Here is a 112,150-nt window from a genome sequence, read left to right on the forward strand (position 1 = left end):
TTGGCCCAGGGGTGTGCCCAGCCACACATTCCCTTACACTTGCATGCTAACTGTCCTGGCAAGTGATGCTGATCACAGCAGGCCCAGCATGCTCACCTGGAGTGTGTTCTTTTGCCTCCTTTAGGGCCTGGCCTGTCTCAGCCTGGCAGCTGGACCCCCCACGGGCACATGGGCCTGTATGAGGCTGCAGGCTGAGACTTTGTTCCTAGGGAAGAGGATGCCAAGGTTTGAGATGGACACTGATGGACAGATGGGTCCAGAGGACAGAACGAGTGGCTAGACAGGGAGCCTCAGATCAGTGAAAGGAGAGACACAGAGCAGGGGAGATGAGTTGGGGGGCGGTATGTGGCTACATGAGGGACAGTCACAGAGATTGTCCAGTGAGGTGATTGGGAGGGTTCCTCCACTGCAGTGTCTGAGCACCTGTGGCCAGAAGCACTGCAGGGTTGCTCTGCTGCCTCACAGAGGACTGATGATGGTGGATTCCAGGATCCTGCTTCCAAGGCAGCCCTCTCTCCAGCAAAGGATGGTTCTCAACTATGCTAGAGTCCCTTGGCCTTCTCCCACCCTCCTGGGAGCATGTGCCTCTCCATCCTGGGTTCTCACAAGGACAGGACTCCCCAACAGGCTCTTTGTTTCTGAAACTTCCACATTCTGCAAAGCATCATGGGCAGGTTTCCTCTCTTTTCATTATGAATGTAGCACAGGACAGTTTAATGAGTAATCATAAAGCTTTCCTTCAGTCCAACACTCCCCAAGAGTGATCTCTACCTTCATGCTTTCCTCTCTCTGGAGACTGAACTGGGGGGCTCCACTGCTGATTTAGAATCCCAGCCATTTTTCATTTTGTTTTGTGACAGGGTCTCACCTAGTTGTCCCAACTGGCTGCAAACTTGCAATCCTCCTGCCTTAGGCTCTGGAGCTGCTGGGATTAGAGGTGTGCTCCATCGAATCTGGCTTTAATAGCTTTTTATACACACATATATGTACCTGTAAACACTTCAGCCGTTTCTGCGTGTGGGGGGGCAGGGAGCACATGCACTGGGGCTTCACACGGGGCCCGGAGCCTGCCAAGCATGCACTTTACCACTAAGCCTTGCCCTCAGCCTGCACGCTTTGGCCACCATAAATGAAATGAAACATCATGCCCCCTCCCCTGCTTTAGTGGGGATTAAACTCAGGGGTGCCTAACCACTGTGCCACATCCCCAGTCCTTCTTAATATTTTATTTAGAGACAAGGTCTCGCTAAGTTGCTGAGGCTGGCTTTGAACTCGCAATCCTCCTGCCTCAGCCTCCCAATTTGCTGGGATTGCAGGTATGTGCCATCACATCTGGCTATGTCCCCTTTTGTGTCTGTCCTCTCTTACCTACTAGCCTTTCTGATAATTGCCAGTCACATGGTGGTGGTCTGTCTTCACTCCATTGTATTGTGAATATGTCTTTGGGTAGCTTCATTCATCCTCCCATGTGAGACCTGGTGCCCAGGTGCCTGAGTTCTCTGGGGTGTGTGCCTAGGAGTGGAGTTGCTGGGTTGTACCTTGTGTCTTTTCAACTTCAGCAGATAGGCCAGGTGTCTTCAGAGCATCTGACCAGGCAAAGTTCCTAGTGGCAGGAGTTCCCCTGGTTCTGTGTTCTCAAGTGCCCGCTGTGCTATGTCGCAGTGCCCTTGACCGTCACCTTTCTAGTGGTGTGCAGGGCTTGGCTTGTGACTTCAGTGCAGTTTCCTGAAAATCGTGAGGCTGTGCCCTGCTCCTGTGTCTCCTGTAGTTGTCTTTCCTCTTTGTTGACGGGTCTGAGAGATGCCCATTTTTCTTCTGTGTTTCTGGTCTTACTATTTTGCAGGAATTTAAAAAATGTTCTGGGGACTGAGGTTGTGGCTCAGTGGTAGAGCACTTGCCTTAGCAAGTGTGAGGCATTGGGTTTGATCCTCAACACCAATACAAATTAATGACTAAAATAAAATTCTGTAGTCTGTGTATTCTCTGTCTCTGTCTCTCTCTCCTTCTCTCTCTCTCTCTCTCTCTTTTTTGTGGTACTTGGGATTGAGCCCATGTCCTCACACATGCTAAGCGAATGCTCTGTCACTGAGATACACGTTGCTGTGCCTCCACTCTCTTATACTGTTTTCAGTTGAACGCGTTTGTGATTTTAGTGCCATTAAATCAGTGATTATCTAGTCCTGTTTAAGGATGTTGTATTTTTCTACATGCAGTAGCCCAAAGTTGGAAACAACCTGAATGTTCATCAGTAGAGGAATAGATAAATGCATCATGGTTATGATATTTCCATAAAATGAGACACTGTTCAGCTACAAAAATGCAGTACTGATGAGATGCTATGGCATGGATGAAATTAAAATAAGAAGGGAGTTGGGGTTGTGGCTCACACTTGCCTAGCATGTGTGAGGCACTGGGTTCCATCCTCAGCACCACATAAAAATAAATACATAAAATAAAGGTATAAAAAAATAAAAAATAAAAGTGTCCGTGGTTTCAATCCCCAGTCCCCAAATAAACCACAAACACACAAAACAGACAGACAAAAACAAACCCTACATGGATGAACCTTAAACCAGACACACACTACATAGCATGTGATTACTTGTATATAAAGCCCAGAACAGGCAAATCTACAGACAGAGGGTAGATGAGTACTTCTCAGAGCTGGGGAGGGGGATGGAGTGCTTGTGGGGGCCTTTGGGCGGTGAAAATCTGTAACTGGAGAGAGTGGTTCATGATACTGTGAAGGTGTTAAGTGTCACTGATTTGTTCGACTTTAAAATGGCTGAACAAATGCAAAATGCTCAGGAGGCAGACTTGCAAATCACACTGTAGCCCAGAACCTTTTCTTGAGGTCTTGTGCCTGAGGTGACAGTCCATTCTGGATTGATGGTGTAGTTGTCAGCAACGTTTATCAGGGATTCTCTAAGCCCTGTGCACAGTACCAAACTCTCTACACATTGGGTCCTGGACCTTCACAATCACTCTGTGAGGGAGGTTTTATTTTATTTTATTTTATTTTATTTTTATTTATTTTGGGTACCAGGGATTGAACTGAGGGGCACTTGACCACTGAGTCACATCCCCAGTCCTATTTTGTATTTTATTTAGAGACAGGGTCTCACTGAGTTGCTTAGCCCCTCGCTTTTGATGAGGCTGGCCTTTGAACTTGTGATCCTCCTACCTCAGCCTCCCAAGACACTGGAATTACAGGCATGTACCACCGCACCCGTCTGAGGTTTATTTTATTATCATTGAATTTTTAAAGATAAGGAATTAGAGGTTCAGGGAAATGTGTCCAGAGTTTCAACAGAGGAGGGAACTGGTCCAATGGTTTGATTTGCCTGAGATGTTGGCTGGGCTAGGCCAGCCTTGGTTTCCTCCCTGAGGTGTGAGGAGCTGGAGTCTCTGCAGTGAATCCAGTATGATGGGACTGCTGGTCTGGGGGCAGAATTCCAAGCTCCAGGCACATTCTGAGCTGGGACCAAGCTCAGATGGGCACTTGGTCACTCACAGTTGGAGCCCAGACTCAGGGTCTGTAGACCAGTATTTGAGAATGCACCCTGGGGACCTGGCGGGGCTAGTTAACCTTTTGAGTCCCAGTTTCACTGTTTTAATCTTTATGTTGGGGGTTAAACTCAGATCCCACCTCAGCATTAGGAAGGACCGTCTATCACTGCAGGAGCTCAGAACACGGTACAGAATTTAACATTATTGTTGACACTGTTGTGGGTGCGTGACTCTTCTCTGGTGGGGCAGGAACACCACAGTGGAAAAGGTCAGTGACAGATAAGTTTGTGCCCCATCTAGCCCTCTGGCAACCCAAGTGTGAAGACTGATAAGGCCCAGAGTCCAAGTAGCCTCCTGCCCCACCCCGGGGGCACCTAGGCTGGAGGAAGGTTGGGGTTTAATTTGCCAAAAATTCACTTCTTTCACTAAAGCAGGTTATCAAAGCTATTTAGATTTAAAATAAGGATAGAGGTGTGTTCTTAGCAGGGAAGACTCTGATGGTGTACCCTACAGTGAGCAGAGGCCAGCCTTGCTGCTTCTTATCCAGGAGACAGTGTGAGAACTTAGAGCAAGGACTGCATTTCAAGACCATTTACTCCAAAACTTTACTGGTGGGGGAGCTGCAGTCCAGAGTGGGGGCTCCTGCTGCCCCGGCCAGGGCACATCCTGAGCTCTGATGTCTCTAACAGCTGATGAGGTCCACCAGCATGGGCCTGGTGCTGCCCACCAGGGAGGCGCTGGGACTCCAGCACTGTGCGTCCTGTACAGAGCCTTGTGAAGCAGCCTGAGAGGGTGCACCCAGACTGCTGTGGGATGGGAGGTTGCAAATCTTCCTGCATTTGGCACCAATGCCAATGTCTTTACCGTTAAACTAGTCCTAAGTAAACTATCCATAGTGCTGCGAAGGTTATGGCAAGAAGTGGGCCCTCAGAGGATAAATGGGGGCACGATGGCCTCTTCCACATCTGGGCCAGAGATTGATGGCCTGGAGACCCAAGGGCCTGCCCAGTAGGGCAGCAGCACCACGGGGAAGTCAGAGGAGGGAGCCCTGAGCTGCAGTCCTGCCACATGGCTGACAAAAACCCCTCTGACCACAACCGGCCATCATCCCAAGCACAGGCCTCGAGTTCCATCAGCTTCTCCCAGGTTCACCTCCTGCTCCTACACCATTTCCAAACAGGGACTTTGGGAGCAACCATGGAAGAACTGCAGGACACCTTTTACATCAAGACCTGAGATGGGATAAGGTTTTAAATCTGTACCAGGACTACTGTGCTAAGAACTCAACCACACCATCAGAGGACAAAACCCCAAGGAAAAAAGAAGGCAGTTCTCCACAATGGTAAATAACCAACTGGTACCATTCTCTCTCTCTCAGTAATGACCAAAGAAATACACTATTTTCCATTTTGTAAATTTTGGAAAAAAATCAAAATAATGCATTTTTTGGTTATTGTTGTTGTTATTATTATTATTTTGGTACAGGGGACTGAACTCAAGGGTGCTCAACCAGAGCCACATCCCCAACCCTTTTTTGTATTTTATTTAGAGACAGGGTCTCATTGAGTTGCTCAGTGCTTCTGTTAAGTTGCTGAGGTTGGTTTTGAGCTTGCAATTCTCCTGCTCCAGCCTCGGAGACGATGGGATTTACAGGCGTGTGCCACAACGAGAGTTGCTTATTGTTATTTTTTGAGATGAGGTTTGGATATGCTGCCCATGCTGGCCCCAGTCCTGGACTCCAGCAATCGTGCGTGGGTCACCCAGGAGCTGGGTCTACAGGTGTTCACAACTGTGCCTGTGGAATTTTATAGTTTTAAGTTTCAACTTCCTGCCCAAAGCAGGTGTGTTAGTTTCCTTTGCGGTCTGGGGATTGAACCAGGGGCGCTATTCCACTGAACTACATTCCCAGACCTTTTTATTTTTTATTTTGAGGCAGGGCCTCGCTAAACTGCCCCGGCTGGCCTGGAACTTGCCATCCTCCCGCCTTAGCCTCCTGAGTCGCTAGGATTACACATAGCGCCGGGGAGTGTGCTACTTTTACAATGCAGCGACCAGCACTTACGGCGCAGCCTCCAACGCGAGGCCGCGCCGCGGGCTCCCAGAAAGCTCGTGCCCCGCCAGAGCGCGGCGCCCGGAAGCTCGCGCCTGCGCACACGGCTGCCTGCGCCGAGGCGCCGGCCGCGCGGGACTTCGTGGAGTCTCGCGAGCGCGGCGCGGGGACGGCGACGGCGGGCCCAGCGCGCTTGGCCGGCCCAGAGCGCTTTCCGGCCCTGCGTTGCCCCGCCGGCCCGGCCCCGCCCCGCCCGGGCAGCATGGGGGACAACACCAGCCCCATCAGCGTGATTCTGGTGAGCTCGGGCAGCAGGGGCAATAAGCTGCTGTTCAGGTACCCCTTCCAGAGAAGCCGGGAGCACCCCGCGGCGCAGACAAGTAAGTGGCGCCGGCGGCGGCCGCGGGGACCCGCCGCCCGCGGCCGCCGCCGCCTCCTCAGCTGCTCTGCGGCCTGGTCTTAATACCACACGCCGGGCAGGTGACGAAGAGGAGGCTGCGCGCTTCTGGACCTGGGCCTCCAGGCCCCCTTTCGGAGGCAGCTGCGGTTCGGTGTCCGCGCGCCTTCCCAGAACCGTCCGCGTCTAAGCACCAGTGGAAGCACTCGCACCCCGCCCGCCGCGGGCCTCGTTCCCGCCCGAGTCTGCACCCAGGGTCCGCCCCTGCGCGGCCTCGTCCCAGTCTGCACCCAGGGTCCACCCCTGCGCGGCCTCGTCCCAGTCTGCACCCAGGGTCCACCCCTGCGCGGCCTCGTCCCAGTCTGCACCCAGGGTCCGCCCCTGCGCGACCCTCGTCCCAGTCTGCACCCAGGGTCCACCCCTGCGCGACCCTCGTCCCAGTCTGCACCCAGGGTCCACCCCTGCGCGGCCTCGTCCCACTCTGCACCCAGGGTCCACCCCTGCGCGGCCTCGTCCCAGTCTGCACCCAGGGTCCACCCCTGCGCGGCCTCGTCCCAGTCTGCACCCAGGGTCCACCCCTGCGCGGCCTCGTCCCAGTCTGCACCCAGGGTCCACCCCTGCGCGGCCTCGTCCCAGTCTGCACCCAAGGTCCACCCCTGCGCGACCCTCGTCCCAGTCTGCACCCAAGGTCCACCCCTGCGCGACCCTCGTCCCAGTCTGCACCCAGGGTCCGCCCCTGCGCGACCCTCGTCCCAGTCTGCACCCAGGGTCCACCCCTGCGCGACCCTCGTCCCAGTCTGCACCCAGGGTCCGCCCCTGCGCGGCCTCGTCCCAGTCTGCACCCAGGGTCCGCCCCTGCGCGACCCTCGTCCCAGTCTGCACCCAGGGTCCGCCCCTGCGCCGCCTCTGCTTTGCCACCGCTGCACTTCTGCCCGGTGAATACTCGCAGACCGTGCCCTCTGGTCCTCCAATGGCCGTGCACGTTTTCGGTCTTTTGCTGATACACACTGCACATGTTCTTTGCGATATCATTTTGCAGAATTTTTGTAGCAACCAGTTCCAGAAGTAGCCTAAGGGAGAGAGTTTATTTGGTAATGGGGATGGCACGAAGGGCACTTAACTCCTGAGCCACATCCCTAGCCCTTTTTACTTTTTATTTGAGACCGAGTCTCATTAAGTTGCTGAGTCTGGCCTCCAACGCCTCCTTCCTCACCCTCCCAAATTGCTGGGATTACAGATGTATGCCACGGCACCGGGCACATTTAGTTTTTGTTTTGTTTTTTCAGTTGTCAGTGGACCTTTATTTTATTTACATGCCGTGCTGAGAATCGAACCATGTGTGCCTCACACATGCTAGGCAAGCGCTTTACCACTAAGCTACAACCCCAGCCTCCTACATTTAGTTTTATTTTTTATTTAAAAATTTTTTTTTAGTTGTTGATGAACTTCCATTTATTTATTTTTAATTTATATGCGGTGCAGAGAATCGAACTCAGTGCCTCACACATGCTAGGCAGAAGTTCCACCACTGAGCCACAACCCAGCCCGACAACCCCAGCCCCACATTTAGTTTTAATACATTAATTTTTCAATTCTTGTTGATCTAATAGGTGAAGAATTGAATCTGAGTGAGTGTGTTTTCTGTTTTCAGAACCATTTATATTTCCAGTGAATGATCTATTCATATCCTTTGCCTCATTTTCTCTTGGAATTGTTTGATTTTGATTTTTTTCAGATTTAAGATAAAAGGCTTTTGTGACAAAGCTGTAAATATGTACCCAGTTTGTTTCTGTGTAGTTAGTTCTTGGCAGGGTGTTGACTTTTATGGAGTCAGGTCTTCAATCTAATCTGTTGTGGTTTCCAAGTTTTGTTATGCTTAAGGACTCCTGCTTGCCAAGATTATTACAACAAAAGTTTGCTGAGTTTTCCTTGGATGTTTATTTTCTCTTGTTTATTTTTTGTGGTAGTGGGGATTGAACCCAGGGCCTCACCCATGCTAGTCAAAGGCTCCACCACTGAGCTTCATTCCCAGCCCTTTTTATTTTTTGTCTTGAGACAGGGACTTGCTAAGTTACTTACAGCTTCACTAATTTGCTGAGACTGGCTTCCAACTTAGAATCCTTCTGCCTCAGCCTCCCCAGCTGCTGGGAGCCTGTGCTTGCCTTCATGCAGATGTTTCTGGAAAGGCACTCGGGAGGCATGGCTGTGTCCGTAGTGCCTGACTAGCTTCTTTCTGTAACTTATTATACTCTCAGGGTTTGTCACTTCTTGCTTTTCCTTGTCATTGTTGTCCTGGTCATTTTTTTATTACTTTTCACTGAAAACTTTAGCATCGACTGTTTTAGGCCCCAGTCCCAAGCTGTATTTATTTATTTATTTATTTTTTAAATTATATATACATATATTTTTAGTTGTTGATGGACATTTATTTATTTATTTATATGTGGTGTAGAGGATTGAACCCAGTGCCTCCCATGTGCCAGGCAAGTGCTCTGCTACTGAGCCACAACCCCAGCCCTCAAGCTGTATTTATTTATTTATTTATTTATTTATTCATTCATTCATTCATTCATTCATTCAGTACTTGGGATTGAACCAAGCATTCTCCACTGGGCTGGCTCTGGATCACCCACACCTCTTGTTTTTATTTTGAGATAGAGTCTGAGTTTGCCAGCTGGCCTTGAACTTGAGATCCTCCACCCTCAGCTTCCTGAGTAGCTGGGCTGGCAGGTGTGCAGCAGGCCTAGCCTCTGCAGGTGGCCGTAAGCCTGTTGATTAACAGAAAGACATCTTCATGTTGCATCTTTCTGTTCCAGAAAAGAGTGTGCCGGCTGTAATCCTCTCATTGTTAAACTAGGTGTTTAAACTGTATTATTCTTTTTGTTTGGGCATATGAAGGTTATCATATGTACATTTAAAAATTCTTTAGTTTTTTTCAACCTAATTGCCATCTTGCACTGAGAGTGTGCATATGTACACACATATACAATGTATACATCCGTCTTATAAGTAGGGGGAACACCTGCAATCCCAGAGCTTCCAGAGACTGAGGCAGGAGGGTTGCAAGTTGGAGACCAACCTCAGCAACTTAGCAGACTGTCTCAAGATAAAGGAAAAGGACTGGGGATGTGGCTTAGTGGTAGGGCACCCTGAGTCAGTTCCCAGTAGCCACCCCCACAACAAAAATTAACACCAGAGCAAAAATATCTCCCCATATTTTTGTGATTTCTTGGAAACCATCATTTTTTCTGAAAAAAATTTTATAGTATGATATATATGACATGAAATTTGCCATTTTAACCATTTTTAAGTGTATAATTCAGTGGCATTAATTACATTTGTTACAGTGTGCAGTCTTTGACTCTTTTCTGGTTCTAAACTTTTTTAACCTCTACTTGGAAACTAGTCATTAAGCACTGACTCATTGCCTCCAGCTCCCAGCCCCTGCTGACCTCTGCGCTATCTTCTGAATTTACTTATTCTCAATATTCCATGCAATTAGGATATTTGTCCTTCTGAGTCAGGATTTTTTCATTCAGCATAATGTTTGCAACATTCACACATGCTTATTCATTTGCATGGCTGCATACTGTTCCTTTGCATGGATGCACTGTGTTTTGAAACCATAGATCCTAGGGAGTCCACAGTCTAGTGTGTGGCAAGATCCTGCTTTCTTAGCCTTTCTCCCCCTTTTTCTGCTCACTCAGATAAGCCACGTAGCAGATATGCTGTTAACAACGCGGGTGACCATGCTGATGACCAGGATGGTGACTCCAGGTAAGGTGCCGAAGGCAAGGATGGGGTCGTGCTCCTAGGCATGGGCACAGCCCCGCCCTACCCTTGATACAGACATTGGCCCCTGAGAAGTCTGGCGTCCTCTCTGCTCAGTGGGCGCTTCCAGGTAGGTGAGCTTAGGGTTACTCTGCCAGTCTTTCTGGCTTGCTGGGTACTCTGGGCACATGCTATAGTCGTGGGCTGTGTGGTGTGGCTGGTAAAGTAGGTCTGAGGACGGGTGGAGCCGAGTCTGTGCAGGACGTTTGTGTCCTATTAGAGGAAAGCAGGCCCCTTTGCTGTGCTCACACCTGGTTCCTCCACTACGCACCCTAAGGTCAGATGTGGGCACTCAGGGACAGCATGGCCGGCCAGGTCCCTCCTGGGGCTGGCCTGACCCTCGACACTTCTTTAGGGTCAGAGTGTCCTCTGGGTCTTGCTCCTCCCCATGTTTGCTCTGCTGTTCTCTGAGAGGCACTGTGAAGGTAGAAACTTCATAAGTGACCACTTCTGTCTTCTCATGATCATTTTAGAGGCTGGTTAATGATAAGCCCAGGTGCAGGAGGGAGGTTGTAAAGTACCTACCCTGAGCTCCCTGGACCCGACACGGCCTGTGCAGTGAGTTAGTGCCACTCCCCGTGGTTGTCTGACAGTGCAGCACACCGCATGGCGAGGTCAGTTCTGAGAGGGTTTTGCCCTCTGGCATGACCTGAGCGTGCGCTTCGTGAGGGGGACTAGCCAGCAGGGACTGCTGGGTAGGGGACTGTGGGCTCTCCAGGGGGTCTTCATGTGGAGCCTGTGGTCATCCTGCTCTCTAGGGTGGTGGCCTGGAACAAGCTCAAGTGCCACAGGCACATGGCAGGCTCTCGCCCCGCACACTGCACAGGTGCTGGTGCGTTCCTCTCCCACGATCTCCTCACAAACTTCGCTGAGCATGAGCGTTGGTCTGAAGACTCAAATGTCTCGGAACAGCCTGGGCGGAGGGGTTTCCTGGGAAGCCTGGTACGCCTAATACCTGCAGTTAATTTTCAGAGACTCATAGTGACTATAAAGATGTTTCCTAGGGAATTCGTTCAGTATTTAACATAGTGAAGAGGGAAATCCCTGGAGGGGAGTGCTTCTCTTCAGAAGTTCCTTTATTGGGAATTGCTTCATAATTTAGGACTAGGGCTGTAGCTCAGTTGTTGGGCCTTGCCTAGCATACTTAAGACCTGGGGTTCCATCCCCAATACTACCAGAAAAGAAAAAGGAATTACTTTGCTTGGTGATTTTAGCACATTCTGGTCTGTTGACCCTCCTGTTTTAGGGTTAGGCTAATTTCTTTGGGCGTCCAGGTCCTTGCTGCTTGGTGTCCCCCAGAGCCTGCCAGGCCCCTGCTCTTCCTGTCGTAGCTCGGTGGCTTCCTGAGGCAGTGTAGCGATTCAGCGGACCTGCTCCCTGTCCAAGTGACTGTCACTTGGAGTTGCTTTTCTCTTTGGGACCCTAGAATGCTCCTGCTTGTCAGTTTGCCAGATCGTGGACTCAGAGGAGTGAGGGTACAGAATGCGCTGCTCAGCGGCACAGCCCTGCCAGTGCGACCATTGAAACGGAAATTCACTGAAACTGCATAGGGTGAAACATCCAGCTCCTCAGTTGCACTGGACTTGTTTCAGGGGCTGGTTTTTTTAGGTATTTCATCAAGGTGTGCTTCAGGGTTAGGAGTTAACCTTTGTTTAAAACCCTCTTCTGGAATTCAGTATGAAGAGAAGAAAATGGGGACCATCCTGTGTCTTGAGACTTGCAGTTCAAGATCATAAAAGCGCAGTGTTCCTGTGGGTTGGGGGTCAGGGGCTGGGGTGCTCATGCTCAATGTGCTCTGTGACCCCACACTGGTTGGGGAAGTCACTAGGAAAGGTCTCCAAGAAAGCCTGGTATGGGCGCTCCCCTTCTGAGTGGATGTGTCTTCTGGCCCCCTCTGAGATTACAGGCAGCACTCTGGCCCCTCCCTCTGGGGGGATCATGGACTTGGAGGAGAGTGGGCCTCAGTGTCACATTCTCCTGGAAGCCGTGCTTTGGTCACAGTCCAGAAGATTCTCCCCCAGAGCTATGGTGGGCTTCCATCGCTGCCTGTAGCTCATGGGTGCCATCTGTGGGGTGCAGTCAGTCTGCCCTCCTTGGACCTGGCCACTCTTCCCACAGCAGGGGGTCTAGCCTGTGGGTGCCATTGCCAGGTAGCCCAGCTCCAGCACTGTCTGGCTCACAGCACACCTGTTTTCACCCCAGGCACACCTGAGGCTCACCAGGCTCTTGGTGGCTCGTGGTGGCTTTGCCCCCACCAACGTACTGAGGAGCTAGAAGAGGACCACATTCTCCCCATTCTGGATACTATGTCACAGTGAGGGGCACTTGCTGGGACAAGTGCAGGCTCCAAGTTCCGCCTCCAACTTTGTGCGCTTGAGCATCTTCCTCAGGCTGAGCCTTTGTTTGTCTTCTGTAAGTCGCCTGCCTGTGGCAGGCCCCACCTTCCGCTCCAGGTCTGGATGGCCTGGGAGCACCCTGCCTCTGTCAGTAAGTGGAACCTTGCCCACACCCAGACCCTGTGTGCTTGCTGCTTTGCCTTCAGAGGTATAGTTTGCATCGTGACCTGTCTGGTTGCAGGAGGGCTGACTGAGTCAGACTGGATCTGCTAGGATTCTGGCTTTCTGGTCAGCTTTTGGAAGGTGTCCTAACCCCCATACCACACAGCCCAATGAGCTAAGGTGTGGCACTGCTGGAAAGGGTGCTTCACTATTGTGTTTCTCGAGTGGGTCTCTGGCAGCATGGGGAGCAGCAGGGAGCCCTCTGGGCATGGTGCCCTTCCACTCCTAGGTGTGGGTGTCTTCTGTCTTCGGCATACTTGGGAAACAGAATGTCCCAGAATAAAAATCTCTTCTCAGGAACCTAAATTCTTAAATTCTTTATTGAAAGCGCAGGTTGGGTAGTGCAGAAACCCCAGCTGTTTTCTGCACAAGTGAATCTAACGTGACACCCTGACTGTTCCAGGTGGAAGCGCAGGGAGGCATCATTCACCTGGCACTTTAGTTTTCAGAAGGCTTTACCTTTGGGGATCCCATTTCGTTCTGTGCAGGTGGTTTCTTGTCATACAGAGGAGAAACCTATTTTTGGAAAGATGAGATACTTGTGCCCAGGTATCTGGCTAATTCTATGGCCCTGGAGTCTGGCCCATGTCTCCCAGCATTGTGCTTGCTTTTAAAAAGTGACTCTGGGGCTGGAGATGTAGCTCAGTTAGTAGAGTGCTTGCCTAGCAGGCACAAGACCCTAGGTTCAATCCCCAGCACCGCACACACAAAGTTAGAGGCAAGTCACTCCTGCCTGGTGCAGTGGACACCTGTGACCCCAGCTCCTTGGGAGTCTGAGGCAGGGGGCCTGTACATACATGGCCCTGCCTCAGAGTTAAACATAAGAGGGCTAGGTGTGTAACTCAGTGGTAGAATGCCCCTGGACTTAATCCCCAGTACTGCACACACAGAAAGAAAAGCAAGGAGGAGACCCCGTTCCCCAAACCTGTGTGCACGTGTAAGAATTTGAACTTCAGGGAGAAAGCCCTGGGGTAAGTAGGAGTGCCTGGGGCCCCTTTCTTGTCTGGTAAGCTGCCTGGTCTTGATGTTAGCAGTTAACACTTAGCGGTGGTGCCTCTACTGGACTTTAATACTGTTTTTGTAAAATAACCTTGTAACTTTTCATGGTTTTATAAAGCAGTGCTTCTGTTTGGTCTTGATGGTCCTGTTCCCATTTCAGCGAACCATGTCCTCCAACCGATGAGCAGTTGGTTGCAGGGTAAGACCGAGACTTCTCCACCATCTTTCTGTCTTGATTCCGGCTGCCCTCTCTTCTTGTAATTGTGCTTAATTCCTGTTTTCACTCAATGTTGAAAAATCACTAACGAGGCACACAGGCCCCAGCTTGTCCTCCCACAGAAGCCCGGGCTTCCCACTCTCCCTGCCCTTTCTCCACCCAGAGTTATTTAGCTAGGTCACATTACCTGAGAGGCCAAGCCATGGTTGGTGGCACCAGAGGGTCTTTTGGGACCAGGTGTGCCTTCAGACCTCTTCCTCAAGGAGGAGCCAGTAGTCCTGTGGAGGTGGTAGGTGAGCAGAGTGGAGTTTCTCACCTCCCTGCCCACTTCTGTGCTGAGACCCGTGGCTATGGCTTCTTGTCTTCAGTGTTCAGGTGCCTTAGTAGTGTCTCTGCCAAGGTCTGGTTGCCAAGGTGTGATGCTTGGATTTCGATGTTGTCGACTGAGCCCCGCAGAGGCAAAGATGTTCCTATGAGTGATCCTGAGCCGCTGCAGGAGGACAGGGATGAGATGGGACAGTCCTGTGTCCCGAATGGCACATCCCCTCTGGGCCTTGGAGGTACTTTCCTGTCTGTGAGCTCCCAGCAGGGAGGCAGGGAGCAGAGCTGAGCTCCCTTGCAGGCTACCTGCCCCTTTCTAGCCCACTGGAGAACAAGCCCCACTCCAGAGTGTCTGGCAGGAAGAGAAGCTCAGGTTTGTCATCTGGCTGGTAGAGCTTCCTAAATCTGCTTTTCTTGGGTTTCCAAGTTAGTCCAGAACTCTTTAGTTTTTGTAACAATTCTTTTAATGTGTTACATTTATCAGCTTTCACCAGAAAAACGCAATTGTTGCCACTTGCTTGTGGCAACTCTGTGTGAGTTGTCCCTGTCATTAATGCAGCAGCCCCACCTGAGGTATGAAGCCACAGTTTCTCATCCTGCCATGGATGCTAAGCTATGGTGAGTGGGTTTCTGTGTGGGGCACACTTGTTCAGGTGAGCAGAGTGGCCATCTGTCACCCTTTGGGGCATCTGAGTGGCTTCCATGGACAGCCACTTAAGGCCATGTGACTTTTAACTTCAGCAGCACAGGACTTTCCACCTGGCTCTCTTTGTGGATCTTGTCTGCAGGGGGAAGGAGCTTTTGATTTGCCTCTTGCAGGGCACTTGGGAGTTAGGTTTTATAGACATAAACAGAACCATTCCTGTTTGCCTCTGAGGATCCCAGGACCCGTCATCACTCAGCCGGAGTAGCTTGCATCCCTGGACTGGTGCCTGAGGGCTGGGGCTCAGGCTGAGTGCCTGCGGCTCTTCTTTTGGTGGGGATTTTATGCTATTTCAGGAAGAAGCAGGCTTTCTGAATTGGTGGGGGTTATTTTTCTGTCTGCTGTCTCTGGGTCCCAAGTCACTGGGTTACCACCCAGTGGAGGGTGTTTATTCATATGGGACATGACGTGCTGGCACTGGGTCAGCCCCTAGAGCAGGAGTGGTGTAGGGATTTCAGACTCTGAACCTCCTTCCAGATCACTGCCCCTCAGACAGGAGCTACGGGGCAGAGTGAGCTATGCAGTCTTTAAAGAAAACCTGTGATGCCTGAGGTCCGAGACACTGGGATCTGCTGTGTCTGCTTTAGTCCCTCCAGAGAACAGTGTTTCAGGGAGCAGAGACCAAGACATCTGCATGTCCTAGGATCGATCTTTCTTTTCTTTTCTTTTCTTTTTTTTTTCCTGGGATTGAACCCAGGGATGCTTAGCCACCGAGCCACATCCCCAGCGCTTGTTAATATTTTATTTAGAGACAGGGTCTTGCTAAGCTGCTTAGACTGGTCCTGCCTCAGCCTCAGCTGCTGGGATTACAGGCATGCGCCACCCCTCCCAGCCCCCAGGATGTTTCTAACAAGATCAGCTTGGGAGCAGTTGACAATCCCTGACTGCAAGACTCGAGGCAGCTCCTCTGGCCCGTCTCTGCACTGGATTTGTTGGGGTATTCAGGGTAACCCAGGACTACTGCAGGATCTTGCCAGTTCTGGAGGGAAGGCTGGAAACAACAGGAGCCCTCTGGCTTGGCAGCTGATTGCCCCTGACCTAGGAGACTGGGGAGAACTTGCAGGTACTTGTCTTGCATGTCATCCTGGGTCACTTGACCACAGCGAGGTCCTTGGCCTAGACTGACTCCAGGTCACCCCTCACACAGCTTTGTTTTGTGAAGGGTCTCCTGGAATCCACAGCCCTCAGACATTCGTCTGGAGCCAGCTGCTGTTTTGGAGGCAGGCTGCAGCCACTGTTGGTAGCCAACCTTTGTTTTTCATTTCTAATGGAGGGCTTACGATGATGGTCCCACCTCTGGGAGGGCATGACAAGGTGTACACTGCAAGTCTGTCCAGTGGCCTCTCAGGACTGTGGGGTTCCTCATCCAGGGACAGAATGTGTTCCTGGGCAGCAGGAGCAGCCTTCCCAGAGACACCACATCCTGTATCCTGAACTCGAGAAGCACTTTCCTTGGTGTGTAGAAGAGTGCGGTGCTTTCTACTCCTGGGTCCGTTGGGAGCAATGGTCTAGCACAACCATTCTAGAGTGGAGGCCAGGCCCTGGGCTCTGAGATAAGGGACAGTGCTGCACCCCAGCTGCCCCTCCCTGCAAACCATCTCCCTTATCCAGGTCCCCAGGTGGGAGGAGCTGGCGTTGTCAGAAGGGAGACAGATGTACAGGTGTGCCTTGGAAGGGCTGAGTTCCCATACCTGGCCGTTCCCTCCTCCTTTGGCACTCAGTTTTGTGCATCCCTGTGCTCCCGTGACAGGGTGGGTCTGCACAGTCCTCCTGCGTGGAAGTGGGAAAGTCTGAGCATTCAGGATGAGAAGGCAGGAAGGTGGCTAGCGTGCTGTGTGCACCACAGCCCAGTTCCCTGCTCCTTGGGTGGCACCGTCAAGGGTGCAGTCTGGCAAGCCAGCCCAGTAGCTGCTGGGAGGGCCCCCTCTGCCCGTGAGGCTTAGTGAGCTGTTCCTCGGGGCAGTCCCAACTCCAGCTCCTCTTAAACGCAAACTGCAGCTGTTCCTCTCCTAATTTCATAGAGCATGCAGAGATGATAGCATGTGCCTCCAGCCTGTGCTTCTCATGCCTTGAATCTGTGATTTTGGTGATTTTTGCCTCCCTAACCTTGGGATTGCTGCAAGAAAGCCACTGGGTACAGAGCAACCCACACGACTGCCATTCACAGAGACCCTCCCCTCTGGAGGTACAGGGCATGGTGTCATCATCCTTGGTTAACTTATTCTCCATTTAACCTTATTTCATCTTTAAGGTTTTCAGATGTTATTTTGGCAACAATTTTGGCAACCAAGTCTGAAATGTGCGGCCAAAAATTTGAACTGAAGATAGATAATGTGCGGTTTGTTGGGCACCCGACACTGCTGCAGCATGCTCTGGGGCAGGTATGTCCCTCCCTGGTCATTGTGATCCTCCTTAGGTAGGTAGGGCTCTCTCCCTAGGCAGGCCTGGCCCATCCTGAGCTCATGAGGCTCAGCATGGTGCTGACACTGGCTCTAGTGAGGGCGACTGTTAGGTGGCAGACCTGATCGGGCACTTTCCATGAGTGTGCACCTCCATAGGCCCTGGGGGTCTAGCAGAGAAGGAGGAGTCCTTGCCACACAGTGGTCTGTGGTTGGCTAGCAGGCATGAGGCATCCTAGGTGCTTCTGTCTCTCCCACTGTCTCCACTGCCCCATCCTGGCATCGAGCCCAGAGCCTTGCACTCTGCCACTGAGCTGCACCTCCAACCCTGTGATCAGCTTCTGCTGTTGGCACCCTGGATCTCTGTGGATGAGGCCTCCTTTGTTTACAGGTTACCTGTTTCTAAGGAATCCAAGAGACTAAGTTAGCCAGAATCTGTCAGCCCCTGAGCTTTCTACAAAAGGGTGCAAGCATTCCTTTTTGTTCTTTTGTTTTTGATTGTCCTGGAGATGGAACCCAGGTACTGCCTGTAGGTGGGAGTGGGAGAGTTGGCAGCTTGTGGGAGTGACCCGTAGGGCGCCTGGGGCTCTGGCTCCCCCTCGTGGTGATCCTTGCGGTTGGCTTTGCAGAGTTCCTTCATGCCTTTGGAGTGGGCATTTGAGTGCTTCAGCTTTTGTGATGAGTCTGGCTGGATGCCAGATGAGGACAGGGCTCTGGTGTGAGACTGACTGCCCTGTGTCCTCTGGGCCTGTTCAGGCTTCTGCTGGCCCTGAGCATTGTCCTGTCCCTACGTGGGCCTGAGTACTTGTCATACCTGGCAGAGGCAGCCTGGGAGGGTCAGGTGGACCCTGGGGCTGGCAGTGGGGTGGGATCTGGGCCCTCCAGCCCCCAGGCCCCTGCGTGTCCTGTCATTCTGCTTGCCTTGACCCCCCACTCCTGTCACAGCTGTAGATGCAGCAGATGCTCCTCGGAAACAAAGGCACCAATCACTTCTCAAAGACCTAGGGGCTCGTCTTCTGTTCTTCTATTCTCTGGGGTCTCTTGCATGCATGGCTCTCAACTTATTGCAATCATGCCTCTCTTACAGGTCTCCAAAACAGATCCGTCCCCGAAGAGGGAAGCGCCTACCATGATTCTTTTTAATGTGGTCTTCGCCCTGAGGGTGAGTGCTGGGTGGTAGCTGGGAGGGGAGGAGGGTAGGGCAGGAAGCAGCCCACTTCTGGTGAGTGTCATGACCGCGCAGATTGTGGTAGGCACTGCGCTTGTCCTCCCTGAAGTGCAGGCAGAGTCTGCCTTGTTGTGGCCCTCATAAAAATGGCAATATTTATTTACCATTTCCAAGGGTCCAGGTTAGCGACATCTGGGGCACTGAAGCCTCACCTGCCACTCAGTCTGCTCCTGGCCGCCATCCAGATCCGTTGTGCTTTCACTCTCCAGAGAGACACCTGCACCCTTTCCAGTTGTTGCCCCTTCCTCTGCTCTGGCCCCAGGTTGGCAGGCTGCTGTCTGTTCTGTGGACTCCCTGCTGTGCTGCACACAGAGGAGATCCTGCACCCGGGGCCTGGCCTCTGACCTTGGTCCCACTGGCAGGTTCTGAAGTTCCTTGGTGTGTGAGCCTTGTTTCTTTGTGGCTAGCACTGGTGCCTCGTGCCTCGACCACCCTTCAGCCATTGCTGGACATTTGAGGGTGGGGTGTTTGACTTTGATGAAGGATGCTGCTGGGGGTGTTCCTGTACGCATTTTCATCCTCCTCAGCACACCTGTGAGTGGAAGTTTGGGTCCTGTGGCACTTGTTGAGACTGAAGATTTCCAAACTGTTCTGTAGCATCTGTGCCCTTTTCCATTCTCACCAGCAATGTGCAAGGGTTCCCAATTCTACACATTCTCACCAACACTCTTTATTTTCCTCTTTCTTTCTTTCATTAAAACTAATTGTTTGTTTTTTCTTTTTCTTTTTGGTACTGGGTATTGAACCCAGGGGCACTCTATCACTGAGCCACATCCCCAGCCCTTTTGTATATTTTATTTAGTGACAGGGTCTCACTGAGTTGCTTAGGGCCTCGCTAAGTTGCTGAAACTGGCTTTGAACTTGTTGTCCTCCTGCCTCACCCACAGGAGCTGCTGGAATTACAGGTGTACACCACCATGCCTGGCCTATCTTTATTTTGAAAGGGGTCTCGCTAAGTTGCTGAGGCTGACTTTGAACTTGGATCCCCTTGCCTCAGCCTCCTGAGTAGGTGGGATCACAGGCGTGGCCACTGCACATGGCTAAGCCTGGTTGTTTCTTAAGGCAGCTCCCAGTTCTTTCTGAGGTTGTTTTCACTGGTTACAGGAAACACCTTTGTCATAAACCTGACAAAATGTAAGGGATACAAATAAATAGAAAGGTACCCCTAGGTGAGAATTGACTTATTTATTTTTTGATACTGGGAACTAAACCCAAGGATGCTTAAGCACTGAGCTACCTCCCTAGCTCTTTTCATTTTATTTTGAGACAGAGCCTTCCTATGGTGCCCAGGCTGGTCTTGGACTTGTGATCCTCCTACCACACAGGGAGCACACTTGTTTACCTTGAAAAGTTTTAAAACCCCCAACTAGAAAGAAGAGAATAGTCTGACAATTTTTCATGCCCGTCTCAGGATCCACAGCTGCTGCCTTTGCACTTGGCTCTGTCTGTTTCCGCCCCCTATTTCATGGCAAGTCCTGACCTCATGACTACTTGTTCCTGCACACTTGTGAAGCCTTCTCTGCAACGTGGCCACCCACCTTGTGCCACAAAGTCACGTCTGCAGACCCTCCCCATGGCACATTGGTGTCTGCTAGCACTTGGTGCACTGGGACTCCTGAGTGCAGACTCGCTTTCCAGTTGGTCTCTGGTCTGGGGCGAGCCATCTCTGCCAACTCCTCCCTTTGTCCTGCACAGGTTCCACATCTGGAGCTGGTCCCAGTGCACCCCTCAGGCCTGCTCTCTGCTTCTTTCCTGTAAATCGGAAGCTAAGTTTGAGGGTCAGGTTACATTGAAGACAAGAAGCCTGGTGGGTGATGCTGCCTTGAACTGGGCACTGCTCTGAGAGCCCTGAGGCAGGCATGTGCCAGGCAGGGGACTTCTCACACGTCGCTGCACAGCTGGGCCCACAGGCGCCTCAGGTGCTGTCAAGACTGAATGGACAGGACCCAGGTGTTGCAGTTCAGGTTGTCGGCCTCACCTGCGGCAGCACTTGATCAGCACATCAGGAAGCTCGGGGGGCCGGTGTGCCTTCTCTGGTGGCAGAGCGTTGTGCTCTTGGGGTGACTTGGTGATGGAAGGGAGAGTCGTATGTCCAGGATCATTCTCCACCCCACTGCTTTGCTCTTGAGTTTTTACACAGATTCTGAGTCTCTTTGTTTTGAGGTAACTGCTTATGCCCTGTGAATTGGCCCTGTAGATCAGGGACACTGTTAAGAGGCACCAAGGGGAGGGCAGTGCTACCTCTCTGTGAGTCTGCCTAGGTGCAGGCTGTCTGTGAACATGGATCCACTGGGAGTCTAGGATCATGCAGGTGAACCAAGTGCTAACACCTGGGTCTCTGCCCCAGCGCCTGACTGTGAGCCCAGAGATCTGGCCCTGCCTGCTGTTAACAGGAGGTTCTAATCGGTGGCACCACCTGTCCCATGCTGTCCCTCCACTTCCCCAGGCTGATTCAGCACTGCTGTTGGTCTCCAGAACCACCAGATCATGCTTGGCCCAGTTATCTGCTCTCCAGAGCTGGTCCACAGGCCCCACAGCTGTGCACTCCACCCTGGGCCTGGGCGGATACACCTGCCTGGCCAGCCGTGGCCCCTGATAGCTTCCGGAGGGGCAGGGTCCACTTCTGTTCCCGAGAGCCTCCTCATCTCATCAGCATGGGTGCAGAAGAAGCCCTGGGCAGGGCCTGGCAGGGGCCTGCAGGTCCTCTTGTTAGCTGGGGAGAGCTGCTTATGCTTGAGGATGGAAGAGTCATCCATACTGTGTGCCCTGTGTGGCCAGGCATGTCCGGCATGGTCAGTAGGACAGAGCTGAATGTGGACACTTGAAGGGCTTTGTCAAGGCAGTCTCTGTCTGAGTGCTTCATGTGTCTGATTCCTACACTTGGTCCTCATTGAGGGAGTTGCTGATGTCCCTTCTTAGATGAGGACCTGCCACCCAGGGTCACACAGCAGGTGGGTGGAGTCTGCCCTTAGCCACAGCCTGCTTTTCTTACCATCCTGGCATGGTAAGATGTGTGTGGAGCCCCCTCTGTGCAGCCATCTATGCAACCCTCCCAAGAGTAAGGAATGGGGACTGGCATTTCTGGAGAGGCACAGGAAATCTCTGGCAGTAATGGCCTCCAGAGAGGCACCTAGGGAGAGGAGTGGATAGAAGGCTGCTTTCATGGTTTACATTTTTTTTTTTCTTCTTGGCACTGAGGATGGAACCCAGGGACGTTTAACCACTGAACTGCACCCCAGACCTTTTTATTTTATTTTGAGACAGGGTCTTGCTAAGTTGCTGAGGCTGGCTTCAAACTTGGGATCCTTCTGCCTAAGCCTTCAGGTAGCTGGAAGGACAGGCAAGTGCTACTGTCCTGGCCTGTTACTTCATTTGCACCTGTGTGCACGTTTGGATGTGTGTGGCTTCTCTCCTGCAGGCCAACGCTGACCCTTCGGTGATCAACTGTCTGCATACCCTGTCCCGGCGCATTGCCACGGTGCTGCAGCACGAGGAGCGCCGCTGCCAGTACCTCACTCGGGAGGCCAAGCTGATCCTGGCGCTGCAGGACGAGGTGTCCGCCGTGGCTGACGGTGCGCAGCAGCGAGCGTGGTCAGAGCACTCGGGCGTTTGCAGTCCCTGGGCTTGCAGTGCACTGGGTGTGACTGAGAAGGTGCTCACAGCAGCCTGTGCCACAGGGACTCTCCCTTTTTTGTAGAGGAGCTGCCTGGGCTTAACATCGGGCAGGAGAGCCCCAGGGCACTGGAAGACTCCTCAAAGGTCTTGTTCATAAGTCCACTTTCCCGAATGGATGTGCCCAAACTGACTTCCCAGCTGGAAGGATTCCCTTCCTCCGTGTGCTGCCGTAGAATCACCCTCAGGTAGCACTTCAGCCTGGCCCTGCCCCTGCTAGTCCTGTGGTCTTGGGGTGCAAGGTGGGGAGAGGCTGGCGGGAATGTCCAGTCTTGAGGTGAGCGGTTTCTATTCTTTGCTTCTGGCCAAGCTGAAGGAGGATTTAACTGAGTTATGCACTAACCAGTTATCAAAAATAGTGTTTGCTGGCAGGCCCCCATGTAACTTTTGGTGTACCCACAGTGCTGAGCCGTGGGGGTACTTGATATCAAGCTCCACCCCTTTTCCTAAGGTTTGCAGCTCATTTGGAAGACCCAGGAGAACAGAGCTGCAGTCGCTTAGCCTTGGTAGCTCCGAGTAGAGTCGGTCACTGTCGTGCACAGGCCGGCAGCAAAAGCAGCCCAGACTGCAGTGTGCTTTTACTCACTGTTTGAAAAGTGTCTGTCAAAACTTGTGATGTAGGGCAGGGCACCTGGCGTATGCACATCATCCCAGCGACTCAGGAGACTGAGGCAGGGGGATGGCATGTTTGAGGCCAGCATCAGCAACTTAATGAGAGCCTGTCTCAGAATGAAAAAGGGGTGGGGTGCAGTTTAGTGATTAAGCATCCCTGGGTTCAATCCCTGGTACCCAAAATAAGTAAGTAAGCTGCATCAGCATACGTGTGTGAGGGGAGGGGCCTGTACGCACCGGTCAGCAAGGCAGGTGGTCTGGCAGTGTAAGGCAACAGGCCTTTGAGAGAGGTCAGAGGTTATGGGGCTAGTAGGTTCCATGTGAAGTGATAGGAAATACAACCTGTGTTCAGCTCACAGGGACACAGGTTTTATGAGAAGCAGGGAGTTCCGGATGGATGGTTTGAAGTGACCCTGGAGTATTGGACTTCTCCAAAGGTGCTTCCTGTCCAGCCCGTGCACGGTTCCTTGCTGTGGAAGCTCTGAAATCTTCTGTGTTGTGATCATTGCAGCAGATGAGGGTCCGCAGTCCCCGTTCCATCACATCCTGCCCAAGTGCAAGCTGGCCAGGGACCTCAAGGAGGCGTACGACAGGTAGGCAGGTGGGCATTTTCACTGCGTCCCCGGTTCTGGACACTGTTCTGGTGTTTGGGTGCTGACGCTCCACTGAGACTGGAGCCAGAGCACTGGAAGGGATGACTGTGTGGCCACTCTTGTGAGAAGTGACCTCGGTAGCCATTTCAGATGATAGTGCCTTTGCTGAGTAGCATGCACCCAGCTGGAGCATTCCCCTCTAGACTCTCCTGAACACAGAAAGCCAGCCAGGAGTCGTGTGTGAGAGCCTGGACGTGCTCTGCTGAGTGGGACAGTCGAGTTCTGGCTTCACTTTGGTTTCTTCACCCGTGAAGAAACTGACTCAGCAGATAGAGCTGGATGGGCCTGGCTGTGCTCTTCCCTACTCTGGGAGAGTCTGAGGGCAGCAAGCACTTGGGTCTCCAGGGAAACCTGCACCATCTGATTACAGATGACTGAGCACCAGCTCTATTAAACGTGGACAAGCATAAAGTCCATTTCTTCTTCAAGGTCCTCTGTCTGACCACTGCTCCCGTGGCTCCCTGGCTCTGAAGCGGCAGCTAGATGTGTGGGCCCAACTGCCACCCCTCTGGAGCTTTGCCTTCCTGCAGCTCCCACTCTCATGCTGCCTTGGCACTGCAGGGCCACACAGTGCCGGCACAGTACCCGGCAGGTGTCCCCCTGGTGCAAACTTTTTGTGCAGCACAGGTGGGTCTGGGGCCTCTGCCTGCCGTGCGGTTGCAGCCTCCTGTCTCCCCTTCCTTTGCTTGCCTGTTTCCCCACATTTTCCTGCCTTGTGTCTGCCTGGGTGCCCTAGGCCCTTGTGCTTTTGCTGCCTCCTGGTGAACCTGCCCTCTCCATGGGTTCCCCTCCAGTGCTGTGGCTGGTGAGCAGCGGTGGTTTATGTGGTGTCCTGAGTTCTTTTTTGTTTTTTGGTACTAGAGATTGAACCCAGGGGCACTCTACCACTGAGCCACATACCCAGCCCTTTTTTGTATTTTATTTAGAGACAGGGTTTCACTGAGTTGCTTGGCACCTCGCTATATTGCTGAGCCTGGCTTTGAACTTGCCGTCCTCTTGTCTCAGCCTCCTGAACCATTGGGATTATAGGTGTGCGCCCAGCTCCCTGTGTTCTTTACTTGGCTGCTGTGATGTGTGCTGCTCAGTCATCTGCAGGTGTCATTTTGTGCTCGTGCCTCTGTCCCTGAGGTAGTTCCTGGAAAGCATCACATGTGGTTGGTGCAGCTCCTCTGGGGTGTGTGCCTTGAATTGCACTCCCGTCAGCAGTGTGCCAAGCACCTCTCCCTGTATTTGCCAGGAGCTTAGTGAATTTTTCATTTTAACTGATGGAGAGGTGGAGGGTGGTTCTGTGGTCTGCTCTATCTTGATGCATTTGTGAGTCTCTTCACACATTTGAACCATCTGCATTTTCTTTCTTTTTTTTTTTTTTAATTTTTTTACCTTTATTTTATTTATTCATTTTTATGTGATGCTGAGAATTGAACCCAGTGCCTCACACGTGCTAGGCAAGTGCTCTACCACTGAGCCACAGCCCAGCCCTGCATTTTCATTTTTGAGTGCTGTTTAGATCCCTCACTCACCTTTCTTCAGGAAATGCAGGTTCCTTCGTGGAGGGAAGTTACTGTGTTCTCTGTGACCCCGTTGGACTTGCCCTTCTGTCTCCTGGTGATCTCTGGGTGTGGGCCACCCTGGGTCAGAGGACTTCAGAGCAGCCTCAAGCAACCATTGCCAAGTGACTGCTTCAGTTGGTGGTCCTCCCACCCTGCGGAGCTCAGGGCTGCCTCGAGCCTGACCTAGAGCAGGACTTTTGAGGCCCTGGTAGTCCATGTGTCACACTGACGTTTACTCTGCAGCAAGAGAAGGACTGCCCTTTGGTCTTGAAGTGGCTGAGGTGAAGATCCCTTCCTTGGAAATTGTTGGCTTATTCTGCATGGGAATCTGGAAGCCTCCAACCTGGGATTGAAGCACAGGCAAACCTGTGGCTTCTGTTTTTAGAGAAAGAAGGGAAGTGGTTTCTTAGGTTTGAACTGGGGGTTTGGAAATTGTCCACCAATTGCTTATGCCACTGCAGTGCCATAGCTCAGAGCGTCAGTGGCCTGGTCACCTGGTGGGCACAGTTTTGAGGAGCATAAGCATTCAGGGTTCAGATGAGGAATGCTCAGCACTGGTGTTCTTCCCCTGACCAGCACCCTATGTGTTAGTGTCTGGTTTATCATGTTCTCTCATGTGAACTCCCATCCACTACTGGGAATTCTGGCCCTGAGTCCTACTTCAGGGATGCTGGGAGCTGCAGTTCTCTTGCAGAAGTTCCCACCCCTGTGTAGTGCTGGCATAGCTCTGGAATTGCCTGAGAGTCCTCTGGCCTGTGGCCTGCAGCCTACTGTCCATCCTCATCTGACCAGGTCCATGGTGGGTCTCGAGGCCCAGAGGAGAGGCTGAGTGTGTAGTATCAACCAGGTAACTGAGAACACAACTCCTTTCTTTTAACAGTGACCTTCTGCCAAATCCCAGGGAAAGATTTTCTCAGAGCAGAATTGAGAGACAAAGCTTAATGAGATTGGGGATCTGACTGGGGCTTTTTAAAGGAATTACTCCTGAGTTGATGTTTTCTTTTAAAGCTAGAGTTGTGGTATGACTGAGTAGCCTGGTCACCCTGTCCCCTGGGACCTGGTGTGCCTGTGAATCTAGGCTCAGAGTGTGGCTCCCTCAGAAGCCCATCCTGACTGTTCCAGCATATGTTTCTGTGTGGAGGACCATGACCTCAGTGACAGCGTCTCCCTCGTTTGTGTGACCACTGTGTCCCTACCCCAGGGTGGCAGGGACATCCCTTTGGTAGCAGCCCGCGTGCCTAGCTTGTGGAGGAACCCTGCTCTTGGTGGAAGGAACCTAGAACAGCAGAAGGAACAGTGACGTGGAAGTGTCCTATGGAGTTCTCTCAGGACCTGGGAGGTCAGAGCCTGGGGACACTCTGGGGCCTGGCCAGACAGGTGGCACAAGGCATCGAGCCTAACACTCCTGGCTTCCAGAGCAAGGCTGGCCTGTGGATGTGAGTGCTCTGAGTCACAGTCCATATTTCCTGTGCATGGGCTTCTGCATGACATTCCCAGGTGGGCTCTTGTGCACCTGTACTTCTTGGGTTGCACGGTGCCCCCCATATGGAGCAAAGCTCAGCCCAAGTATGGGTCCAGAGGACGCAGTGCTTGGGATCACCACAGTTCTCTGTCCTACGGTGGGAACATGACCAGAATGAGAACAGAAAGCAGCCTTTCAGTTATTAGCTAAAGGTTAGGAACTGGCATCCTCTTCCAGACGCTGAAGCATGAAGTGGGTGGATTGGCTCGTGCACGCACATCTTGGGTGTGGAAGATAACGTGTCACCTCTGCACAGTCATTGCATGGGATATGGGGCAGAAGCATCTATCTCCCCTTGCAGACTGGGCTGGGCCCTCCTGGCGGTGTGAGTACTGGATAAGCCTGGGGCACCATGTTTTCAGCCAGACCATTAAACACTCTGCAAATAAAAGTACGAGCTGAGCAGTAAGCTTTTCGGAACCCAGATCCTGGGTCTGGTCTTGAAACTGTGGGCTTTAAAACCAGGGGCAAACCTTTCTCTTCCCTCCTCCTGGCAGACTTCACTGAGGCTCCTGACTCCCTGGAGCTGGAGGCTAGTGTCCACAGGCCCTTTCCAAGGACCGCTGTCCCCTGGCTGCTGTAGAGCTTTGTCTTGGGTGCTCCTGGCCATGGTACTGTGCCCCATGCCGCAGAGCTTGGAACTTGTTAGTCTGAAATGAGCAGCTTCAGTGCCTGGTGTTCATAGGGGTATGGCTGCAGGCCAGGCAAGCAGGTGCTCAGGAGAGTGGAGTGGAGTCCACGTGGAAAGCAGGGCACCCAGGAGGAGCAGGCCCCATGCCATCAGCAGCGTGAGGTGACCAAACCTTGTGTCTGGGTTTCTTTCTGTCCACAGTGGGCGCTTGCTGACTCTTCCCGCCCAGGCCCCTGCTCCACTCAGGTCTGCACCCTCCTCTCCTCCCGTCCTGTAGCTATCTAGTGCTTCTCACAACTGTGCAACTTGCTTACGGTTCGTCTTCCTCAGTGCCACTGAGTGTGAGCCCCCCACGCCCAGGGCCATAAGAGGTTCTGTCCTCTGAACCCAAGTGTGGCGGACGGTGCTTAGATCCTTGGCACCTGTCAGTTGGTTGTTGGTTGAGCTCCTTGGCAGAGCAGGAAACAGCGGTGTTTGAAGTGGTAGGAGTCTTGGTGTTCAATTCTGATTCTTGGCCAGGAGCCACTGTGAGCTACTCTGGAGATTGAGGCAGGAGGAGCCCATGTTCAAGGCCAGCCTAAGCAACTTAGGGAGACCCTGTCTCAGAATGAAAAATAAGAAGGACCAAGGGTATAGCTCAGTGGATGAGTGACCCAGGTTCAATCCCCAGTACCACTAAAAAGAAAAGGAAAGAGAGAAAGAAAGAAAAAAGAAATAGAAGAACTTTTTACTTTCACCGTCTGACCACCATTGAAATGGAGGAGCCTGGCCAGTAGTTCCTATGGAGCTGGTCACTGTGTGGCCCATTGTTTTCCTTGTCACTTCTCTCTCCTGCTCATATGGACACTAAGGTCCTAACTGTCACTTACTCAAGTTAAGCAGCTAACCTGTGTCCCCTGGCACGTCTCATAGTGTCATCCTGGTTCCTTAAGAGGCCAGGCTGCTCCTCAGGGTTTGACATGAATGTTCTACCCCACAAAAACCTTGACTGAAGAGGGGTCAGCTCTGAGAGCCTTCATCTGCTCAGAAACACCTGGTTAGGCCCCAGTGCTAGAAGAAGCCCGAGAATGGTGCTCTCCTCTGGAACCTGGGTCCTTTCCCAAATCTTTTTTTCCCCTGACTTTGGTACTGAGGATTGAATGAGACCAAAGGGCTCTACCCCTGGTCCTTTTTTTAATTTTAAGACAGGGTCTAAGTTGCCCAGGCTGGCCTTGAACTTGTGATCCTCCTGCCTCAGCCTCCTGAGTTGCTGGGGTGACAGGTATGGCCACCATACCCATCTCCCCAAATCTTGATGCTCATTAAACATTCTCGTGTTTCTCCCTGAGGACCTGCGAACCAGCTTTCACTGTCTGTGCTCAGCCCAGCCTGTGGCTCTCACCCTTGCACCCTGAGGAAGGGCAGGCAGGGTTGTTTGAGAACCCTGGGGTGCTGTGCAGTAGGGAGGTAGTTGGTGTTGGCTGGGATCCTGGTTGGTGGTTGGGGTCAGAGATGTGTCCTGTCTTCTTCCTGTGTTCTGGTTCCCCATTGCCTGGTCCCCATTTGAGAGTATGAAGATTTATTTTTGCATTTGAAACTGATGACTACAGTTGACCAGCCCTTTGGGGGAACCTGAGAGAGAAGCCTGGGCTGTTGGTCTGTTGTTTGAGGCTTTAGGGATGAAACTGTGAGAATGTTCCGCAGGTGCCAGGAGGGGTTGTGGGGCTGCTTCCCCACCAGCCATCTCTGCACTAGATGCCAGTGTGTCCCAGAGTGCTGAGGTGCTTTGTGTATTCTGACCTGGGGCAGGTGGAGCTTCCTCCCCCTCCTGGAGCTGCTGATCTGCTCTATACTTAGCCATCTGGCGTGTCCTGTGGGAGCTAGGACCAGCAGAGCAGGTCGGGAGTCATGGGAAACGCACTTCTTGGCTACTGTCCTGGGTCGAAACATGATGGAGGGAGGCCCTGTCTCGGCGAGTGGTTTGGAGACATGCCCTGAGCTTTGCTCCTGTTTGAGAGCTGAGTTATTCCATAGAGGGCCACAGGAGGGCCACTGGCTGTCAGCCCAGTCAGGTCAGAATGGGATGCAGAAGCATCTTCCCCTCCCCAGGCCCTGACATATCCACCACTAGAACTTTCTAGGAGCCTTGACACCCCCTCTCCTATTCACCTCTTGGGACACAGGCTATACCCTGCCTGGCAAACCCATGAAAGCCAGTACCAGGTATTCAGGGCAGGTCCCCTCACAGAATGGACATGCTTTGTGTGCCAGGTGGGCAGGCAGGGGGCCCTAGAGATAGAAGAGGCTTCCGTTAAACTCTGGTAGGCTGCGTGGTCGACAGACACCTCTTTTCTAGTGAGAGCTGCATTTGTGTGTGTTCCTAACAAGCTTTCTTCATGCACTGACATCTGAAAAGATACTTTCTGGCCCACAGGGTTTCCCCATGTAGTTTCCTCCACCCAGCAGGGCAATGTACTGGGGCCATACCTTGTGTGGTGCTGTGATCTGCACATGTACCTAGATTGTGGCTGTGTGAACAGTCTTGGTGTCCACTCTTTGCAGCCTGTGCACATCTGGTGTGGTGCGACTCCACATCAACAGCTGGCTGGAAGTGAGCTTCTGCCTACCGCACAAGATCCACTATGCTGCCTCCAGTCTGATCCCCCCTGAGGCCATTGAGCGGAGCCTGAAAGCCATCCGGTGAGAGCCTTTCCCTGTGGTTACCACCTAAAGCTTTGCTGATGACTTGTTCCAAAAACTCTCTAAGTCAGGTGTGGTGGTGCGTGCCTGTAATACCAGGGACTGGTAGGCTGAAGGAGGAGGATTGCAAGTTCAAAACCAGTTCCAGCAATTTAGTGAGGCTCTAAGTAATTTAGCAAGACCTTGTCTCAAAAACCAAACCAAAACAAAACAAAACAAAAGCAAAAAACAAAAACCCCCAAATTATTTTCTTGGTGTGGTGTGATGCAGGTAATCCCAGCTACTTGGGTGCTTAGTGAGACCCCATCTCAAAAATTTTAAATTAATAAATAGGACTAGGGGCATAGTTCAATGGTAGAACACCCCTGAGTTCAATCCCTATTACTGCCAAAAAAGAAAAAAAAAAATATTATTTTCCTCTTCTTGTCATAAAAGTTGGCAGGTAGAGCTCTGCTATTAGTGAAACATGATTTTGTGTCCAGTTCTGTCCAGAAATGACCCCTCCTCCCTCCCCTGGGCCCCCCAGCCAGCCTGGGCGGAGTGGGCCTGGGTGGGGTGTGTGTATGAGCATGGGGAAGAGCCAGGCCTTGACCAGGGCAGATGTCATCTCATCGTGACATCTGCTCAGTGGTCCTGGGAGTCAGACATCATGGATCCCAACTTCTCTCTTTTTTTTTTTTTTTGCAGTGCTGGGGATTGAACCCAGGGCCTTGTGCTTCCAAGGCAAGCACTCTACCAACTGAGCTATATCCCCAGCCTGGATCCCAGCTTCTCGACTGCATTGATTTCCTATAAGGGGAGAACTAGACCCAGTCTTCCAGCATATGCACACATGTACACACACCAAGTCCCCTGTTTCCTTGAGTATTGTCTAAATAGTAAAAAGAAACCTGGGGGCTGCAGGTTCGGCTCTGTGGTGGAGCCCTTGGCTAGCCTATGTGAGGCCCTGGGTTTGATCCCCAGCACAACAAAAGGAGGAGGAAGAGGAAAGAAACCTAGTGCTAAGGTTATAGCTTAGTGATAGAATGTACCTTGTATGCAGTCCCAGCACTGCAAAAAAAGAAAGAAAGAAAGAAAAAGGGAAATCTGGACGCATTCCTTAATGTTTGGAACCAAAACATGCCCCCCCAACCCAATCAGCGCCCTGAGTGATGCCTTCCCTCCAGTCCTTGCTGAACATATGTAGGTAGTTCTGTTCACAGTTGCTTTTCCCGAGTTTGAGATCATGCCCTTAGGAAAGATTCTGTGATTCGTTCAATCAGCAAACCTGTACTGGTGCCCCAGAGGTGGTGTATGGAGTTAATTGTTGAGGCCCACCTCAGTTTTGCTCCATTTTGTTTTCTCCCAAGGGCAGCAGTGGTCCTTGCAGATTTTTATGAAGGCCCCAGGACACTGCTGCCCTGCTCTTTGGTTCCTCCCTCACCTTTCCTCTTCACAGTTCAGTGTGCTCTGGGAGCCTGCCTGGTGCAGGGGCCCTGTGATTTGCACACCTACTGACGTGACTCTGCTCCCCAGCCCCTACCATGCCTTGCTGCTGCTCAGTGATGAGAAGTCCCTGTTGGGTGAGCTCCCCGTCGACTGTTCCCCAGCTCTGGTGCGGGTGATCAAGACCACGTCTGCTGTGAAGAACCTGCAGCAGCTAGCCCAGGATGCTGACCTGGCTTTGCTGCAGGTAGGGCCTGGGGAACTTGGATTTCATGCAGAACAGGCAGACCCTGAGTGGTGGTGGGAGGCACCAGGAAAGCAGGTTGCTCACCATATTGAATCCCAGGCCCTCTGTCTAGTTGAGAGCTACTGCATGACCTGCCCTGACTAGGCCAGTTGCTGGGGTGGCTTGAGGTTCTGAGTCTGAGTCTGACCTAGGTTTAGGGTTGACTTCTTTGGTCTCTAGTGTGAGGGAAGGGAGGTGAGCTATGGGAGACAGGAGGGAGGAACTCCCAGCACTGGGCAGAGACCTGGAAGACAGGACCCAAGCTGGCTCTGTGGGGGGTGGCACATAGTGCACCAGCGCACAGAAGTCTCCCAGAGACACATGAGCAAGCACAGGGGTGGGAGGGCAGAAGCGTGCACACGGGCCTGCCACGTCAAGAGCCAGGGCCTGAGCCGTGGCCCTTGTTCTGTTCCTTGTTTGTATGAGATGCCACCCTCTCGCTGGTCTATGCATTGTGAGGAGGGCCCAGGTGCTGATGGCGTGACCTTGCCAGGGCTGAGTGCCATCCAGGTGACAAGCCTGAAGGCAGGACCAAGAGTGCCTGTGGGTGGTGGTGTGCATCATATGGCCACCAGGGGGCAGCCAAGGCTAAGGCTGGGCCACGGGCCCAGCAGGCCCAGGTTCCTAGCTCAGTTTGGGCCTGTGAAGCTCAGGCAGGATGCCTTGCTGGTGGCCTTTGCTGCTTATTTCTGTTTTTTCCCAAAGAAGCACTTCAGATTCTCTTTGGGTGTGAGTCTGGGTGTGCTCTGTGTGCCTGTACCTTTATCTGCTCTGCTGGAGTGCAGCTGGAGTCTGGCTTTGTGTTTCTCTCTGGCCTCCTGGACTGGTCAGGACCCACTCGCCCACATGGCCTCCTCACCATTCCCACACCTGCAGGGTTAGGCCAGGGTGGGGATGGCCGAGTGTTTGCAGACCCTGTTGCAAGTGCTGAAGGAGCCGGCCACTGCATCTTCACTGTGCAGTGCTGGCGCCTCAGCCTTTCCTGTGGAAGCCCTGAGGGCTCAGCCTGCCAGCCTCTGAGTGGGCACCGTGCCCCCAGGTGGCTCTAGCCTTGTGCGGAGCATCTTCCTCAGGTGTAAATGTCACAGTGATTAGCATCACTCATGCTGTGTCTTAGTGCAAAAAGCATTCAGTTTGTTTATGGTAAAATCAGTATATTTTTACTCAGCTGGCACAGTGGCCACACCTGTAACCCCAGAGACATCGGAGGCTGAGGTTGGAGGATTGCAAGTTCTAGGCCAGCCTGGGCAACTTAGTGAGACTGTGTCTCAAAATAAAAAATAAAAAGGACTGGGGATGTTGCTCAGTGGAAAAGCACCCCTGACTTCAATCCCCAGTGCCAATAAACAAGTTAATTAATGAACATATTCTCTTGAAAATCGAAATATTATAGAAATTAAAGACAGAAAGAGGAAAAAGTCCCTATAATCTCATATTACAGAACCTGTAGATCCTTCTAGTTTTTATGTAAGGGCCTAAATTATTATTTTTTTTCTAAATTATTTTTTATTTTCTGAGATGTGTCTGTATGTATTACCCAGGGTCTTGAAATCCTGGACTCAAAGGGTCCTCCTGTTTTGGCTCCCTGAGTATCTGGGACTATAGATGCATGTCACCACACCCAGCAAAAAAGCACCTGATTTTGGAATAGAATTAGGATCACATTGTATATTATTCATTTGTTTTTTGCAGTACTGGGAATTGAACCCTATCACTAAGCCAACCCCTAGCCCTTTTTATTTTTAATTTTGAAACAGGGACTCACTATGTTGCCCAGGCTGGCTTTAAACTTGTTATCCTCCTGCCTCAGCCTCCTGAGTGTATGATCCATGTGATTGGCTGAATATTGACCCTCACAGAGCTACATCCTAACCCCAGGAGCTGTGGGTGTGGCCTTTTGTGGGACTTCACAGATATTAGAATGTTAAGGATCTTTAGATGGGAAGATTTTCCTGGTGGACCCGAAACACAGTCACAAGGGCCCTACTAAGCAGGAGGCAGAGTGACCACGGAGCCACCAGCTGAGGGACGCTGGCAGTTGAGGAGGCAAGGGCAGATTCTCTCCTGAGGTGCAGAGGGAGTGCTGCTGGGTTCTGGCCCTGTGACTTGAGCCTCCAGCATGCTGCTCCTACTGCTTGAGGAGGTGGTCTTGAAGAAGGAGAGGCCAGGCCAGCTGCTGCAGGCGGAGAGAGCGGTGGAGACAGGGAACATGGGGCAGTGACAAACCTGCTGTTCCCTCTTTGTTGGTGCCACTGGGGGTCCCTTTGCTGTGCTGAGTAGACATGTCCTCTGCAGCATAGCAGGCCTCTGTCCAGGCAGGGGTGGCTCAGCACACTGGAGCCCCCCCGCCAGGACAGAGCCATGTCCAGGGAGACACAGGCAGGAGTACAGCTGTTGCTCTCAGTGCTGGCCTCCCATGTGAAGCTGGGGTGCTTGAGGATTCTGGAAAGGATTGCTGATGTCAGAGGGCCCCGAAGAACAGTATGGCAGGATGTCCTCTGGGGGAAGGTAGGCCTTTGGGTATGTAGGGTGTGAGTTAGTAACTTCACATCTACTCTTCTCGGGGAGCCATGTTGGCATCCTGGTTGGGTGTGGGTAGGGCTGTGCCTCTGCTGGGACACGCAGCCAAGCCCCCTGCCTTGCTGGGTCCACCCCGTGCTTCCTGGCATCCATGTCCCCATGCTTGTGGCCTTGCAGCACTGTAACTCAAGATCGCAGCAGCACAGGGCCTACCAGGAAGTGTCAGTGACAGACAGCGCAGGCAGCAGGGTGGGACAAAGTGTGAGTGACGGACAGCGCAGGCAACAGGGGTGGTAAGGCTCTGAGCCCAGGACACTGCTGGCCCTGCCTGCACCAGTGGGAGGGCTGCCCCAGTCAGGGAAGGGGCTCCAGAGGCCCCAGGGGCCATGGCCACAGTGTGTGCTGCATGAGCTCTGAACCAGCTTCTCCAGAGAGGAAGGCCATGCTGCCTAGGCCCCGTCCTCCAGCACCTGTGGCCCACAGGTGTTCCAGCTGGCGGCTCACCTGGTGTACTGGGGCAAGGCGGTCATCATCTACCCTCTGTGTGAGAACAATGTCTACGTGCTGTCTCCCAATGCCAGCGTGTGTCTGTGAGTACTGCCAGAGCCCGTTCAGCACTCCAGGGGCTGCTCCCTGGGCGGCCAGGCTCCAGAGGCACTGGCGGCCCGAGGCTGGGCTCCCACTCCCAGTGCTCCCAGTGACTGACTGCAGCTGTGCCCACGCTCATTCTGGTCTGGCTGCCCTGCCTGCAGCAGGACCACTTCCTCCTGACGGTGTCAGATAGGGGTTTGGGGTAGCCTGTGCCTGTGGCTTCTGCTACCCCTTAGGGAAAGTCCCAGGATTCCACCTGAAGACTTGCCCAACCCTGCCGTCCCCTCACACCCATTCTGTCCCATCACGGCGTCCTGGCCCACCCAGCACAGAAATTCCCTACTGCCCACTGAGGGCCTGTGGTGGGGGTGGTGCTCATGGGCCTGTTATGCCCACCACTGGACTGGCCTATCCCCAGGTACTCCCCACTGGCTGAGCAGTTCTCCCGCCAGTTCCCATCCTACGACCTGCCATCCATCCTTGCCAAGTTCTCCTTGCCCGTTTCCTTGTCGGAGTTCAGGAACCCACTGGCGCCCCCTGCGCAGGAGGTAAGTCGTGGCAGCCACAGGGCTGCAGAGCCTCTTTCTTGTTTTGGGGGGCTTGCTGTTGCAGGTTCCATGTGGCAGGTGAGCACTGATCGTTGTGCTGCCTTGGCCTGGAGTGCCCACAGATGGAAAGTGCCCCACCCTCCAGGAGAGCTGGGCTCTTGCCTGCTTCCCTGGGTGTTCAGGGGCCCCAGGTCTATGTGTGAACCCTGGGCCACTGGGCCTGGCGTCTTCTCATCCAAGGATCCTGGGCTGGGTGTGGGGAGGCCTCCTCCTGATGTGGAAGATGGTACGTGTCTTTCCCTGTGGGCTGTAGGGTGTCACTGTTCATAGTTCTAGGTGGGTTTGCCCTTCACTGGTCAGATAGGAAAGGACAGGTGTCCGGGACAGGCTGGGTGTTCTCAAGGTGCTCTCCAAAAGCAAAGTATTTGTTTTAGTTAGCTCCAGATCTACCAGGCAAGGCCCGTTCTTAAAATCAAGTGCTTTCCCTTCTCAAATTGTGAATGAGTGAGATCCTGGTTTTTCAGCTCATTTAGATGCTGAGCGTGACAGCCCTAAATACCATCTTTCATGGAGCAGGGTTTCTAGGAAGCCTGCCAGGTCCTTCCAGCTGAACAAGGCACTGCATCTGTACCTGCTTCCTCCGTCCTGGGCAGTCCTGGGGAGGGGCTGGCAGTGCTCCCACCCAGCAGAAGCTTCCCACTGCTGGGATGATGGGGTGGGTTTTGCAGGCCATTCCCTAGTGGCTGCCCCAGGCCTTGTAGGGGCTCAAATGGAGCCAGGTTTGGTTCTGTCATGTCCCTGGGATGCATGGTCTAGTGCTTATGAAGCCCCTTGCTGTTCTCTCTTTTCTTTTGCTGGGGATTGCATTGGTGCTTCACCACTGAACAATACCCCCAGACCTTTTTTTGTTTTGTTCTGAGATAGGGTCTTGCTATATTGCTCCAACTTGTGATCCTCCCACCTCAGCTTCTGAGATGCTGGTTTTGTGGATCTGTATCCCCACACCTGACCCTTTATTTCTTAATTTCATTTTAAGTCTAGATATTTTGCAGTCCTTTTGAGTTTTGTGTTTTTTTTAAAGGATTAGTATGTACCATTCTCCCATTCCCCTCCCTAGTAACCCAGCTCTACCCCAGGTGACCCTGGTCAGCAGTTCCTTGTAGACCCTCAAGGAAGAGAATGTCCAGACACACCTTGCTCTGTGTCTGGGAGGGGCTCTGTCCTCACGCTCCTACACTTGGCACAAAGCACGCTGCAGGTCCAGCCACAGAGGCCTGGCTTGAACATACCTTGTGGTGAGAGGGGTTGGGACCCTTTCCTGGCTTCCTTCTGGGTCTAACTGCATGCCCAGTGCAGACTTCAGGTGTATCCAGGGAGAGAACTTTCTGCCCACAGCCTCTTTCCAAAAAGTGTCTGGGCTTGCCCAGGGGTGGCCTGGCTCGCTAGGTCCAGCAGCAGGGCCCAAAGGTCTAAGGGTGAGGGAGGCAGAACAGAGGTGGTTCTAGGGGAATTTGGCTCAGAGAAGGGATGGCTGCATCCCAGGTCCTGTTTCTTCACCAGACACTAGGGCAGCCCAGGTGTGTGGTAGGAGCCAGAGTGCTGTGGTCCAGGAGCTCTTCTGGTCCCTCTGCCTTCCCTGGGGGCAAGTTGGCATTGCAGAACTGACCAGCAGCTGTGGGCTCTTTTTCTGAGGTGAAGGCTTTCCTGCCAAGGACTCAGCACCAGAGTGTGCTGAGCTGTCTGGGGCCATGGCCATGGAAGGGGTTAGCACTGGCATGGGGAAACCGGCCTTACCTACTGCCTGCCCACAGACCCAGCTCATCCAGATGGTGGTGTGGATGCTGCAGCACCGGCTCCTCATCCAGTTGCACACCTATGTCTGCCTGATGGCCTCCCCCAGTGAGGAGGAGCCCCGCCTGCGGGAGGAGGACGTCCCCTTCACTGCCCGGGTTGGCGGCCGCAGCCTCAGCACACCCAACGCCTTAAGCTTTGGCTCTCCAAGTAGGGTTCTCCCTACCCTGGGCACCTGTGTCGCAATGGGGGAGACATGGGGTGGCAGCTAGGAATCATGACAGGTGCCTTCACATGGCTCACCTTCATGTCTCCCATGGAGACCCCTCTCCAGTCTTCTCTGCCCACCATGGCTGTCCTTGGCCTCTCCAGCAGGGGCTTGCCGGCCAGGAACAGCCCCAGCCTGGGATCAGAGCAGGATTTCACATCACCAGGACAGTTGAAACCCCTGTGCCTGAGGGCCCATGAGGAGACTGTCATGGTCACTTCTGGGAAGAGCCCTAAAGGTGGCAGTCCATTGCCAAGTGCTGGGCCCCGGGTTTGGCAAAACCTTGCCTGTACAGGTGCTCCATCTTCCAAGCTGGGCGAGGGTGCAGGGTGCCCAGGCGTACCTGGGGATGTAGGGGGTACGCTGGGGGACCTGTTCAGGGCCCTTGGGGATGCTCCCGCGTTCTAAGTCAGATCTGTGAGGGGGGATGTCATACCTAGGGGATGGGGTGGCAGCCAAGTTTCTGGGTGGGACAGCTGGGGGACCAGGATGGGCCCTGTGTCCCTGGGTGGGGGCTGGCTCTGCCCTCACTGTTCCCATAGCATCCTGCAATCCACCCTGACCTGTACTGCCCACAGCCAGCAGTGATGACATGACCCTCACCAGCCCCAGCATGGACAACTCCAGTGCAGAACTGCTCCCCAGTGGGGATTCACCACTGAACAAGCGGATGACAGAGAGCCTGTTGGCCAGCCTCTCAGAGCATGAGCGGGCAGCCATCCTCAGTGTACCTGCTGCCCAGAACCCCGAGGATCTGCGCATGTTTGCCAGGTGGGGCCTGGTGGCTAGGTGGAGCTGTACAGAAAGTGGAAGGGGCATACCTGACATGATCACATGTGTCAGGGTGAGATGGCATCTCAGCACTGTCACCAAGGCCTGGGGCCTTAACTGCCTGTCTCTGGGAGTCTCTTCTGCAAGTTCTTACCTGTATAGGACTAGGCAGGGATTTGCCCAGGACCCCTGCATCTTATAGGTCTGACAGTCTGACTGAAGGTGTGTGGTTTCTAGGAGAGGTAAGTTTGCCAGCACTATGTGTGAACCACACTCCAGATTCTTGAAAGAAGCATGTGCAGCTCTTCTTAGCTGCAGAAAGTGACCACAGCAGCACAGAACAGAGGAGCCTCAGGCAGCCCCTTCCCGTACTGGGGTGCAGGCTTCAGTGGCTCTAGATTTAGGCAGATGTGCTTCCTGTAAGGACCACTTCATGCCCACTGCTGGTCACGGGACTCCAGTGGGTGTTGGGCCCAGGATATTGAGCTGACCACACTTGTGGTTGTTGGACAGAGGATTTCAGGGTGCTGGCCTGGTCTTGGCTAATGCCACCCCTCCCCCAGGCTTCTTCACTACTTCCGTGGCCACCACCACCTGGAGGAGATCATGTACAACGAGAACACTCGGCGCTCCCAGCTGCTCATGCTCTTCGACAAGTTCCGCAGTGTGCTGGTGGTGACCACCCACGAGGACCCTGTCATTGCTGTCTTCCAGGCACTGCTCACGTGAGCCAGGAAACCAATGGGGCGAGAGGGTAGGCACTGTGGGTGGCCAGCCCTGGCCTGACTGAAGGTCTGCAGAGCCCTTGACCTTGCTACAGGCACCTTGCTCCCATCCAGCAGCAGCTGTGAGGCCACCACACTCTGTGCTCTTAACTTGCACCTGGTCCTTGCAACAGCCTTAGCATCACAAGGCTGAAGGGGGCTGTCTAGACTTGTGCTGGTGAGGACCATGTCCTTGCATGTGTGGCTCCCTCACTCAGCACCACCTCTGCTCTCCATGCACTGTATCCCTCCCAGACTGCTATGGTCCTCTCCTGGCCCCAGCCTCACCACAGCACATAGGCCACCCTTGTGGTGGGTGGCAGCTAAACTTCCTGCCAGGACCCTGCCCCAGAATGTGCATGTATTTTGTGGTTCTCCCTGTTGATCCTAACCCTAGAAGAAGGACTGGCTTTAGGCATATGCTGATCAGCCAGGAGCTCTGCAAAGACAAACAGCAAAGTAAAAGCATTTATTTGGTTTTTAAACAATTAAAATGCCTGTCTGAATGGGCTTTTTGCTCAGGCCTGTGTGTCCTGCTCAGCTGCTCTGTCCACCACACTCACCCATGGGCTGCCCTGGAAGTAGAAGCGCAGGGGCTTCTGGGTCCACTCCCCTGCATAGCTGATGCCCACACGGGCTGCTGCCACCACAGCTGGCCTACTGGGCCCTGGAAGACCACTCTCCAGCCACATGGCCTCATCCTGGGCCAGGTCCCGCTGGTCAAAGCTCTTATCAATAGCCAGGGCCTGGCACAGCTTGGAGGGGCCATTACAGAGCTCACGGTCCTTGAGAGTGCGGCTAAGGGTGCCTTTCCGGAGGTTGCTGCGAAGCTGGCGCATAGTCTCCAGGCCCCCAAGGGGCTCAAGTGCTCGCAGTAGGACACAAGCACCATCCCCTGTTGAACAGATGGACAGTTTAGAAGCAGAGCCTCCCTGGCCCCTGTCCTCCCATTCCTGTGCAACTCCAGTGTCGGTGCTGCACGGCTGCTCACTGCCTTCTGGGTCTGCATCTCCCTGTGTCCAGACCCCTCGGCCGGCTTCCCTCCTGCCTACCTGCATCCACAAGGCAGCTGTGCCTTCTGGAGGGACGCCTGCCTGCCTGCCACCACATGGCGTTGGTATTTCCCTTCCTTCCTGCTTTCCCTTCATCTTTTTCTTTAATAACTATTTTTTTAATGTGGTGCTGAGAATCAAATCCACTGCCTCACACATGCTAGGCAAGTGCTGGACCACTGAGCTACAACCACAGCCTCTTTCCCTTCATCTTGTGCTTGGCACCAAGTGTGAAGCCCCAGACCGCTGGCGCTCCTGAGCTGGAGTAACCCTGCTAGGAAGTGGGAAATCTTGGGCAGACTCAGATTCCTAGCCAGAGACTATGGCTCTCCCATCTGTCTGCCACTAAGCATCCCTGTTGGCCAAGCTTGGAAGTTGGCCTGGGCAGTCACCAGCATGTACAGGATGCTAGGACAGCCCCAGCTTGTGATTCAGTGGAAGGACTGTCCACTAACCCTCTGTGAGCATGTCAAGAGGAGATGTCCATAAGACCTCCCTAGGGGGTCTCCTCCAGCCCAGTCCAGGCTACTTCAGGGGCCCACCAAGAAGGCACAGATGCCTAAATTCCTCTTGTCTCAAACATCTGGGAGGGCCCTTGTTATTACTGGTCTTGGACAATGATGATCTGGACCTTGGCCAGAACAGCTCTGACCCTCCAATAAGGCTGCTCACCTATGCAGCCTGGACTCCCAGTCACCTGGGAGTCAAGCTTGGCCTGAATATGGCCAAGCTAGTCCCCACCCTTGGGACTCGGCCAGATGGGTCTCCTCCCAGCCTCTGCATCAGTACCCAGGGCCAGTCCAAGTGAATGGAGCCATCCCCTGTAGCACAGCCTGCAACCAGCAAGTGCTGGGTTCTTGTGACCAGATGCCCTGTAACCAGCCAGGTTTCAAAGAGATTCAAGACACAAAGCCTGGAGGTTCCAGTCCCTCTGAGTTGTACGCTGCCTCCAGCTTGCCATGTGCCCACTCTCTGTGCCCACCCTGAGTCACTTTTGCAGAAATCAGGCAGACCACTGCTGAGCCACCTATAAAGGAAGAGCAGCTCAGTCCCCACTCTGGCACACCCCCTCTCCTGGCTCTTTTGCACAGAACGCATGTTTCACATCACCTTTGCTCTCCTCCTGTCCAGCCTCCACCACCTCGCCCCTGCCCTGCTGCCCAGTGGCTCCAGCCTTGGCAGTCTGGCTGTTCTCTTCTTGAACCTAGCCCCTCCACATCTCCATGTGCTGCCTCCACCTGTACAGGTGATGACCATATCCTCAACCACCACTCATTTGATGACCCCAACCCTAACTGTCTTCACCCATGTGGGGTCTTGCCCCCCAACCTGGATGTTCCTGGGGCATCGTGGTCACATGTTCAGAAAGGAACAGGTCACATCCCTGCTGCCACTCCATTGGTCACAGCATCAAGCATTTCTAGGCCCAGTCTTTCTCCTCTGAGGCCAGCCCTTCCTGCTTGAGGTTAGTTCCACTGCCAACAAGGATCTCTGTGACCAGCTCTCAGGAGTGACCATGGCCCTCCAGGAAGTTCTTCTACCCTCCTGGATAACCAGTCACGCAGAGCTTTACTCCACATCTGCTCTGGGCCAGGCATGGGGATGGTCTTGCTGGTCCTACAGTCCCTGTGGCCTCCAGTCTCCAAGGCTCGTGCACTTCACATCCCCAATGGTCTGCTCTGGACAGCCGAAATTTTGTCATTGTACTTGTTCAACACATGGCCTGGGAAATACTGGACTATGACCCCCACTGGTTTCCCCAAGCATTTGTCTGGGAGTGGGTGAAGAAGGCTCAGCAGATGATGCAGGGACTGGCTGGCCAGGTGGGCCAGACAGATGATGTTCCTGGTCAGCAGTGGCTTTGGCAGGATAGTGCTCTGAGCTAAGGACCTGCCCAGTCTCTTGCTCACATGCTCACCAAGGACAGTCTGCACCAGAGCTGGACTCATAAGTGAGGGCTTCTCCCAAAACACCAAGCCAGCTACTCCACTGTGACTCAGGATAGAGGCTTCTGTGTGGTGGGGGCTGTCCTGTGCCTTGTAGGGGGTCGGCAGCACTCTGGTCTCCAACCACCAGATGCCAGGAGCACCCCCAGCCATAGAATGACCAAAAATGTCTCCAGACATTGCCTAATGTCCCCTAAGGGGCAGAACTGCTCCTGGTTGGGAACTGACCAGACCCCATAACAGGCCACTTGACAGGCTCCTGCAGTTGCCTAGCTCAGTCTGGATTGATCTGTCCCTTGCTTCCCTACACTTGCCCCTTCCACATCTACCCCAGTGCTTTTTTGACATCAGCTTTGAGCTCTGGGATCAGTGGTGACCTCATGGAATCTGTCTGCTCTGCTTTCAGGTCTGTCCCACGGCCTCTATCCCATAGGGCCCAGCCCCTTTAGCCAACCGTGCCTATCAATGCAGCCAGAGCTCCTGAAACCTGAACTTGGCTCTGGCAATGGCAGCTCCTTCCTCATATGCCCACCTACCCAGTCCTCCTGGGGGTCCCCCAACTACTAGCTGAGGGGGCTCTTTCAGTTCTGCTCCCTTAATGCCAACATCACTAACCTTGGCTGGAGACGTTCATGCAGAAGTACATGCCATAGATAATGTACACATACAGGGTCCCAGGTTTCATGAACATGCCGCGGTTGCGGGGGGTCTGCCGGCCACCCCTTGAGTGGGCAGCTTCATCCTCTGGTCCCAAGTATGCCTCGGTCTCCACAATGCGGCCTCGGAGCTCTGTGCCATCAGGAAGTCGCCGGACAAGGACCTGTGGGTAGTCTGCTCAGGGCTAGAAGGGACAGGGTTCCACCCATCCTGACAGTCCCCAGCCTGTGCAACCTCTCACTAGCTCAGAAAGTGCCAGGCTCAGACAGTCCCTCCCACCTATCTCTTCCCTTGCTCTTATTTAGAGCCCAAAAGCCATCATGGGGGCCACAAGCCTGCCCCCACACCTCCTGGGTACCCTGGGACCCAGCTGCCTTCTGCAGGGAGTGCCCCTTAGCTCTCTGATAAGAGGTTCCTGGGGGAGACAGCACCCCTTCAGTTCAGAGTGGTCTGAGTTGTCAGGGCAACTTGTTTAACTTTTCAGTGCTGAAGACTAAACCAGGACCTTGAGCATTCTTAAGCACCCTACCACTCAGCTGTATCTTCTGCCCTGAAATAAACCTTTTGATGAGAGGGTGACCCTGCTGAGGGTCTGCAAGAGCACTCACTGGGAGTTTATGGAAAAGGCTGTCTTCCCTGACCAAAGGGACATAGGGTGAGGACCCTCTCCTCTGCTGGACATCATCTTGTCAACAGACTCCAGTAGGTATGACAGGGGACTAAAGGGAAATGACGTGCCGAGGACGCTGAATAGAGATGAATGCACTGTGATCCTTGACCATCGATCCTGGGGTGCACCTGCCCCACATACTGTTGGTCATATCATAAATGTTCAATATTTAAGGTGCTTTCAGAAGGATTCTCTGACCCTTGCAGCATCTACATGGCAACAGAATCTCATCCCTTCTCTACTAGGCTAGGGTTTTCTCTTTTCAGCACCCAATTTTGTTTTTGTTTGGTTTTGGTACTAGGGATTGAACCCAGGGTACCTAACCACTCAGGCACATCCCTGGCCCTTTTTACTTTGAGACAGGGTTTGCTAGGTTGCTTAGGGCCTTGCTAACTTGCTGAGGCTGGCCTCAAACTTGTGATCCTCCTAGATCAGCCTCCTGAGTCACTGGAATGACAGGTGTGGGCCACCACACCTGGCTTAGCACCAGACTCTTTTTTTAGTTGCCAATGGACCTTTATTTTACTTATTTGTATGTGGTGCTGAGGATCGAACTCAGTGCCTTACACATGCAAGGCAAGTGCTCTACCACTGAGCTACAACCCCAGCCCAGCACCAGACTCTTGACACTGGTTTTTCTATTAGTCACAAACTGGCAGAGTCCTTGGTCATTTCAACCTCAAAGTAGGCTTGTTAAAAGACAAAGGGTACCAGGGAATCTCTGGGATAGCCAGTAAGCCAGTTTTGGAACTTTGGCATCCAGGAACAATACCCAGATGGGACTCAGATGGACCCAGCCAAGACTCCATGGCTGTGCATGGGTAGTGACAGGGAGCATGGCAGGCCACCTCAGGATGGTCCCTGCTTCCCACTCTGATATGTCCGGCAGAGCCCAGATCCTGTAACTACAATAAGCCACAGGGGCTACTGGGAGGCCAGAGCTGGCACTGTGAACCATGGGGTGGGAAGGTGGCTTGTCCCAAGGCAATTTTGATGCTGGCGGCCCAACAGTGGCCACACAGATCCCATGTGTCTAAAACTGTCAGTAATGTCATCCCCACTGCAGTCCTGATTGTCAGGAAACAGCAGGCAAAGGTGGGTCCCTCAATGATGCAGGGCCAAGAGTGCTGTAGTACCTTCAAATGACCTGCCCTGAGGGGCCCCAGGTAGACAGGAACTATGCTTCCATGTCCCAGGTGGGAAAACTGGCAGTGAACTGCTCCTGTCCTTACGAGTACAGGAGGGCTGGTGGTCGCAGCCCTGCCTCCATCTGGGGCAAATAGCACCAGCCATCTCCTCATTCCCCCAGTGGCCCCAGATAACTAAGACGAGGCTCTTCAGTGGGGAAAGCAGCTAACTGCCCCAGTACAAGGACAGTCCACTGAGGGTCAGGTCAGGCTGTGAACAGTGGTGAGGGCCTGATGATGGCAACCTCAGCAGAGACCATACCACTGTTTATATTACCTGTCCCAGAAAGGCGCGGGCCAGGGGGACGGCTGGCTGGTCAAAAAACTCTGTCCCCAGCCGGGCAGGGTGGCCCTGTGGGCTGGAGAAATAGATGCTGCGCTGGGGGCCCAGGGCAGAGGTTGGTCTCAAGCGGGGGTCCTTTGGGGAAGGCGTCTGGGTTGTGTCCAGTGGGCTCTGCTGCAGCTCTGCCTCTGTTAGTCGCTGCTTTTTTTGCCCCATCCTTCGGGAAAGCTGCAGTGGGAAAAAACAGAAGCATCTGAGTAGGAGGCAACAGGTAACTGTGTGGTGAAACAGGCCCTGGGAGTTCAGGAGCTCAGTTTTTTTCATCAGCAAACTGCGGTGCCCACCTCATGGGTTGCTATGAGGTACAAACAATGCCACAGCTGACATATTCAGCCTCAGGTGATGACAGGCTGCTGGGTGGCAGGTGGACACTACCCCTTGGACGCTTCACACGTGGGAGATGCACAGCCTGGGGACCAGGGCTGCAGGACCTGGGAGGGGACTGGATGTCTAAGCCTGAACAGGAGGAGCTAGGGACCCTCTTGTTCCCATTCATCATGTGGACCCCAGGGAACCTTCTGAGTTTGCTTCTGGAACCCTGCTCCTTGTACCCAACCCTGGCCAGGAATTTACAGTGTAAGTACGCGTGTACAGGAATTTGTGCATGTAATCTCAGCTGTTAGAGAGGTGGAGGCAGGAACCATATTGCCCGCCAGCATGTGCAACTTAGATCGTCTCAAAAGGGCTGGGGATGTTGCTCACGAGTAGAGCACCCTGGATATCACAAAGCAAAACCAAAAAACCCAGCCCAGACCTGGGCAGAGCCTAGCAGAGAAACACACTGTAGGCTCCTTTCCCCACTGCCTGCTGATGGCAGGACTCTCACTGTCCCAGACTTCTCTGGTCCAGGAGGCCCGACACATTCAGCTGGGTGAGAATGGTGCTGACCATCTGCCCAACCCCATCCCAAGTGCTCAGGGCATAACCCCGGTCAGTCCCTAACTGCACTCTGCGTTAGTATCCAGGATGTCAGAATAAGGAGCAAGTGGGGCGAGAGGAAACCAGACCACGCATCTTCAGCGGTTCAGGGGCCAAGGGGAGCAGGCGAAGAAGGCGGCAGGTGAGCGTGGGGCCTGGGGCGCCTTTCTGGGCCGCTGGTCTCCGGCGGTACCCAAGGCGCCCTGCCCTGAGAGACACCCATTATTTTTAACGCCAGTGCTGACGTCCACATCTGGCCGAGGCCGCCAGTCCGCCGTGAATGGACCCTGACGTGACCGTCTCTGCAGCCCGGCCCACCGTGCCAGCGCGCCGTGGGCTCAGCCTCCGCGACGCTGCGGCCCCGCTCTCACCCGCTTTGGCCTCTGGCCGGCCCCACGGCATCCGGTCACTTGGGGGCTCTTGGGCGGCGGGCTCGTCCAGGTAACAGAGGCCCCATCGGGGCCCGCGGGCGCACTCTCTGGCTTTCTCATGGGTTCCAGCCTCGCCGCCGCGAGGTACGCAGGTATCCGGGACCCGCCGCGCGCCCGCATCAGCTCATTTGGACCTGCGCCCCGTGGCCACCCGGAAAGCAGGCGGGGCCGCGCCTGCGTGGTAGGCACCCCGCAGGTGGGCGGGGCCGCGCCTGCGTGGGAGGAGCCCTGCGGGTGATCGGGGCCGCGCCTGCGTGGTACGCGCCCTGCCGGGCGGCCGCGCCTCAAGAGGGGCGGAGCCGGTCTAGTGGAGCCTGCGCTTGCGGCAGCGCGCGGAGGCGGCTGGGTCCTTTCCCCAGTGAGCCGCCTGCATCTCGGCTGCCCCGGGTCACCGACCTCCGAAGAGCCCGCCCCCACCAGCGGTCAGATGACCGGGCAGCTGGACGGGTTCTAAGACCCTGCTTTGCGGTGCGGTCGGCACTGTGGAGAGAGCGCCAGGAGGCGGCGGCCCAGCCCTTGGCAGGGACCTGTCTACCCCTACCTCGGGGCAATGAGTGGAGTGGGCAGGAAGTGGACGCTTGGGCCGGGGTCGTTACAGCCGGTCAGAGGAAGGAAGTGGGGAGCAGCGGGAACTCTGTCTCTGCAGTGCAGCCTTCACCCTTCCTACCCCAGGGATGCGGAGAGCAGCTCACCCACGACCTGGGCGGGCCAGTTGGAGGGTGGCCAGCCTCCTCAAGGGTCTGAGGCCATGATCAGGGCTGTGGGGTCCCGTGAACACCAGCCTTGCTGGGCGGCAGCTGCCCTACACTCTTGCCCGCTCCCCATGCCCAGCGCCTGCTTCCCTCCCTGCATCTTGGCAGGGGAGTGCTAGGCCCAGAGAGGGAGCCTTCAGGGCAGCCTCTATACCAGCAGAGCCACCCCGCCCCTCCTTTGCTCCTGTAGGGATCCTCTGGGTCTGCTGGGCCTCTGTGCAGATACATACCACCACCCCCACACACACCCATACACCCACAACCCGACCCTTGGGCTTGTCCGGAGCTCTGATTTCTGTGACCCTGGCCTTGGGAAGGTACCATAGAGGCCTCAGAGCAATTGGGCGCAGCATGAAAGGTGCTGGATAGGACAGGGATAGACCATGTGTCTGTGACCCTCAGGTGAACAAAGCACTTGGTCTCCAACTGCATCTTTGCTGACCAGCTCATGGGCCGAACTCTGACCCGCGCTGTGGCTCAGCCATCCCACCCCCATGGTCCCCAACCAGGACTTCCTGGGGAGGGAAGGGGCAGCCTCAGCCTGCTGCCTACTGGAAGCCACCCAGCTGTTTGTGGCACTGCTGGCTGCTTCCGGGGATGGGGGTGGGGGCCATGTGTCATAAATCCCTGCTAATGAGGCAGGCCTGAATGTAACTCCCACCCACTTTCCTCCTTATCCCCTGCAGCCATTCCGCCCAAACAATGACTATCCCTTCCTGTGGGAACAGCCCCCCCCACCCCTTCCCCTTCCAACCTAGGAGGGAAAACTGAGGCCCTAGGTGGGCCCCTTTCTCCCTGATTAGGGCATGGAGGATGTGGGTGTTGTAGAAATCATGGACCTTCTGGAGGATTCTCTTGTCCTCTGGGATGAAAGGAAGGCTCATTCCATTTGGTGGGCAGCCTGGACCCTGCCCCAGAAGGAGGTGGGGCCTACATCATCATCCCATTTCTCCAGATGTTCTGGCCTGGGGAGCAGCGGGTGGGGTTTATGCAATCCCTCCCTCCCTACCCGCTACTTCCTGGTTGTGGTGTTAGGCTCCCACTGAAGGCTGGAAATGGTGGGCTGGGCTTTCCCACAGTGGTTTGCAGGGCTGGCTGGTAGACTGACCAGGAGCAAGAGAAGGTAGAACCAGAAGGCAGAGGGGCCTGGGGCCTTCTGTCCCCATTGTGCCCTGCGGCTGTGTTGAAGAGGCCTGTTGGGGAAGGCCAGGATGTCAGTGAGGAGGCATGGGCGTGGGTGGTCGGAAAGGGTTAAGGCTGGGGTCAGTGCTGGCAGGAGCTGCTCTGCCCCCTTGCCCCTCCCCCACAGGCTGTGGAAGGGCTGGAGCTGCCTCCAGCTGTGGGGGATGTGGCTGTCAGTTCCTGTTGGCACTAAAGGCCAAAGAGAGGAGGGTTCCGACCTCACAGGCCCGGGAGCCCAGACACTGGCGTAGTAACTAAGATCAGCCAGTGAGTTCCTACAGATCAGACACAAGCACCCTGGCAGCACCTTCTCCGCACAGTGGCTTCCACCTTGACTGGCTTCAGTGGCTTTGTGTCTGGTGGGCCTGGGCGTGGGGCAGTTCCTTGGGTAGAAGGGGCAGCCACTGGGCAGGTCTAATCGGGTTTGTGTGGGCTGCATCCTCCCCAGGAAGGGAGTACTGTCAATGCTGCCAGGCCCTGAGCCCTGAGCTTAAAGGACCCCCTTGCCAAGCCCAGGGTCATGGGGAAGGGGCAGCTGCCTCATAAATAGCTTATGACTTCAGGCCTCCTGCTAGCCTGGCCCACTTCCGCCTCCTCCCCAAATAGCCAGGCGCTGGTCCTAAGCCCATCCCTGCATCTCTGCTTCCCAGGGAGGGGAAGTTTCTTTTGATCTATTCACGGGCCCTCCAAAGCTCAGGGGCTGGCCCCCTGGGGCGATTACTTATGGCCTGGAGGCTGAACTGAGGATTCCTGGGTGGCTGCCAGGATTACTCTTACTGGGACTAGTCAGGGCGTGAGCTCCACAAAACCTGGGTAGGCAAGACTGGCCCATCACCAGAAGGCTGCCCAACAGCTCTGGGTGTGCTAGGCAATTGCAGCTGATTTCCATTTTACCAGGGTGGATGAAGGGGAAAGAGAGGAACCAAGGACTGGGATTCCATTTAGGGGACTTCTCCACCAGAGTATAGGTCAATGAGGCAGAATACATGTGTTCAGGCACGTCTAGGTGGCCTGAACACGTACACGTACATGTCCACTTTACTTTGCTCATGCTGTCCTGATGCCCTTGCTCAGGAGGCCAAGGTAGGTCAGTCTGGGGATTCCTGGACCTGGATGCTGGTATAGGGATATGCCTGCAGGGGCCTGCTCCTGATATGGAGGGGCTAGAAAGCTGGTTTGCAGGAGTGGCTGCTGCAGCTGGGGTTGGAAGAGTGAGGGGTGTTGGCACACACCTGTAATCCCAGTGGCTCTGGAAGCTGAGGCAGGAGGATCACAGGTTCAAGGCAACTAGTGAGACTACCTTATCTCAAAGCAAAAAGGACTGGGGATGTTGCTCAGTGGTAAAGATCCACTGGAGCTTGGGAACAGAGAAGTCTCTGGGAATGAGCACAGGAAAGTTGTTCACCTGTTGCTAGATGCACACTGCCTTTTTGGCGCTCTCTTGTGTTGAAAGTGACTCCTGGCTAGGGTGGTGTCTCAGTTGTGGTTGGTGCTCCGGGCAGCTAGGGAGTCTCTGTGTCTCCAAGATGGGTCTGGATAGTGCCTACAAGGCCCACTTCGGGAGGAGACCCACAGACACCAGATGCCCAGCTGTGGCATTTGTTGGAGGCAAGCCCAGGCCCTGACTTTCCAGAGAGATGTCCCGGCTCGCCCAGCCAGCCCAGTCTGGGCATCCAGGCTCTGCAGGGCCTGCTCATCCCTGGCAGGGGTCAAGAATGCCAGGAATGGAGACTGTCCTGTCTCTGAGCCTGGCATAGGAGGAAGAGTGGCACGTGCAGGCACTGTTATTCCTGAGGTACCAGCAGCCTCTCCCCAGTGAAGGAGCTTCCTCCATCCCCCACCTCCAAGCTTCCACTGTCTCCCTCTGTGCAAGAATTGTTTTGATATCACCTGTGTTTGTAGAGGGCTCACTCTGAGTGGATACCTCTATGTCACTTGATGAATGGGGATGCCGTCAGAGGATTTGGCCCCTGGTCCAGGCTCTGGGGTCTACCGGTAAGTGTACCACCACCTCTGGTCCAAGTGGTCAACTTTATTTTCAGTCCATGGCTATTTTTCAGTAGTTGGGCACTGGATGTAGCTTGCTGACTTTTGGTGCCAGGAACTCAGTTCCCAGAGGCCTGATGCCACCTGGTCCCCAAGGATGTGACCTGGGCAGCAGTGGCCTTGTGAACAGCACAGGTTCTGGTCATTTGTGGATCTCTGAGGCCTGAGTGACTTGTGGGAAAAAGGGAGACCTCCAAACCACTACCCATGGGTAGCTTGGACCCACTACCACTCCCAACTTCTGGACAGCCCTGCCTGTCCTTGCTGTTGGTACAAGTTGTCTGCAGTGTCAGGAGAGGGATGCTAGGAAACCCCCACCAGCAGCCTCGAAGGAAAGCAGACGGGCCATTTTGTGTCTGACTCACAGAGCAGGCAGGATCTCAGTGGCGGTGGTTGCAGCCCAGGCTCAGCACCTGCTGGGGTAACAGGGTTGGGATCCCAGGTTCAAGGGAAGGTCTAACTGCTCCACCTGGTGTGGCTGTGATGGAATGCATGTGTATCATTGTGTGAACATGTTAACGTGAGCATGTACAAGTGCGAATGCGAGTGATATCAGTATGTACCCATGAAAGTGTGCGTCCGAGTGGGATGTATGCACATCAGTCTGTGTGTGTAAACAGGTGTGTGAACATGTGTGTAAGCAAATGTATGAATGAGTGATCAGAAGTGTGCCTGCCTTCCATCCTGGAGATTTAACCCAGGAGCACCCTAGCACTGAGCTAGATCCCCAGCCCTCTTAATTTTTTGAGACAGGGTGCCTGTAAGTTACCAACTCTGGTTTGGAAATTGCGATCCTCCTGCCCCAGCCGCCTGAGTGGCTGGGATTACAGGAGTGTGCCACCGCCCTGGGTCAGGGATGTGTTTTCATACGTGATGGGGAGTGAATGCTCACGCGGGACTCTGACCCGTGGGATAAGTGGCTTGTCCGTGCCAGCCTTAGGAGGGAGTTTGCAGTCCGTTTTTAAGATCCTCGGACCCTTTCCATTTCCACGCTACCTGTCGCCAATCCCCAGCACAGGTAGCAGAACAAACTCGACTCAGTGGAGTCTGGGAGAGGTCGCGGAGCCCGGGACTGACGCTGACCACCGGCTCCCTCAGGCCCTTCCACACAGGCTGAGGCGATACCGAACCCGGGCCACCGGAGTCTCCGCAGGCAGGCCTGTGGAAAGCGCAGCCCGGCGTCCTTCCCGGAGGAGGCGCATCCGCCCTGCGGCGGGCGGCGCGCATTCCTGAGCCCTGAGTCAGCGCGGCCGCCCCTCCGGCCGGGCCCGCCCCCGGCGCGCACGCCCCTCGCTCCATGGCATTCCCGGGCGGGCGGCCGGAGCGGCGGGGACTCGGCGCGGGCGCCCTCCCGGCGCCTCCGGACGCCCTCGGAGGACCCCGGCCCAGAGGCGGCGGTGAGTGGAGGGCGGCGGAGGCCCGGGCCGCGCCGGGACTCTTTCGGACGCGTGCCCGCCAGGGCCGCCGACTTTCTCCACGGAGTTTTCCGAGCGCCGGCGCAGGCGGCCCGGCGCGCCGCCAAAATGGCCCATGGCTGGATTGGCTCGGCCCCAGCCCCCCGGTACCGAGGGTCCGGACCGGGGCTCAGTCCCCGGACCTCTGCGCCTTCCGTCCTCGCCAGCTCCGGCGGGTGGTGTCGGAAACTCCAGCTGGGAGGGGGGCGTCTCGCGCCGCCCCTGTCCCGGCGCTCCGGGGGAGGGAGCAACAGCAGCTGTGGATGCGGCGCCGGGAGGGCCCGCCTGCTGCTTCGCAGCGCCGGCCCCGGTCCGTAAACACTGGACTCCGGGGCCGCGGGAGTCGCTTCCGAAGACAGGGGCGCGCTGCGGCCGAGCCAGGCCGCGGCCCGGTTCCTGGAAGCGGGCCTTCTCCCGTCCGGGTGACAGCCGGACCGGTGCTTTGGGCGCTGCGCGAGGGCCTGGCTGCGTCCCGCTGGGGACATGTTTGTGGGTCCCCCACCCATTCCTGCCCTCCGCGGGGATGGTCCCGACCGGTCCCGACCGGAGTTCCTTACTGTGCAGCTTAGGTTGTGTGTCTGTCTGGGTGGGCGGGGCCTGGTTTTGGAAGCCCTAACCCTGTGCAGGGAAAGCACCCCCACGCACACTTCCTGTTGGAGCCGGGAGATTCAAGGATGAAACTGGCTTTTCAGGTTTAGCTCAGTTAGAAGCCTGGGCAGTCCCAGGCTGGGATCTCCCCACCCCCATGGAGCCAGTCCCAGCCCCCTGCCCGTACCTGGAGGTGGGAGAGACTAGGGCTCCAGGGGTCTTTGAAGCTGAGCCCTCTGGCACCAGGGTAATTGTGAGCATGGGGCAAGGGCCAGGGAGTCTGTGGTCCTAGATTGAAGGCGCTGACCCTTGAACTCCAGGCTCTCCATATGCCCTCCTGTTGCACAGGCCAGCATCAGGGAACCAAGCAGTCCTTACCCTGGGAGCTGGCCTTTCGCAGGACCCCTTGGTGAGCAGGATCCCCCCAGATCTTCCTACCCTCTATGGACCACCGGGGATCTCCTCAGCATTTTTCTGACTCCAGCTGCTGCTCCAACACTTCAGTGTCCTAGTGGCCTCAGCCCATCCCTGTTCCTCCTCAGTGTCTAACAGGATAGACTTTGTGCCCCAGAATACCATTTCTTGGTTCCTGTTTCCTCCTTGGCAGTGTTTAGTGGTGGCATCATCCTCCCTCCACCAAGGTGCCTCTGTTTGGGGGCAGGAGATTGCATACAGAGCCCAGTAGCCCTCCATAGTCCAAGAACACAGCTGGTTTGTAGTTGGACAGGCACATGGAGACCCCCGCTCCAGTTCCTGGACTTCCTTTGGGATCTCTGTGACCTCAGGCAGTGCCCGGCCTTTCTGAGGCTGTTTCCTTATCTGTAAGATGACAAGCTGTGATAGATTGGTGGGGTCAGCTGGGATCATGCCTGATGCAGGTGTGCCGGCCTCCTGTTTCCTCCAGGTGCCGTTCAGGCTCATTCTGCATCAGTGGGTCCAGCAGGGGGTTGCCGAGCCTGAGGGTGCCTGGGCACGAGGGAGCATGTGTGTAGGGTCAGTCGGGGCACTTCTGGGGAACTCTGGTGACCCGCTGCTCATCTGCCTCCCAGCCAGGAGTGTGTGCTATGCTTTCACTTAACTCCTGGAACCTGCCGGGTCCCATATTGGGGACCAGATGTGTCCATTTTAGTGGGCATTTCACAGTTGAAATCTGGTGCAACCAAGTCCTTGCCCCCATTCTCTGACTGATTGGTGTGGCAGGTCCCCTAACCCCCTGGTGTGTCTGCCCTGTTAGCTCCAGTGGGTTGGTACTGTGACCCCTGAGCCACATAGGCTGGATTAGCCATGGGGCAGTGCCCTTCCCTGGGTGGACTTTTCTTTTCCTGTATGCCATCAGGCTGCCCTATAGGTGGCCTGTAGAAGGAAGCCCCTTGTTCTGTTACTGTCTGTTTGCGTGCTTGTCTGGGGTGATCGCAGTGGACAGGTGGGTGATATGGGAGGTGGGGAACTGGTGTGTCTTCCTAGGCACAGAAGTACTGTGAAGGCTGCTGGCTCCATCTCAGGTCTGCCCTGCTCCACATGGAAACTTGCTTTTTCCACAGAAAAGGGAGGAATCCCTGGAAGGATTGAAGAGCCTTTGTGGTTTGCAGAGAGCCCAGCAAGTGTTCTCAACATAGTGCCACTTACAGAGGAGGCAGAAAGGCCTGTGATCCTCCCTTTGCCACATAGTGGCAGTAGAGGAGAAGTGGGATCTAGCTAGGCTGCAGCTGGTGACCCTTCTCTCAAGGGAGAATCAGGGACCTTAGTTCAGGGGTTAGAGAGAGGTTGAGGGGGATCTTGGAAGAGCCAACTCCTTCTGGGACCAAGGGTAAGCTGAGGACATGACTGTGGGGTGTCCTAGGTGGGGCCTGTTGTTGCCGCTGACCTCGGTAGTGGGCCATCTCCTGGGCTGGCTGTGCTTTCTGTTTCCTGTTGCCCTGTGAGTGTCCAGGGCAGGCCTGAGTGCAGAGAAGGCTGCTGCTCACACCTGAGAACGTGCTGACTTTGGCCAACCTGCCCAGTGTCCTCGTGCCTCTTGGCCACACCTTGCTAATGGCAGCACCTCTGCAGGGCCTGGTCCTCCAGTGGCTCCCTCATTGCACATGCTCTGGCCCTCTCACACCACCAGCTGCCTGGCTGTCCTGCCCCGCCTCACAGTCCCCAGCACCAGCCTTTCTGCTGCCGATCCAGCTGCTGTTTATTGAGCACCTACTGTGTGCTGGTTCATGCCATGGCCATAATTCTCAGATGGCAAAATGGATTTGTTAAGGGCCATTGGCGATGGGGACAAACACATGGTTCAGCGGCTTGGCCTTGGCCCTTCCACTGGCCTTCATGCCTCCTGTTCCTTTCTTTTTTTTAATTTTTTTTAATTTTTTTTTTTTGGTATCAGCAATTGAACCCAGGGACATTTAACCACTGGACCACATCCCCAGCCCTTTTTATATTTCATTTTGAGACAGAGTCTCTTTAAGTTTCTTAGGGCCTTGCTAAGTTGCTGAGACTGGCTTTGAACTTGTGATCCTCCTGCCTCAGTCTCAGTTGCTGGGATTACAGGTGTGTGCCACCATGCCCTGCTCCTGTCTCTTCTTGCATCTCGCCTGGGGCCAGCCGGAAGGGTCCCCAATTGTCCTGGAAGAGGAATCAAGTCAGCAGGACTCTGCTGCCCCCGCCTAGCCCCTCTGCCATGGTAACTGCACTTCACCCCTCCACACCAGTCTGTAGCACCTGACCTTCCCTGTCTCTCAGGCTCATCTCTAGTCCCAAACTGCTTGGTGTGCCCAAGGGGCACCCACTGGACTCTTCCTGGCCCTCTGCCACCACTGGTGCTGCTACCCAGCACTTTCCACTTCATCTTCCGTGGGCATGTGGCCAGCTCCTGATGCTGCTGAGTGACTAATGCTGTGACCCCAGGAAGTTATGCCCTCCTGGCTGGGGTTCCCCCTGCACTGGGGCCAGACTAGGGGAGAGTGCCCCGAGGCTGTCTGCGAACAAGAGCCCACTGTGTGCCTGGAGGAGGCCTGGACCCTGGGTCACCGTGGGCGGGCAGTGTGTTGCTCCTTGGTCCAGACTTGTCCGTTCTGGGCCTGCTCCTCCCCAAGCCTTGTGAATCCCACTGACTTGCCGCTGAGATGGGGCACCAGCATGTGGTGGGGCAGGGTGGGTGTCCTTTCCCTGCCTGCCAGACCTAGACCGCATGGGTTCTCCTGCACCCTCTGCCACCCCTCAGCACAGGAAGGGTTGGCCTGGATCTTCATACAGGGGCTGGAGTATCCATTGTGAGCTGAGGTCTCTGGTGCTTCCTGGGGCCAACCGCGGGCCCATCTGAGGCAAGGGCTGGTGGGTCCAGTTGCCTGCGCATGGTCACGCTCCTTTCCCTCACAGCTTGTGCCGTTCGCACTCACAATTGCTCCTAATAGGCAGCTCCTCCTCCCAGGATGGCTGAGGGTTGTCTCCCTCAGGAATCCTGGCTCTTTGGGTCTTAGGAATTGGCCCCTCCCTGCTGGCTTTGCTCTGCAGTTGTCAATGTGTATACCAGTGCTTGTTCTGGAGCCAGCCTGACCCGGTCAGCGACAGGACAGAGGACCGCAGACATGTACATGAGCTCTGGGAGAACCAGACCGGGAGCTCCTGTTGTGGGAGGGCAGGTCGCAGGTCCCGGGATGTGTGCGGGCCTGAGATGGGCTCAAGGACAGACTGGTGGGGATTGGGCCTGTGGAGCATCTCAGTGGCAGAGGCCTGCACTACTGAGTAGGTGCCAGCTGGATGCCACCTGGAGGTACTGGGCACAGGTGGCAGATTCTTGGAGGGGCCAGTCCCTGGCACTCACCTGTGGACTCCCAGCAACAGTAGCCCTGTTTTTACTGTTGGCCCTGCTCCTCTCTGGACCCTGTAACAGTCTCACCAGCAGCATCAGTGTTTCAGGGCTGGAGTGGCCCCTGGGGTGGACTAAGCAGGAATGCAAGGGCGTCTCCATCCCGCCTGGTGTCTGGCTCTTGACCTCTAGGCCCCACAGGCACAGCACAGCCTTGGGGAGCAGGTTGATAGACGGCGGCTTAGGAGCCCCTCCCTGTGCTCGCCTGCTCTCCCAGCACACTAGGAAGTGTCTCAGACTCTGCCGTCAGTATTTGAGACTGAGGTGGCCTCTCAGTCATTCTTCTGCCAGCAGGTGGTCTGACCTTACTCTGTGCTGTCTGTGAAAGGTGGCTGCGGGAAGGTGAGGAGGACACTGTTGGTGCCCGGCACTCAGCTCTGGACTGGACATGGTGCTGAGGGCTGGCTTGCCTTAGCTCCCAGGAGGACCTTGCCTCGCCCGTTTCTCAGTCAGGATGGCCTTGTGTCAGACATGGCTTCCACCCCCCAACAGGGGCACAGCATGGGCAGGCCCAGTGATGCAGACAAATGCTGCCTGACCCTAGGTCCTGAGGACAGACAGGGAGGGACCCCTGGGCACATAGTAGGGGAGCCCCCCCCAGCTGCCCAGCAGTGCATAATTGGCTTGGAGAAGGGGTTGGTATGTGAGGGTTGGAGCCATGAGTAGGCATCCCTGAGGACTCCCTTCCACTGTCTATTCTGTTCCTGGTCTGCATAGGGCCAGTGGGAGCTGTGACTGGCACCCTAGACCTTTTTTCCTGGGCACTATAGGGCCCATAAGAGCCATATGCAGTGTTCTGGGCCTTCCCTGGTGGATATAGCCCTGTAGGAGCCTGGGTATCACTTGGCCTGTACTTAGTTATAGTACTCTGAACGTGTGATCTTGAGCAAGGCAAGCCTCTTTTCTCTATGCCTCAGTTTTCCTATTTTTACAGTATGGGTGGGACTTTTTTATCTCCTTCAAGCAGTTGAGAGGGGGACTCCCAAGTGGAATCCATCAGTGGGCGGGTCACACACTCAGCCAGTTGCAGCTTGTTGAGGTCTGCGCACTTGGAAGAGGCCGAGGAACTTGGGATTTTCTGCCCTCTAGCTATGATTCCAGAGGGCCGGCTTTCCAGACCCTCATGGGTGCAGATCGGCAGCAGTTGTCCTTTGTACAAACGATGTGCGTAATAGAGTCCCAAGGAGGCCAGGACGTGCCGTATAGTTGAAGCCTGGCTTCTATGCTCTGGGTCTCCCCTGTGTTGGTGGGTTGGGGGTCTCAGATGCCCAGGGTTATCAGGCATGCAAACCCCCAGCTGCCTTACTGTTGTTTTTTGGGCATGTGGCGCCACCTGGTGGTCATTATGGTTTATGTGCGAATGTGGTTTGCAGAAAAACACCTGGTGCCCCAGCTGCTGCTTTGCCACCTGCGAAACCATGACTTTCTCCGAATGTGGAGATTCCTCTGTGCAGTGGACGGGCCTCACTCTCTGTTCTGTGTGTAGTGTGCCTCTGACTCTGTAGGGGAAACCACAGTTGTAAAAGAAGGCAAGGCTAGGGCCACACTGCTGGCTGCTGTGCAAGGTCCACACCCGCGGCAAGCCTTAGCTCCAGGTCGCAGGGAGCCTCACTGTCCCTGCTGTGCTCAGTCCTCACCCCCTTCAAGCTCTGCCTGCCAAGCAGCTGTCATTGCTGTTTTCTGTCCATCACACATAGCACTTCTAACACACTTATTTTTTTGGGGTGATTGTTTTCCACAGTGTTAACTCCAAGAGGGCAGGTTTGTCTTATGTCTTCCCTGGCATGTGCCAAGCCCCTCCAAGTGCCTTGCTCATTGGAGGTGCTGAAAGCGCTGCCCGTGGACTTGGCCATCTGAGGCCTGTGTGGAGAGGAACCAGGCAGGTGCCGATGTGCCATTGCTGAGCACTAGCTGGGCTTCTGTGGTGGGAGCTGTGAGCACCACCATTGGGTGCGTCACTGCTTCTGCCTCCTCGGGTCTGGGCCCAGTAGGTCTTCAGGGACCTGCCAACCTCATTACTGAGCACCCTTCCCTCTCCAGGCCTGCCTCATTCCACCTGGAACCATGAGTGAGGGCCGCAGGGACAGCACGAGCAGTCTGCAGCGCAAGAAGCCACCCTGGCTGAAGCTGGACATCCCGGCTGTGATGCCCCCAGCAGCAGAGGAGCCCAGCTTCCTGCAGGTAGGTGCAGACTCTCCAGGGCTGTGGGTACGCTCCATCCAGGCTCCTCACCACCACCCTGTTCCTTAGCCCCTGAAGCGCCAGACTTTCCTGCGGAGTGTGAGCATGCCAGCCGAGACGGCCCATGTCCCTTCGCCCCACCACGAGCCCCGGCGGCCAGTGCTGCAGCGCCAGACGTCTATCACACAGACCATCCGCAGGTACTGTCCTGGCCACTCCCTAGAGGCAGGCACACAGGGCCCCCTCCGGGTATTGGGGCTGGGAAGGAGCAGGAGTCCTTGTAGTATCAGCTTTCTCTTCTGCTGTGGTCCTCCTGTCCTGGGGACTGAACTGCTGTCACCCTGCTGTCCTTCTCTGCTGCCCAGCACTCAGCTGTCTCTGTCTCCACACCCTAACGCTCCGGCCCCTCACAGCCGACAGGTGCGCTTTGGGCGAGTCCATACTCTGCCCCTCCCCGGTCCCCGGGCTGCCTGCAGGCTGCCCCCACAGCGCCAGCCCCTCTCTTGGTTCCTGCTCAGGTACTTCAGGCAGGCCGTGAGTGCGTTGCTCTTCTCTGGTGTGTGCATGTTACGTGGCTTCTTGAGAGCTGCTCGTGCTGGCCTTTCCTGAGCCCTGAGGGCAGTGCCAGCCACGTTTTGTTTGCATGTCTGAAGGCTGACAACAGCCTGCTGGGGCCTGCAGTCCTGCTGTGGCTGCTGCTCGGGGCCACGCTTTCCCTGGACTCGGGTTGGTGAGGGCCTGTCAGGATCGACTGTTCGGGGTGGCTAGGGCTGGAACCCACTTGTCCCTGTAATCAGACTATTTCCTTCCAGCCCCCAAGGGCCTGGAGGCCTGGGACAGGGCTTGCTGCAGGAGGACGGCCTCCGTCTTCTTGCCTGGGAGGGGGAGATGCGGCTGCCCCTCGCTGAGTTGCTTCCATGCCAGGGGGACAGCTGACTGGTTTGGAGTGAGCAAGGACAGTGACAGCACCCAGAAGTGGCAGCGTAAAAGCATCCGTCACTGCAGCCAGCGCTATGGGAAGCTGAAACCCCAGGTCATCCGAGAGCTGGATCTGCCCAGCCAGGACAATGTGTCGCTGACCAGCACGGAGACGCCACCCCCGCTGTACGTGGGGCCATGCCAGCTGGGCATGCAGAAGGTGCGCCTGCGGTTGCTGCACCCTGACCCCTCATTCTGATCCCTGGGTGGGGCCAGGGCACAGTCTACCTGAACTCTTGGTCAGGAGGACAGTCAGGTGATCCATGGAGGCGGCTGAGATGCTCTGGGAAGGGCGGCCTGGGTGAGGCGAAGGGTCCTGGCATTGCACCAGGGGCACCCTGTGGATGGGCAAGTATCCCAGGGGGACCAGCAGTGCAAGGGGAGAGCAGGGGCGCCACCAGGTGCTGTGGCTGTCGGGCGGCGCCCACACCGCTGTCCCGGCCTCTAGGAGAGAGGGGGGCAGTGGTCGCGCTCTCCACGTGAGGCGTGCGTGGCTCTGGTGTGCTGAGAGCCCCTGGCGCCAACCCAGCCTGACTCCACCGTCTTTGCCTCCACCAGATCGTAGACCCGCTGGCCCGTGGCCGGGCCTTCCGCATGGCAGACGACTCTGCTGATGGCCCGAGCGCCCCGCACACTCCGGTCACGCCCGGTGCTGCCTCCCTCTGCTCCTTCTCCAGCTCCCGCTCAGGTTTCAACCGGCTTCCTCGGCGGCGCAAGCGTGAATCTGTGGCCAAGATGAGCTTCAGGGCCGCTGCAGCCCTGGTGAAGGTGGGTGGGGGCCACGGGTGGAGGTGGGGGCTGAGTGGCCATCAGGTCCCAAGGTCACCTCCTTGCCCTCAGGGTCGCTCCGTTAGGGATGGCACCTTGCGCCGGGCACAGCGGCGAAGCTTCACTCCTGCCAGCTTCCTGGAGGAGGACACAGCAGATTTCCCTGATGAGTTAGATACGTCCTTCTTTGCTCGGGTAAGGAGAGCCTGGGGCCTCACCCTTAGCCTCTGTCTCTGTGTCCAGCCTGACCTCCCGTGTTTGCTCAGGAAGGTGTCCTCCATGAGGAGCTGTCCACATGCCCGGATGAAGTGTTTGAGTCCCCATCAGAGGCAGCACTCAAAGCCTGGGAGAAAGCCCCAGAGCAGGCCGACCTCACGGGTGGGGCCCTGGACCGCAGTGAGCTTGAGCGCAGCCATTTGATGCTGTGAGTGCAGCTGGCGGGTGGGGGCCACGGGTGGGAACCTCTGCCTCAGGAGCAGCTGGACCCTAGGGCCTGGTGCACCGGCATTCACCGCCTGGAGTGAGGTTCCCAGGGCACTGTAGTGGGGGTCCCAGGGCTAGACATGTCCCCAGTGTTTATCACCCACCTGGGGACATCCCGGAGTGCAGCAGCTGGACTCCAACGTGGAGGAGGGTAGCCTGTCACTGAGGTACACACCTGTGCTGGGTCTGGGGTCCCTTCCTGCCACCCTGGGAGGGGCCTGAGGTTGCTCCCTTACTGGTAAGGAAGAGGCTAAAACTGAGACTCGGCACCCCTTCCCCTGCATCCAAGCCAAGGCAGGTGCGAGGCAGGATAAAGACGGACTGGCTTTGGTTGCATTAGGAGGGATGGCAGCAGGCGGTGGTCTGGCCCAGGAGGTGAACGAACTGGTTCCCTGCAGGCCCCTGGAGCGAGGCTGGCGGAAGCAGAAGGAGGGTGGCATAGCCCCGCAGCCCAAGGTGCGGCTCCGACAGGAGGTGGTGAGCACTGTGGGACCCAGGCGGGGCCAACGCATTGCAGTGCCAGTGCGTAAGCTTTTTGCCAGGGAGAAGCGACCGTATGGGCTGGGCATGGTAGGACGGCTCACCAACCGCACCTACCGCAAGCGCATTGACAGCTATGTGAAGCGCCAGATTGAGGACATGGACGACCACAGGTAGGCGCAGGGAGGGAATGTGTGGCCCGGTGGAGATGTCTTGGGGTTGGGATGCAGATTCCTGGGCTCCGCCTTGGGGACGTGCCCGCTGATGCTCCGCCCCGCAGGCCCTTCTTCACCTACTGGCTTACCTTCGTGCACTCGCTGGTCACCATTCTAGCAGTGTGCATCTATGGCATCGCACCTGTGGGTTTCTCCCAGCATGAGACGGTGGACTCGGTGAGCTCCCGGCACTCACCTGGGATCCAGATGATTTGGGGCTAGGGGTCTGGACCCCCCTCTGCTCCTCTCTGGGAAGAGAGGGCCCTATTGACCTGATCGGATCCCACTCCCTGACTTTTCAGGTGCTGCGGAACCGTGGTGTCTATGAAAATGTCAAGTATGTGCAGCAAGAAAACTTCTGGATCGGTCCCAGCTCGGTGAGGGCGGGGGCTGGGGCGGAGCCTGGAGGTCCTGAGGCCAGCCGGGGGCCTAGGGCTGCAACTGCACATCTCCTGTAGGAGGCCCTTATCCACCTGGGTGCCAAGTTCTCGCCCTGCATGCGCCAGGACCCACAGGTGCACAGCTTCATCAGCGCTGCTCGAGAGCGTGAGAAGCACTCTGCCTGTTGTGTGCGAAATGACCGGTCTGGCTGCGTGCAGACCTCGGAGGAGGAGTGCTCGGTGCGTTCCGCGCCCGGCCCACCTTCATGTATGCTGTCCCTGCAGTTATTTCAGACTCAGGCCCCACCAAGTTCTCTTCGACCCCTGCTCTTGGCATGTTGCACTGCCTGACGCTCTGAGGCCTGCCCCCGCTGCGCCCCTCCATCCCGTTCCTTGCCCAGGGAGGTTCATTTGACTTTTTGATTTGATCTTGGTTTGGGTATACCCTTTCACAGCTTACAAGGAGGTACCTAAACCAGTTTACAGATTTAGGATGCAGAGGCTGTTTAATATTTTTTTAGATGTTGATAGACCTTTATTTTATTCATTTATTTATGTGGTGCTGAGAATTGAACCCAGTGCCTCACACATGGCTAGGCAAGCGCACTACCGCTGAGCCACAACCCAGCCCCCAGAGGCTGTTTTTGAAAAGCTAATAGGAGCAAGGTGCTGTAGTGCATGCCTATAATCCCAGCTATGCAGAAAATGGAGGCAGGAGGATGGCAAGTTCAGGGCTTGCTTGGGCAATTCAGTGAGGCTGTCTAAAAATAACAAGTAAGAGGGGCTGGGATGTGGCTGGGGAGAGCGCCTCTGCATCCAGTCCCCATGGCCTCAAAAACAAATAAATGTACAAAGAGCTAATGGCAATTATGCTCCTAGTGCCAGAATCTATCTTGATATGTGACTGAGTCAGGCTATTGAACCACTAGGGGTGGAGTGGTGGGGCCTTTGCCTGTGATTCTGGCTTTGAGCCCCCATTGCTGACTGAACCTGGCGAGGAATGGGTTCTGACCAGAGCTGACTCGTGTCCTTGCAGTCCACCCTGGCAGTGTGGGTGAAGTGGCCTGTCCATCCCAGCGCCCCAGACCTTGCTGGCCACAAGAGGCAGTTTGGCTCTGTCTGCCACCAGGACCCCAGGTCAGTCCTCCTGGCTACCCTTTTCTGCCTTTGCTTCTCCCCTTGTCAACTTGGGTGGGAGGGTGCCAAAGCCAGGGACTCAAAGCAGGCTCTGACCATCTACTGGGCTCACGCAGGGTGTGTGATGAGCCCTCCTCCGAGGACCCCCATGAGTGGCCAGAAGACATCACTAAGTGGCCGGTAAGCTGGGGTGGGGGATTGTTGGGAAGTCAGCTTGTCATACCTCACCCATCAGTGGTACCAGAGATCCCGCTGGGTGGGACCATCCCACTTTCAGACACCATGCCCTTGGCCTTCGCCCAACCTGTCCATGACCGAAGGCCGTCGCTCTGAGCGTGTAATCAGAGCAAGAGGGCTGGGTAGACTTGGGAGGCCTGATGACACTCCAGGTTGACAGACGGCTCTGCTGAGGCTCATGTGTAATCGTCTGCTTGAAGTCGAGGGAGGCGTTTTCCACTTGTGAGGTGTAGGGCAATAGTCGGGGTGGGGGGCTGACTTGGCGCTTCCCTATTTGTGATCCAGATTTGCACTAAAAACAGTGCTGGGAACCATACCAACCACCCTCACATGGACTGTGTCATAACAGGCCGACCCTGCTGTGTTGGCACCAAGGGCAGGTGAGTGTGCAGTTGTGACAGGGCTCTGCTCTCCCCCACCAAGTCCCAGAACTCGACTCCGACAGGGAGAAAGGGCCAGCAATGGGGGTGGGCTGAAACTTGAGGCTGGTAGCAGGGGCAGCGACTCCCAACCTGGGCCTTGACCTTCCAGATGTGAGATCACCTCCCGGGAGTACTGTGACTTCATGAGGGGCTACTTCCACGAGGAGGCCACGCTCTGTTCTCAGGTAGGCCTCGGGTGTGTCCCTCCCCTCCTCCCTCGCCGCCGAGTGCTGACTGGCCACTCCGCACAGGTGCACTGCATGGATGACGTGTGTGGCCTCCTGCCTTTCCTCAACCCCGAGGTGCCCGACCAGTTCTACCGCCTGTGGCTGTCCCTGTTCCTGCACGCTGGGCAAGTCAATCTGGGCTGGCGGGTGGTCTCGGGAACCTCAGAGTAGCTGGCTAGGGTGGCGGAAGCCCCTTCCCTGCTGAGTGTCCCCCACCGCACCCCCGCCGCCCACAGGATCTTGCACTGCCTGGTGTCCATCTGCTTCCAGATGACTGTGCTGCGGGACCTGGAGAAGCTGGCGGGCTGGCACCGCATAGCCATCATCTACCTGCTGAGCGGTGTCACGGGCAACTTGGCCAGTGCCATCTTCCTGCCCTACAGGGCAGAGGTAAAGCTGCCCTCCAGGGTGGGGCCTCCTGTGCCTGAGGCCTGGCACGGAATGCCCACCTCGACCTGGCCCTTCCGCCCGTGTGCTCCTGCCCTGGGGGGGCTGGGAAGATGCGGCCGCGGCTCCTTCCTGCCGCTCACCGCCGGCACCCGCCTCCAGGTGGGCCCAGCTGGCTCGCAGTTCGGCATCCTGGCCTGCCTCTTCGTGGAGCTCTTCCAGAGCTGGCAGATCCTGGCACGGCCCTGGCGCGCCTTCTTCAAGCTGCTGGCTGTGGTCCTCTTCCTCTTTGCCTTCGGGCTGCTGCCCTGGATCGACAACTTTGCCCACATCTCGGGCTTCATCAGCGGCCTCTTCCTCTCCTTCGCCTTCCTGCCCTACATCAGCTTCGGCAAGTTCGACCTGTACCGCAAGCGCTGCCAGATCATCATCTTCCAGGTGGTCTTCCTGGGCCTGCTGGCCAGCCTGGTGGTCCTCTTCTACTTCTATCCTGTCCGCTGTGAGTGGTGCGAGTTCCTCACCTGCATCCCCTTCACTGACAAGTTCTGTGAGAAGTACGAACTGGACGCTCAGCTCCACTGAGCAGCTGTGGGTGCTGGTGGCCACAAGCACGGAGACTCAGGGGCCTGTGGACTCTGCCTGCTTTGTGTGGACTTGCCTTTCCTGACACAGACCTCCTGTGCCTTGCTCACTCCTGCTGACTTTATCCTGCTGGGCATTTATCACACTCTCTCCCACAATAACCTTCTAACTAGACCCTTGACGACCACCTCATGTGGCCAATAAATGGACCGGGAGCGTTTTAGCTGCCACTAACCTGACCCGGGCTGTGTCCTTCTTCCTGGCTCCTGGCTAAGGGCTGTGGAGCAAGACCCTGCAGTTCCTGGCCTCCGAGAGCACAATTCCCCAGAACAGGGAACTAAGTGTCCAGTACAGCCTTAGGCTCTTCCAGCTCCCAGGGAAGCCCCTCAGTCAGGAGGCTGCACTTTACTTTGCTCCTCTTCCTTGGAGGACCCTAGGGATATGCTGCCACATTTCGCTGCATTTCCATCCCATGCTGCCTCCCATTCCACTGAGCCTGGGGAAGGCACTGGTGTAGGGAACCCTGTGGGTAGAGGCCCCATCCCACCTGTGCCAGATGCTCACTGCCACTTAGGCTCTGGGATGCTTCCCCACAAGCAGTCGGAAAGAGCTGTGGAGATGATGGTTATACGCATGTGGCCACAGGGCCTCGGTGTGGCATCTTGGACTTCAGGACTTACCTGGGTCAGTCCTCTCTCCTAACCTCCCCTCTGTGATGGGACAGATCCACTCCCTCCTATACAGGGGACTATGGCTTAATGACTATTGAAAAAATGAAGCCAAGGAATAGGTTTATTCTGCACATGAGGCCAGGCCCACACCGCTGTGGGAACTGCATGGGATAAGGTCTCTGAGCCCAGGCCCATTTCAGAGGAAGGCAAGGAGCAAAGGATCGCCCTGTCCTGGTCCTGAGGACCCCAGGGTTCATGCTGGCAGTGCAGCCACCCCAACACTGTTCTGAGGAGGAAGAGGAAAGAGGGCTCCATCTGCTGGGAAAGGACTGAGCATCAGTGAAGAGTGGTCCCTGTCCTGGGGTCACTTCTGCCTCAGCTTTTTGATGAAGGAAACCTCATCCCGATTCCGGATACCATAACTGAAAGACAAGGAAATGACAGTGTCTGTCCTACAGAAGGATCACCTGTAACTCCCCACCCGAGGCCTGTGAGGGACCAAGAAAGAAAGGGTGAGGTGTGGCAAGAGGCAGTGTGGCTGTCCTCCCGGACACTCACTCTGCACTGCCCTGGCTGGAGCTGCTCCTCCGCCCGCCACTCTCCCAAAGGGGACGCCCAGGGAAGCCTCTTGTGGGAAGGAGTCTGGCAGGGACCCTGCTGCTGCAGCCCTCTGGCAGAACCCGGGGCCCTAGAGGGCACCAGACGAGATGCCCCTCCAGCTGAAGACGTGGCCTGAACTTACTCTCGGAGCTTCTTCCTGTCCTCTGTTAGCTTCTCTCCTGCAGAGGTCAGATGGTATGTCCTCCACACGTAAGACCTGCGAGAGGGGCTCAGGTAAACCAGGTGCTGCCTTGAGCAGATGAGCAGGATGAGCAGCATGAAGGGCCCTCGAGGGCCCCTGGGCAGCTGTACTCCCTCACCTAGGCTTTTCTCCCGTGCAGGGCATGTGTGAGGAGGAGCCATATGAACAGCTGGCCAAACACTTTGCTAATGAAACTGGGGACAGTGCTAGACACAGCAATAGGGCACTTGATTCACAGGAGCACGAGGGCCAACAGCACCCAGGTTAGAAGGGGCAGGAGACACTGACAGGTGCAGCCTTCACCCAGGAGATCACTTTCCGACACTGATGCCCTAGAGTGAAGATATCTACCAGTGTAGGTAGGGTGATGTTGATGGAGGTGTCTAGAAACAGATGAGGCAGGAGTCCCAGACACAATCGCCCCCAGTCTGAATGTGCTCCAAACAGCTTTGCAGCAGAGCAATAGGTGTGTGCATGTGTGCTGCTGAGAACTACCTCTCAATGGTGCCCATACCGGCCCTAGGAAGGCCCAAGGAAGGAGCTGCTGTTCCACTTACCAGCTGATGTGCTGAATGCCCCCTTCACGCTCCTGCCTGAGCTGCACATGCCTCTGGATGGCCTTCTTCAGGTCCAGGACAGTAGCATTCTGCACTACGACCACAGCTGCAGCCAAGGACACAGTGGGAGAAGATCCATGAGGGACAGAGCCTCAGGTGACAGGAGAACCCAGAACCTGTCAGGCCCTATTCTGCAGATTGGGTTTGTGGCTGCCCTAATGCCCCTGGCATGGCCCCCAAGGTTCTCACTGACCAGTCCTGCTAAACATCTTGTTCATGTGAATGTGTAGGCCTAATGGGAGGAGGACAGCACTTACGCATTACTTCCCCGTCCATCTTGCACACTCGAACTGTCATTGCTTGGCCATATTCTAGAGCTATCTGGGAATTGACCTCCTCCAACGTAACCTAGAGAAGACCAAAGGTGAACATAGGAATCCTGGCTCTCTAGCACCCAAACAACAAGAAAAACAAGCTGATAGTGGCCAGAAAGTGGTGTCCCATTTTATGAAGGGCAAGAAGGGGCTCTTGCCTATATTTTAGGGTTTACTAGTTATTCAGTACCCCAGCCTCATGTTTCACCCACATCTTTAGAGGGGGAAAGAAACAGGCAGGGAGAATGAACCCACATGAAGATGGGCCGGGGAGGCGGAAGAACACTGGGCCTAAAAGTTCTCCCTCAGAGTTCCTGAGCATTGGGTTCTAGGGCCTAGGGGCTGGGGTGGATAGGTGTGCATAACTTACCAGGCACCAGAAAAATGATGATGATAAGAAATGTTCTGATAGAACACCTAAGAAAGTACAAGTTGGGCTGGGAATGCTGGAGGGTGGCACCGCGCCTGTCTAGCAACACAAGGCCTCTGAGCCAATCTCCAGCACCGCAGTGGTGGGGGGTAGGGGTAGAAGTTAATTTTAAAGATCAGTGATGGGCAAAATTCAAAATAAATGAGGTAAAGGCAGTACAGTCTGCCGAAGCATATTGACGCTTGGAAAAACAGAAATACTGACCTAATCTTAACGTTACTTTGTGTCCCCCGGAGGTTCCTGCATCGACTTTGACTTTTAAACATACTGCATTAAAATGCCTTTTACCTTGGTGAGGGAGTGTTTCGGCGCCCCTGCCTGGTCGGGCAAAGCTCGCTTATGCCCAGAGGGGCTGTCCCGGGCCGCCCGCGGCCGCCCACCCGCGCCCCGGGCGCTGCCCGCGCGCACCTGGATCGGGAGGTCGCAGAGCAGCGGGTCCTGCACTACCATGGCGAGACCCTCCTGGAACACGTCCACGGCCTCGGAGTGCGGTAGCAGCTCCTCTTCGTCCTCATCGTCCTCCTGCCCCTCCGGCCGACACGCAACCTCGGCTTCCTCCAGGCTGCCACCCGCGCGCCGTACTACACGGGTCTCGCCGGTTACCGCTGGGGAGGCGGAGCGCGCACGCGCAGATGCTGCACCCCGCCGACCGGGAGTGCGCAGACGCCTGTCTATTGGAGAGCCGGGGGGGGGGCGGGCGGCTGCCGTGGCCAATGAGAAGGCCGCCTGCTGCGGGGCCGACCGGGAGTGCGCAGACGCCTGTCTATTGGAGAGCCGGGGGGGGCGGGCGGCTGCCGTGGCCAATGAGAAGGCCGCCTGCTGCAGGGCCGACCGGGAGCGCGCAGACGCGTGCCTATTGGAGAGCCGGGGGGCGGGCGGCTGCCGTGGCCAATGAGAAGGCCGCCTGCTGCGGGGCCGACCGGGAGTGCGCAGACGCCTGTCTATTGGAGAGCCGGGGGGCGGGGCAAGAGTGAGGCCGCCTGCCGCCGGGAGCGCGCCGGCGCGGAGCTGGCGGCGGAGTCGGAGCCATGCTGCTCTTCTGCCCCGGGTGCGGGAACGGGCTGATCGTGGAGGAGGGCCAGCGCTGCCACCGCTTCGCCTGCAACACTTGCCCCTACGTGCACAACGTCACCCGCAAGGTGGGCCCGCGAGGCCGGCTCTCCGCTGGTCGCGCCGCCGCGCAACCCTTGCTTCCTGGTGCTGTCGCCCTGGCGGGTCGGGCTGCGGCCTGGTTCCTCGCGGAGACCTGCCTGCCGCTTGCTCCGTGCGCGATGCTCCAGCCGTGGCCGGAACGCCCCAGCAGGCCTGGGCGTGCCGGGCATCCCCGAGGGAGAGGCCTGAGGCTCTTGCAGCTGCTTTGCCGCGGCAGCTCCGACCCCGCGGAGAACCCGGCTGGTGCGCGTTTTGCCCGGTTGCGTTTTCCCTAGATGGCCTCCTACTCACTGGTCTTGTCATTGCTTGATTTAAAATTGCAGCCCCTCCCTCCGATTTATTCTCCTCCCTAGTTTTATTTTCCATGGGACTTATTACTTTCAAACATATTACGTGGCTTTCTCACGTGCTGTATTTGTTAATCTTGGAAGGGTTTTTCTTTGTTCCTTGTGTGTTCTAATCCGAATGCCTGGGTCTACAGCACAGTGAGTGTCCTGCAAGTGAGTGGTGTACAATGTCTCACAACTCGTTATTTTCCTTGGATAATCCAGCTTTACTTTTTAGAAGGTAGGGCTCATTAGTGCTGCCTCATGAGTTCAGAGTCTCCTTAATATTGACATTTTGGCAGTGTCTGATACAATTAAAAGAAACGAAGTGTAACTTGCTTTGAAAGCTGTCTGCCTGGGGGGAGAGTGACTGGATTATCCAGCAAAGTGCTATTGGTCGAGCTGTTGTCCCCACTTCCACGCCCTCAGTTGCGTCTTCCAGTCTTTGCAGAGATCTCTGATAGTCCAGCCTAGAGGACAACTCAGTCATGGGACCTCCTGTTCCACTGGAGTGCGCTACTCTGTGGAGCAGGAATTTGTTTCATTTGGCATCCACAGAGGAGAGAAGGAAGTCGGGGCACTTGAGGGCTGTGTGGTGTAGTGGTCTGTTCATACTGTTAACTTACTTGGAGTGTGAAGGCTGTTTTTGTTTGTTGGTTAGGTAACGAACCGGAAGTACCCAAAACTGAAAGAAGTGGATGATGTGCTTGGGGGAGCAGCTGCCTGGGAAAACGTTGACTCTACGGCAGGTGAGAGGCCTTTTCCGTTGCCAAGCTGTGGACAACTGTGGCATTGCTGACTATGCCACTCCATGTCTAAGAATAGGAAAAGTATCTTTCTTTCATAACTTGTTATTATTTAAAATTTCATCACCCCCAAAATATCTGTACAAGCCTTGGTGTTACATAGGCCTGGGTTGGATTCTTGGGGCAACCTCTCGTTAGTGGACCCCCGTGGCCTCTTCTGACTCTGTGGCTGAGTCATACTTGTAGGTTATGAGAGCAGGAAGCGAGGTGCACAGTGAGTGGGAAGTGGGAGGCACTCAGGGGACGGCAGCTCTGGCGGCAGCAGCAACGATGGCAGTGAGAGTCCACAAAAAGTTGTCTTCTCGTTCTAATAGAGATTTTAGGGAGGTGGTGCCAGGGAGCGTTCAAGTGCACGTTGGATAAAAATAAACATTTGAGTCTTGATTCATGTTGAATAGACATAGGTGCGATGGGGAAGCAGAGAGAAGGGCCCTCAATGCAACCTGTTTTGAGGGGTGACAGCTAACTCAAGGTTAGTTCTGTCTTTTCAGAACACACAGATATGCTGTGTTAAAAGTTAGCATGTAGAATTTGTCATTAAAAGATGGATTATGGACCTGATGTGAGAGAGTGTGTGAAGGCATTTTCCTAAGAGTCTGATTGGACGGCCGGGGTGAGGCTCCAGGATGAGCACTTGGGTGCACTTCCCAGCCCTGGGAAACAGAAACAAAAGAACAGGATCAATTTCTCCATATGAAATCAATTGAAGGTAAATCTGTGCCCCTGGACATTTTGAAAATGTGTGGGATGTGGTACGGTGTGGGTAAGAGCTACCTGAGGAGCTGCTGCCAGAATGCCCCCTGGACACAGCCATCAACTGGAAGAGGAGAGTGGGAAGAGAAGTCATATGTCCACTGCCCTGGGGAAGTGATCCTTTGAACAAGGAGAATCTGCAGCATGAGCCCCAAAGTGTGCAGCAGCCTTTGTCACCATCTTAGTCCCTTTGTGTCACTACCGAAGAACACTGCAGATGAGAGCCGGAATCTGTCTCCTACCATTCCGGAGACTGGGAAGTCCAGGATCAAGGTGCTGGGGGTCTGGCAGAAGAGCCAGAGGAATGTAGGTGGCAGAGACCCACGGCCACCCTGGGCAGTGAGCCCCATACCACGGGCCTTCCATGATTCTGCCAGTTCACAGACGACCTCCCCTGCCCCCCGTACCCCTGTTCCAGTGAGAGCGAGTCAGAGCAGTCTCTTTCAACCAGTGTTCTGTTCACAGCCATGTACGCAGTCTCCAGGAGGAAGCAGCCTTCTTGCCAGCTCTTGTTTTGTCCTGAATCCTTACCAGAATCCCCTCAGGGACTGAGGGGCACCACAGGCCTTTTTTTTGCGGTGCTGGGGATTGAACCCAGGGCCTTGTGCTTGTGAGGCGAGCACTCTACCAGCTGAGCTATCTCCCAGCCCACCACAGGCCTTTTCTAGCACTCACTTCCAGACTTAGTTTAGCTGGGTGTGGTGGCGTGCACCTGTAGTCCCAGCTCCTTGGTTTTGTCTTCTTTCTTGGGTACTGGGGATTGATCCCGTGGGTACTTTATCACTATCCCCAATCCTTTTTTTTTTTTTTTTTTTTCTTTTGACACAGGGCCTTACTGAGTTGCTTAGGGCCTCTTACTAAGTTGATGAGGCTGGCTTTGGACTTGAGATCCTCCTGCCTCAGCTTCCCCAGTTGCTGAGATTTTAGGTACGCACCACCACGCCAAGCCAGTCCCAGCTACTTGGGAGGCTGAGACAGGATGATCACTTGAGTCCAGGTCTGTGAGTGAATCAATAAATAAAATAAAAATAAAACTATTCTGTTTTAGTAAGCTTTTTTTGCTGCTGCAACCAAAAGACCTGATGACAGTTTTAGAATAGGAAAAGTTTATTTGGGGCTCATGGTTTCAGAGGTCTCAGTCCATAGGCTCCATTGCTTTGGGTTCAAGGTGAGGCAGGTAGTGATGCGTGGAGAGTGTGGTGAGGAGAACAGGTCAGGACACACCACCAGAAGCAGAGAAAGTGAGAACCGAGCCCATAGGACATAAACCCCAAAGGCACGCCCCCAGTGACCCACCTCCACCTGTCCTACCCTACTTGCCTGAGGTTACCACCAATGCACTGATTAGGTTAAGATCCTAATAACGGGATTGTTTTGCCTCTAAACTTTCTTGCACAGTCTCACACATGAGCTTTGGGGTGGGGCGGGCACCTAACGTCCAAACCGTAACACGTTCCATCCTTCATCCCTCGTGCAGTCACAGGTATGTTGTTACAGCAGCACAAAACAGACCTAGATAGTCATCAGTCAGTATTCAGTCAGATTGAGAGGAAAGATAGGATCCAGGGAGCAGGAAGGAGGTGTTCTTTTTTTTTTTTTCTTGGTACTGGGGTTTGAACCCAGGAGTGCTTTATCACTAAGCCACATTCCCTTTTTTTTAATTTTGGGGACAGGGTCCCCCTGAGTTGCAGAGGGCTTTGCTAAGTTACTGAGGCTGGCCTCAAACTTGCAATCCTCCAGCCTCAGCCTCTCAAGTCACCAAGGTTACAGTGTGCCATTGGGAGGAGTGTTTCGAGGTCATAGGTCTTTCTGACTCCTCAGTGTTCGTGCTGGTGGGAATAATGTCCGTATCATTGGAAGGGAGGCTTCACACTGTCCCTTAACAATAATCAACGTAATCACTTCCTCTTAAGCAGTGTGCTCTGCCCAAGCATCATTTTTGTGTAACGGGTTGTGGTCCTTTCCTTGCCAGAGCCATGTCCCAAGTGCGAGCACCCCCGAGCTTACTTCATGCAGCTCCAGACCCGCTCTGCAGACGAGCCCATGACCACCTTCTACAAGTGCTGCAGTGCTCAGTGTGGACACCGCTGGAGGGACTAGGACGGCCCAGCTGCGCAGTGACGTCCAGTGGGATACAAAGTGCGGTTCTGAGTGTCTTTGTTGGTATAGTGGGACGTTTGCCTCTTGGGGTGGGAGACCAGGGTGTCAGAAAAGGACCCTTTCTTCCAGTCAGGGAGGTGCTGTGTGTGGAGAGGAGACCCACAGCGAAGCGTGCTTGGGTTAAAGTCCTCATTCACTAGGCGGACGACATTCCTCACACCAATGAACACTCTCTATGTTTGCACACTTAGTACTTTGAGTGTCCCTATTTCATTGTTAATTGTAAACCTGTAATCAAAACTTGTTCTGAATGTCTCATAAAAATGAAGTCTAATACTGTCTTCTCAGTGTTTTAAATATTTTAAGAAACAGCAAACCACAAAGCACATTGATCTCTTCACATTGACTACTATGCTTAAGTTTAAACAGGTTACAGAATTGCTAATAATGTTGGTGTGAATTTCTTTCTATTTTTTTCTTTCACTAAATTGCCCAGGCTGGCTGCAAGCTTACAGTCCTTCTGCCTCTGCCTTCTTAGTTCTGGGAGCACAGACGTGAGCCTCTGTGCCTGGCTACACTGGACTTCTTATTTCAATTTTTAAACATTCCCTGATTAGCTTCCTGGGGTTGCAATAAATGTATTAGATAGGGTGCTTTTATAGTTTCTATGTTAATCTTTCCATTCAGATTAAAAGGACACCTCAGACTAACTGGAAACAAGTTTGTTGATACCCTTCACTTAAATTCTTTCCAAATCTTCACCCCCAACCAAATCTCTTAAGAGTGAATTCTTATGAAATCATGAGATTCAAATTTCTGCCTTTGATACAGGTTTTATTTTTTTGAGACTGGTATCTTTCCTAAAGATGATGTCTGTCATCTTTATATGGAACCATGATTTTCTATTGTTATAACACATTGACAAGGTCCTGACCCCGTTATATCTAATTGTTTTGTTTTGTTTTGCAGTACTGGAGGGATTGAACCAGGGGTGCTCTTCCGTTGAGCCACATCCCCAGGCCTTTTATTTTTTATTTTGAGGCAGGGTCTCACTAAGTTGCTGAGGCTGGCCTCAAGTTTGCCATCCTCCTGCCTCAGTCTCCCGAGTTGCTAGGATTGCAGATGTGTGCTACTAGATTTTATTTTTTGAGACTAGTTCTCACCATGTTGTCCAGGGGTAGAATTCCTGGACTCAAGCCACCCTCCCACCTTAGCCTCCTGAATAGCTGGGACTACAGATGCATGCTGCTGTGCCTGGCAGTTGTTATCCTTAGTGTCTTCTGCTTGTGCATTTTATTTCCTTAGGCTCCAGTTTTTGTGTTTAAGGTTGTTGTTGGGAGGTAGTAGGGATCAGTCGTATAGATCATGCACTCTGAAGCTAGCTTGGCAGACTGTACTTAATGAGACCTGTCTTCATTTCCTCATCCGTATGATGGAGATAGTAATAGGCGGTTTCATGGTTTTTAATTTTTTTTCTCTCTCTCTCTTTTTTTTGCAATACTAGGGATTGAACCCAGGGCCTTGTGCATGCTCGTAGAACAGATTCTACAGAGTGTGTCTTGCTGACCGTGAAGATACTCCTACCTGCAGCTGTAGTTCACTGCAGACTTTGCTTGGGGCTGATTTCCAGTGCCCAGCTCAGCCTCCAGGGGGTGACTCCTCAGATCAACAGTAGCGTCTGTCTGCTCAGCAAGAGCCCAGGAAAATGACTTCCCACCATTCTCTGGCTTTGATGAACTGTCGACATGGTCCCCAGTGTCTTCCTCTCTCAGAACACTTTTTCACCGAAAGGCCGGTGGTCCTAGACTTGCTTCCTCAGGTCTGCTTCTTCAGCTGCAGCCTCCCGTGGCCTCACTAAGCCACAGTCAGTAAATGGCTTTCCTTGCTTGACTGACAAACGAGCCACTGGGAAACATCACTGGCTTGCAGCCGTGTCCACTCTTCACACGTGAACATATTCCACTGCAGTGAGATTTTCTATTCAACTTCTGAGTTTCCTGACTGACTTTTCTGTGCTGGGCACATCCCCTTCTTGGCTGCTGTCTGATAACGTGGACACTGCTGTCGTCACGCCCAAACACATGGCTTTGCCCTCGGAGTTTCGCTCACTTTACTTGTTAGCACTGGCGTGGAACCCAGGTTGCTCTACCACGAGCTGCCCCCATTTTCAGTTTTAATGTGTGTGAAGAGACCCTGTTGTGTATTGAGAGTGGTTCTGATGATTTCCTGTCTGGTAATGTCAACCAGCTGCAGTGTCACGGCATAGTCACAGTTTTTCTTATCGTGCTGGGGATTGAACCCAGGGCCTCATCCATGCTAGGCAAGCATGCTACCCCTGAGCCGTGTCCCAGCCCTTTTTATTTTATTTTGGGACAGGGTCTTGGTAAGTTGCTCAGGTTGCCCTTGCACTTGACAGTCCTGCTCAGCCTTCTGGGCTGCTGGGACAGAGCTGTGTGCCACTGTGCCCAGCTCACCTTTCTTACTTGGACAGCATGGGTATGCACTGGTAATAAGCAAAACTGATGTTATGGGCTGGCAGCGTGGCGGTCCTTGAAGTGCTCATTGGTTGACGGCACCACCGATGTGCTCTGGGCCAGGCAGCGTGGTGAGGTGCTGTGGAAGCAGCGATGGACACTGGCCAGTGAGTGCCACTGGCCACCAGTAGGGCTGTGTTCGCAGTAGGGGTTCCAGGAGGATGGAGTCTGTCTCTGGCAGAATCTGCCTGATGTGAGTGTTTTGGAGCGTCCAGGGGAGGCCTTGGGTGTTGATGGACGGTGGCTCACTTTGGTAAGCCAAGATTCACTCCTGTCTACTTGAGCTCCTAGCGGCTCCCCAGCCCGGCCCCCACCCTGGGGCAGCCTGCCCTGCGGGCCACCCCTCCAGCTGAAGAACCCCAGGGGTTTGGAGAGCCAGCACCTGTGTCTCCCTTCATTTCCATTTCTGCCACCTTTGGTAAGCCAGACTTTAAAGTCTTGGACCTTCAGAAGCAACCCCATATGGGGGAGTTGGGAGGTGTCAGCCTGTGCTCGAGTAGGGCAGAGGCTTAAGCACCTCAGGCTGGTGGACCCCTCCCCGGCACAGCCATTTACCACAACGAAGAACAGATCAGTAACCCTCAGGTGGGGGACAGTCTCACTTCCAGTAATATGTAATTATTAGATGCAAATACCAGTTTTCAGTAAGAAATCCCAAGAGACTTATATAGAAACAGTAAGGGGTGGCCCTTCAAAGGAAATGCCAACAGAAATTGCCCGAGAGAGACCAGTGTGTGGGCCTGACAGAAGAAGGTTTCAATGCCTGGACAGCTGAAAGAAGATGTGGACAAGTCAAGAAAACACATGGCCAGGCCTGTTGGCCACACCTGCCACCCCAGCTATCCAGGAAGCCAAGGCAGGAGACTCACAAGTTCGAGGCCAGCTGAGCAACTTATCAAGGCCCTAAACAAAAAATAAAAAGGGCTGGGGGTGTAGCTCAGTGGTGGGGTGCCCCTGGGTTCCACATACACAAAGAAATGGAAATGTCAATAGACAAAAAGTGAAAAAAACAAAAAATTCTGGAGCTTAAAAGTTTAATGACTGAAATGAAAGTTTGCTAGAGTGATGCAAAGGTAGATTTGAGCAGGCAGAGGAGGAAACCTGAAGGTAGGACAGTAATTACAGAGTCTGAGGAATACAAAGAAAAAAGATTGAAAGTGAACAGAGAGCTCAAGGGACCTGCCATCTACCCAGCCAACCAGCGTGCCTCTGGGAGTCCTGGAGATGGTGAGGGGCAGCCAAGGACACAGGAGGAGAATGAGGCCGGAGTCCTGGAGATGGTGGGGGGCAGCCAAGGACACAGGAGGAGAGTGAGGCCGGAGTCCTGGAGATGGTGGGGGGCAGCCAAGGACACAGGAGGAGAGTGAGGCCGGAGTCCTGGAGATGGTGGGGGGCAGCCAAGGACACAGGAGGAGAGTGAGGCCGGAGTCCTGGAGATGGTGGGGGGCAGCCAAGGACACAGGAGGAAAGTGAGGCCGGAGGTTGAGGTAGGGGGATGGCAAGCTTGAAGCCAGCCTCAGTAACTTAGCAAGGCCCTAAGCAACTCAGTGAGACCCTGTCTCAAAATAAAAAATAAAGGGCTGGGGATGTGGCTCTGGTGAAGCACCCTCAGTACCTGCCCCTGCCCCCCCCCCCCCAGAAGAATGACCTACCTTTGACAAAGGATCAATCAAAACATCCAAGGGGCTCAGTGAACTTTAGACAGAACTCAGAGGTCCACGGCAAGACAAAGAAGACCAGATATCCCGCTTCCACTGGGGAGGGTCTTTTTCTCTCTCTTATTTGGTACTGGGAATTGAACCCATAGCCTGTGTACTGAGTCACATCCCAGCCCTTTTTATTTTGAGACAGGCTCTCACAGCTGTTGGCCTCCAATGTTTAATCTTCCTGCCTCAGCCCCTGGAGGCACTGGGATTATAGGTGTGTGCCCCAGCACCCAGCTGAAACCACCTGAAATCAGCAGAAGTGCCTTGTATCATATACCATCGTCAGCAGATTTCTAATCAGAAATTTCGGAGGCTCAGAGGCTAGACTAGTAAATTTTCAGTGCTGAGAAAGCTGAACCAAGAAGGCTGTCTCGGGTAAGACCTCACAAGTGAGGGAGAAGTTGACATGGCAACACCAGCGGTGGCCGAGGGAGGGTGTTGCTTTCAGGGAGTGCCTTGCAAGAAGTGCTGAAGCTCTTCAAGTTAAAGTGAAAAGACATGGGACAGCAACCAGTGGTAAAATATAGCATTATTTTAACTCGGCTTTTAATTCCACTTTTCATATTTCACATCGAGACATATTTTAAAATTAACTCACTTAAAAGCTGGTATTGTTAACATGGCTTGTAACTGCATTTCTTTCCTACATGGTGTAAGTGATTAATGCATTTGATGTTAATGATATGTTTTGGGCACAACTTTTTAAATTTTTTGTTTTTTATTTTTTGGCACTGGAGAATTGAACCCAGTGGTGCTGTACCACTGACCTACATCTCCAGCAATTTATGTTGTTTTAAGACAGGGTCTTGCTAAGTTGCTAAGGCTGGCCTTGAACTTGCAATCCTCCTGCCTCAGCCACTCGAGCTGCCAGGATCACTGTGGTTGGCTTGGTCACACAATTTTAATAGATGCAATTTTGTAACAGTAACTGAAAGGCAGTAGGGCGGAACTGTCCCTAGAGGAGCAGAGTTTTGTAGGTTATTAAACAGATATAAACTCAAGTGTCAAGTGTCAGGACATTAGGATTTTAGATGTAGTCCTATGACAACCACCCACCAAAAAAACTTAGCTATGGAATGTGCACAGAATATGGGAAAGCATTCCTCCCTGCAGGCAAGGCATGCAGGGAAGCACCGGATGCCAGGGTGACGGGACTTGATGTAGAGAAAACAGATTGTGCCTCTGGTGAGCCTGCCCCAGATGGAGCAGCAGCTGGATGTTGGGTGTTTCCTAAAGGTCTGGTGCCATCAAGAGGCAGTGGAACCTTCAGGGTGGGGCTCGTGGGAGGCAGGTCTGACTTCCTGGAGGCCTCTGTCATCCTGTGGCTGGAGCTGGAGGGCCTTGGCCAGAACTGGCCTGGTGCAGTCCCAGGGCCCGTGAGCTCAGGGATCAAGGCTCTCTGCGTAAGCTGGGTGCCTCGGGTATTTCAGTGTAGTAATGCAAAGGCATAGCTTGGTCTCTGCCTGCGGAAAACACACAGCAGCTCACGTCACAGAGTGGTCAAGGCATTCTGATTTTACAGAGTGTGTAGAGCAATTAAAATGTTTCACTGCAAAAAAATAAAAAATCACAAAAGAATAGTAAGGCAAGAAATAAGGGACAAGAAATAAAGCATGCAGAAAACAAATAGCAAAACAACACACATACGTTCTTATTAGTAATTACTTTGAATGTAAATTAACTCTCCAGTAGAGATTGGATGAATGGATTTAAAAAGACATGGTTCAAGAGGTTATGGGGATGAGTGATGTTCCACCAGGTGAACTCAGTCAGCAGTGGCTTGTGGTCCTCTCTTCATCCACTGGGAGGGGCAAGACTCAGAAGATGCCTGAGCCAGGATGGTGAAGAGGCCGATGGGTATTGAGCTTCCTTATGCGTATGTAGTTGTGGTAAAGGTCTCATGAATTAGCACAGCAAGAGATTAGCATAAATGAGTTTTGGTACCAGGGGCTCTCACTCAAGGCAAGCTCTCTGCCACGGAGCTCGTTCCCCGCCCGCCCAGCGCTACTATTGATGTGTGGACACATCAAGGAGGATGCACTGCTTGAGGTCATCCCACATTGTCAGGCCATAATGACCTTGACGGTTGGGGATCCTTGATAGTTGAAGGTTTTTTTGGCTGAAACCTTTTGGAAGAACATTGTTATCAGAAGTTGTAATCCTTCCCTTCCTCCCTTCTTTCCTTTCATTTGCGGTGCTGGGGAGCTATGAGGTGAGCCCAGAGGTGAGCTATGTTCCCAGCCTTTTCTGTTTTTTATTTTGAGACAATTTCTTGCTAAGGTGCCCAGGCTGGCCTTGAACTTGTGCGCTTCCTGCCTCTGCCTCAGTTGTGCCCGCCTGACCCTTTTTCCTAGTTGATCAAGTGCTGCTGCAGAGGTTGCAGTCCTCTGTGAGTGCTTGGGGACTATAATGCTGCTCCACTCAGGGTCTTCTTCCATGATCTTGTTCTTTAATGCCTGCAATTCAAAGCACGTAAGCAGATTTCAGTGATGCCCACATTACTGGTTCTGCCTCCGTTTCTTCCTAGTCTTCCTCTTCTGTGGTTCACCTAACAAATCACTCTGAGAACTTTCTCCTGATTAACCTCTTCAACTCTGCCAAGAAGGTGGTAGCAGCTTCATCAGCCTTTACAGGTTTCCCACTGATTTTTGTATTTGTCAGTCCAAACCTATCCTGGCTCTGTGTAACCACCCTCGCTTGCCCCAAAGGGCAGGTGCACTCCTTTTGGAGAATCCCTTGGCAAAGTCTTCACACAGGCTCTCTGGGCCACATGCTGGCATCGGTCGGAACAGTTTTCTGTTCATGTCTTCTGCCCACAAAGTCAGTGCCTCTTCCATCTAATCGGAAGCATGGATCAAGCTCAGGGATAGCAACTCTTGAAGTTGGAGGTGGAATAGCAAAACTAGCATGAATTTCTTTTTTTTTTTTTCTTTTCAATTTCCCAAAGAAGTTTCATTCTTGAAGTAGGTCTTAGCAACCTATAGTATATGAGCATACGGTGATTTTTTTCCTCATTAAGTTGGGGACGTCCATCCTTTCTTGAAAGAAGTGCTTCAAGCTTCTCTTTGGCATACCCAGCTTGCCCTCACTCCTGCTCTTGAGCTTTAGGGTTTTATTAAGTAAGATCCAGGTCACTGAGCACAAGCATTCGGGACACCATGACAGTGGATCTGATAACCAGGGTGGCCATTAAGTGACTGATGGACGAGTCACATAGGCACGTCACACCAAGGGTTTACATCCCTGCAGGATCAGGGGCAGCACGGGACTTCATCACACAATTCAGGATGACCTGCAACTTAAAACCTGGGAATTGTTCATTTCTGGAACTTGCCATTTCACATTTTCAGAGCATGGTTGACTATGGGAGACTGAAACCCTGATAATGGAGAGAACTGTATTCACATTTCAAAATGCTGAGGGCAAGTTTCCATGTTCTTCCCAGAGAGGACAAGAATTTGAGGTGATGAGTGACTAGTTGATTTGATTATTCCACACTGCGCTCATACACGGTGACATCACTTTGCACTTCACAAATGTGTTCAATCATAATTTGTCAATTTACAATAAAAAACATTTCAGTTATGTGCTGCCTACAGTAGACTGTTTTCAGATCTGAGACACAAATTGGATGAAAGGAAAAGGGTGGGAGAAGACATGGCGGAGAGAGCAGAGGGCTGCATGTGTGTAACATGTCCAATACAAGCACTGTGTGGTTTTGTGTTGAGGGTTCTCCAGCCTCTGGGCATGAACAGTGGACCTAGAGAGGACTTAGGCACAGGCAAGCTTTCCTCAGGACTTCTGTCTGAGGCAGGAGTTGGCTGTGGGGTCTGGGATTCCAGGTTGACTAACGGGGATTACGATCAGGCGCAGGATAGGTGGCACCTACGGGTTGGGCAGGAACTCCTCTTGTGACGTCACAGGTGCAGGCTGGATGCTGATCTCTGGTTCCCTCCAGGCCACAGGTCTCAATGCCATCAAGTCCCCCCTGGGAGTCTGTGTCACTGTGCTAATGAGGTCAAGGAAGCTTGGTGACTTCTGAGAATTCTCTGTATGCGTTTGCACCTTGTCACCTGGAGCTGGCTTCCCCCGCCTCCTGTCTCACAGGGCCCTGAAGGCTGGTTACATCTTGACTCCTAATTCCTTGTATGTAACCCCTGTAAGGTGGGGAGTGACTTGTCTGTCTTACTTTCCTTTTTCCCTAGGGAGTTCTGTTTCTCATGGGGTCCCCAGCTGTCTCAGTTTTGCTTGTAGGAAGTATAACAGTAGTTGTGCTATTTGTCAGGTTGAGTGAGGGGAGCGGTGGGTGCAGCCTTGTTTAGGGTGTGGAGCTTTCTTTGTGCACAGATGTCGAGGCCTCTGGCGGACAGTGTGATGACTGAGTGTGAATGTACTTAACACCACTGAACTGCACACCGAAAAGTGGCCAAGATGCCAGATTTTATGTCGTGTGTATTTTAAAATACAGTAAGCACATTTATGAAAAAACAAAACTAGCCAGGCATGACGGTGCACACCTGTTATCCTAACTACTTGGGAGACTGAGACAGAAGGATCACATGTTCTGGGAAACTGTGAGATCTTGTTTCAAAAGCAACAAAACAAAACTAACACCAAGAAGCGGACACTGTATTTTGAGTTTCATCTGATTTTCATATGTTATGAAATTCATAAAGAATTCCAACTGAAGGGTTATAGAAAATAATATTCCTGCAAGATAACCCTCAAAGAAAAAACGGAGAGAGGTGCAACTTGGGAGGAGGGAGGGGAAACTAGCCAAAGATTAATCTCCCAGGAAATCCTTTCCTAATAACAATGGGCCCTAAAGGAAAGGGGTGGATACTGAATGCTGGGTCCTGAACTTTGATCTTCCCCTATCACAAATTAGTCCTAAATAGAGGCACAGCAAATATTGAAACTCTGGGAAACAATGGATCCCAGAGAAAGTAAAACACTGGGCAAGGTTTGAGTATTCATCCCTCGGGATCTGGAATCCTATCTCCCCAGATAATAATGAGTTTCAGATCCAAGATGCCTTGGCGGGCTAGAGGGAGACTGCATTCCTTGTCGCTCTGTAACTCGAGTTTCAAGCAGAGGATATCTGTTTCTTGGTGAGGCAGTTTTTGCAGCTTATAGATCCCCTGTTGTTTACTCCATTTATCTACTGCCAATCATCTGCAGTCTGCCAGCATATCCCCTTCTTTTTGAGTGCGGATTGCTCACTGGCGCCCACCATCTGCCATTTGCCTGCCTCTTGCCTGTCCATCACCTGCCTTTCACCTACCCATCACTCACTGCCCGAGGTTCACCTGTTGATCTTCTGACAGCAGCCAGCAGACTGACCACAGATCGCCAGTGGAGTGTCAACTGCCTGCTGTTGCCTGGAAGTTCACTGTCACAGTACCTGCAAGTTTGGTTACATGTGGCTGCCGCCATTTTGAGACAACAGCCAGGCCACGTAGGACCTCTGGCCAGACTGACCGCGTCCCGCCTCCAGGATCCCACAACCAGACTGACCACACCCTGCCCAGGACCCCTGCCTGACCAACTGCACCCCACCTCCAGACCTCCAGCTGATCACGCCCACATCCCGAACTGCAGCTCCCCATTTGCCAACACATTTGGAAGCCAGAGTGGCCATCTTGGATAATCCTGGAAGCCATATCTCCCATCTTTAGATGGGGCAAATCCCATCCTGAGACGCCTGCTGGAGACCTGAAGCTCATTGTCCGGTACCTCTCATGCATCAGGCTACTGAAGACTAGGAGGTTTGAATACTATATGACGGTTATAGAGTAGATTTTCTTTTTTCTCCTTATTGAAAAATTTTAAGTTTTTATTTCTTTACTTTTCTTGCTCTCTTATTCTTCTGTTTACCTGTTCCCTCAGTCTCTTTCTCCCTTTTCCCATGCTAACAACCAACATCTTTTGATTATACTTTCACTTTTTCTATGATCTAGAACTTCTAAATATTCTTTTCTTATCCCATGAACAGCTACATCCTACACCCCTCCCCATCCTCTTTGTCCTCCATTAGAAACTGCAGACCTTATTGCAAATCCATTTGTTATACTGTAGATAATAATTGAACTCATTCTGTTTATTTTGACAATATTGTTAATGTCCTCATAAGGGCTATCTGGTCTAGGGTTGCATACTGTCTGAACTGGGCACTGCTAATATTGATCTCCCCCTTAAAGAAAAGGATTTGGAAACCTATAGAGTCATTATAAGCCTATGGGGGGAAACTGCAATACCCCAGATCTGCACTGCTAGAGGGGAAGATACATGAACAACATGAAGAAACAAGGGAAGAAAACGATCCAAACAAACCTACATTCTATATTAATAGAATCCAATGACAGTATGTTAGAAGAAATGTCAGAAAAGGACTTCAGATTATACATGATTAAAATGATTCATGAAGCAAAGGATGAGACAAGAGAGCAATGCAGGAATGAATTATCACACCAATGAGCAGTTGAAAGAGCAAGTGCAGGAAGCAAAAGATCATTTCAACAGAGATAGAGATTCTCAAAAAAAACAAAAACAAACAAACCAAAAAAACAACCAAATCCTTGAAATGAAGGAAACAATAAACCAAATAAAAAAACTCAATGGAAAGCATCACCAAAAGACTAGACCACTTGGAAGACAGAGAACCTCAGAAAATGAAGACAAAATATTTAATCTTGAAAATTAAGTTGACCAAACAGAGAAGATGGTAAGAAATCATGAACAGAACTTCCAAGATCTATGGGACATCATGAAAAGACCAAATTTAAAAATTATCGGGATTGAGGAAGGCACAGAGATACAACCAAAGAAATGAACAACCTATTCAATAAAATAATATCAGAAAATGTCCCAAACCTGAAGAATGAAATGGAAAATCAAATACAAGAGGCTTACAGAACACCAAATGCACTAAATCACAACAGATCCACACCAAGTCACATTATAATGAAAATGCCTAATACAAAATAAAGATAGGATTTTGAAGGCTGCGAGAGAAAAGCATCAGATTACATATAGGGGGAGATCAATACAGATATCAGTAGTTTTCTCAGCCCAGACTCTAAAAGCTAGAAGGGCCTGGAACAACATATTTCAAGCTCTGAAAGAACATGGTTGCCAACCAAGAATCCTATACCCAGCAAAACTAACCTTCAGATTTGAAGATGGTATAAAATCCTTCCATGATAAACAAAAGTTAAAAGAATTTACAAATAGAAAGCCTGAACTACAGAATATTCTCAACAAAATATTCCATGAGGAGCAAATGAAAAACAACAATGGAGGTCAGCAAAGGGAGGAACTACCTTAAAGGAAAAACCAATCAAAGGAGAAACCAGGTCAAGTTAAAAAATAAGCCCAAATGACTGGGAGTACAAATCATATCTCAATAATAACCCTGAACGTTAATGGTCTAAACTCATCAATCAAAAGACATAGACTAGCAGAATGGATTAAAAAGAAAGACAATGTGCTGCCTTCAAAAGACTCATCTCATAGAAAAAGACATCCACAGGCTAAAGATGAAAGGATGGGAAAAAACCTACCATGCACATGGACTCAGTAAAAAAGTGGGGTTTCCATTCTTATTTCAGATAAAGTGAACTTCAAGCCAAGGTTAGTTAGAAGGGATAAAGAAGGACACTTCATACTGCTTAAGGAAACCATAAATCAGGAAGACATAACAATAGTAAATATTTATGCCCCAAACAATGGAGCATCCCTGTACATCAAACAAATCCTTCTCAATTCCAGGAATCACATAGACCACAACACAATAATTCTGGGTGACTTTAACACACCGCTGTCACCACTGGATAGATCTTCCAAACAAAAACTAAACAAAGGAACCATAGAACTCAATAACACAATCAATACCTTAGAATTCACAGACATGTATAGGATATTCCATCCATCAATGAGTGAATTCACTTTCTTCTCAGCAGCACATGGAACCTTCTCGAAAATAGACCATATGTTATGCCACAAAGCAGCCCTTAGTAAATGCAAAGAAAAAGAGATACTGCCTTGTGTTCTGTCAGATCATAATGGACTGAAATTAGAAATCAAGGACAAAATGAAAAACAGAATTTACTCCAACACCTGGAGACTAAATAATATGCTACTGAATGAAGCATGGATAACAGAAAACATCAGGCAAGAGATAAAAAATTTCTTAGAGGTAAATGAGAATGATGATACAACATATCAAAATCTATGGGACACTATGAAAGCAGTACTAACAGGAAAATTCATTGCATGGAGCACATTCAAGAAAAGAATAAGAAGTCAACAACTAAATGATCTAACATTACATCTCAAAGCCCTAGAAAAAGAACAGAACAACACCAAAAGTAGTAGAAGGCAGGAAATAATTAAAATCAGAACTGAAATCAATGAAACAAAATGAATAATTCAAAAAATTGACAAAACAAAAAGTTGGTTCTTTGAAAAAGTAAACAAAATAGACAAACCCTTAGACACACTAACAAAGAGAAGAGAGAAAACTCAAATTACTAAAATTCGTGATAAAAAAGGAAATATCACGACAGACACCACTGAAATACATAACATAATGAGAAGCTACTTTGAAAATCTGTATTCCGACAAAATAGAAAATACTGAACACATCGACAAATTTCTAGAGACATTTCTATGCTCCTCCCAAACTGAACCAGGAGGACATACACAATTTAAACAGATCAATATCAAGCAATGAAATAGAAGAAGCCATCAAAAACCTACCAAAACAAAGAAAAGCCCAAGACCAGATGGATTCTCAGCCAAGTTCTACAAGACCTTCAAAGAAGAACTCATTCCAATACTTCTCAACGCATTCCAGGAAATAGAAAAGGAGGAAGTCCCACCAAACTCATTCTATGAAGCTAATATTGCCCTCATATCCAAACCAGGCAAAGACACATAGAGGAAAGAAAATTTTAGACCAATATGCTTGATGAATATAGATGCAGATCCTTAACAAAATACTGGCAAACCGCATCCAAAAACATATTAAGAAGAGAGTGCACCACAATCAAGTGGGGTTCATCCCTGGATGCAAGGTTGATTCAACATCCAGAAATCAATAAATGTAATCCATCATGTCAATAGACTTAAGGATAAAAATCATATGGTTATTTCAATTGATGCAGAAAAAGCATTCGACAAAATACAACACCCCTTCATGCTTGAAACACTAGAAAAAATAGGGATAGTAGGTACATACCTGAACATTGTGAAGGCTATTTATGTTAAGCCCACGGCCAACGTCATTCTTAATGGAGAAAAATTGAAAGTATTCCCTTTAAAAATGGGAACAAGACAGGGAAGCCCTCTTTCACCACTTCTATTCAACATCGTCCTTGAAACACAAGCCAGAGCAATTAGACATACTAAAGAAGTGAAAGGGATATGAATAGAAAAAGAGGAACTCAAGCTGTCACTATTTGCTGATGACATGATTCTCTATTTAGAGGGCCCAAAAAACTCCACCAGAAAACTTCTAGACCTCATAAATGAATTCATCAAAATAGCAGGATATAAAATCAACACGTATAAATCTAAAGCATTTTTATTCATAAGTGATGAAATATCTGTAAGGGAAATGAGGAAAACAACTCCATTTGCAATAGCCTCAAAAAGAAATACTTGGGAATCAATCTAACCAAAGAGATGAAAGATCTCTACAGTGAAAACTACAAAACATTAAAGAAAAAAATTGAGGAAGACCTTAGAAGATGGAAAGATCTCCCATGTTCTTGGATAGGCAGAATTAATATTATCAAAATGGCCATACTTCCAAAGGTGCTATACAGATTTAATGAAATTCCAATTAAAATTCCTATGCCATTTCTCATAGAAATAGAGAAAGCAATCATGAAATTCATCTGGAGAACAAAAGACCCAGAATAGCCAAAGCAATCCTGGGCAGGAAGAGTGATGCAGGGGGTATTGCAATACCAGACCTTAAACTCCACTATAGAGCAATAGTAACAAAAATGACATGGTACTGGCACCAAAATAGACAGGTAGACCAGTGGTACAGGGTAGAAGACACAGAGACATACCCACATAAGTACAGTAACCTCATGCTAGACAAAGGTGCCAAAACCTTACAATGGAGAAAAGATAGCCTCTTCAACAAATGGTGCTGGCAAAACTAGAAATCCATATGCATAAAATGAAATTAAACCCCTATCTCTCACTGTGTACAAGACTCAACTCAAAATGGATCAAGGATCTAGGAATTAGGCCTGAGATCCTTCACCAAATAGAAGAAAAAGTCAACCTGAATCTCCATCACGTTGGCTTAGGACTTGGAAAGGCAGAATTAATATTATCAAATTGACTTCCTTAACAAGACCCCCATAGCACAAGAAATAGAAGCATTAATCAATAAATGGGATAGATTCAAACTAAAAAGATTTTTCTCAGCACAGGAAACAATCAATAATGTGAAAAGAGAGCCTACAGAGTGGGAGAAAATCTTTTCCACACACACTTCAGACAGAGCACTCATTTCCAAAGTTTATAAAGAACTTAAAAAATTTTACATCCAAAATACAAAGAACCCAATCAGTAAATGGGCTAAGGAAATGGGCAGACACTTCACAGAAGAAGATATACAGGTGATCAACAAATATATGAAAAAGTGCTCATCATCCCTAGTAATTAGAGAAATGAAAATTAAAACCACCCTAAGATTTCATCTAACTCCAATTAGAATGGCTATTATCACGATACAAGCATAATAAGTGTTGGTGTGGATGTGGGGAAAAAGGCACACTCATACACTGCTGGTGGAGTTGCAAATTGGTGTAGCCACTCTGGAAAGCAGTATGGAGATTCCTCAGAAAGCTTGGAGTGGACCCACAATTTGACCCAGCTATCCCACTCCTTGTTTTATACCCAAAGTACTTAAAATCAGCATACAAAAGTGTTGCAGCCACATCAATGTTCATAGCAGCTGAATTCACAATAGCTAGATTGTGGGACCAACCTAGATGCCCTTCAATTGATGAATGGATGAAGAAACTGTGGTATATATATACAATGGAATATTACTCAGCCTTGAAGAAGATGAAATTATGGCATTTGCTGGTAAATGGATGAAGTTGGAAAATATCATGCTAAGTGAAATAGGCCAAGCCCAAAAAACCAGAGGCCGAATGTTTTCTCTGATAAGTGCATGATAGTATATAATGGGGGAGTGGGGGGAAGAGAAGAATGAAGGAACTTTGGATGATGTAGAGGAAAATGGGGTGGAAGGGGGTGGAGAACAGAAAGATAGTAGAATGAGACAGTATCACCCTATGTTTATGTATAATCACATGAATGGTGTGAATCTACATTGTGTACAACATAGAAATGAAAAGTTTTACCCCATTTGTGTACAAAGAATCAAAATGCAGTCTGTAAAAATAAAAAAGATTTTAATAAAAAAATAATGAGTTTCAATTTTTTTACCCCCACCTTCTAGGTCAAAGTTCTAACCTGTACCACTAGCCCCTGAACTGCACATTCATGACTTCCAATGATCACCTTCCAATGATCATCCTCATTGTACCTTATAAAAGCAAAATCCCCTCTGCAACTGACGGTCATTTTTGCATCTGGAAAATGAGCCCCATTGGTGCCCGAGTCCACGAAGGAATATAAGGATTCTCTGAATCCTTTGAGGTCTGCACTAGTGGTTTTGCGCGTGCACCACAATTTACAAATGTGTGAAGTGGGTGTGGCTCAGTGGAAGGGCACTGGTGGACACTGCAAGCCCCTGGGTTCAGTCCCACCCCTGAGAAAGACGGTAAGCCATTCTCAAGTCACAGCCTTGACTGGACCTTGGGCTGGACTTGACCTGTGATTGCTGACCCTGTTCTGGCACCTGTAGTCCAGTCAGCACGAGACCCTGGCAACACGCCTGTCGGGTGGTGCCCGTCGTTTGGCGACTGGTTTCCATGGCGACTCCAGCCGGGTCCTCCTCTTCACACCTGAGGTTCCCTTGCTGCTCTCTGGGTGCTGTTTTCTAGGTACCTTCGTTTGCTGTGGGGTGGGGTGGGCTGTTGGGGGTGTGCCCTGAGGGAGGAGGCACCGACCTTGCGCCTGTGTCTGCTCAGGGCAGGTCCTGTGCGGTGCCTGGGTGCAGCTGTGGAGCCAGCCGACGTGCGGGCTCCCACTCATCCTGGTCCTCTGGACTCCTCAGCTGCCTGCTGTCGTGCACTTTCACAGACATGCTTCCTGAATGCTTTCGGACGTGGCTTCTTCTGACCTCCCAGTTGAACTTCAGTTGCCTTCCTTCTGTGAGGAATTCCACGTAGTTCAGGCTTCATCTTGTTTTATGAACTGGCATGATCCATTCCTCCTGGCTGTGTTGTGTGAGTGTGCGTGAGTGTGCGTGAGTGAGTGTGTGAGAGTGAGTGTGAGTGTGTGTGTGTGAGTGTGTGTGAGTGTGTGAGCGTATGTGTGTGAGTGTGTGAGTGTGTGTGAGTGTGAGTGTGAGTGTGTGTGAGAATGTGAGTGTGTGTGAGTGTGTGTGAGTGTGAGTGTGCATGAGTGTGTGAGTGTGAGTGAGTGTGAGTGAGTTGAGTGAGTGTGAGTGTGTGAGCGTGTGTGAGTGTGTGTGTGTGAGAGAGTGTGTGTATGTGTGAGTGTGTGTGTGTGTGTGAGTGAGTGTGTGAGTGTGTGTGAGAGTATGTGCGTGAGTGTATGTGTAGGCGTGAGTGTGTGTGAGTGTGTGAGTGTGTGTGTGTGTGTGTGTGAGTGTGTGAGAGTGTTGCGTGAGTGTGAGTGTGAGTGTGTGTGAGTGTGTGTGTGTTATGTGTGAGTGAGTGTGTGTGCGTGAGTGTGTGTGTGAGTGTGTGAGTGTGTGTGTGAGTGTTTGTGTGAGTTAGAGTGAGTGTGCGTGAGTGTGTGAGTATGAGTGTGTGTGAGCATGTGTGAGCGTGTGTGTGAGTGAGCGTGTGTGTGAGTGTGTGTGAGTGTGTGAGTATGTGTGTGTTTGTGAGGTGTGTGTATGTGTGAGTGTGTGTGAGTGTGTGAGTGTGAGTGTGTGTGAGAGTATGTGCGTGAGTGTATGTGTAGGCGTGAGTGTGTGTGAGTGTGTGTGTGTGTGAGTGTGTGTGAGTGTGTGAGAGTGTTGCGTGAGTGTGTGTGTGAGTGTGTGTGTGAGTGTGTGTGAGTGTTATGTGTGAGTGAGTGTGTGTGCGTGAGTGTGTTTGTGTGAGTTAGAGTGAGTGTGCGTGAGAGTGTGTGAGTGTGAGTGTGTGTGAGCATGTGTGAGCGTGTGTGTGAGTGAACGTGTGTGTGTGTGTGTGAGTATGTGTGTGTTTGTGAGTGTGTGTGTGTATGTGTGTGTATGTGTGTGTGTGTGAGTGTGTGTGTGTGTGAGTGTGTGTGTGTGTGTGAGTGTGCGTGTATGTGTGAGTTGTGTGACTGTGTGACTGTGTGTGTGAGCATGTGTGAGTGTGTGTGAGTGTGTGTGTGTGTATGTGTGAGTGTGTGTGTGTATGTGTGTGTGTATGTGTGAGTGTGTGTGTGAGTATGTGTGTGTGTGTGTGAGTATGTGTGTGTGTGAGTGTGTGTGTGAGTGTGTGTGTGTGTGTGTGTGAGTGAGTGTGTGAGTGAGTGTGTGTGTTCCTTGTGTGTGTGTGAGTGTGTGTGAGTGTATGAGTATGTGTGTGTGAGTGTGTGTGAGTGTGTGTGAGTGTGTGTGACTGTGTGAGTGTGTGTGAGTGTGTATGAGTGTGTGTGATGTGAGTGTGCGAGTGTGTGTGAGTGTGTGTGTGTATGTGTGAGTCTGTGTGTGAGTGTGTGAGTGTGTGAGTGTGTGTGAGAGTGTGTGTGTATGTGTTACTGAGTGTGTGTGTGAGTATGTGTGAGTGTTTATGTGTGAGTGTGTGTGTGAGTATGTGTGAGTGTGTGTGTGTGAGTGTGTGAGTGTGTGTGAGTATGTGTGTGTGTGTGACTGTGTGTGAGTGTGTGAGTGTGTGTGAGTGTTGTGATGTGAGTGTGCAAGTGTGTGTGAGTGTGTGTGTGATTGTGTGTGTGAGAGTGAGTGTGTGTGTGAGTGTGTTTATGTGTGAGTGTGTGTGAGTGTGTGTGAGTGTGTGTGAGTGTGTGTGTGTGTGAGTGAGTGTGTGTGAGTGTGTGTGTATGAGTATGTGTGAGTGTGTGTGAGTGTGAGTGTGTGTATGTGTGAGTGTGTGTGTGTGAGTGTGTGTGAGTGTGTGTATGTGTGAGTGTGTTTATGTGTGAGTGTGTGTGTGTATGTGTGAGTGTGTGTGAGTTTGTGTGTGTGAGAGTGTGTGTGTGAGTGTGTATGTGTGAGTGTGTGAGAGTGTGTGTGTGAGTGTGTGAGTGTGAGTGTGTGAGTGTGTGTGAGTGTGTGTGTATGTGTGTGTGTGAGTATGTGTGAGTGTGTGTGACTGTGTGTGAGTGTGTGTGTGTGTGAGTGTGTGTGAGTGTGTGTGTGGTGCTGGAGATTGAAACCAGGATGCTTTGCCACTAACGGGTTGTTTTTACTTTTTGTTTTTGAGTTTAGATGCAGAATTTGGGTCTGTCTTCTCTGGCTTTTTCCTTCCCAAGGTTTCCTTGTTTCCTATGCAGCCCTTGGGTCTCCACTTCTGGAGTCATGGTAGGGTGGTGTGGTCTGCTGAGTTTAAGTCAGTAAATTCTGGTTTCAATAAGGTGGAAGGAACCCTGGCAGAAAGAATGAGGCTTTCTTGGTAAGAAGACTGGAGAAGGAGTGTCTTCATGTTTGCCTGTAGTCGATAAGATGGGGCCAAGTTGGATGAAGTTTTTGTTTTTTGTTTTTTTTCACCAGGGATGAACTCAGGGCACTCGACCCCTGAGCCACATCCCCAGCCCTGTTTTGTGTTTTATTTAGAGACAGGGTCTCGCTGAGTTGCTTAGCGCCTCGCTTTTGCTGCGACTGGCTTTAAACTGGCAATCCCCTGTCTTGGCCTCCTGAGGCGCTGGTATCGCAGGCCTGTGCCTCTAAAGTTTTAATACGAGAAATAAATATGGCAGTGCTCAGCTTCCTGGTGGCCACTGCCTGAGCTGCTCTCCTCTGCCATGCCCTTTCGCCATGATGTGCGGCCTCACTTTGGGCCCGGAACCATGGTGTTTGCCATTTTTGGACTGAGGCCTCTGAAATCTTTGATAAATTATTCATGTCTACATGAAGGAACATTGTGAGTGGGAAGATAAGTGGAAGAAGAGGGATCAAAGGGCCGGACAGGAAGCTTAAGTATGGAAAGCATAGTTGAAGATGGCCTCTGGAGTCGGGAGGGGAGAGCCTGGAGTGACCTTCCCTGGGGGAAGGTGTGCTCCTGTGGCTGCTGCCCGAGCTACTGCCACACCCTTCCACCATGATGTGCTGCCCCGCCTCAGATCCAGAGCTGTGGCCTTGGCTGACCTGTTGTGAACTGAACCTCTGAAATCAAGAGAGTCCATACATAAAGGGAAAAAAAGAGAAACCCGGGAGAAAATGGCAGCTGTTAATTGTGGAAGCATATGTAAGCTCTGCAGCAGCGTCACCAGAGGAGGAAGGGTGTCGGCGTTGGAATCCCTGTGGAACCTGTGGACACCTCCAAGGCCAGAGTCTGCCTCCTGGAAAGTACTGTGTCCTCTTGTCTGAGTCCCTGCTCCCCATTCTCACTTCGCTGTGCACGGTAACTTACACCTTGCAGCTGGACAAGCAGAGAGGCTTGACCGCTGGAGAACGACACATTCCTTATATTATAGGGTTATGTAAGTGACCATGATCACTTATACTCATCAACCAACTTCGGATCAGCCGACTTTGAAACAGGCTTCTTCCTGAATCTTGGCTCCTGACCTCTTTCCTTAGAACGTTTAGAAAAATTCTAATTGTAAATTCCCGAACCCTTTCAGAAGTAAAACTCTCTAAAAACTTTTTGACAGTTTTATGATCCAGGATTGTCTTTCTCAAGGGTCTGGGAGCCATTGTGCAGGTGCAATTGTCAAGGAAGACAATACCCCACCCCCAGTCTCTGTGTGAATACTGACTGTGTGTGCCGACGGTCTCTGTGTGAGTACTGACTGTGCATGTGCCGATGGTCTCTGTGTGAGTACTGACTGTGTGTGTGCCGACGGTCTCTGTGCGAGTACTGACTGTGTGTGCCGACGGTCTCTGTGTGAGTACTGACTGTGTGTGCCGACGGTCTCTGTGCGAGTACTGACTGTGTGTGCCGACGGTCTCTGTGTGAGTACTGACTGTGTGTGTGCCGACGGTCTCTGTGTGAGTACTGACTGTGTGTGTGCCGACGGTCTCTGTGTGAGTACTGACTGTGTGTGCTGACGGTCTCTGTGTGAGTACTGACTGTGTGCCGACGGTCTCTGTGTGAGTACTGACTGTGCGTGCCGACGGTCTCTGTGTGAGTACTGACTGTGTGTGTGCCGACGGTCTCTGTGTGAGTACTGACTGTGTGTGCCGACGGTCTCTGTGTGAGTACTGACTGTGTGCCGACGGTCTCTGTGGAGCCTGACTTCAGAAGTGCTGTGCTCCAGGTGGGAGAGCCACCTCCTGATGTAAAGATGGGAGAACATACTTTCCTTTGGTGAGGCCAATTAGAAAACCTGGTGGCCCCAACCTCCTCCCTCTTAGTTCTCAAAAACTCTCCAGCACTTTGTTTTTGTGGAGTTGAGCTTATTAGACTGAGTTTTGGGCCTGTCTCCTATTGCAATAGTCTTGAACAAAGTCTCTTTTTAAAAAAATGTATTTTTGCGAATCTACTATGTATTTGTATCACATAAGCAAGGCATTAGCAGGATAAAGATGCTGCTTTATGGCTTGAGCCCTTGGTTCCATCTCCTCATGAATTTTGGCACTCTCAGACTTGAGAAAGCTGCATCCATGGGTATCCAAATCTTATTCGTGATCTTGTAATGCACAGTACACACACAGCACACATTTGTGCATGCGCACTCACACACACTCACACACTGAAATAGGATCTTATGTGGCACTCCAAAGAACATACCATCAATACGTATATGAACAGATGCTTCTCTTAACTAATCATCAAGGAAGTACAAAACTTAAAAAACACTGAAATATCTTTGCTTATCAGACCAGCACAGATTAAAAAGACTGATAATATTTGCTGCAAGCAAGGGTTATGGGTGTTCTCACAGTGTTGGTGGGAGTGGAAGTTGGTGCCCTGTTCTTGTAGGGCCACTTGGGTGTCTATGTTTTCAAATGTCAACTTGGAGGCTCCCTGATTCCACTGCTAGCAATCTTTTTTTTATAGAAGTACTCCTTCTGTTCATTAAAGGTCCTGCCTAGAATTGTGCATCACCTTCATGTAAAATACTGTATGCAATGGTGCTTGCAGGAACTATTAAACCGTGACATATACTGCCATTCAGTGCATGAGGAAGACTTGTCTGTGGCAACCTAGACAGATACTGCAAATAGCCAGAAGTACAAGGAAGACGCCAAGCCAACAGCACAGTATGATCTGTTAAGAATATGCACTTGTTTGAATGAGTTTAAAAGTTGCCTGGAAGGATTTGGGCTACATTGCTGACAAGGGTTACATCTGGGGTGGGCTAAGTGAAAATCTCCCATTTCAGAAATCCCCTTCGGGGTTGTTTGTTTCCTTAACTGAGTTTCCTTTACCTTTTGTTTACCATCCTGCCCCTGCTGCTCACAGATGGCCTTGCTGGTGGAAGAACTGCACCTCTGGTTCTGGAAAGACCTGGGTGGGGTGAGGCCACAACTCTGCTGTCAGGGTCCTTGCTTCCTGGGCTAGATGAGTGCATCTTGGTGGTGGTTCTTAGGAGGAGCACGGTGGACTCCCATCTGCCAGTCGGGAGACAGATCACTAACACCCAGGAGTGGCAGCTCAGTGTCACAGGGAGTGAAGTTCACCCACCTCCCAATTCCCTGACCCGTGGTGAGTGGTGACAGGCGCCTCTCAGCTCTGCTTTGCATGGTGGTGGTTTTAGATGTGGGTGGCCTGTGTCAGCCTGCCATGAGGCCACGTCACTGCCGCTGTGGTTATCTCCTGGATCAGGTGAGGGGCTTTGCTGCACATCAAGGACTGTCACAGCAGGTCACCTCTGGGCTGGGGCTGCCCAAGACTCAATGGCGCTGGGCAGATGCATCTGGGAAGGTGAGTCTGTATTCTGGGCTCCCCAACCTCTGACATTAGCATGAACTTCAGGAAACAGAGACAAGTGGTCTTCTGTCCCTGGGCCCAGGGAACCACCATGGCATTTGGGAGTCCCTTTCCAATTTTTCCTCCTCTGGTGCTCTGGCCTCGGCATCTCTAAGAGATGGCAGAATTTGTAGTACTGACCATAGAATCATGCACTGCAATTTCCAGGCCTTCAGGGGTCATGGGTACCACTGTGGTCTGTGTGGCCCTGCTGCAGCTGGACAGAGGGGAAGTGTTCTTCTAATTATGGAAGAAACTTCGTCCTCTGTGACTTGACTGAGTTGAACTCTGGGAATGAGAGCAAAGGCATTGTCATGCTGTGAGGTAGAACCGAGGCCCTGGGGCTGCTAAAGCTCCTCCAAGTTCCTGAGTCTCTGGGGGCTCTAGGGCAGAAGAGGAGCTGGGAGGTAGCAGGTGCAGGTGGGAATATAGGAGGTCAGCTCAGCCAAGCAGGCGGAAGGGAAGAGAGGGTCTTCCCGGGAAGCAATGCCCTCTGCATGCCCTGGGGCTCTGGGCTAGCTGTTCTCATGAGGGGTTTGAGGTTATGAGCCTGCTGTTCTGGGTTCCCCTCTGCCTTGTGAGATCAGTGGGAACCCTCCTGGTGTGACCTCAAGTTCAGTTCCACGGTCCCCTTCCTGGATGACAAGGGCGCCTCTATAGCAAGGTGGGTGAGCACTGGTGAGGGGGCCGCAGGGTCTGCAGGCCGCTCTCGGAGCTGGTCCCTTCTGGGACTCTGCCTGTTAGTGGGCTTCGCCTGCAGGGGCACTCCTGGACGGGTGAGGGGAAGTGCTGGGCAGAGGGTGGCCCACCCAGGCAGCGGGGGTCCTGGGCGTCCTGCGCTGTGGCTGCGTGCACAGCCACGCCCCCTTGATCTTGTCTGCCTGAGGAGGCAGACGGGGGCTGGAGGCGAGCTGTGGACAGCACTGTGATGGGGGAAGGAGGCTGAAGGTGGCTTGTGCTCGGCCTGCGCCCCTGCTCTCTGTGCTCCTTGGGCACTGTCCTTCCCCTCTCCCCTCTGTCATGGGTCTTGCCCTTGTCCACCCAGCGCCTCTTCTCTCCTGAGCTTCTGCTTGTGTGCCCCCAGACGCCTGGATCCCCCATGTACCTTCCCTGCCAGAAAGTGTGTGGCAAGGTGCTCATGGGAGTTCCTCCCAGTTCCTGGCCTCTGCACCTCCCGGTGTATCTCTGTACGGGGATTGAACCAGGGGTGTTTTACCACTGAGCTGCATCCCCAGCCTTTTCAATTTATTACTTGGAGACAGGTCTTTTTAAGTTGCTGAAGCTGGCCTCAAACTCACAATCCTCCCGCGTAAGCCTTGAATCACTGGGATTATAAGTGTGTGCCCCTGTGTCTGGTCCCTCTGTCTGTATTCTCTGTCCTCAAGCAGCTGGCCTCCCCACACTGTCCCTTCTGCTCAGACCCATCAGGATCACCAAGGAAGCACAGTGTCCTCATATGCCCTGTGCCCAACCGCTTGGGGAGTTCCATACTCTGTGACCCAAAGAGGGACTTGGCTTCTGCCCCCAGTCCTATTTCCTGACAGAGCTTCCATGTGCCCCAGGGTGCTTTTGGCAGCCAGAATCTGCATTTCTTTCTTCACCTCCAGGAGGGAGAACAAAGGTTTATTTAAATAGCAACCTCATCAATCTGCCTCCACATCCTCCAGCTTGATGGGTGGACAAGAGAAGAACAGGGATCTCATGTCTTCCCCCATTAGAATAAAAAGCAGGGCTGGGGTGTTGCTCAGTGTTGAGCACTCTCCTGGCACTGTAAGGCCCTGGGTTCATTCCCAGAGTCGCGTGCGCGCGCGCACACACACACACACAGACAGACACACACAAATATATATAATAGGTTTTCTGTGACAGTAAGTGGATACAGTGAATCCAAGTGGATTCTATTTGGAGCATGTCCTGCAAGGCACTAAGGAGTCCAGAGCCTTCTGGACACCCCATGGTGGTGGCCTGCTCTGGCCTGAGGAGATTACTGGGGCTTGAGGGCCAAGGAGAGTGTAGGGCCGTGGCTGTATGGATATTCTCCCCTGCAGCTGCCAGATCCCATGGGCAAAGGCAGGGGTCCAGCCACAGGGCATCCCACAAATCATGCGTCCCAGAAATCCAGGGCAGGTAGGCCATCTGGGCCAGATGTGGACCCGGGCTGTGGAGGCCGCAGTGTGTTGAGCGCTATGTTTGCAGACCTAGCAGCAAAGGCCATGCTGGTCGCTGGTGTCGGCCAGGTGTCAGGAAACACCTCTGTCTGATGAGACAGATGCCACCGTGCGACTTGCTGCTGGAGGGCTCCCGGCCTCACCCTGGCACCTCTTTGAGGACTGAGGGGTACGCAGCTGTGCTGGCTGCTCCAGCTGTGACTGCCGGGCACAGGGTTTGCTGCCTCTGTAACGTCCCAGAGCAGGCCTGCAGTGCCTCAGGGGAGGTCTGTGACGACCTGGGTCTGCCTGGGGTCGCCCCTCTGGTGTGTTCTCAGAGGGTGGCTCTCACGGACTCAAACGTTGCCCTCAGGCAGCTCCAGCTGTGTGGGAGCTGGGGACACCTGCTAAGAACAGCTGCCACGTGCCGCTTGTGGGCAAGTCACTGGTCTCTCTGGGCCTCAGTCTCCCCAGGTTGCTGCTGGTGGCACCCAACTCTCTGTCACTCCTCTTGGGTGCATCCTGTCTACCATCCTCCCCACCTGGTATAGAGAGGGGGCCTGTGGAGCTAGGAGCTACCTGACGGCCGGCTCTCCAGTCACCTGCTCTTGGGTCAACCTGTGGCTGGCGGGGTGGGTGCCTCTCCAACTGGAGTAGGGTCTCCCCGGGGCCTGGGCAGCTCTCAGCAGGAAGTGGCTGCTGTGATGAGCTTTTCCCGGGCCTGGTGCCTTCCCTGAGAGTGGGCTGACAGCGCCAGTCAGCAGGAGGGGACAGACACTGCCATGCACTTGCCAGGCAAGTACGCTGCCCTGAGCTCCACCCCGGTCCCCAGGCCGCCTTGGAGGACTGGTCTTTCTGCTGCTGCTGGTGATGCTGGGCGGCATGCTCCTTTCAGGGGAGGGTGGGTCTTATCACGTCTGCCTGGGGGTGCTAAGAATGGGTGGGGTTGCAGCTGTGCCTCCTGAGGGTATGAGGGCCCCTGGAGGGTGAGCATGCTCTGTCCGTGTGCATGTCTCTTCCTTTTCTCTTCCTTATCACCAATCGGGCTTGTGTAACCAGGCTGGCCCTCTTCCTGCTCAGGGGCTATCAGGGAGACATCTGTGGCTGATTAAATGGGGTGACAGGGTGTCGGCAGCTTCCCCACAGCCAGGCACTTCCTGATACCTCAAGTCTGCAGCCAACCTGTGGCTCTCCCAGGCATCCCAGGCAAAGGAGCTTGTCCTTCTTGCGGTGCAGGACACCTGGAAACAGAGAAGAGAGACACTGTTGCATGGAGATCTCTGCCATCCTCAGCCATGTTCCTGGGGCAGAATGCAGCAAGAGGCGGAGGGGCTTACTGTGCACTCATGGACCCAGTGTGTTGCCCTGGTCAGACCCTCCCCTCCTTGGCATCTGCTTTCGTTTTATGAACCAGGTGGCCTTTCTTGTGGTTGTCAGAACGAAGGTCAAAGTGCATGCCACACCCAGGAGCTCTGTGGATCTGACTGCTTCCCCCATCCTGACTTCCCTCCAGTGTGGGCCTGGCCCTGGCCCAGCGGGAAGGGCAGGCAGAGGATGGCCGTCTCAGTGAGGGCCTTGCTGCCAGAGTCCAGGACCCAGCAGAGCTGAATCAGAAGCTGCGTCCTGCACATGGAAGTTACAGTCCTTGGTTGGGTCAAGTGACCCTTCTTGTGGGTGAAGATTGGACAGGGTGCCTGGTCTCTTTCATGGGAAATGGTGATGGTGAAGGTGGTGTCCCATTTAGAGCCGCAGGGAGGTAGAATCTCATGGGAACTTCCCAACCGGAGCGGGTGCCTGGCACAGACCCTCAGTCTAGTCCCTTGCAGGTTGGACCTTGAAGAGTGAGCCTCTGATTCGAGACCTGGGCACCTGGCTCCTGCTCTGTACTTGTGCCTGCTGGGGGGTTTCTGTCTCTGAGGAGGCAGAAGGTAAGTACTGCCATTGGTGTCTGTGTGAGGCAGCTGAATGGAGAACTGGAGGTAGAAGTGGGGCATCCCCGGGGGAAGTGTGGGCCTAGACTGCTAGGACCTGTCCTCTGGGATCACACTGACCCTAGCCGTCCTTTGCCCCCTTCTTGGTCCTGACTTCCCTGTGTGCATGGATCAGTCCCATTACTCCCAGGTCCCCCGTGACCTGCTTCTGAGAGATTCTCCTTGGTCATTCTCTGGAGACTGCCTTGATAGGGTTCAGCTGTCAGGCCCTCCCTTGCCCCTGCCTCAGCTCTGCCCTGAAGCACCTGGTACAGGCTCCAATGGTCCCATCCCCAGGGCCATGGGCTGGAACCTTCACCTGCCTGACCAACAACATCCTCAGGATTGATTGCCACTGGTCTTCCCCAGACCTGGACCCTGGCTCTGGCCCCTGGCTCCTCTTCACCAGGTCAGGGGGAGGGTCCGGGGTGGGAGCGGAGCCCCCTTGGAAGCAACATGCCCTGGTGCTGATGCCTGGCCTTTCCAGCAACCAGGCACCTGGCAGCAAGCACAAGTGCATCTTCCAGGGCAGCACCTGCACCCTGGAGCTGCCCCCTGAGGAGGTACTCTTGCCCTCCGACAACTTCACCATTACTTTCCACCACTGTGTCTCTGGGAAGGAGCAGGTCAACCTGGTGGACCCACAGTTCCTGCCCCGGAGACATGGTAAGCAGGGGTTCCTTCCCCCGGGCCAGCCTCCCTGCTTGGTGATTGGGGGAAGGGCCCTCAGCCTGTGACCCCTGTGGTCTTGAGTTCTTGCCAAGGGAGACCTGGGGCTGGGAGCAGGTGGACCGTGGGAGGGGATGGCCATGGGCTACTGCAGGGCCAGGGTTTGGGCAGAGGATGAAGATGTAGGGCAAACTGTGGCAGGGGCTGAGTTGGGTTCACATCACTAGAAAGGTACTCCAGGCAGAGCAGGAAGGACTCCAGCAGTAGAGTTTGAAGGAAGAGGAAGCAGCGTTTGGACACCATCTTGCTACAGGGCTAGGGAATAGTTGTTCTGTCCCTGTCTTTCAGTGACTCACCTGGTCTGAGGGGGCCTTCACCATGCCTCACGGGACTCTCAGGGCCCCAGTTCTCGGCATGCCGAAGGCCTCACATATCCACTCTGTTCCAGTTAAGCTGGACCCTCCCTCTGACCTGCACAGCAATGTCAGTTCTGGTTCCTGTATCCTGACCTGGACTATCAGTCCTGCCCTGGAGCCGATGACCATGCTTCTCAGCTATGAACTGGCTCTCAAGAGGCAGGAAGAGGCCTGGGAGGTAAAGCTCTGGCTGGTTCCCCTGGGGTCCTTTCTCTCCCAGGCTGCTGCAGTGAATGGTGGGGGGGCCAGAGCCCGGTGCGTGTGTACACGCAACATCCCCATGCACACAGTGTGCTGGTGTGTATGTGTGCGCACACAGTAGGGTGTGAGCATGCCGATGTGTGGGCATGTGTGTGTGTTTGTATGTGAGTGTACGTGAGTGTGCCTGTGCTTTGTGTCTACATGTGCAAGTGTACACTGGGGTGCCTGAGCAAGAGTATGGAGTGTGCCTGTAGATGTGTGTGTGCCTGCGTTTTGTGAGCAGGGGTTTGTCTGTGTGTGAGTGTGCACATGTATGTGTGTGTGGCCTGCTTGTGCACCCAGCCCCACGCCGGTGCCTGCTCAATGCCTCCGACCCTGCAGCAGGCCCAGCACAAGGACCGCATTGTCGGGGTGACCTGGCTCATTCTAGAAGCCATCGAGTTGGACCCTGGGTCTACCTATGAGGCCAGGCTGCGTGTGCAGATGGCCATGCTGGAGGACGACGTGGCTGAGGAGGAGCGTCACGAGGGCCAGTGGAGCGAGTGGAGCCGACCTGTTTGCTTCCCCTCGCCCCAGCGAGGAGGTGGGTCCACGGGGTCACTGCTCATCCAAGCCTTGGCCTCCACTCCTCTGTCCATCCCACCCCTCCACTCTTCACCCCAAGGCCCCTTCCCCTGAAGACTAAGTGTACAAGGGGAAACCCACCCTGGGCTCCTAGGAGCCTGCGTCTAGTGGCCGCGTTGGGAGTGGTGTGACCTGGAACTCCACACCAGCCTGGGGCTCAGTCTCGGAGTCAGGGGGAGGCTGGCCCTCACGCACAGTGGTGCTGGGAAGGCTCACCAACCTGACCACCAGCCGTGTGGCGATGGAGGGAGGGGCCCAGAATGAGACTCACCCAGGGCTTCAGTAGGCTCTGCACTAACCACTGAGGCCTTTCTGGTTCAGGGAACTGACAGAGGCTTTTGTCAGCTGGACTTGGGGGGAAACCTCTCCTTTCCCACAGGCCTTCCAGTCCCATCCTGGGGCTGGCTGGACAGCAGGTTTATTGCAGTGCCTGTACTTCTCCTTTTGACTGGCCTGACCTACCTCCTGTTCAAGCTGTCAACCAGGTAGGTGGCTGCTGTGTGCATGAGTATGTACACATGAATGTCTTAGAGTGTGACAGTCAGTGCAGGCACACACAAAGTCTTAGCACGTGCATGTGAGTGTGTACACGTGAATGTCTTAGAGTGTGACAGTCAGCGCAGGCACACACAAAGTCTTAGCACATGCATGTGAGTGCGTACACATGAAAGTCTCAGTGCATGCATGTGTTAGTGTGTGGGGCACACCCGTCTGTGTATGTATAGTCATGTGGTATCTGGATGCAGGGCCAGTCCTCCTGTCTCAGTGTGTGTGTGTTAGTGTGTGGGGCACACCCGTCTGTGTATGTGTAGTCATGTGGTATCTGGACGCAGGGCCAGTCCTCCTGTCTCAGTGTGTGTGTGTTAGTGTGTGGGGCACACCCGTCTGTGTATGTGTAGTCATGTGGTATCTGGATGCAGGGCCAGTCCTCCTGTCTCAGTGTGTGTGTGTTAGTGTGTGGGGCACACCCGTCTGTGTATGTATAGTCATGTGGTATCTGGATGCAGGGCCAGTCCTCCTGTCTCAGTGTGTGTGTGTGTTAGTGTGTGGGGCACACCCGTCTGTGTATGTGTAGTCATGTGGTATCTGGATGCAGGGTCAGTCCTCCTGTCTCAGTGTGTGTGTGTGTTAGTGTGTGGGGCACACCCGTCTGTGTATGTGTAGTCATGTGGTATCTGGACGCAGGGCCAGTCCTCCTGTCTCAGTGTGTGTGTGTGTTAGTGTGTGGGGCACACCCGTCTGTGTATGTGTAGTCATGTGGTATCTGGATGCAGGGCCAGTCCTCCTGTCTCAGTGTGTGTGTGTTAGTGTGTGGGGCACACCCGTCTGTGTATGTGTAGTCATGTGGTATCTGGATGCAGGGCCAGTCCTCCTGTCTCAGTGTGTGTGTGTGTTAGTGTGTGGGGCACACCCGTCTGTGTATGTGTAGTCATGTGGTATCTGGACGCAGGGCCAGTCCTCCTGTCTCAGTGTGTGTGTGTGTTAGTGTGTGGGGCACACCCGTCTGTGTATGTGTAGTCATGTGGTATCTGGATGCAGGGTCAGTCCTCCTGTCTCAGTGTGTGTGTGTTAGTGTGTGGGGCACACCCGTCTGTGTATGTGTAGTCATGTGGTATCTGGACGCAGGGCCAGTCCTCCTGTCTCAGTGTGTGTGTGTTAGTGTGTGGGGCACACCCGTCTGTGTATGTGTAGTCATGTGGTATCTGGATGCAGGGCCAGTCCTCCTGTCTCAGTGTGTGTGTGTTAGTGTGTGGGGCACACCCGTCTGTGTATGTGTAGTCATGTGGTATCTGGACGCAGGGCCAGTCCTCCTGTCTCAGTGTGTGTGTGTGTTAGTGTGTGGGGCACACCCGTCTGTGTATGTGTAGTCATGTGGTATCTGGATGCAGGGCCAGTCCTCCTGTCTCAGTGTGTGTGTGTTAGTGTGTGGGGCACACCCGTCTGTGTATGTGTAGTCATGTGGTATCTGGATGCAGGGCCAGTCCTCCTGTCTCAGTGTGTGTGTGTTAGTGTGTGGGGCACACCCGTCTGTGTATGTGTAGTCATGTGGTATCTGGATGCAGGGCCAGTCCTCCTGTCTCAGTGTGTGTGTGTGTTAGTGTGTGGGGCACACCCGTCTGTGTATGTGTAGTCATGTGGTATCTGGATGCAGGGTCAGTCCTCCTGTCTCAGTGTGTGTGTGTGTTAGTGTGTGGGGCACACCCGTCTGTGTATGTGTAGTCATGTGGTATCTGGATGCAGGGCCAGTCCTCCTGTCTCAGTGTGTGTGTGTTAGTGTGTGGGGCACACCCGTCTGTGTATGTGTAGTCATGTGGTATCTGGATGCAGGGCCAGTCCTCCTGTCTCAGTGTGTGTGTGTTAGTGTGTGGGGCACACCCGTCTGTGTATGTGTAGTCATGTGGTATCTGGATGCAGGGTCAGTCCTCCTGTCTCAGTGTGTGTGTGTGTTAGTGTGTGGGGCACACCCGTCTGTGTATGTGTAGTCATGTGGTATCTGGATGCAGGGTCAGTCCTCCTGTCTCAGTGTGTGTGTGTTAGTGTGTGGGGCACACCCGTCTGTGTATGTGTAGTCATGTGGTATCTGGACTGCAGGGTCAGTCCTCCTGTCTCAGTGTGTGTGTGTTAGTGTGTGGGGCACACCCGTCTGTGTATGTGTAGTCATGTGGTATCTGGATGCAGGGCCAGTCCTCCTGTCTCAGTGTGTGTGTGTGTTAGTGTGTGGGGCACACCCGTCTGTGTATGTGTAGTCATGTGGTATCTGGATGCAGGGTCAGTCCTCCTGTCTCAGTGTGTGTGTGTTAGTGTGTGGGGCACACCCGTCTGTGTATGTGTAGTCATGTGGTATCTGGATGCAGGGCCAGTACTCCTGTCTCAGTGTGTGTGTGTGTTAGTGTGTGGGGCACACCCGTCTGTGTATGTGTAGTCATGTGGTATCTGGATGCAGGGCCAGTCCTCCTGTCTCAGTGTGTGTGTGTTAGTGTGTGGGGCACACCCGTCTGTGTATGTGTAGTCATGTGGTGTCTGGATGCAGGGCCAGTCCTCCTGTCTCAGTGTGTGTGTGTTAGTGTGTGGGGCACACCCGTCTGTGTATGTGTAGTCATGTGGTATCTGGATGCAGGGCCAGTCCTCCTGTCTCAGTGTGTGTGTGTTAGTGTGTGGGGCACACCCGTCTGTGTATGTGTAGTCATGTGGTATCTGGATGCAGGGCCAGTACTCCTGTCTCAGTGTGTGTGTGTTAGTGTGTGGGGCACACCCGTCTGTGTATGTGTAGTCATGTGGTATCTGGACGCAGGGTCAGTCCTCCTGTCTCAGTGTGTGTGTGTTAGTGTGTGGGGCACACCCGTCTGTGTATGTGTAGTCATGTGGTATCTGGACGCAGGGTCAGTCCTCCTGTCTCAGTGTGTGTGTGTTAGTGTGTGGGGCACACCCGTCTGTGTATGTGTAGTCATGTGGTATCTGGATGCAGGGCCAGTCCTCCTGTCTCAGTGTGTGTGTGTTAGTGTGTGTGGGGCACACCCGTCTGTGTATGTGTAGTCATGTGGTGTCTGGACGCAGGGCCAGTCCTCCTGTCTCAGTGTGTGTGTGTGTTAGTGTGTGGGGCACACCCGTCTGTGTATGTGTAGTCATGTGGTATCTGGATGCAGGGCCAGTCCTCCTGTCTCAGTGTGTGTGTGTGTTAGTGTGTGGGGCACACCCGTCTGTGTATGTGTAGTCATGTGGTATCTGGATGCAGGGCCAGTCCTCCTGTCTCAGTGTGTGTGTGTGTTAGTGTGTGGGGCACACCCGTCTGTGTATGTGTAGTCATGTGGTATCTGGATGCAGGGCCAGTCCTCCTGTATCAGTGTGTGTGTGTTAGTGTGTGGGGCACACCCGTCTGTGTATGTGTAGTCATGTGGTATCTGGATGCAGGGCCAGTCCTCCTGTCTCAGTGTGTGTGTGTGTTAGTGTGTGGGGCACACCCGTCTGTGTATGTGTAGTCATGTGGTATCTGGATGCAGGGCCAGTCCTCCTGTCTCAGTGTGTGTGTGTTAGTGTGTGGGGCACACCCGTCTGTGTATGTGTAGTCATGTGGTATCTGGATGCAGGGCCAGTCCTCCTGTCTCAGTGTGTGTGTGTTAGTGTGTGGGGCACACCCGTCTGTGTATGTGTAGTCATGTGGTATCTGGATGCAGGGTCAGTCCTCCTGTCTCAGTGTGTGTGTGTGTTAGTGTGTGGGGCACACCCGTCTGTGTATGTGTAGTCATGTGGTATCTGGATGCAGGGCCAGTCCTCCTGTCTCAGTGTGTGTGTGTGTTAGTGTGTGGGGCACACCCGTCTGTGTATGTGTAGTCATGTGGTATCTGGATGCAGGGTCCAGTCCTCCTGTCTCAGTGTGTGTGTGTTAGTGTGTGGGGCACACCCGTCTGTGTATGTGTAGTCATGTGGTATCTGGGCTGCAGGGCCAGTCCTCCTGTCTCAGTGTGTGTGTGTGTTAGTGTGTGGGGCACACCCGTCTGTGTATGTGTAGTCATGTGGTATCTGGATGCAGGGCCAGTCCTCCTGTCTCAGTGTGTGTGTGTGTTAGTGTGTGGGGCACACCCGTCTGTGTATGTGTAGTCATGTGGTATCTGGATGCAGGGCCAGTCCTCCTGTCTCAGTGTGTGTGTGTTTAGTGTGTGGGGCACACCCGTCTGTGTATGTGTAGTCATGTGGTATCTGGATGCAGGGCCAGTCCTCCTGTCTCAGTGTGTGTGTGTGTTAGTGTGTGGGGCACACCCGTCTGTGTATGTGTAGTCATGTGGTATCTGGATGCAGGGCCAGTCCTCCTGTCTCAGTGTGTGTGTGTTAGTGTGTGGGGCACACCCGTCTGTGTATGTGTAGTCATGTGGTATCTGGATGCAGGGCCAGTCCTCCTGTCTCAGTGTGTGTGTGTTAGTGTGTGGGGCACACCCGTCTGTGTATGTGTAGTCATGTGGTATCTGGATGCAGGGTCAGTCCTCCTGTCTCAGTGTGTGTGTGTGTTAGTGTGTGGGGCACACCCGTCTGTGTATGTGTAGTCATGTGGTATCTGGATGCAGGGCCAGTCCTCCTGTCTCAGTGTGTGTGTGTTAGTGTGTGGGGCACACCCGTCTGTGTATGTGTAGTCATGTGGTATCTGGACGCAGGGCCAGTCCTCCTGTCTCAGTGTGTGTGTGTTAGTGTGTGGGGCACACCCGTCTGTGTATGTGTAGTCATGTGGTATCTGGATGCAGGGCCAGTCCTCCTGTCTCAGTGTGTGTGTGTGTTAGTGTGTGGGGCACACCCGTCTGTGTATGTGTAGTCATGTGGTATCTGGATGCAGGGTCAGTCCTCCTGTCTCAGTGTGTGTGTGTTAGTGTGTGGGGCACACCCGTCTGTGTATGTGTAGTCATGTGGTATCTGGATGCAGGGTCAGTCCTCCTGTCTCAGTGTGTGTGTGTTAGTGTGTGGGGCACACCCGTCTGTGTATGTGTAGTCATGTGGTATCTGGATGCAGGGCCAGTCCTCCTGTCTCAGTGTGTGTGTGTGTTAGTGTGTGGGGCACACCCGTCTGTGTATGTGTAGTCATGTGGTATCTGGACGCAGGGCCAGTCCTCCTGTCTCAGTGTGTGTGTGTTAGTGTGTGGGGCACACCAGTCTGTGTATGTGTAGTCATGTGGTATCTGGATGCAGGGCCAGTCCTCCTGTCTCAGTGTGTGTGTGTTAGTGTGTGGGGCACACCCGTCTGTGTATGTGTAGTCATGTGGTATCTGGATGCAGGGTCAGTCCTCCTGTCTCAGTGTGTGTGTGTTTAGTGTGTGGGGCACACCCGTCTGTGTATGTGTAGTCATGTGGTATCTGGATGCAGGGCCAGTCCTCCTGTCTCAGTGTGTGTGTGTTAGTGTGTGGGGCACACCCGTCTGTGTATGTGTAGTCATGTGGTATCTGGATGCAGGGTCAGTCCTCCTGTCTCAGTGTGTGTGTGTTAGTGTGTGGGGCACACCCGTCTGTGTATGTGTAGTCATGTGGTATCTGGATGCAGGGCCAGTCCTCCTGTCTCAGTGTGTGTGTGTTAGTGTGTGGGGCACACCCGTCTGTGTATGTGTAGTCATGTGGTATCTGGATGCAGGGTCAGTCCTCCTGTCTCAGTGTGTGTGTGTTAGTGTGTGGGGCACACCCGTCTGTGTATGTGTAGTCATGTGGTATCTGGATGCAGGGCCAGTCCTCCTGTCTCAGTGTGTGTGTGTTAGTGTGTGGGGCACACCCGTCTGTGTATGTGTAGTCATGTGGTATCTGGATGCAGGGTCAGTCCTCCTGTCTCAGTGTGTGTGTGTGTTAGTGTGTGGGGCACACCCGTCTGTGTATGTGTAGTCATGTGGTATCTGGATGCAGGGCCAGTCCTCCTGTCTCAGTGTGTGTGTGTGTTAGTGTGTGGGGCACACCCGTCTGTGTATGTGTAGTCATGTGGTATCTGGATGCAGGGCCAGTCCTCCTGTCTCAGTGTGTGTGTGTGTTAGTGTGTGGGGCACACCCGTCTGTGTATGTGTAGTCATGTGGTATCTGGATGCAGGGTCAGTCCTCCTGTCTCAGTGTGTGTGTGTTAGTGTGTGGGGCACACCCGTCTGTGTATGTGTAGTCATGTGGTATCTGGATGCAGGGCCAGTCCTCCTGTCTCAGTGTGTGTGTGTTAGTGTGTGGGGCACACCCGTCTGTGTATGTGTAGTCATGTGGTATCTGGATGCAGGGTCAGTCCTCCTGTCTCAGTGTGTGTGTGTTAGTGTGTGGGGCACACCCGTCTGTGTATGTGTAGTCATGTGGTATCTGGATGCAGGGCCAGTCCTCCTGTCTCAGTGTGTGTGTGTGTTAGTGTGTGGGGCACACCCGTCTGTGTATGTGTAGTCATGTGGTATCTGGATGCAGGGTCAGTCCTCCTGTCTCAGTGTGTGTGTGTTAGTGTGTGGGGCACACCCGTCTGTGTATGTGTAGTCATGTGGTATCTGGATGCAGGGCCAGTCCTCCTGTCTCAGTGTGTGTGTGTTAGTGTGTGGGGCACACCCGTCTGTGTATGTGTAGTCATGTGGTATCTGGATGCAGGGTCAGTCCTCCTGTCTCAGTGTGTGTGTGTTAGTGTGTGGGGCACACCCGTCTGTGTATGTGTAGTCATGTGGTATCTGGATGCAGGGCCAGTCCTCCTGTCTCAGTGTGTGTGTGTTAGTGTGTGGGGCACACCCGTCTGTGTATGTGTAGTCATGTGGTATCTGGATGCAGGGTCAGTCCTCCTGTCTCAGTGTGTGTGTGTTAGTGTGTGGGGCACACCCGTCTGTGTATGTGTAGTCATGTGGTATCTGGATGCAGGGCCAGTCCTCCTGTCTCAGTGTGTGTGTGTTAGTGTGTGGGGCACACCCGTCTGTGTATGTGTAGTCATGTGGTATCTGGATGCAGGGTCAGTCCTCCTGTCTCAGTGTGTGTGTGTTAGTGTGTGGGGCACACCCGTCTGTGTATGTATAGTCATGTGGTATCTGGACGCAGGGTCAGTCCTCCTGTCTCAGTGTGTGTGTGTTAGTGTGTGGGGCACACCCGTCTGTGTATGTGTAGTCATGTGGTATCTGGATGCAGGGCCAGTCCTCCTGTCTCAGTGTGTGTGTGTTAGTGTGTGGGGCACACCCGTCTGTGTATGTGTAGTCATGTGGTATCTGGACGCAGGGTCAGTCCTCCTGTCTCAGTGTGTGTGTGTGTTAGTGTGTGGGGCACACCCGTCTGTGTATGTGTAGTCATGTGGTATCTGGATGCAGGGCCAGTCCTCCTGTCTCAGTGTGTGTGTGTGTTAGTGTGTGGGGCACACCCGTCTGTGTATGTGTAGTCATGTGGTATCTGGACTGCAGGGCCAGTCCTCCTGTCTCAGTGTGTGTGTGTTAGTGTGTGGGGCACACCCGTCTGTGTATGTGTAGTCATGTGGTATCTGGATGCAGGGCCAGTCCTCCTGTCTCAGTGTGTGTGTGTTAGTGTGTGGGGCACACCCGTCTGTGTATGTGTAGTCATGTGGTATCTGGATGCAGGGCCAGTCCTCCTGTCTCAGTGTGTGTGTGTTAGTGTGTGGGGCACACCCGTCTGTGTATGTGTAGTCATGTGGTATCTGGATGCAGGGCCAGTCCTCCTGTCTCAGTGTGTGTGTGTGTTAGTGTGTGGGGCACACCCGTCTGTGTATGTGTAGTCATGTGGTATCTGGATGCAGGGCCAGTCCTCCTGTCTCAGTGTGTGTGTGTGTTAGTGTGTGGGGCACACCCGTCTGTGTATGTGTAGTCATGTGGTATCTGGATGCAGGGCCAGTCCTCCTGTCTCAGTGTGTGTGTGTTAGTGTGTGGGGCACACCCGTCTGTGTATGTGTAGTCATGTGGTATCTGGATGCAGGGCCAGTCCTCCTGTCTCAGTGTGTGTGTGTGTTAGTGTGTGGGGCACACCCGTCTGTGTATGTGTAGTCATGTGGTATCTGGATGCAGGGTCAGTCCTCCTGTCTCAGTGTGTGTGTGTTAGTGTGTGGGGCACACCCGTCTGTGTATGTGTAGTCATGTGGTATCTGGATGCAGGGTCAGTCCTCCTGTCTCAGTGTGTGTGTGTGTTAGTGTGTGGGGCACACCCGTCTGTGTATGTGTAGTCATGTGGTATCTGGATGCAGGGTCAGTCCTCCTGTCTCAGTGTGTGTGTGTTAGTGTGTGGGGCACACCCGTCTGTGTATGTGTAGTCATGTGGTATCTGGATGCAGGGTCAGTCCTCCTGTCTCAGTGTGTGTGTGTGTTAGTGTGTGGGGCACACCCGTCTGTGTATGTGTAGTCATGTGGTATCTGGACTGCAGGGTCAGTCCTCCTGTCTCAGTGTGTGTGTGTTAGTGTGTGGGGCACACCCGTCTGTGTATGTGTAGTCATGTGGTATCTGGATGCAGGGTCAGTCCTCCTGTCTCAGTGTGTGTGTGTGTTAGTGTGTGGGGCACACCCGTCTGTGTATGTGTAGTCATGTGGTATCTGGATGCAGGGTCAGTCCTCCTGTCTCAGTGTGTGTGTGTTAGTGTGTGGGGCACACCCGTCTGTGTATGTGTAGTCATGTGGTATCTGGATGCAGGGTCCAGTCCTCCTGTCTCAGTGTGTGTGTGTTAGTGTGTGGGGCACACCCGTCTGTGTATGTGTAGTCATGTGGTATCTGGATGCAGGGCCAGTCCTCCTGTCTCAGTGTGTGTGTGTTAGTGTGTGGGGCACACCCGTCTGTGTATGTGTAGTCATGTGGTATCTGGATGCAGGGCCAGTCCTCCTGTCTCAGTGTGTGTGTGTTAGTGTGTGGGGCACACCAGTCTGTGTATGTGTAGTCATGTGGTATCTGGATGCAGGGTCAGTCCTCCTGTCTCAGTGTGTGTGTGTTAGTGTGTGGGGCACACCCGTCTGTGTATGTGTAGTCATGTGGTATCTGGATGCAGGGTCAGTCCTCCTGTCTCAGTGTGTGTGTGTTAGTGTGTGGGGCACACCCGTCTGTGTATGTGTAGTCATGTGGTATCTGGATGCAGGGTCAGTCCTCCTGTCTCAGTGTGTGTGTGTGTTAGTGTGTGGGGCACACCCGTCTGTGTATGTGTAGTCATGTGGTATCTGGACGCAGGGCCAGTCCTCCTGTCTCAGTGTGTGTGTGTTAGTGTGTGGGGCACACCCGTCTGTGTATGTGTAGTCATGTGGTATCTGGATGCAGGGCCAGTCCTCCTGTCTCAGTGTGTGTGTGTTAGTGTGTGGGGCACACCCGTCTGTGTATGTGTAGTCATGTGGTATCTGGATGCAGGGCCAGTCCTCCTGTCTCAGTGTGTGTGTGTTAGTGTGTGGGGCACACCCGTCTGTGTATGTGTAGTCATGTGGTATCTGGATGCAGGGCCAGTCCTCCTGTCTCAGTGTGTGTGTGTTAGTGTGTGGGGCACACCCGTCTGTGTATGTGTAGTCATGTGGTATCTGGATGCAGGGTCAGTCCTCCTGTCTCAGTGTGTGTGTGTTAGTGTGTGGGGCACACCCGTCTGTGTATGTGTAGTCATGTGGTATCTGGATGCAGGGTCCAGTCCTCCTGTCTCAGTGTGTGTGTGTTAGTGTGTGGGGCACACCCGTCTGTGTATGTGTAGTCATGTGGTATCTGGATGCAGGGCCAGTCCTCCTGTCTCAGTGTGTGTGTGTTAGTGTGTGGGGCACACCCGTCTGTGTATGTGTAGTCATGTGGTATCTGGACGCAGGGCCAGTCCTCCTGTCTCAGTGTGTGTGTGTTAGTGTGTGGGGCACACCCGTCTGTGTATGTGTAGTCATGTGGTATCTGGATGCAGGGCCAGTCCTCCTGTCTCAGTGTGTGTGTGTTAGTGTGTGGGGCACACCCGTCTGTGTATGTGTAGTCATGTGGTATCTGGATGCAGGGCCAGTCCTCCTGTCTCAGTGTGTGTGTGTTAGTGTGTGGGGCACACCCGTCTGTGTATGTGTAGTCATGTGGTATCTGGATGCAGGGCCAGTCCTCCTGTCTCAGTGTGTGTGTGTTAGTGTGTGGGGCACACCCGTCTGTGTATGTGTAGTCATGTGGTATCTGGATGCAGGGCCAGTCCTCCTGTCTCAGTGTGTGTGTGTTAGTGTGTGGGGCACACCCGTCTGTGTATGTGTAGTCATGTGGTATCTGGATGCAGGGTCAGTCCTCCTGTCTCAGTGTGTGTGTGTGTTAGTGTGTGGGGCACACCCGTCTGTGTATGTGTAGTCATGTGGTATCTGGATGCAGGGCCAGTCCTCCTGTCTCAGTGTGTGTGTGTGTTAGTGTGTGGGGCACACCCGTCTGTGTATGTGTAGTCATGTGGTATCTGGATGCAGGGCCAGTCCTCCTGTCTCAGTGTGTGTGTGTTAGTGTGTGGGGCACACCCGTCTGTGTATGTGTAGTCATGTGGTATCTGGATGCAGGGCCAGTCCTCCTGTCTCAGTGTGTGTGTGTTAGTGTGTGGGGCACACCCGTCTGTGTATGTGTAGTCATGTGGTATCTGGATGCAGGGCCAGTCCTCCTGTCTCAGTGTGTGTGTGTTAGTGTGTGGGGCACACCCGTCTGTGTATGTGTAGTCATGTGGTATCTGGATGCAGGGTCAGTCCTCCTGTCTCAGTGTGTGTGTGTTAGTGTGTGGGGCACACCCGTCTGTGTATGTGTAGTCATGTGGTATCTGGACGCAGGGCCAGTCCTCCTGTCTCAGTGTGTGTGTGTTAGTGTGTGGGGCACACCCGTCTGTGTATGTGTAGTCATGTGGTATCTGGACTGCAGGGCCAGTCCTCCTGTCTCAGTGTGTGTGTGTTAGTGTGTGGGGCACACCCGTCTGTGTATGTGTAGTCATGTGGTATCTGGATGCAGGGCCAGTCCTCCTGTCTCAGTGTGTGTGTGTTAGTGTGTGGGGCACACCCGTCTGTGTGTGTATAGTCATGTGGTATCTGGATGCAGGGCCAGTCCTCCTGTCTCAGTGTATGTGTGTTAGTGTGTGGGGCACACCCGTCTGTGTATGTGTAGTCATGTGGTATCTGGATGCAGGGCCAGTCCTCCTGTCTCAGTGTGTGTGTGTTAGTGTGTGGGGCACACCCGTCTGTGTATGTGTAGTCATGTGGTATCTGGATGCAGGGCCAGTCCTCCTGTCTCAGTGTGTGTGTTGTGTGTGGTCG

The 112,150-nt window shown here is 53.2% G+C and overlaps 6 protein-coding genes across 22 annotated transcripts; 4 read left to right on the forward strand and 2 right to left on the reverse strand.

Annotated features, from left to right (window-relative positions):
- The first annotated feature begins 5,716 nt into the window (after positions 1-5,716).
- Nprl3 (NPR3 like, GATOR1 complex subunit) lies at positions 5,717-39,019 on the forward strand. 13 transcript variants are annotated; one of them, XM_047533439.1, is made up of 15 exons: positions 5,717-5,940; positions 9,665-9,734; positions 13,506-13,544; positions 16,838-16,967; positions 18,073-18,147; positions 21,632-21,785; positions 21,911-22,073; positions 22,935-23,090; positions 29,395-29,532; positions 31,048-31,204; positions 34,247-34,353; positions 34,773-34,902; positions 36,714-36,903; positions 37,540-37,732; positions 38,296-39,019. In XM_047533439.1, the coding sequence occupies exons 1-15, from the start codon at positions 5,823-5,825 to the stop codon at positions 38,459-38,461; spliced, it is 1,986 nt and encodes a 661-aa protein (XP_047389395.1). In that variant the 5' UTR covers positions 5,717-5,822; the 3' UTR covers positions 38,462-39,019. The 13 variants fall into 13 exon arrangements, with proteins under 13 accessions (XP_047389395.1, XP_047389397.1, XP_047389396.1 ...); XM_047533445.1 differs by having other exon boundaries at positions 5,727-5,858; XM_047533446.1 differs by having other exon boundaries at positions 5,889-5,940; positions 13,464-13,544.
- On the reverse strand, positions 38,943-45,856 carry Mpg (N-methylpurine DNA glycosylase). The gene is made up of 4 exons (XM_047533452.1): positions 45,641-45,856; positions 44,286-44,519; positions 42,110-42,314; positions 38,943-39,391 (listed from the first exon to the last, which is right to left on the reverse strand). The coding sequence occupies exons 1-4, from the start codon at positions 45,818-45,820 to the stop codon at positions 39,015-39,017; spliced, it is 996 nt and encodes a 331-aa protein (XP_047389408.1). The 5' UTR covers positions 45,821-45,856; the 3' UTR covers positions 38,943-39,014.
- Rhbdf1 (rhomboid 5 homolog 1) lies at positions 45,311-67,160 on the forward strand. Of its 5 annotated transcripts, XM_047533438.1 has the most exons (20): positions 45,311-45,411; positions 45,508-45,710; positions 57,616-57,756; positions 57,826-57,956; positions 58,170-58,274; positions 58,681-58,894; positions 59,293-59,502; positions 59,575-59,697; positions 59,769-59,926; positions 60,384-60,638; positions 60,746-60,857; positions 60,983-61,057; positions 61,139-61,300; positions 62,097-62,197; positions 62,314-62,377; positions 62,720-62,814; positions 62,966-63,041; positions 63,108-63,208; positions 63,320-63,473; positions 63,633-67,157. In XM_047533438.1, exons 3-20 carry the CDS (start codon positions 57,640-57,642, stop codon positions 64,050-64,052), a joined length of 2,673 nt encoding a protein of 890 aa, XP_047389394.1. In that variant the 5' UTR covers positions 45,311-45,411; positions 45,508-45,710; positions 57,616-57,639; the 3' UTR covers positions 64,053-67,157. The 5 variants fall into 5 exon arrangements, with proteins under 5 accessions (XP_047389394.1, XP_047389392.1, XP_047389391.1 ...); XM_047533436.1 differs by lacking the exons at positions 45,311-45,411; positions 45,508-45,710 and adding an exon at positions 49,526-49,629; XM_047533437.1 differs by lacking the exons at positions 45,311-45,411; positions 45,508-45,710 and adding an exon at positions 50,994-51,077.
- Snrnp25 (small nuclear ribonucleoprotein U11/U12 subunit 25) lies at positions 64,827-67,518 on the reverse strand. Its single transcript, XM_047533453.1, has 5 exons — positions 67,295-67,518; positions 66,400-66,490; positions 66,083-66,188; positions 65,466-65,540; positions 64,827-65,145 (listed from the first exon to the last, which is right to left on the reverse strand). Exons 1-5 carry the CDS (start codon positions 67,334-67,336, stop codon positions 65,088-65,090), a joined length of 372 nt encoding a protein of 123 aa, XP_047389409.1. The 5' UTR covers positions 67,337-67,518; the 3' UTR covers positions 64,827-65,087.
- Positions 67,519-67,857: 339 nt separating this feature from the next.
- Positions 67,858-74,281, forward strand: Polr3k (RNA polymerase III subunit K). The gene is made up of 4 exons (XM_047533925.1): positions 67,858-68,025; positions 69,026-69,113; positions 71,896-72,062; positions 73,528-74,281. The coding sequence occupies exons 1-3, from the start codon at positions 67,915-67,917 to the stop codon at positions 72,021-72,023; spliced, it is 327 nt and encodes a 108-aa protein (XP_047389881.1). The 5' UTR covers positions 67,858-67,914; the 3' UTR covers positions 72,024-72,062; positions 73,528-74,281.
- A 20,106-nt stretch (positions 74,282-94,387) lies between these two features.
- On the forward strand, positions 94,388-100,972 carry LOC124969977 (interleukin-9 receptor-like; the record flags this gene model as incomplete). Its single annotated transcript, XM_047532967.1, has 9 exons — positions 94,388-94,415; positions 95,043-95,124; positions 98,121-98,173; positions 98,434-98,535; positions 98,875-98,986; positions 99,065-99,243; positions 99,695-99,840; positions 100,245-100,446; positions 100,867-100,972. Coding segments are annotated over exons 1-9 (1,010 nt in total), but the record flags the coding sequence as incomplete, so codon positions are not given.
- Between the last annotated feature and the right edge of the window lie 11,178 nt (positions 100,973-112,150).

The sequence above is a fragment of the Sciurus carolinensis genome, chromosome 18 (genome assembly GCF_902686445.1).
Source record: "Sciurus carolinensis chromosome 18, mSciCar1.2, whole genome shotgun sequence".
Classification (NCBI taxonomy): domain Eukaryota; kingdom Metazoa; phylum Chordata; class Mammalia; order Rodentia; family Sciuridae; genus Sciurus; species Sciurus carolinensis.

What these genes read in the sequence shown, in the direction of transcription:
- Mpg (XM_047533452.1), bottom strand. Translation starts at nt 45,820, where the DNA reads ATGCGGGCGCGCGGCGGGTCCCGGATACCTGCGTACCTCGCGGCGGCG. An exon ending in CCGGCCAGAGGCCAAAGCGG is followed by an intron (nt 44,520 to 45,640) that starts GTGAGAGCGGGG and finishes TTCCCACTGCAG; the next exon opens with CTTTCCCGAAGGATGGGGCA. An exon ending in CCCGCGCCTTTCTGGGACAG is followed by an intron (nt 42,315 to 44,285) that starts GTAATATAAACA and finishes GACTACCCACAG; the next exon opens with GTCCTTGTCCGGCGACTTCC.
- Nprl3 (XM_047533439.1), top strand. Translation starts at nt 5,823, where the DNA reads ATGGGGGACAACACCAGCCCCATCAGCGTGATTCTGGTGAGCTCGGGC. An exon ending in ATGTGGTCTTCGCCCTGAGG is followed by an intron (nt 18,148 to 21,631) that starts GTGAGTGCTGGG and finishes TCTCTCCTGCAG; the next exon opens with GCCAACGCTGACCCTTCGGT. An exon ending in CGGAGCCTGAAAGCCATCCG is followed by an intron (nt 29,533 to 31,047) that starts GTGAGAGCCTTT and finishes TCTGCTCCCCAG; the next exon opens with CCCCTACCATGCCTTGCTGC.
- Snrnp25 (XM_047533453.1), bottom strand. Translation starts at nt 67,336, where the DNA reads ATGGTAGTGCAGGACCCGCTGCTCTGCGACCTCCCGATCCAG. An exon ending in TCTGCGACCTCCCGATCCAG is followed by an intron (nt 66,491 to 67,294) that starts GTGCGCGCGGGC and finishes GGTCTTCTCTAG; the next exon opens with GTTACGTTGGAGGAGGTCAA. An exon ending in GGCATTCAGCACATCAGCTG is followed by an intron (nt 65,541 to 66,082) that starts GTAAGTGGAACA and finishes CCCCTCTCGCAG; the next exon opens with GTCTTACGTGTGGAGGACAT.
- Polr3k (XM_047533925.1), top strand. Translation starts at nt 67,915, where the DNA reads ATGCTGCTCTTCTGCCCCGGGTGCGGGAACGGGCTGATCGTGGAGGAG. An exon ending in TGCACAACGTCACCCGCAAG is followed by an intron (nt 68,026 to 69,025) that starts GTGGGCCCGCGA and finishes TTTGTTGGTTAG; the next exon opens with GTAACGAACCGGAAGTACCC. An exon ending in AAACGTTGACTCTACGGCAG is followed by an intron (nt 69,114 to 71,895) that starts GTGAGAGGCCTT and finishes TTTCCTTGCCAG; the next exon opens with AGCCATGTCCCAAGTGCGAG.
- Rhbdf1 (XM_047533436.1), top strand. Translation starts at nt 49,573, where the DNA reads ATGAATGGGGATGCCGTCAGAGGATTTGGCCCCTGGTCCAGGCTCTGG. An exon ending in CCAGGCTCTGGGGTCTACCG is followed by an intron (nt 49,630 to 57,615) that starts GTAAGTGTACCA and finishes TTCCCTCTCCAG; the next exon opens with GCCTGCCTCATTCCACCTGG. An exon ending in TCCCTGTTCCTGCACGCTGG is followed by an intron (nt 63,209 to 63,319) that starts GCAAGTCAATCT and finishes CGCCGCCCACAG; the next exon opens with GATCTTGCACTGCCTGGTGT.